Source organism: Toxotes jaculatrix, chromosome 11 (assembly GCF_017976425.1).
Source record: "Toxotes jaculatrix isolate fToxJac2 chromosome 11, fToxJac2.pri, whole genome shotgun sequence".
NCBI lineage: Eukaryota > Metazoa > Chordata > Actinopteri > Toxotidae > Toxotes > Toxotes jaculatrix.
This window is the reverse complement of record NC_054404.1, coordinates 19,370,416-19,498,178: the sequence shown is the minus strand read 5'-3', so window position 1 is coordinate 19,498,178 and position 127,763 is coordinate 19,370,416. Positions and strand designations below refer to the sequence as shown.

The 127,763-nt window shown below is 38.1% G+C and overlaps 9 protein-coding genes across 11 annotated transcripts; 5 read left to right on the top strand and 4 right to left on the bottom strand.

Moving 5' to 3' along the window:
• Nucleotides 1-5,008: 5,008 nt before the first annotated feature.
• Nucleotides 5,009-20,125, bottom strand: vwc2 (von Willebrand factor C domain containing 2). The gene is made up of 3 exons (XM_041050287.1): nucleotides 19,475-20,125; nucleotides 17,918-18,047; nucleotides 5,009-5,160 (listed from the first exon to the last, which is right to left on the bottom strand). The coding sequence occupies exons 1-3, from the start codon at nucleotides 20,123-20,125 to the stop codon at nucleotides 5,009-5,011; spliced, it is 933 nt and encodes a 310-aa protein (XP_040906221.1).
• Nucleotides 20,126-31,310: 11,185 nt separating this feature from the next.
• Nucleotides 31,311-41,466, bottom strand: zgc:110045 (uncharacterized protein LOC664755 homolog). Of its 2 annotated transcripts, XM_041049741.1 has the most exons (15): nucleotides 41,335-41,466; nucleotides 39,975-40,015; nucleotides 38,249-38,359; nucleotides 38,037-38,060; nucleotides 37,902-37,934; nucleotides 37,674-37,790; nucleotides 37,282-37,413; nucleotides 36,733-36,861; nucleotides 35,843-35,932; nucleotides 35,161-35,202; nucleotides 34,672-34,747; nucleotides 34,514-34,516; nucleotides 33,637-33,689; nucleotides 32,844-33,013; nucleotides 32,141-32,501 (listed from the first exon to the last, which is right to left on the bottom strand). In XM_041049741.1, exons 3-15 carry the CDS (start codon nucleotides 38,324-38,326, stop codon nucleotides 32,141-32,143), a joined length of 1,308 nt encoding a protein of 435 aa, XP_040905675.1. In that variant the 5' UTR covers nucleotides 38,327-38,359; nucleotides 39,975-40,015; nucleotides 41,335-41,466. The 2 variants fall into 2 exon arrangements, with proteins under 2 accessions (XP_040905676.1, XP_040905675.1); XM_041049742.1 differs by lacking the exons at nucleotides 32,141-32,501; nucleotides 34,514-34,516 and adding an exon at nucleotides 31,311-31,566.
• A 2,066-nt stretch (nucleotides 41,467-43,532) lies between these two features.
• Nucleotides 43,533-50,367, top strand: mocos (molybdenum cofactor sulfurase). The gene is made up of 15 exons (XM_041050389.1): nucleotides 43,533-43,788; nucleotides 43,875-43,964; nucleotides 44,077-44,143; nucleotides 44,251-44,895; nucleotides 45,012-45,088; nucleotides 45,200-45,399; nucleotides 45,511-45,627; nucleotides 45,713-46,093; nucleotides 46,203-46,365; nucleotides 46,489-46,576; nucleotides 46,956-47,080; nucleotides 48,280-48,382; nucleotides 48,529-48,670; nucleotides 48,767-48,871; nucleotides 48,995-50,367. The coding sequence occupies exons 1-15, from the start codon at nucleotides 43,677-43,679 to the stop codon at nucleotides 49,097-49,099; spliced, it is 2,520 nt and encodes an 839-aa protein (XP_040906323.1). The 5' UTR covers nucleotides 43,533-43,676; the 3' UTR covers nucleotides 49,100-50,367.
• Nucleotides 50,368-50,728: 361 nt separating this feature from the next.
• On the top strand, nucleotides 50,729-55,352 carry si:ch211-117n7.7 (uncharacterized protein LOC751622 homolog). Of its 2 annotated transcripts, none has more exons than XM_041050390.1 (13): nucleotides 50,729-50,929; nucleotides 52,087-52,202; nucleotides 52,307-52,412; nucleotides 52,560-52,679; nucleotides 52,833-52,863; nucleotides 52,967-53,012; nucleotides 53,323-53,452; nucleotides 53,545-53,582; nucleotides 53,677-53,756; nucleotides 53,863-53,945; nucleotides 54,081-54,159; nucleotides 54,305-54,426; nucleotides 54,556-55,352. In XM_041050390.1, exons 1-13 carry the CDS (start codon nucleotides 50,838-50,840, stop codon nucleotides 54,575-54,577), a joined length of 1,065 nt encoding a protein of 354 aa, XP_040906324.1. In that variant the 5' UTR covers nucleotides 50,729-50,837; the 3' UTR covers nucleotides 54,578-55,352. The 2 variants fall into 2 exon arrangements, with proteins under 2 accessions (XP_040906324.1, XP_040906325.1); XM_041050391.1 differs by lacking the exon at nucleotides 50,729-50,929 and adding an exon at nucleotides 50,999-51,581.
• Nucleotides 55,353-56,483: 1,131 nt separating this feature from the next.
• tm9sf3 (transmembrane 9 superfamily member 3) lies at nucleotides 56,484-68,371 on the top strand. The gene is made up of 15 exons (XM_041049482.1): nucleotides 56,484-56,655; nucleotides 57,744-57,939; nucleotides 58,096-58,218; nucleotides 60,311-60,471; nucleotides 60,615-60,692; nucleotides 61,066-61,197; nucleotides 61,374-61,540; nucleotides 62,318-62,412; nucleotides 62,534-62,664; nucleotides 63,497-63,636; nucleotides 64,364-64,432; nucleotides 64,521-64,667; nucleotides 64,951-65,034; nucleotides 65,145-65,221; nucleotides 66,702-68,371. The coding sequence occupies exons 1-15, from the start codon at nucleotides 56,566-56,568 to the stop codon at nucleotides 66,767-66,769; spliced, it is 1,758 nt and encodes a 585-aa protein (XP_040905416.1). The 5' UTR covers nucleotides 56,484-56,565; the 3' UTR covers nucleotides 66,770-68,371.
• Nucleotides 68,372-68,930: 559 nt separating this feature from the next.
• Nucleotides 68,931-72,816, bottom strand: prdx3 (peroxiredoxin 3). Its single transcript, XM_041049483.1, has 7 exons — nucleotides 72,683-72,816; nucleotides 71,206-71,317; nucleotides 70,748-70,889; nucleotides 70,177-70,312; nucleotides 69,920-70,023; nucleotides 69,384-69,549; nucleotides 68,931-69,118 (listed from the first exon to the last, which is right to left on the bottom strand). The coding sequence occupies exons 1-7, from the start codon at nucleotides 72,716-72,718 to the stop codon at nucleotides 69,068-69,070; spliced, it is 747 nt and encodes a 248-aa protein (XP_040905417.1). The 5' UTR covers nucleotides 72,719-72,816; the 3' UTR covers nucleotides 68,931-69,067.
• A 401-nt stretch (nucleotides 72,817-73,217) lies between these two features.
• Nucleotides 73,218-77,605, top strand: sfxn4 (sideroflexin 4). Its single transcript, XM_041050372.1, has 14 exons — nucleotides 73,218-73,346; nucleotides 73,485-73,550; nucleotides 73,627-73,680; nucleotides 73,786-73,812; nucleotides 74,141-74,195; nucleotides 74,580-74,605; nucleotides 74,708-74,761; nucleotides 74,854-74,916; nucleotides 75,072-75,140; nucleotides 75,233-75,323; nucleotides 75,502-75,617; nucleotides 75,711-75,796; nucleotides 75,883-76,000; nucleotides 76,081-77,605. The coding sequence occupies exons 1-14, from the start codon at nucleotides 73,308-73,310 to the stop codon at nucleotides 76,156-76,158; spliced, it is 942 nt and encodes a 313-aa protein (XP_040906306.1). The 5' UTR covers nucleotides 73,218-73,307; the 3' UTR covers nucleotides 76,159-77,605.
• dennd10 (DENN domain containing 10) lies at nucleotides 76,390-81,236 on the bottom strand. The gene is made up of 10 exons (XM_041050371.1): nucleotides 81,091-81,236; nucleotides 80,952-81,006; nucleotides 80,429-80,625; nucleotides 80,016-80,095; nucleotides 79,764-79,912; nucleotides 78,838-78,949; nucleotides 78,656-78,756; nucleotides 78,416-78,523; nucleotides 78,216-78,310; nucleotides 76,390-78,105 (listed from the first exon to the last, which is right to left on the bottom strand). Exons 2-10 carry the CDS (start codon nucleotides 80,995-80,997, stop codon nucleotides 77,938-77,940), a joined length of 1,056 nt encoding a protein of 351 aa, XP_040906305.1. The 5' UTR covers nucleotides 80,998-81,006; nucleotides 81,091-81,236; the 3' UTR covers nucleotides 76,390-77,937.
• An 884-nt stretch (nucleotides 81,237-82,120) lies between these two features.
• On the top strand, nucleotides 82,121-90,948 carry eif3s10 (eukaryotic translation initiation factor 3, subunit 10 (theta)). The gene is made up of 22 exons (XM_041049777.1): nucleotides 82,121-82,288; nucleotides 82,779-82,969; nucleotides 83,077-83,213; nucleotides 83,432-83,595; nucleotides 83,954-84,153; nucleotides 84,408-84,616; nucleotides 84,700-84,871; nucleotides 85,122-85,226; nucleotides 85,366-85,464; nucleotides 85,580-85,696; nucleotides 85,852-86,037; nucleotides 86,742-87,089; nucleotides 87,197-87,301; nucleotides 87,383-87,496; nucleotides 87,601-87,723; nucleotides 87,810-87,963; nucleotides 88,044-88,225; nucleotides 88,393-88,475; nucleotides 88,576-89,048; nucleotides 89,151-89,283; nucleotides 89,434-89,612; nucleotides 90,061-90,948. Exons 1-22 carry the CDS (start codon nucleotides 82,240-82,242, stop codon nucleotides 90,249-90,251), a joined length of 3,714 nt encoding a protein of 1,237 aa, XP_040905711.1. The 5' UTR covers nucleotides 82,121-82,239; the 3' UTR covers nucleotides 90,252-90,948.
• The last annotated feature ends 36,815 nt before the right edge of the window (nucleotides 90,949-127,763 follow it).

Here is a 127,763-nt window from a genome sequence, read left to right as displayed (position 1 = left end):
AGGATACCTCAGGATGAAGGTTGTTTTGCAAATACAAAAACTTAGTATTCCACAGGGCTGAGACAAAAGCTGCTTCTTTTATGATAACCTAACAATCCACAGTGCTATCTCCAGTCTGACAGCAACTTATGCAGATGTGCGTGGCTCAGCAGTGCTCCACTGAATTGAACCCCCCCTTGAAAAGTGTTCAGCAAGCAGGTCACATTGGCATAGGCTGCCTGTTGTGGATGAAATGCTGAAATGCTGTCCTCCAAGATGCTCTAAGCCTTATCACTCACCTACTGGGCTTATAACAGCCTGTTATGGATAGGGCCAGATTGAACCTGCAGTCGCCTATCCAACCCATGTCATTTAGAGAAAATAGGGGATTTGCTTTCTCCCAGGCTTAGATTATTTCTGCACACCAAAGCAAAGCCAAGTTAGTAGTTTGCTTCCCATATGTCGTCCTTCCAAAACTCAGTCATAGTTAATCGAACCATATCTGTTACTGGGTCAGATGTGCGCCACAGATGCATGAACGGGAAGACAATTCAACACGGCAACAATGAGTGTCACCCTCATCTGGAGGCAAGGCAAGGCAGAGGGGTGAAATTGAAAATGCGAATGTCTGGCTAATGGCAGAGGAGGATTGCTGGAGATATAATACCAGATCTATAAAGGACAATTTCAGGCCCTCAGACCCTGGAGACTCAGGCGCTCAATCATAAAGTGATTCACTCAGATTGATCAAGGAGCGTCGTGATCACATGGGAATGTTACATGTGGCTCCGAGGATCACTCGCAGAACTGTCAAGAGATTCAAAGCTGGATTTAATGGATTTGAGGTGATGTGCTTAGAAATCATTTCAGAAGGTGCAAATAGAATCCTCAAAGCATTTTACCAGCATTTAGCAGCTGTCCACTGAAATTAATGTTCAGAACAGTCGAATTTATACGATTAAGTCGCCATCAGAGAAGCAGACAGGGCAGGAATTTACTCTGTATTCTCACAGCAGAAATTCAAAGGGCCCGGCTCTCTGAGAGAAGAATCGGAAATCTACTAATGAACCGCACTGCTGATAACAGTCCCATATTAAGCAGAAAGTCTAAATGCACTTACTGATAACAAGCCTTCTTTTATTTAAAATAATTCTGGTTAAAAGCTCAGTGCTCCCTCTGAAATTGAAATAAATGCTGGAAATGTGACATTAAATATTCAGAACCTTCAGATGTCCTTTAGTTCTTCATGATTGAAAAGAAATGCACAACAAAAGCAAAGTCCTACATAATTATTCCCTTCTAATAAGTGAGAAGGTGGATCGACACTGCGTTTTAAGTAAGTGGAAGGTAGTGTTCACTAACTCTGCCTGGTATAGATGCCGGCAGATAAACTGCACTTTGAACCTTTACTTATTTTCCTGTATTATCGGCTCGCAGAACATTTTCCCCCTCTGTCAAATCATTGTCTCACACAGCTTTGAATGCATTTCATGAGACTGCAGACAGACAGGGCCACTGGCTTAGGCCCACACTTGTGTACAGGAAATCATGAAAGTAAACCTGTGCTTTCAAAACTTTAGATTGAAGCTGGCACTGAAGTGATTTGATCTAAAGCTTCAATCAAATGGCATTTTTTTTATTCTGAACTTTAAAGTGGCCCAAACTGCAAAAAACATTCATATTAAGTCTGAGACATTAATGAAACTGCTTGTGATTTTTTAATTTTGTAATGCAGTATGACATGATAATTCAATAAAACAATATGAAGGGACTTATTATCATTTCAAAGGACTCAGTAAGGCTTTACAAATTTCACTCACTGCATTAAAGCACTGTATCAACCAGCTTTTGGAGAACTTGGGAATTTTCAGCTCAGTATCTCCCTCAAGCATCATACACTAATTACTTTTTTTCAGTAAATGATTTGCTGAGAAACATATCAAAAAGGAGGAATGTGTCAGAAATCCAAAATACTATATATTGACAAACATACAGCAGCCATGGGGGAAAAAAGTCAGTTATCATTAAGTCCTGTTGGGAACTTGTGGCTTGAAGCTTAATAGGAAAACACATGGTGAGTCTCAGAATGTGTCTGTTAGCTTTCTACTTAGTTTACCCTTTAGATGCATCAGTGTTAAGAAACACACACTGAGGTACAAATAACCTTTTACAACATATTGTAACTGCAACACACATTATAAGAGCTCAGGCAACCTCTTTTTGCTGTTAAGCTCATGTCCCTTAAGCTAAAGTAATGATCCAGTTCTTAACGTCACCATGTTGCCATGCTCACACTGACAACGCCGCTGTTTGACTTGTATTCTGACTTTAAGATTTAACTGATGAAATAATCAGATGAGAAATTTGTTTAAATGAGTTTTACAAAGATTAACTCTGTGAGCAAACTTTACACAAGTGTGTAAGCCGCTGCTCTCGAACAATTTTTCTTAACAAATGCTTCAAATTATAAATCAGTAGAATCACCTGCAGGTTAGTTTTCATCTGCTATTTAGGTTACAGCATATTTTACTATCCTTCATCAGTGACCCTGGAGGACTTTTGGTTTTCTTCCTTCCTATTTGTGAGTTAATAAAAGTCTGATGCTGATGAAGCTTTCAACTTTCCTTTGTTGACCAAAGGGTTTCTCAAAGCTTATGATGCTTTCATTTCAAACGACAGAGCTGGCCGATTGCTGCAAATGAATAATGGATTTCATCACCTACTGTAATATGAACACATCTCATCTCAGTGCAGCAGTACACATTGTCCACAACAGGGCAGAAGCCTAATTACTTACATAGAGCATTGGGGAGACCACGTTAATCTCTTACATTTTTTTTCCAACAGATGTGTCCAATTAATGGCCTGTCTTTGAAGGAGTTTAGATTTTTACTACTACTGGGAGTTTTATGTCAAAGTCTAAGACCCGGCCTCGTTTCTGATGAGCTGACTTTATAGGCAGTCTTAATCACAGCTTTCTTCCACCCAATCATACATGGAACTGATCTTGAATAACCGCAAAAATATGATCTGATCTAAAGTCAGCTGTAAATGTTAATGGCCTGGGCAGAGCAGAGACGGGAGTGACAGATAACATCCCCGGTCACAATCATTACCTCACAGGCTGAGACACAGCAGGTAAGCTGCTTGGGAAATCAGACAAAAGGGAGAATTGTGTTGTAAAATGAAATAATAGAGAGATGACACAGCTGTTATACCTCTAAATAGAGGAAGGCTGAGGGAGGAGAACAAGGGACATTAAAATGAGCTCTTCACAATACGTGTGAGGGTTGGTGGATAGGAGAGAAAAATACTACAGACATTTACCATTTGTATGCACAAGCACAAGTCCTGTTTTCCTTGAATGAATGAGTGTGGTTTGAGAGGACCCTTAGAGTCATAGAAACAGGGGTGTTAAGGCTGACCAGAAAACCTTAATAGATCTATGCCACCGCTCCCATGCTGCTCTGAGAGAAGCCTGTCACGTAGCATGTACATGCATTTAGGCTTATTTACCTCAATCCCGCCGGCTGGCTGACAGGCACGTCTCACTGCTGGAGATGCAACATTGTTGTCTGGCAACCTCTTGATCAAAGAGTTTTCCGGCGTAGCCATCACATTGCAAAGAGTGGCACGCTGCTCATGTAAAAAAAAAACAGAAACACAACATCTGCATCTAATTATCACAGCCAGCTCTTCTGTGTTCATAACCTGGACTTAAATTATTAATCGTCAGTTTGATCTGTTGGTCAATGGGCCCCATTTCTCTGCCAGATACATGCATTCATTACTCATCATCTTCAGACGGAAGAAGAAGAAAAGAAAAGCTACGCTATGAGCCATATAACCTTTCAGTTTCTAAAGTTTGGAGTGTTTGTTTGTTTGTCCAGTCCAGCCTTTATGAATGGGGCTGAAAATCCAGAGGCAACTGTGGAGATTCTCTCACATCCAGCCTCTGTTGTTTCAGTCGCAGCGCTCATAGCTATTGGAAATGAAGCCGCAGCATTACTAAATAACTTAATATCCTATCCAACTCATGAAATATTTACCTGTGGCTCTCCCACAAATACTTCTCATCTTGGAACTTCAAAACAGAAAAATGTTTACATCTAAAGAGCAGATTTGTTCACTCTGGTCATATTCAGAGGTTACCTGTGAAATCTGAAATGTCAAATCATTTATTTCAAAAGCAGGATTGGGGTTCATCACTTCATCTCTGCATTATTTGATGACTTAAAATGAAATTGTGAACATTTTATTTAATTAGAGGTCTGTAATTGTAAAACACCAGCCTTTCAACAGAGGCTGAGTGTGAAGACCTGCAATTGAAAAGAACCATTTGAGCGTTTACCGAGCACAGATTGGCATTTATTTGAAACATGAACACACAGTACCAAGAGAAATACAAAAAAGAAAATGCACTTTCAAATCAAAACACATTTGAACATCCAGAAAAGATAAAAGAAATCAGGAAACAGTCGAGTCCTCTTTAATTTCCTCCTGTTCCTTCTGTTTTTAACTCTGCCTCTTCATCCTGCCCTGCAAATCTTTACCCATCATTCTGAAATTGATCGCACAAGTCTAGTCTGCACTTTGGTGGTAGAGGGGCAGGTGTCGGGGTTTGCCAGATGACACCACATGTCGAGACATTGAGGTTTTCACCTCCAAAGACAGCTGTGTGTGTTCTATACATTCTGTTGTTTTATTGACCTCTGGTCCAGTACATTGCTTATTAAAATACAGAGGCTATAAAAAATATTTTTTACACTAGTTCAGCATTAATGACCCCTATATTTGTATATATCCATAAATAATTTAATACATAGATAAATAGATATTCTGTGTGTGGATTATAAACTTTCATAAAAGCATTGTCAGTAATGCAGGAGTGACTACAGTATAAATGCTGAAACGCTCGAGGGCTGCTGTCCGACCCTGATGCCCGGTAGACTGGGTGAAAGGCCGAGAGTTTACATGCGGATTGGCGCTGGTGTTGCGTGCCAATGTCCCCCTCTCATCGTGCCAGTCTCTAGCTCCGCTGGCACTCGTTCTTACTGCAGGTGGCCTGACGCTCAATCTGCCATGTGCCCTCCTCGTATGTGCAGTAGCAGATTGTACACTCATCAATCTTCACCTCTCGGCCGGCCGGTATGACTGCTGTGTCCGCGTAGCAGTTTGGCCCTGTGGGTGGTACAACAAAAACAGGAAAAAAATTTCAGATTGACTTTATATATTATTAATACGGTTCTTTTGTGTTGTGGGCATTGTGTCACATCATCGAGGTCAGCCTCTGAACACTGAAAATATCTGGCTTGCCTTCCTCCTGTAATTTGATTTATTGTTAAAATTCTGAGTTGTGATACAAAGAAAAATCATCTACAGACATTGGCATTGGACTAATTTAAAAAAAAAAAAGAAATATTGTCGTTATTCCGTAAGGCTGCCGTCATCTGTAGTATTTTCCTGCCACTAAACCCACCAAGGACACTGTTCAGCGTCTAAAAATGCAGTTTAAGGACTGAACACACAATTCAAAGTCACTTTCCTTTGTGCTGCTCGAAGGACCCCAGTCACTTTAAAATTCCACCAATTCACAGACAACCTCGTCAGTCTGGACGCTATGATCGATGGAATACAACAACCTGTAAATCTTGCCATTGTGTTGATAGAAAAACTTCCTTGTACTTTTCACGTCTATAAACCCAGTCAGTGACAGTAAATATCAGGATTAGTAGAATGCGAATCAAAGCACTGACCCAGACTAACAGAGTATTATTGCAAACACTTGATTTCACACTCACTAAGAGCTGGGGAACACTTTTCCCTTTATGGGCACTTGGTGAACTGTGCCTCAAACCTTTATATTGAGTCTTAAAATATATGAACAAATATACTTGCACAGTTCAGAGGCAGCTAGTTAGTTGAGATAAAGTGAGACTATGTAACATTACAAAGAAGAAAGAACAGTTTTTCACTTACAAATGAAAAGCTGTAAAAAAAAATCTAACACCAAAGCCCAATTATTAAACAGCCATTTTAAGGTGTGTCAGAAAGTGAGGACCAGGCAAAATGTCCTCACTTTCCCAAAATGTCCACACTTCGATGGCTTAAAATTCAAACTCACACTGTGTAGCCATACAAGCACACACACACACCAAAACATTGTGGAACGGAGGCCAACAGGACACAAGCTAGTTTGAAAGTAGAACAGGGCTTCATTCAGTTATTGTTTTAATGCTACTTTTAGATTTTAATATCTGCTGCAATGACCAAATTTCCATGTGGAGTTCAGTGCAGTTAGTCATCTTGTTTCTTTAAGATAGTTTCATGAAATCTCAGTGAACGTGAATGCAGCCAGTCAAAGAAGAGAGTGAAACACGGGAGACCAAATGCGTTGCCCCTCATTTCTCTCAGTGGACAATGGGCTCTCACATCTGGGCTTTCATTGATTCTTTCCCAAAGTAGTGTTCCGGTTATGGGAATATAACAGGCACAGAAAAATAATAGATACACAAGCATCAGGATTTATGAACGGGCTTCTGCTGGTGGTGTCAGTGGCCATTTCTTACAGGGTTTAATGCAGGATGAAACCAATGCTGAACACATTTAACAGAATGAATGTGGGTTTCCACTGGGGGCTCTTTAAATTTTGAATTCTCTATGAATCATCAATTGGCTTCGTATCTGCTTATCAAAATATCGTCTCCACTGGCCATCATTACCATGCTCTTCAGACCACTGGTGACCACTCATGGTTTATGTAGAGGAGCATTTTCATTCTGGAAGATCGAGCTCCCATCAGGGAAGAGATGCATCGTGGGTTTACAGTGATTAAACTGAATTCTTAAGGACCCAATTCACATGATTATCTCTTCCACCGTCTTATTGTGTTCAGCCATTCAACCCAAGCCTTTCTGTTTTAATTCAGACTCTGCGTATTTGATTCAGTTTTAGGCGTCCACATGAGAGGTATTCATAATATTTTGTTCTACACTCCTTACATTGGCTACGCCACAAGTAAAACATAAATCTTCCTGAAGGCGGTTCCTCTCCCTATGTAACTTCAAGGTAGGAATGCACAGTGGAATTGTGCATAAAAACCAAATTAAGCGCTGTTATGCAGTTCTCTAATATAGTTGTGAAGTGCACCCCAAGGGACTGTTCTTTTTCTTATTATTTTGGAGGTAGAAGTTGTTAAGAACTGAGCCCTGTGAGTAGCCCAGAGACGTGCAAAAAAATGAACTGCCACTGGAGCCCGGCTTATTTCCTTGCTCCCTTCCATCTGACATTGTGTGCACAGAAATCCACTTGCAAAGCCCACAATAGCAAACATAAATGTTCTCCTTGTATCATCTACAGTATTACCTTCTTGGTGCTAGGTGTGATGGGAAGGCTTTTGTTTAGTAAAAGTGCCTCTGTCCTCATACCAGTGGCTGGGAAAAAAATAGTCCTCATAAATCATCCATTATCTCTCTTGCTGCACGACAAAATATAAACACTGAGGGAATTGCTTCCACAACATCAGGTATGGCATAACAATGGCTATTTCCCTCAGACTAACAAGGTCTTGAGCCACTCTGTTGTATAATTAAGATCCTGATAAATGGGGAGTCTTTCAGCTGCAGTCACCGCATTTCATTGGACAGCAGCGCCCAGAAGGAGCGTGCTGGCACATCAATCAATGTGAACAGTTTGCCGAGGCCTGTCAAAATGTCAACCCTAACACATTTATAAGTCCTCAAATAAACACGCACACACCCTATCTGAATAACAACTCATCCTGTGGCCCAGGCTGCTGTCGCTACTGATTCATCATCATTAGCAGCATTTAGAACACAGCGTGTCGAATAAAAGACGCATATGTCAAGGATATGCTAGGAGAGAAAAAATGCAAAACATAATCATGCACTTTACAAAATAAATCAAAAGTACTTCCTCCTGGAGCTGGGATTAAACCACAGCCTGTCAGCCAGTCATTCACAGTTGCATGACACTCATTTGTGTTAATTAATGCATGGATTCGGCTCCACTGTGCTTACTCAGTGCCATCACCCTATTATTCTGCCATTCATTTCACACCCACCTTTTTGTCATTGCTTCATTAATATAATATATCCCCCATCTCTCCATCAGTCTCTGTCTTTCTCTGCCTCTCGCTCTCTGTGTGGCAGAAAGAGATTTTTATAGGCACGTCAGGCTTCACAAGAGCTTTTCAACGACACCCGAAGAGGCAGAGACAAATGGACTGTGCATGTGCATGAACAGTTGGACCCAAACTGTCACTACAGCATGTTAGAAGTTGGCATAGGCAGCTTGTGAAAGAGATAGCCATTAGCACCTGTGGCTTTTGGCTCTGTAGCAGCGCCAGATAATTGACAGGAAAACGAGGACACATCCCGATCATCACACCCCTTAATTCTGAAATGTTAAAAACCTACAGAGCTCCATTTTAAGGTAATGGAAGGAGGAGAATAGCAGAAATCACTCATCTTAATGCATTTCTTGAGTACATTTGCATTATAAATGCAGAATAAAAATGACCTTGCTTTGTAAAGACAGGAAGTAGGAGAACTTTGCGTGGAGAGACTATGATTTAACAACAGTATGAATAATTTCTTTCAAAGAGGCTGCGTGAAATGGGTTCAGTCTTTCAAATATGACCCGCCTCACATAAAAGCTGCAGATGGCGAGTTTTTATGGAAGTGCCACCTCATGTGAATGTTTGTTTGCATATGTTGTCTCCAGCTACTGTGCCCACTGATAATCTTTGTGGCTGAACAACCCAGCTGCACACGAGTAGCACGACTGTCATAACCGATGTCTTTCATAGCGACGGAGCCACAAGCCCTCGCCAGTCAGCACAGCGGTGTCCAGGTGACAGGCTTCGCTGGAAGACCTTTGCTTACTTAAATCTCATAACCCCATATTTACAGCTTTGACTTCAATCTAGAAGACCTTTTTGTTTAGTTTTGTGACTCTCTGTTTTGTGAAAAATGTATTTGGATGTCATGTTAACAGCGATTTTTATTCAGAGGAAAATTTAGAAAATAACAGCTAACACGCAGACCAAAACTGAAAAGCATTCAGTGACCCCGGAATGCTCTAATTGTTAAGGCATAATGTGACTAACCATTACCTCCATTCTAGTGACCTTTCTCCGCTGTGATCATAACTATGAAGTCTGATAATGGAAAATGGCCTTTAGATAATAGTATAGTGGTGTGATTAAAGAATTAAACCAAAGGGTGAAAAATGGGGGCAAAAAATCATTTTAATCTTTTGTGAATTTATTAGATGATACAAAATGTCCTACTTTTCCAGTTTATCTAAAAAATGAAATGAAATCAGTGTACACTTACAGTTATTATGCCTGATTACATCATGACCTACAGTCAATGTGTGACATGTAACAAAAGACACAGCACACTGAATTTATTTCTGTCCTTATTTTTGATCTTGTCCCGAAACCCAATATTTTAAAAAAAGAGGCAATAATTGTGTAATTGGTTATTGTTAATTAACTAAACACTGCACCCAGACAGTGATTGTCCAATTGTAGCTTAGTAACGGGCTTGTCAAGTTTTGGATTTCTCCACGTTAAAGCAGCAATGAAGAGGGATCTAATACGAGTAGCACTATCATTATGTATCTTATGCATTTGGAGGGTCACGTTGTTTGTTATCCTTTCCAGAAACAAAAGAGCAAAGGTGTAAGGAATGGATTAAATACTGTGTGGCTCTAACATAAACTGCAGACGTTAGCATTTCCAGCTAACTAGCTAACTTTCTGCAGTAGTAATGTGGCATTATTTCCAAATGCAAGGGGCATGAAATTAGCTTTATTATTATGTGAGCTTGTAGGCTACAGTAGAAAAATATTAGGTATTCCTCATCCTTCAGTTCTTTTCTTTCTTTCTATTTATATCTTCTTTTTAACCACTGTTCAAGGAACGTTTCTATCTGCTGATAGCAAAAGGTTCTTTACACAGTAATATGTCCCAGTATTTGGTCAGTTATTTCAGTGTTACTGTATATTGTCTATAGGTGATTGTCTTTCACATGAGTAGCCTCAGGCTTGGCTTCAAGTAGATTGTCCAACCTGTCAGGAAGTTTTACAATGTCAGTTAGATGTTGAAATTCCTTACATGACGGTCTTATATAGCAGTGCTGGGTCCTTCTCATTGCTCACTTAATCTGTAAATCAGGCAGCACTGAGACACTGTAAGTGATATACAACAGCACTTTTGAACTTTAGGTGTAGGATCCTTGGGAAATATACAATATGAAATCTCCTTAGGGTCCCATATTGTTACGAACTTAATCTACTTACGGTACTTTTATCCTATTTTCCTGCTGAAGGGCAGGTGGCTGCATATTTTAAGACAACAGTCCTTGGTATCACACAAAGCTTTTTGAAAATACAATTTTTTAAATATCTTATGTGTGATTCTTCTAGGGAAACTCAAAGAACTGCCAAAAGGAATGTTTCAGTCAGTAGAAACTTAATTTGTTTGCTGAAAATTATATTATCAATGGAAATCAAACTAACCCAAATAAAATTATTACAAAGCTTACGGGTGAAATGGGAACAATATCTTAACATTTGGAATACAGCATGGACTTGGGCCAAGACCGGTTGGAAAATATCCATGTATTATCCACATGTCATTGGAAGAGAGGAGAGAGAGACCTCATTAAGAGCTCCAGCCTTCAACTTTTTGACAACAAGCAACTTGCTAGTGATAAGCGAATTAAAAATCAGCTACGTACTCTGCAGAATTATCTCAGTGCCATTTGCAAATGTGGTGTTTAACTATAACAGACTGGAATAAAGGAAAGCCTATTGATACTATCCCTGCCAGGGCACATGGCCTCCCCAAGATTCGCTTTACTACAGACACCACTGGAAGCTTTTCACAATGTGGCAACATTTCTTGCATCTTTTCTAGCTCCTGTGGCAACAAATGAAAATACTTTACAGTACTCCTTTGATGCTGCCAATCCCATTACGGATATACCAATATACCATTATGAAGATGGATACAGATTTGTTTCATCTGATGTTTAGATCAACAGATGTTATCTTAAGGAGGATCTACAGTTTGATTGAGATCTCAACAAACACCATTAAGTCACTCATTAAAGATACACGTGCTAAAGCAATATTCTCCTGTGATGTTCTATTCAAAGACATCTGGTATCTATAGGTCCAGTTCTTGCAAATAATTTAATAGTAAATTTGCCACGTTATCACTGTAACCTACATGTGTGCCATGTAAGCACAGAAAGCTTGGTAGGCGTAGCAACAGCCACAAAGGGTCACAGGGCTTCGCAAACTGTCATTTACAAACAAGCATTAATTTTTGCATTCATTGACTGGGACCAGCTCTGTTCGCTACTCCGCTCCGCATCTGTGTTGTCAGGGTGAGATGGAGGCTGCTTCAAATGGACAAACCACACCATTTCACATTCACATAAACAACTTCCCTTTCACTCGTGTGTTTTTTTGATGTGTTCCCTCTAAAAAAAAAAAAACCTGCCACATCTTAAAAGGCCCTCTATGAATCATGCCTCTCTTAATTTAAATGAGTCTTTATCCCTCTTGGCAACCAGGCTACCATGTCTCGTGTTGCTCTATTTGAAGTGATTCTGGCCCCGGTTCAGACTGTTTATCACATCCCCCCCAGATTAGTGTTGACCCTAATGTCTGAGTCTTGAAGAGCACCACTTGTTTCCTCATGCGTTGCCAAGGCGATACTCTGCAAGAGCAAAGGACAAGAGGGAGGGAGCTGCGGCCGAGGTGCCGTGGAGAGAGGCTTCTCCTGCATTGATTTTTTTTTTCCCTAAGCATTCTTCAAAAGCAGATGCTGCAAGAGAGAGAAAACTTGTCTTATAATTTACAACAAACACTTCCATGTCTTTTGCACCTAGATGTCAAAGAAAGGAAAATAACACTTCAAAAATACTGGCAGCAGGAAAAAAAAAACCCATGTATAGAGAGCGTGTTTTCCTTCCTTTCCTCTTTGACTTGTATTGACTAGGTGTTCTTTGGATGAATCAATATTGTTTAATTAAACTTTATGGAGGCGAGAGAATGATAGTCACAAACTTTAGAGGGTATGAAACTATTTAATTGCAATGTGTTCCACTGCTTTAAGATAATGAGTAAAAATGATGAGAACCTGCCTCCATTCACAGCTGTTCTTTGATATTCATGAACAACTGTCTGGGGTGGATGTAAGCGATACCTCTCACTTTCATCTTCCTCCCCTGGCTCTTCCCCAAGTGTCTCCTCGCATTCAGGCTGAATAACACATCTGAGACAGGGTGCTCTGCCATAAGCATTGATTTTGCATGGCTGAAAAGGCCGAGATAATGCCTGTGCATAATTGATGAACTTATCAAACATTGAAATACTTCATTGTGATTTATATCAATAGTGAGAGAAATGGTAAAGACGAGAAGGGCTGTTAGCTGAGAAATGAGGGTAAAAGACAGCAGAGATGACTTGTTGAATAGGAAACTAAAGCTGTTTTTTTTTTACTTTACAGATCTGATGTTTGAACCTTTCACCTCATTTGTTCCATTTTTGTTCCTTTGTGCGTTTTCTACTTTTATATGAACACTCCTTAAATCCATGACACTCTTTCTTTTTTGTGGTAGCATTACACATCTGGAGGAGTATTTCATTCGCTCCCATTGATGAGCTGAGCTTTGATGTGACACTTCTGATGCATCAGAGTTCCTGGGAGGTCTTAACATCTGTCTGCACCTCAAACAACATCTGTAGACAAGAAAAACAACAGGACCAGAGGAGGAACTCTCCAACGACCTCCAGTAACCTTAATTTACATCAGCAGTATTTCATCACCGAGTCTCGTATCGAGTGCTGCATGATCAACAGTGGCGAGATGGGAGTCGACAATCATTGATCCTCATCATTTAAATTACGGCGTCTGTAATACCTGGCGAAGTAGCATCATGAATAAAAGACGAAGTGAAATTCAACATAAAATCGTTTTGATGCTGATGAAGAAGGAAGATCAGTGACTTCATTTAGAGTGATGTCTCATTTACTTCTGTTTACATTTGCTTAATGTGTGCTCCATTTAGTTAATTAGTTAATAAAGTATACCCTATATAGTTATTTTTATATATATATATTTATATACATATTGGTGGTGTCAAGTCTTGTGTGAAATGAACTGCCAATGCAAATGGACGTTTGTGACAATTAAGTCTGTTTTTGATGGATGATCCTCTGGCTGATACCTTCCATTTTCTCCGGCAGGTGGAAGGTGACCGAGAGTGGTGCAGAGTCTGACACTCACAAAGATGTTTGGTGATTACGGAGAGTGTTTGCACCTCGTGTTTACACCTCATGTTTATACAGTGACTACCCCGCCAGCACTGTTCATCAAATCAGAGCCAGAAATATTCCCTGTCCAATAAGAGGTTGTTAAACACAGACTGATACAAACATACTCAACTCTGCTTGATTTACAGTTTGAACTCTGATATTCACAGCTATCCTGAATATGTTAAAAAAAAAAAAACAGCAGGAGGCATAGATTAATAAAAAGATAGAATAAATGATTGGCACAAAATAAAAAATCTATTTATTTTTAACAGAAAAAAATCTCACCTGCTGCAGATTTAAAAACACAGTTGCCTGACTGCTGCACAAATGATGCTTAAATGCTGCCAAAGGCTATTTCTGCATCTTCACAAATACCACTGTGCTGCTGTAGATTCCTCTGAAAGAGTACGAGACAAGCTGACAGAGCAGACTTAATTTTGTTAATGACAACTATGACCAAAAATATTTGTTGTCAACATTTTTTTTCACAACGAAAACGAGACTAAAATTAAATAAAAAGTAACCTCGGGAAATGAGAACTTTTTTGGCAATGAATAAATTCTAAATTAAATTCTCTATTCCCAGCTATTCAGAAGATGATTTATCCGTTTGACCTGCTGCACTACAATTAATAAGAAACATCTTACAAATTTATGTCTGTGTCAGTAATGTTCTCTGACATTAACTGTTCTCGGAAGAAACTGATTTATGGACTAAATTCATCCACAATCCACTGAGAATTAGACGAGGAGGCAACAAAACAGCTGAGGCAAACTATGAAAACAGGCAGGCAGCATGACGAGATTTATAAAAAGGCGAGTGCTGTGGAAGTGGAGGTAACATTACTACTTTGAGTATTAGCCTTCTTTAGTGTTGGTATTAGGAGTCAGTCTGTTCAAATTTGGAATGCTAACTGGTGTGAGGTGACTGAGGTGAGTCAGTCTTTACTACTGCAGAGCAGAGGCACGCCTAGTGAAATCCACCTGTAACCATGGTAACCATACACAAAGATGGTGACAGCTGTAGCATCAAAATGCACTGAAGACATAAAAATTAAAAATGCATGATGATCATGAGACTGAAACTAACAGAGATTCAAGTGACTAAAGTTGGACCAAAACTAATTCAGCTCCAAAAACACTGCAGCCTACAGTTCCCATAATGCAAATCAATATCATTTTTCAGTTGTGAAGCAGGAAGAGCTGTGTCCAGTAGCCCAGTTCATTTTCTCACTGACAGTGTTAGGTGACTGACAGTCAAAGGTACATGTCTGAGGACATAAAATATTCAAGGCAGATGTTAACTACAACTCCCAAGGTGCATTTTGGCAAGAAAGATCAAGTCACCAAGCTTACATTCTTGTGATGTGCACAGCTGTGCACAGTGAATGAAAGATAAAGATTACGGTGCTGAAAAAAATGTACAATACATTATGGAGCTTAAATTAATTCATCAATTTAATGCCAATTTCATTAATTAAGCATCTATGGCATCTATTTCTTGTTAACACACTCAACAATAAAGCAATTTTAATTTGCTGTGTCATTTTGATTTGAGCCTCTGTCTGGCTTTTCCTCCACTGCAATGGTGTCCAAGGCTTGTGGTTATTGTAGTATTTAGAGGCATCCACGATGCCACACTGAGAGAAAACACATTATTTCTCAGAAACAAAGACAAAATAATTAAATCTGATAGCCAGAACAGAAACCTAAAGCACTGTTTACATTAACCAGAAGGCTCCAGTATTTCTGTGTTGAGACACACTCAGAGATATTAGGGATGCACCGAATATTCGCAAACCGAAAATTTTCGCCCGTAAATGGCCCAAAAGTGCATTTTCGGTTTCCGGCCGAAAGAGAAATTATCACCGAAACAACGTGGCCGAAACAGGATGTTGTGATGACGCAAGCGTGTCTGGAAAGGCCAACATGTCCGCGGTGTGGACGGATTTTAGTAAATCTGAGAAAGATACAAAGACACTGCAAAGAATTTCTCCACGTCGGATTTAATTTATCACCTGAAATCCTAACATCTCGATCGCTGTGCGGAATATGAGAGGAATGCAGCGCGGAAAAGGAAAATCCCTCCGAGCACGCCCACTCCGTCTGTGGCGGACGTTTTGAAAAGGCAAGTAAGTTTAAAACTTAAAGCGCTGCAACTTGGTGCATTTGTTGTTGTTGTTGTTGTTAAAGGCCTACGGTTAACATATGGGCTATGGCAATCTTTGTTTTGATACACTATTATGGTGTAGTCGTACAGCGAAAATTTTAAAATGCATTTGACTTATATGCACTTTGTGTTTTTATGAGAGAACATATTTAATTTTACAGTCTTGTTTAAATTGATTTATTCTTTGAAACATTCATATTAATTTATGTAATCGCAATGCCTTGCAACTTTAGTGAAGGTAGTACACAGTCATAGCCATAAATGCAATGGTACTCATAATTGGCATAATAATTTCTTTCTGTGTTTCGGTTTTCGGCCTTGCTTTCTTCATTTTCGGTTTTTGGTTTCGGCCAAGAATTTTCATTTCGGTGCATGGCCCTAGTGGATATTATTGAGATAAAAACTTAAAATAAAAATTTACAGTGGGGAAAGAATACTGGCAGAACCAGAAGCTGCTCTCACTTTGTAACTCTTATTAAACCCTCTCTGCCTGATAAAAGCAGACATATTTCAACCTCCATGCCCCCAGTTTATAACACAGGTTTAGACAGCTCCTCCAGAGCCACAGAGGACATTATACAACTGTTTTTACAAGATGAGCAGTTCTCCCCATGATCTTCATGTGTAAAATTAGTCACAATCATTCAAGTATTTCTAACTCACACTGTGACAGTATTAGTTGTGGTCAGGTGACTTAGCTTCTGAGACACAGTGAGCTCTGTTTACTGAATGGTAATGTGTGGTAATATTATGGTAATAGGGACTGATGCTATCCTAAAACTGAAAATCCTTATCGGCTGAATGAGCCTGTGGATTTGGTGGGACTTTTGAATACAGATGCGCGCTCTGTTCAAGTCTGCCACATCTCTGCACACACCATACTATATCCACATCTGTCTCCTTGACTGATGTATCTGCAAATATCAACCCAGCAAATCCACTGGGCATTGCACGGGGGAAAATATGGAGCACTGCCCAAAACTCTGGCACAAAGCACTCTCAGCATGATCAATATGTGCATATCTAAGAAGTGGGTGAACATTAAAAAAAAAATGGGAACAAAGGACCAGAATGTATTCCCCAAGATTACAGAAGGCAAATATTAATAGAGCAAGTAACGCCTCATGACTACCAATGTTCTCAACTCGTTATCTCTGGACGGTGTGAGACAAGCTTTTAATTTGAGTCATTGATAACTAGTCACCAACATTTTTTACATGAAATGCTCAATTCTATAATGTTTTATGAGTCTCAAATAATACATGACTTATCCTAATGTGATAATATCCTAATGTGATATAATGACCTAAGCAGAAGGTAGTTATATGCTGAATAAGGTGTTTTGTAGACTTTTGGTTTATTTCATCCAGTTAAATTATCTTCCTGATATATATATATTTTTTGTGTCTCTTTCAAGGATACATTTCCATGCAGGACAGCTGGTTTTGTAATTTCACTTGAACAATCTGTTATTTCTAATTATCTTGTGTTCATCATTTAATGTTTCAACAGACAGAATTAAATATCAAAATATCTTGCCTGCAGTTTTACTCAAAAGCGATATTAGCTGTGCTGTCGTCTACTAAGTAGCTCGTACAGACAAAGCATTTTTATGGAGTGCACTGCATGTCTTGTCTCTTTCATAGATATTTTTTTCCCCTTCATGCAGATTGCTTGCTCTTGTTTATAGCAGACAGGCTGCACCACTTTAAGATTCCAAGTCAGAGATACATATCGCAAGTCATCATTCTTTTTGCTGAAGGAAGCAATGTTGCTGACATTGCCATGTTGCATTAGAGTCACACCAAGAAAACAAGGGAACATAATCTAGGACATGCTGTCTGGAATCATCCGAAACAACTTCAGATAATCGACTCTGAGCAGCGGAATTCCTTCTCAGACGGGCCAAAGCTCTCAAACCAACAGGATCATAAACTCACAACCCCTAACAGCAAAAAAAAGCAAGTGGACCTCAAATCTGTGTACCAGAAAGCAGTGGTGGATTTGGAACATACGCTACAGCCTCCATTAGATAAACTAGGTAATTATATGATATTAAGACTGAAAATGACACACGAGTAAATGTTTTACACAAAAACAGGCCACGACTCACAACTGATTAACCACATTTTTGGTGTGATTTCACTGAAATAGATCTCATTACTTCAAACACGCAATCTGATCTGACAGCAGACTGCAAACACTGCAGTGCAGCACGCTGCATTCTTTGTGTCAGCGAAATGAGTTGTGCTACCTTGCGCTCATAGCTCCTGCTGAGGTGCCCTTGAGCAAAAAAATTTGACACTAGTCTGCTGTGGTGGAGCTACCCAGCAGCCGCCCCAAACCAGACTGGTTGCACTGGAATGAAGAGTTCAGCGCAGCCTCATCGAGGGAAATAGTCTCCACTCACCAGTCTTGCAGATGGGACAGCACTGATCCGGCTCGTACTCCGGGTCCACGCACTCTGTCTGAGGGCAGGCTGCCACAGAACACAACACCTCCCCACTTGGCTCACATCGGCACTTCTCACATGGAGACACCTGAATAGCAGAGAAGAAATAGTAATTAACACCCTTGTAAACAGTTCACACACATCTACTCACACACAGAAGCAGTTTTCAGAGAAACAGTCTCCTCTTAATTAATTTCTTGCTATCTTTGACTCTGAGTTTGTCTCAGTGTCTCTCTTTGTTTTTATACTCTTGTGTCTCTCTACTAGAGACAAACACACACATGCACACACATAAAAATACTCCTGCCTGTCTGGTTTGTTTAAGTCAGTGTGCATTCAATGTCACAAACCTACATCTATAGGGAAGTCCCATCCTTCTCACCTTCATTGCCAATGAATGCTTCATTTTAGGAAAAACCGAGCTGAGAATTGAACCTCACTATCCAATCAGGGGATATGGAGAAATCAATAGGAATGGGAAACAAAAGAAAGATGCCTCCAATTTTCTTTCTGCGTGAAGAGAGTTAGAAATGACTTGGTTATCCAAGCGTTCCCGTATGTCTCGAAATAGAACAAATGTGGGACAAAGGCTGGGATTGATAGCATGCATTTGGAATAACATCCAGCACCTGCATTCCCCCGTGAAAGGCTTCATTTAGCAGCCGCTTGCATAAAGCCGTACACCTTTAGTCTTAACAAGAGAGCAAAGGTTAATTCTACCAGCGTTGCTGTAGATAGTAGAGGCTTGCACCTCCGCATGGCACTTCACTGTGAAAAATGGAGCGAGGCAGCACTTAGTACAATGCTCCAGAACTTAGCAATCAAGCATAAAAACCTGCCTGTTGCTTAGTTTCAAAGCACCCCACTGCACAGCACAAAGGCTGACGTATGCCGCTCGTGAAAGTCGAGCTTTCTGTAGATTTCCTTCAGAAAGGACTTGACACAGAGCTGTCGGTAACACCGCAAGTTAGAAGAAGAAAATTCCATATTAGTCTTAACCTCCTGCTGAGACACTCGCCAACATAAAGAGAAGCATCAGACGCTGGTAAATGTAGCATCTCATAAGAGACATAACACCCGTCCTGTGGTGCAGTCCTGAGTGTAGTCTTTCAAAGAAGAGTCAGAAGATAAAACATTAAAGATCTTGCTGGGTGTATCTCTGTGTCTCTTCACAAACACCCACGTGTAGCAGCGTGCTCTGCGGAGTTGTAACATTACTATGACTCTAATTCTATCATGTGTATCAACAAACTGAATATGGAAGCACTCTGCTGAAGCTGCATTGCTAAATTCGGCCTCTGGTAATATGCCGGCTTTGTGTGAGTAAAAAGACAAGTGCTGACCTTTGCCATTATAAATCTGCCTGCCTGCTTGCTTGCATGCTGCGAGGCAAGGTAACTAGTTTCTGCGTAGCGCCTGTGATAAACTCCATTGAACGGCGAGGAGTGTTCTGTCAGCACTTCTTTCAAGTTTGAGCTTGTCAAAAAAATGAGTGAATGCAGTTAATGGGCTCACCTTAAACTCTTCGAGCGAGGCGTAGATCTTGCCCCGAAACTCGCAGTAGTTCTTTTTCTCTTTGCACTGTGGGCAGCATTGGCTAGTGTCCACTTTAATGCAGCGAGGGTGAACCTTGGGACATTCTGGCTTGGTGCACAGAGGGCCCTCGTCTGTGCAGAGGCAAGGGCATGTCGAAGGGCCCGGGGTGAACTGCTCGCCGATGGCGAACACAAAGCCGCTCTCATCCATGCAGCCTTTCCCCCTGTAGTCTGGGTAGGCGTACTCATCAATAGCGTCCAGGGAGAGGGTGACGTCGCTGGTGGGGCCCTCATCTATTTGGTTCAGGCTTTCCTGCTCACTCCACAGCTCCTGGGACTTCCCTCCCTTAGATCCTTGTGCCTGCGAGTTGAGGTTTGGCCTGCCGCGGCTCACGGCTGTCCTGTTGGGCCCCAAGGTATTGATTTCCTCAGGCCGCTGCTGAGCGCCATATCCCAGCGGCTGCTCGGGGGCTTGTTTGTCCTGATGTTTGTCCTCCCTGGCTTGGGTCAACACCCTTTCCAGACGTTCTCGGCTCACTGGTAAGGTCGCTATAGGATTACACTGAGCGCCGCTCATCAGGAACCCGAGAACAAAGAGAACTTCTGCTGTCATGGCAACGGAGTGCAGCATCTCTCCCCACCACCAGCGAGGTGGGAAAACACCTTGGCTCACATAACACACTTCACATCTCAGGTGTGAGCCAGTCCATCTGGAAAGAGAAAATTAAACTGGGGTTATGTGCTCAGTATTTTGTCACTTTTTATCCCAGGTGTGGGGTTTGTCTCATTTAGCCTCTAGAGCAGTGCAGGAAATTTGAGCGACTTCAGAGCACTACTTCATCATGTGAAGCAAACATCCCACTGTGTGTGACGCACGCCTGTAGGATCAGTGAATTGGATCATCAGGACAAGGAGTATTCATAGGGCTGTGTTAGGAAATCAATACTGTTTCATACTGTAATACTTCCCTGCATCAATCGGTCCCAGCAGTGACAGAGTAAGAGGAAAATGGCCAAAAAGGACCTGAATCTAACACTCTTAAGCTCTTGCTCCTCTTACGGAACAAAGAATCGGGATCAATTTCTCCTCTTTTTTTAAATGAATCACAGTCAACTGTACAAAAGCAGAAATTGATCGGAAAATAGAACATAATTCTTGTCTGGAAAGATGAATTTACTATAGCTGACAGGAGTAGCCATATCAATTTCAAAATAAAACCATATCTGCTCCAGCTTTTGCCAAGAGCCGAATACACATTAAAACTTTCTCTACAAGAAACCTGCTAAATTTCTCTTTGTTTTGTTTTAATCAAAATAAAAGCACATCACTTTCTTTAAATTTTTAGCACCGTGAGGAGCTGAGTGAAATCCCAGGATCAACAGCAGACGTTGCAGAGGCTGCACATTTGTGAAAAGCTGTAGTCAATGTTTTTGTTTTTATTTCTCGCCTAACTTGATTTACTGCGGCGTCTTGAAATTCAAATGCCTGCTATGATGCTTCGCTGCATGTGGTGGCCTACTTCCATTCATTTCCTTCACACCAAATGTTCGGTGTCGTGGCTGAGTTCCGTTTAACAGGCTGCACTTGTGTTGACATTTTATAGCTTATTTTGGAAGAAGGTGAGATTGCGCTGTATCGACTGACTCTCCAATTAACTGTAAAGTCCCGCCTGCACTTGTTTAAGAATAGTTCACTACATTGATTCATTTGTCAACCTCAATGAACACAGCTAATTTCCAATAGAGCGATTAGGAGAACTAAACAGGAGGTGAAGAGCAACTGAGCATTAAGTAAACTATAAGCAAACACAGTTAGGTATGTGGTAACACAATGACAGAGCAGAGAAAATGTTAGGACACAACAGTCACATTCATTCTGTCTGACTCAACTGTAAAGCCAAAGTCTCTCCATGTGTTTTCAGTCATACACTTTTTTTTTTTTTTTTTACATATTCATGAATTCTGACCTATTCTGAGGGAAAAAAGGCTGAAATTGACTGCTGGCACGCCACTGGTGTTTGAGCTGTGTTTTAGCTGAATTGCTATGTTTGAGGCAGAATCCTTGGAGCTGCTGTGGAACTGAGAGGAAGCAGAACGAGGTGCATACCGATAATGCTGCTGCAGCTGAGATAGAGAGACAAGATAGAAAGACAGAGAGAGAGAGACAGAGAGAGAGAGAGAGAGAGAGAGAGAGAGAGAGAGAGATGAGACCGAGCCTCATTAGTAAAAGGACCTCATTTGGCTTTTCTCAGCCTCACCTCTCCACCTTAACAGCTGTTACTAGCTGTCACACAGATTCTGCTGCTGCTTCTGCTGCTGTGCTCTCCGTCACACTGAGCTCTCGATGGCTCTCAGGCTTGTCGTCAAGTGGGCACAAACTAGTCACGGCACCGCGGTATCTCAAAAGATTAGTCTGCTGATAACAGATCTATATTTTTCTCATTGTCAACGGATCCCTTGAAATGATCGTAACGGCAACAAATTGATCTTCCTAAATATTCTGTGTATCCAAAGCCTGATATATCTTATTCTTCAGTGCCATAGAGCTCCTTTGTTGTCCAAAAACACATCAGTGAGCCACACTGTTGTACTTGCTAACACGTTCCTTCATTACAGTGAACACACACACTGTCGCTTCTTTTGAGTCAACTCAAGATGTAACAGGATTTGTACAGAGTGTGATTCAACATGTCACATATTGTGTACTCAATCTTGTCTCCCAGAATTTAAGCTTCCGCACAACTTAAATACAAAAGCAAACGTTACTGGGACAGGATTATGTTTTCTATAAACGTAATGAGGATATGATGGTAATTTATGTATTTTGCAAGTCACAGATGATGATACTGAACATACCACTGAAATGTTCACTGACAACATATTTGTTTTCTGCCAAAATATCCAATCTTTCAGTACAATGTTTACTTATAGTGACTACAGCATTATTAAACTTTTTATGGTTTAGATATTTAGATATTTTTATATCTAAATATTAGATCTAGATATCTAGATATTTAGATATTTTATATCTAAATATTTACTGGCAGCACTTGGTTAAGGTTGGGGAAAGATTGTGGTCTGGTTTAATGCAGAAAAAAGTTCACAGTGGACACAATGTGTTTACTTACATTTTCCCTAACCTTCAACAGAGTTTTTGTTGCCTAAACCTTACCGCTGACTGGACTCTGAAAGCAAACCCTGGTCTCTGCTGTGACCCACCATCCACCCCAACCACCTCCTGCTGACTCCACCACTGTTAATAAATGTGGGGCTTCATTTGTTCGAGAACTATGTTGCCTCTTTGCACATTGTAGTAAATTCACATCATAGATGTCGTACATTTTAATGTGCTAAATTGTTCATGTAACATGAAACAGTGCACTCGGTAAACAACCTAGTTCCCTCTTAGCTAATGTGTGTCAAATAACGTTTATCTTTTATTCATTGTAAGGTCTTACTGAGCTGAGCCAGCTGACCAGTACATATATTCTGATCCTGTCCAGACAATAATAAGCACAGAAACAGACTGAAGCCTTTCTTCCATTTTTTCTCCACCCAACACAACACAATGCAGAGCCAAGGCGTTGCTAACAAGTATTACAGTGGTAAGTCGCCTCAAAAATGCACTTGGAGTAACTATTGCTTAAAACTGCAGTGCTCAGGTGTTTTATAAAACTACTACTTTTTTTTTTTTAACAATAAGAAAAAAGCAGAATTACAACAACTGTGTCCTACAAGCACAAAAATCTTTGCAGCCTCTGGATCTGCAATTTAAACCTACCTTTGCTACAGTCATTACATCCTAATGCCATCTTGGCATCTTTAATACATATCACATCTTTTCTAAATGTCTGTCTAACTAATTCTCAGCCACACAGCATAATGTGTGTCAAATGTCCTTTAATTTTACAGGCTAGGCTGGAACACAAATATCCTTTCTAATGGTTTAAGTCCTAAATTACTGAACATTTTCAAGATGCCTTTGTGGGTACCTTTTCTTACCACTCAGGTTCAAGTGATGGCAAACTTTCTTACATTTATAGTGCTGCATATAAGGCATTTGGTGAAAGGTCATGGATTTAGCTTTGCCCTTCAGCCCTGCAGAGAATTCAGCTTTGAATACTTGCAAAGGCAAGAATAAAACACGACTATGAACTGACATAAAGATATAAATCAGTGTCTCTCTACACATCTCTACACAGTGTTATGGACTGTTACCCACAAATTGTAAGTATTAATTTGAGAGTAATGAGCACATCATTAGTGATAAGCTGCAACCATGGTTCTGTCAAGTCTCTTTTAGGATCACAATCTGATGTAGCATCCCTCTGTTTTTCCCAGCACATCTAGAATATGTCACTGTCAGACTCATAAACTCTGCACAGGTGTGACCTGAAGCGGCCCCGTGCTCACTAATGCCTTCTACCAGCTAGTGGTTGCAGCCATCAGTCAGCAGCATACTAGAGTTTATATAAGCCAACATCAGTGAGTTCATTCACACTTCTGACACATCTGAACACCCACCTCAGAGCAAAAAAAACAAAAAAAACAAGCTATGTAAGTGGAAAAACAACTTTCAATTAACACTTGTCAGCTCCGAATAATTATCTCTGGAAAACAAACTCTAATTAATGTTAGAAAATTTGCTGTATATTTTCATCTCGAAGTACAGTCACCTTTTCTCACAGCACACAGTTAAGCGGTCATGCGGTTTTCTTGTTGTTCGGCTAGTGACAGGTCTCTGCGTGGTTCCAGGCGCTGAAGTGGTCCAAGCAATTATCAAGTGACATGAAGTGCTAAAATGGTATGAAAGTCCAGCCAAAAATGGTCAATTAAAGAAGAAATATATATGAGAGCAATTCAGTCAAATTCTGGTAAATTTTGAAATGCAACACCATGCACTTTGCATTACACTGTAATGGTTTGTACAAAACGTTTTGGGAACAGGGTAGAAACCGGTTAAATGTGCATACTATTAAGTCCTATAAAACCAAGACCTCCACTTTGCTTTACTAAATTGTAATCTAATGTTGGTTTTTTAATTGCTTTTTGATTAATAAATAATGATTCGAGTAGGAGCTGTGAGAAGTGATGTAGTATGAGTTAACTGGAAAACAAACTGCACACCCCTGGAGTAAAATATAGGTCTTAAATATACCATTACTGAAACATCTCTGCTCGTATTATCAAAGTTTAATGATCGAACTGTATGAGAGTTTAAATGAAGGGTGTTTCACTTTCTAATTCCTCCTCCTCTGAGCCAGTCTGCTACAGTCAGTCAGTGCTCAGACCAGGGGTGTGAAGGTAGTCAGTTCAAACCTCAGGTCTGACAGGTCAACCAGCAGGGTGTCCTCCGCTGGAAACTCAACAGCAGGGGAAGCTGATTTCCATGAAAGCCAATATTAAAAAAACATTCGAACTCTGCATCACTGAGGAAATCAATCCTTCAGTGAGTCATAAATAAACTATATGGTTAATTAAATGCAATTGATTTTAATGTGCTCTATGTATGTGATTCAAAACCCCAAATAATTCTGTCTGGACCTCTGTTGGAGTAAAAATTGGAGTTTTATTAGTTTGTTCATCAGAGGTCTAACAAGGACTCTTATGGTCACTTCCTTGTTTTGTCATTTTCATCTTCCGTTTATGGCAAAACAAAGGGTTTGCACCTCGATACTCTTCTACAAGCTGGGTCTAAATAAGGTCAACAAAAAATAGGGAACAAAGCGATTATTAGCCTTTTTACAACCCAAACAATGAGGAAGTAAAGCCAATGTCAACAAAACAAAGTCAGATTATTGCCAGGCAGAGCTGTCCTAATGGAAGGTGCTCTTCATGACCACAGCTACATAAACAGTATGTAAAACCTACAGTAAATTAAAGTTAATGCTTATTTTTGACCACTGTGTATTTTAACTGAAAAGAACCAATCAAACAGGACCTGACTTCGCCATACATTAAAAACGTCTTCCCCTCCTCCATGAGAGTGACCTGCTCTGGCTTCAGAAAGCTCTACAGCTTGATTTCCTGCACACAGTTAACAGTACATATACAGTAGAATGGAAATGGAAATTATAACTATGGTCTGTAAATGGCTAATTTCCCACTAACAAAGTTCCATTTAGTTTTTCTGATCCCACATTAACATTGCAGATTTTAAATGCTGCCAGTCCCTGCACTGTTACTTTTAAGGACTGATGACGTCTCCACTTTCCACTGACATTTAAATGTTGCCGAGGCTTCCTGCGCGAGAGAGAATGAGCTCAACATTAGCCTCAGTGTTTGGCAGCGGGAGCAGGTTCAGTCATTATCGTCACTGTAGATATAAATCCCTCTGTCAAAGGCCAAAGTTCTGTTTACATCTCAGGCTATTGAACGCAGCCAATTCGACCACTGAGGTGCGGCAACAATGATTAATCAAGCAAGGATTCAACCTGGCTGCTAGTTCACGGTTCAATGATGCTCACCATCGCATTGATTTATGACTCATAAATTATTGTCGTTTTCATTACCCAGCAGAGTGAATACGGCCCATGATTCTTGACACAACAACCTGAGTTCAGAGGAAAAATTTTAGCTCTACCTTGAATAATACGATACTATTATTCATACAGATTGAATTGGCAAGGCTTCAGTAGTACAAAGCGTGGCGGTTAAGATGTGCTAAGGCTGACCTGCCTCTCGCTGTCCTCTCTGATGTCACTCAGAAAGGTTTCTTCAAGGGAGGTTGATAGCTGTTTCACTCACACAATAATGCTATAAATAGGGCCAAATATACCGAGGCAGCGCTCTCATCTCCAGGAATTTTCTACACCCCACATGAGCTGAAATGTTTCTGTTTGTGTCTTTATTTCTAATTAGCATTTGGTCTTAATAATAAAAAAGGAGCAGTATTTAAAAGAGGGAAATTTGCAAATTTGATCTGACTGAAGAAGTGACAGAAAATGGGAGCAGCAGAAGGTGATACAGCAGTAGTGAGGCTCACAGCATCCTTCTTGTTTTCATTTCTGTTTTAAGGCCACACACAATGCAAGTCTGAGAGTCAGCCTCTTCAACCAGCAAACATCACATTCACATTGTCTTGGAGAGGAAAAACTCCTGCGATGTCCCTCTGAAAAATCAAACTGAATGTCACTGAGAGGAAAACCATCTCCTCGGGGCTAGAATTAACTCAGACAGACAATATGCCCTCGTCGCTGTGTGCACTTCATTTATTGCACATTACAAATTCTCCTACTTACACTCTTCCAGCATCCCAACATGCCATCGACCGGCGCATAGGGGAATGCAACAATTTACTTTGAGGTCTACTTCAATTCGTGACAAAGCAGATCATGGTGGACGAGACGTGAAATGTTTAGACAGTGGAGGCTAGTAGGCTTGGATCTGACAGGGCTGAGAAAGCATTGAATTAATGATGCCACGTTTTAAAACTCATTTCTGTACAGATAAACAGTGTGAAATGATGAAATCCAGTTAGAGCAATAAGGGACACTAAGCCAGGATCCAAAAGTATTAAGCCATCTGCCAGTGAGTAAAGATTGCTGCAGGGCTGTCTAATTGAATTTTATCCTCTGACTGTAAATCTTACGAGTGACCCAAATCAAAAGAAAGTTTGCCTAAACATGCGATGCAAAACCAACGGCCCTTGCAAAACTGTCATATAATCTTATAATCTTATCTTGTGGTGGAACAAGGTGAGAAATTGCTCGTTCCCAAAGCCTGACAGGAAAAGTCTGAAGCAGAAAATACATACAGAGAGGAGAGTGAATCTGCTTGATATTGTTTTGTTTTTTTTCTTATTTTACTAAAGAACGAACAAGAGAAGATGATGATGATACAGCCTTTTTCAGATTTATGCCAAGATCTTTGTGTGTCACACCCCAAAATGTACTGACATTTAAATAAAAATGAGAACAAATCTCCATAACTGTAAAAGCAACTATCACCCAAACCCAAGCGGCTATGTTTAAAAAGAAAAGCGTATATATATTTTCAAAACCCTATCATCATACAACCACCTGCTTTGCTGGACACTATGAATTTATTTTATACTGAACACACTGTGTTATGTGCTGGGCTGCCTGGTCTACTGTTAGAGGCTGTGTTGAGTGGTTGTTGCATCCTGAAGAGCCGTTGTGCAGCCACTGAAATCCCTCTGATGCTTCTCAGAACATCCACAGTCCTATTTACATCAAAATACCAACACAGCTCACTTACACTGATACCTATGTAGCCTCCACAGGTGCAGCAGCCTTTTCTGCACGTTTCACCAATCTGCACTAGTTTTCCCACCACACCAAGCTCATTTGCATATACAGGCTTATGTGATAGATGCATTTTAATTAGTCAGATAGCCACGGTGGCTTTGCTGTAACCTTGAGTGAGTAAAAGATTCATGAAGATTTTAACATGAAGTTGATATGAAAATCTGAGCATTCAAGCAATAATTTGGTCTAACATGCATGACTTAAGAAAAGAGAAAAACTGCATCCTCACACAGCAAGACAGAAATAATTCACCTGTGATCCTCGGAGTCTGTCGTCCGTATCCGGCGGTGCGCTGGGTTGAAACAACACAGCCTTCGGACTGTTGGACAGCGGAGCTAAGACAGCAACAAATGCTCTGTGGTGAAGAGATGGAAACTGACGCTCGTTAAGCCAGTCAAATGCACAGTTTCCCCGGAGGATGCTCGCAGGTCATCAGCGTGTCGCGCTCAACTTTAATCGCCACAGTGAGTGAGAGCGCTCCGGCGACTGTTCGCAAATGCCGCGCTGCTGCTGCTCCTGCTGTCCCTGCTCTAGTACTGGCACTTTATTTCTCACGGTGACAAAAAATAAATAATTTAATAAATGGGGTTGGGGGGGTGAGGTAGGGTGGGGGGTGAGAGGAGGGGAGGGGATGCTGGTGTTGGAAAGCAGTCAGTAGCGCTCCGACGCCCCGTTCAACCGAGCGGCCGCTAGATGGAGCAGTAAGAAACGGCTGGGGAACAACAGGCAGTCAATTAGCCGAGCGGATGTTTCACAGGTCGGTTCATAAGGTTTCACACACACTGCCGCGATTAACGGCTTTACTTCATTAGCCCGTCTGGAATTAGGAAGAGGTTTCCGTGACACCGTTTGGTACCTAGTTAATTTGAAAAGACCAAAGCGCATTATACGAGGAGAGAATTAAAAACCGTAGATAACTGTCACTGTATTACCTGAATAATAGAATAAGAATCATTCGGGGCCATGGAAAGGACTTTAGAAACACTGGAGGCGGCACATCTCCTCACACATACACACACACACACACCATCCTCCATCCTCACACCATTCTGACCATACAGAAGCTAAGAAAAGGTCTCTTTTTTCCTTTTATTATTAATATTTGCAGTTTCACATAATATTTCTACAGTTAAATCATATTTTCTGTTCAATTTACTCAAATGAAGGTCAAAGTCAAAGGTCATTTTGAAGGCTCTTTGCTACCAGGAATAAAATTCTGGCAGTGAAATGCTTTTATGTGTTATTATTTTACTGGCATAACGTAGTCAGACGTGTTTCAAATCTAAAATAACTGAAATAATCAGCTTATGAAGTGCTGGTGTGTTGTTAAAGTGGTGGAAAATAACTACATGCATGCCCTCATGTAGCTACTAGCCTACACTTAGAGTACAGTTCTGAGGTACTTTACTTAGCAGGTAATATTCACCCAGATCACCATCTTATTTTACAGCCAACATTTGCTTAGGAGCACTAAACACAAAGTGCAGCTGAGGGTGAGAGGAATGTCATTAATTTTGAGAGTATTTAGTATTGAACCAAAGAATGCAGGACTTTTGTTTGCAATGGACCAGGCTATATTTTATAACAGTGGTGTTTCTACTTTTACCTCTCGCACCACTGGTAGAATGTAAACTGCCCTCAGGTTGCTAAAACCCCCTGATTAACAAAACCAGAAAGCAATTCTGAGAACATGACCTCAGTGTCCTCAGTTTCCAGGTCTGCATGCACACAGACATCCTACAGCATGACTGATCAAGGACTTCACTGCTGTCAAAGAAACAAAAATGTACAGATGCTGTGAGAATATTATATCATAGGAATAGATGAAAAAACACAATGTAAGGTCGGATTACTTTATTACTTTCAGTATTATAGGTATGAAGCTTTATGATAACAACACTGGGCAATAGAAGTACAGCAGAAAACTACTGAAGGAATGCTATAACCAAAATACAAAAATGCAATACGGCACCAAAACATGCGAGTCTGTCCCTTGAGGAATATTTTTAGGGTATTGCAGTGATTTTTCATCACGGATTCAGAGACAGCCCTGGCTTCCAATTTGCCACCAACTTTCAAGTGGCTATGCACCTAAAAATGTTTATTTATTTACTTATTTACCTCTAAATTGCTTTTCAAAACTGCATGATGGCAGCAAGCTACAAAAATTGGCCCCTCACTCTTGCCTGTGTCAGGTTGAAAAAGGAAATCATTAATATAGCATTAGAAGCTGGCTGTGAACTCATAACTGCCCTGGGCACACATCAGCATACATGCAGCACTGTTCTCTGCTGCTACACCTTCCCCGAGGTTGAAATGTCATCCTTCACTGTCATTACATTTCTGCCCCCATTAACTATTGATTATCTCCACTTCAGCATTTCGAGCCCTGCTGCGGAAATGGCCCACATGGCTCGCTACTCATACTCCACGGATCAGGGAGAACAGAAGTGCCCACCTCCTAGTTTTCACAGTAAGAAGGGGGTGAAGTTAGATTCACGGAGGGGCAGGGGTAAAGGGCAATGGGGGACACAAAGAAACAAGCAGCGACTAGACTGTGCCCTACCTGCCCATTAGCAGCATGCTTGAGCGGACAACTGGAGGTTAAGTCGTTCTATTTCGGGACCCATGAGAATCTTGCCACAGCATGTGTTGAATATTTACTGTGAGGTTAGTCCAAGTTTGCTTCTGTTTTTCGGGAGAGTGCAGGAGGAAAAGTTTGTTTGGGCAGGAGCTTTGTGCCCTCTGCCATCAACAAACTGCATCCATAATACCATGGACTAGTCTGTACACCTGAAAAAATCTCTATATGTCCATGTGCCGCAAACTTCTAATGGCCTCTGTTACTGCTCTCTATTGTTTTTTATATTTCAGTATCACTGCTGTTTAATGTTTTACATGTGCAGACTGTGGAGGCACATTTTCTCTTAGGAGAAAAAAATATCAGAAGACAGAGAAGAGTATCTGTTTGCTATGAGTCTCACAATACGCGGTGTCTAGTCTATGGCTTTATACAGATCAGATAAAAACTTGGAAAAATATTACTTGTTTGTTTATAAGTCCACATATCTCAAGGATTTGCGTCAAGAAAGTGTGAAATATATCACCTCATATCCCAACAGGTGCTCAAATTCCTTCTTCACTGTGTGTATACAAAGTGTACCAAACTCATGCTTTTAAGTATTTAGTTTATGTTAAAAAAAAAAAAAAAAAAAAAAAAAAAAAACCTTTTGGGGGACCAGGGAGATTTTTCTCTGAGACATTTTATTTTAAATAAAACAGATTAAATGCTGGTCTGGTTTTGATTTATATACAATTAAAGCTTAAAGTCACTTAAGAGTAAACAATGCATAAATCCTCATCAGCTAATGTTTGTATTTAGGGGTCAGAAAGAAAAAATTTCTGCATCAACAAAATTAAAACAAAACAACCAAATTTGCATTCATAAAAAGTCCCATTTATTTCAAAGTCATTTCATCAGCAAATATAACAAATCTGCATTGTTTGGGTGTAGACCCACATCCGAAAAATACATGAATAAAACATTTATTACAATAATTGCTCAGCGTCCATTTTAGATGCTGAGAGCCGAAGCATTCCGCTCATTTAGGTTGGAGAATAAACAAGAAACATGCTCGCGTACAGAAACAATAAATGAGTTAGTTAGGCCAGTCCCGCTCTACAGGATTACTGTGTAGAGTGAAATCCACTAGAATCCAATGTGGCTTTAGGATAATCCCATCAGAACTGCAACAGTGCAGCGCTACTACAGAACACCCAAGCCTGTTAGCACTGATGAAAGCCTATAGTGAAGGAAAGGGGGAAATATGACAGAAGAGTGGAGCAATCCTTGTTAAAAAATACTTAACACACTGACTTCTATTGTACAAGACAAACATTTTAACAGCCTGCTGCAAACGACGCCCCACGTCTTATGATACTAGCATTTTTTCTCTAAGAAAAACTAGTTACACGGGTAAAAAACTAAGTTAATATTTGCATCATGGAAAACACATCCCCTGGTGTAAGTCGTCATATAAAGCTCTGTAACATGAAAAATATCTTTTTCTAGGATACTAGTACAAGCCTGAGTTACGCACAGTAATTGTTATGCATGTCCATGAGATAACACTGAGTTAATATTCACCTCTGCTGCCTGTTTTAATTAAAGAGGACATGTTTGTTTTGATACTACCGTCCTTTCAGTGTGTTTTTAATATTCTCCTGATTTATGAACAAGTGCTACTCTTGCAAAACTTACACACACTGGTGTGAGTTATTTTAAGCCTACTGTACATCTTTAATGTTGAATAATTTGACATATTTTAATAATGTCTCACCAGTCAGCTACACTGGACTAGACTTAAAAAGCAGACATCAGTAAGGAGCAAACTTCTGCCGCTCAGATTTTTTGACGCCTGAGGTTGGCATTTTTGCGGTGTAAGGGGATAAACCTTGTGTTAGGCTGGAAGCGGCTGCTGGGTGGACAGCCAGGACAGGGAGAGTTTTCATGCCAAGAAGACTGGAAACGGGGACGGCGTAGTGTGGGTTTTGGATGGTTGGTAAGGTGGAAGGAGAGTGGACGTTAATGGTGGTTGGGGCTGGGGTGGTGGCCGCCAGGACGGCCATAGAGGTAGCAGCAGTGGAGGCAGTGGGAGCGGACTGAGAGAAGCCCATGTTGAGGTCAACTGGGGTCGCTGAGGAAGCGGCCTGCATGGTGTATTTAGCCATCTCTAAGCTGCAGGTCGTGACGTTTGGAGGAGGGGTGGGGGTCGGTTGAGATGGTGAGGGGTTAAGAGAAGAGAGTGAAAAATGAAAAGGGGGAGAATGAGTGAGACAAAGGAGAAGGGAGGTGAGAAGAGAGGAGAAAACATAAGAATCAAAGAAGGAATGTGTTAATAGCAGAGCCAATAAGGATTTTAACGCAGTCAAGAGAAAGGAGCAGTGAGATGGAACAAATCCAGCCTCACCCTGAGCACAATAGCTCTGCCCTCATACAATAGCATGGTGTTTGGCTGTCTTATCGTCAGGCTGTGATGTGATGCCTTGCTGGACGTGGCCGCCCTGCGTAATGTCTTACCTGGCGTTGATGAGGTACTGGGCCACACTGATGCTGGCCGGCGAGCCTGTGATCGTGACTTGGCGCATGGCTGAGCCATCAGTGGCGCTGGCAATTTTGATGTGAGCTCCAGAGACCTGGCGAATCTCATTGATCTTGCTGCCTTGTCTTCCAATTATGCAGCCAATAAACTGGAAGGGGAGAAACATGTGAATAACAAAACAGCTCATGTTTCCGTGTTTTTCAGGAATTAGATTTCAAAACAGCATTTAGAGGTGACCGCCGTGGTGACAGCAGCAGCACCTGGTAGATTTCCACAGAGGAAAACCACATTCATAGCTGCATCATTGTAACAGCAGAAAATATCTGTCTGATGCATTATATCCATTACTAAAACACTATTCTGTAATTCTAAGATCAAATGGAATGCAAGCTGAGATATAATATCTAAGATATCTGTTTTGCTAACCTATGTTCATCACATGGAATTCTGAGATGATTTTGTAGAGAAGGAGCAAATCTTATTTAAGGCTAAAGTAGAATTTAAAGCCTCATAAAGCCTTAGGAGCAGTGATATTATGTTGATACTGATTCTTTTTTGTAATGTTCAAGCTACAACAAACTAATACTGCTTTTGAATTTGTCCAAAAACAGCAAAGCAGAAATTACTTTCTGCAGCTAAGAAGGTGAAAAACAACTGTCCAAAATTTCCTTTTTATAGCTGTCCTCCTAGAAAGTGTTAATGAAGTCAGTAGCATGAGGATTATCAGTGTGAGTTTTTGTGCTGCAGGAACACAAACAATGTGAGACTTACATCATTAGGTATTGCCAGCTCTTGTGAACTTGTGGGGGCAGATGCATCCAATCCTGCAAAGTAGGACAAGGAACGCTAACAACAGTATGGCACTAATGGCTTCCACTTTCATGGCATGACAAGTTGCCCTACTTTGTCTAGTTTACAACAGTTACACTGCTAAATTAGGAACATGAAAATGGCATATGGCACAAAAATCTTTCTAGTAAGATGCATAAACTGTATAGATATATTGAACACATTCTATATACACATATTTTACATTGCTACAATAAGATAATCTACTTTTTCATGAAAAACTAGTATGTTTCACAACTTTTATCACACCAGTCCTGCCAGTGAAATTATAATGTTGTAATATTTTGTTCTCAGTTAGTTGTGGCAAAATATATGAGTACATTGGGTGGTTGAGGTCAGGGATGGTCTGGCCAAGACAATGTTAGATTTGGAGAAGAAATGTTGCAGAGGTGAAGGATGGGGTCAAGAGATTAGGATTTGTTTTTCTGGAGGGGGAAACGGGCAAATGGAGCTAAAAATTTTGGGAGGATATGAGAAATGGTGAGAAATGATTAAATATTTACCAAACTGTAAATATTTTCTGTCATTTTTCACATTTCCCTCTCATACAAGTCTCTATGTCTTTTGTATTCTATCATTTGTAGCATTTTGTCTGCTTTAATCTGTCACATACTGTTGGATTATAAATATTTTAGTGACTAACTTTAAAGAATTTTGATAATAAACTAGTTTGTTGGCTTAACCTTAAACTTCACTACTCTTTTGTCATTGAGTTTATATTCTGGCACAAATTGATGCAAATACCAATGCAAAAGATAACAGATCTTTTTTTGATACATGTAGATCTCTTTAAAGCTACCTCCTACAAAGAAAACTGTGAGAAAGTCTGTAAATTCTTAAAGAATGGAGATATCCTTGATCCTCTCTGAAGTGACAGGGGTGTTTTGATGGTGTGATTCGAAGAGGAGTGAAGACAGAGGGATAGATGGACTTCCCTGGGGAGCCGTGGGTACGTACCAGGGAAGGTAGGGTTGCTCTGCCCAAGGGAAGGGAGGGGGATATGCTGCATAGCCAACTGGTGAAGCTTGGTCAACTGCAGGGTAGGAAGGAAGTTAGAGCTAACCAATCAAACTGGATTATTTCAGAGGAGCTGACAGCTACAATACAGAGCCAATCTGAAGTTCACAAACATCACAGATGGTGTCAGTGTGAAGAGATTCATTTCCTTCAGAAAGCATGCTGGCTTCTCATGGCAGTCATCTGAAAATACAATCACATCTCTGGCTACAAAGCTACAACTGATCATGAACTCTTAAGATCTTGATTTCATTTCAATCAGTGCATGCTGCTACTGTGAGTTAGAGTTAGTAATGTAAAACAGATCAGGGTTACTGAAGTTTCATCTTTGCAGAGTAGGGTACACAGAGGGCATAGTGGTGGCTTGGCAGGAGTGGGCAGGAGTAGGTCATTAGGGCAGATGTCAGTCACTCACGTAAAGATACTTACATCTTGATGCGCAAAAGCATACTGCCCTGGAATTGCAAAGGCCTGGAAGGAATATGAGAGGGGAGATATGGTTATGTGATTGAGATGTGCAGACATGTTTTGACTTGTCATCTGAAATGTGAATTTGACCGAGTATGAAGAGTGAGCTTAGTGCAGCGGCTGTGTTTCTGAAAATCCATCCCCGTCCTCTTTTCCATAGCTCTAATGTGTATAGATTTAATGGAATTTCATCTAAATGTCATCTGCTGTTTTTCCCCCTCTTTGACCATGGCCAGAAATCCAATAACATAAACAGATGTCTGATAGGTCAGAACAGACTGTGCCAAATTCAGGACAGCGGCTAGCCAGCTCATGAAAAACATGAGCTCTAGTCACGACATCTTTCAGATTTCACACTGCAGGGGAATTATTAATGTAAATGGCTGTTATTCATATCACTGACACATTACAGCTTGGCTGAATACTTTTTAATAAGATCATTACCTCATCTTTCCGCTTTCAGCATTACACTATGAAGAGCTTATTGCTGTATAATTACACAGATGTGTCCCTCTAGTGGCGAAAATACTCTTAATGATCAGTGTGACTGTGACACCCCACAAAATAAGGACCCTCTTCAATTGTTATGTTTTTTACCCAGTGGCTAAAATCACAGCTTACTAGCTCCCATATGGCTACTTACTTGTGCAGAGTGCTGTGGTGCTAATACTGCATGGGCTCCTGCAGGTATGGCCTTGGGACGGTAGGGAATAGTCGCTCCTTTCGGTGGAGACTACAGGAACAGTCATGACAACCAGAAAGGGAGAAAATTTTACACACCGCTACAGCTGAGAAAAGAACTCTTACTGGCACTGAGGCATTTTATATCCCTTTTTACATCACTTGCTGAATCTTTTTATACCCCAGTCACTGGTTGAAAGTTACATGAAACCTTGGCCCAAAGAACCTGATGGTACAACTGTGAAGTGTGAATAGATCTGAAAATAGGGAACTGGATAGAGTTTCTGACAATTCAAAGAGGTCGAGTGGATTTTGATCATACATCTAAATGTATTTCTTTTCTAACATTAACATTATCTAAAGGAAATCGTATAGATATGCAGCTTATATAAATCACTACATTTCAATGATTCAGTGATTCTCCTCCAGCGGTACTTGTACCCCAGGTGGTGCTTCTGCAGTTACAGTTTGTATGTGCAGAGCTCAACTAACTCAACAAAAAAATTGGAATTATGATTCGATTTAAATGGGATTAGAAACTGGTAATGTTATAATGCTGGATCTTTTGTTTATTTAAAAAAATATATATCTACCTGGGTCAGTTACAACACATTAATACCACATGTTGCAACTGACAGTAGATAAGCAAGTGAACAGAGAAGCTGAAATACTTAGATCAAAGTAATGGATGAACAGCTGAAGTAGTAGGAGTAAGGACATTGCTCAGTCTGAAAATATTCTAAATTAGCTAATGAATACCTTTTTCCACAGCCAAAACAAATGTGATATACTTGACACCTAAACAGAGCTGCTGAACGTGAAGATCATCAGATGCTGTCTGACAGTGCTTACCTCCAGCATGACAGAGCAGATGTGTCTTACACACTGAGTGATGGCCTGCGGAGTGCCGGAGATTGTGACAGCCCTCTCAGTAGAGTCCGGCAGCATGTCTCCTGCCACCTGAACCTGAGCGCCTGTGGTCTTAACATCGCCAGACAACAGAAGAAACAAAGGCTATTTATTGCTGAAAAGAGCACACCATCACCCAAATTGAAACGCTGTTTCAAGCACCCGCAAATTACCCCGAACACATTTTGACATGAAGGGAGCAGCTGCAAGGCAAATAGCAATGTGTACTCCAATATTTGAAGAGGTGTACACAAATATTGTCCATTCAGAATGAGTATTCAGCCTCCGCTGATCTTTACAGGCATAATCAGTGGGATTTTCATGAGCAGCAAACCCAAAAAGATACACACATTTTAAGGCAGAGAGAAACAAGTTTGACTGGAGTGTTTGATACTTGAGGTAACAGAGCCCCGGGGAAGAGGTTTTCTGTCCCCATTTGGGTGCAGGAAAACAACTTCCTGATAGAAAATAAAAAAGGAAAACGGCTCCTACCTCTCTGATCTCTTTGATCTTTGAGCCTCCTTTGCCAATCAGGGAGCCACACTGGCTCCCTGGGAAAACCAGGCGAAGTGTCACAGGTGGCTTGCTTGTCACGTTGCTGTTTGTCATTGCTGCAGTAATGTCCTGAGGGAGAATTCAAAAATATGTTGTTGTTTCTTTTTTTTTTTTTTTTTGCAGCACAGACTGTAAGAACGTCAGCTTTGTTTGACAAGTCTTTTTTTTTTTTTTTTGGCTAGACTGAGGAATAGGTACATTCGCTGCCCTTCAGACTTTAGACAAGGTCTTCAAAGGATCGCTTTTTAATCCTTGAGCGAAACAATCATTTTAACAATAAGTGGAAAGTTGCAGTGGAGTTTGTTGCATGTTTTTCTTTTTTCCTGTACCTCTTCAAACTTCTGTGCAATCATGGAGAAAGCTCTGAAGATTCCCTCTGTAGGTCCTGTGATGGTAACTATTCTCTCAGGAGACGATCCCTCTGATATGTTGATGCGAGCGCCGCTCTGGAAACACAAATCTACAATTAGTCCAGCTTTGATTAGATGAAACTGATCTATCAGAACATATTAAATTGTATATGATTCTAAATTATGGCTGTCAAAGTGAATTCTCACCTCCTCCCTCATTTTCTTCACTGTCTCTCCTTTCTGGAATCATGTAAAAAAAAATAGGTAGGAGTGATTACAAGATAATCAGAAGGAAAAGCAGTACGAATAAATAAATGCTGATGGATTGTAAAACAAATCTACCTTCCCAATTATGCTGCCAACTTCCTGTGAATGAAAAGACAACAACGCTTGAACAATGAGATTTTCACATGAGATTTTCATGTAACAGCTTTTCACATTTTCGAGCGGGATGTAATCCTTTTAACAGCAATGACATGCTATTAGCAGACCATTAGGCTATTACTACAAAAATACACCAAATTATTTTAACTATCTCCACATCTGTCAATTACCTTTCCATGCATCAGCAGCCTCAGCGTCAGTGTAACGTTCAGACTCCCATCTGAAGCCATTTCTTCCTTGTCAGACATTCTCTGTGTTTTCCAAGCTTTAAAGTAAACACTCTGGAGAAAGAAAGAAATTGTCTGAGACAGTTCCTGTGTATAACCTGCACACTAGTACTTCAGGTGGTTCAGGAAAAATATCTCTAAAGGAGATATCCTGCAAGATTCAAGTGTATTTTTGCAAGTGCATTCACTTCATTATGAAGTTAAACCATTAAGAGTGGAGAGTATTCTACTTAATTTTGATTGATGATGCTCATGCTAACTACCTGGTTCTTCTTCAGTTTATTACTGTCAAACTGCTGCGGCTACAGGAAATGTGAAATGTATCATTTCCTGTGCTCAACAAGCTTTTTCTGGGAAAGAGCTACCAGACACTGCAACTGTAAAACCTTTCATGAACTTGGATGTAAGCTGCATTATTACTGTTAAATCAGTCTGCAGCAGCAGTAAAAGAGAGCTCTGTTTGAAAACGTTATGGATCATTACCTTAACTATGGAGAATGTAAAGTGACTGGAAAATACTGTTAGTTAGAACAGTGGTTTTCACGCTGCTTTTTTTTTCTTTTCTTCTTTTTTTTTTTTTTTTTTTTTTTAGAATTTATCATTGGACTGATGCTCTCTGAAGAGCTGTGGACCATTGTTGTTTGTCTTCTGATCGTGTAGTTGTGAGCGGGGGGGAAGATAAGCCTATCACTAGGTGCAATCTTCACATGGGACGGTGTCTTTAGTTCCAGCTAAATACAAGTTGTGTGACTCCCTCGGATTAGATAAGATACAAAGGAAGCCACTTGTGCCGTGGAGGCCGGTGGATCAAGCGATGTGTGTGTGACTGTCTCTTAATATCACACTGACAACGCACAATGTCGCCTCTGTTGTAGCCGCATATCCAATACATTTTGTTTGCAGAACAAATAATGTCTCGATGCAATGTAGGCAGCTTATTGCACCATAACAGACAGTGAGAACGATGGGCTTTAAGTCTATAAAGGACCAAGGTCACCCTGTTTATTAGATTATTGTGGTTCGGAGAAAGTTTTTACCATTTCTCACATGTATTAACAATGGGGTTGATAAAGCTCAGCGTTTGAGAGACATTATGTACAGAAAACTGACTCAGATGAAGAATTTGTAACTTCTGACACTTCAGTGAGGGACTGCTTGGATTTTGGAAGGACTGATTAGCCAGTCACATATGAAACTTCACCTAAAACCCATTGGCTTCATGCAAATGGTTGATTCATTTGGTGAGACCTTGGTGATGTCAGAAGGGAGGAGGGAACATGGTGGCACGCTATTGGTGGGTGTGTATGAGGCGTTTCCAGTTAATCCAGAGTTTAATTCAATCCCACTCCAAGGTTTTAACACAATGACATTTTTAAAGCAATAGTTCCACATTTTGGGAAAGACACTTATCTGCTTTCTGGTGAAGCGTTAGATAAAAAGATATCACTCTCGTGTTTGTTTAAAAAAAAAAAAAAACACCTATAAAAACTGTACAGGAGCCAAAGAGTAAAAACCTAGCTTCATATTTAATGGACAGAAACAAGAGCAGTATCAAACGTCTCATCTAACTCTTGGCGAGAAAGCGAACAAGCCTATTTCCCAAAATGCTGAACGAATTCTTTTATACCTGACCTTTGACCCTCCCACAGACCCTGACTTAGATACTCACACAAACCAATAAAGACAGGTCTGTCTGCCGCCATTCCACACCTAAAAAAAAAGAAAAGACCAAAAATGAGTGAGTTTGACTCAAGCACACTAACTCTGATGAAAACACAATTGTCAGTAGTTATCGAACGAAATGTGGCTCTATCAGTGTGATAATGGGCAAATAAAACATGACTTTCCAAGAGCTGAGCTTACAATAAGATATTGTTCCAGCACATTCCAGTGCTGATAATACCAGACTGAGCTAAAGGACTTAATCCAAACAATATCATGAATAAGTGGAGGATGTCTTTCTGCTAACAAGACTCACGGCGATTCACTCCTCTGTGTATCATTATAAAGTTACAGTGAGTACATCAAATAAACAGCAACATCTCTGTCTAATCCTATAGGCCAGGATTTGTTTAGTTAATGCTAAGACCCTTTTGACCCACTTCTGTCACCTCTAGCACGTCAGCGCCCACTCAAGACTTCCGAACAAAACACTGGTGCACAACAGCACCCACAGAGTATACATGATAAAACAGATAATCTACAGGAACCCAGCTCCCAGAGCACTGACAGGCAGCAATGTGTTTCAGACAATAAAAAACAGGGCATTAATCCTGGAGGGAATTGGAGAACAATGTCTAGGTGGATTACTTGAAGACTTGTATTTGATTCAAATTTGAGGCTAAAACAAAGAATTTTTTCAATGTTCTGCAGATTGTAATAAAAAGATTGTTGTATTTTACAGGATTAGTACATAAATGGACATAATCCATATACCAATAGACATTCATTTTAAAAAATGTCCATACATTTTGAAAGAACGTGTGTCAAATATTTGATCTTTGTCATAAAAAAAAGATTTCTACTAACATAGCAGTAATTGCTTCTTGAATATCCAAACTAATGTTCTATTTATAACGATTTGTGAGCCACCGCACATCAGCCTATAAGCACGGGGCCTTACAGCGTGGCATTCCTCCCTCAACACAAAGGTTACAGTACTGGACATTCATCCCATGTCTGGTTTAATGTGACATTAATTTTAGCCCACACTGTCTTTTAATTTAAGAGTGCAACAGAATGCACTTAAAACATGGCAGAGTGCAGAAAAACAGCCAGCTCAAATTAACTCAACCTAATGGGAATCAGGCGTAGTCTATTAAAACAAAGCCTCACATTCTTTAGCTCCCTTTAAATGTACAGAACCAAAAAAGAAGGCCGAATTAAACTTTCTGTCTGGCTAAACCCCAACATTAAGTAGTCTGCACCATTATTACCAACAGAAACTGAGCTGTGAACACTGAGCTTTCTCTCTGTGGCTTAGTGAAAGGCCTGTAATTCAGCAAGAATGATTAATATAAACTACTGACCTTATACACAGAATACTTGCTCCTCTTCTTTATTTCTGATATCTCCAAAATGAACGGCCTTTTACTTTGTAGTCCGTGTTCAGTGTTTGCCCCCTTTGTTAGTTATCCACAGAGTGGACAGATGGCTCCCTGTGCCCTCAGACCGGCTGGAGCGGAGGCTGGCTTTGCTATTAGTCCCTCAGCTTAGCCCAAGATAAGCCCCTACGTAGGGCAAGTGAACCCACATCTCTTGCCTAATTCTCCCTGTCACAGCCACCAAAGAGGCGTTCCTCCACACGGAGATCCACAAGCTGAAGAGGCCTGAGGGCAGGGCAAAGAGGCTCTTCGCCTGGACAGCGTCCAGCATAGATAGAGCAAGCTACAGTTACAGCGACCACAACAGAAAATCGGGAAGGTCTAGCCTTTTGCAGTCATCACAAACACACACAGAGACACTGAAGAGAAGCTTTGTTAACCGATGTTGCTCTGTGACTAACAACACTGCATGACTGCTGTGTTCTTCATTAGATTTTCAGAGAGCTTCCTGCCTGCACAGGGCCGGATTTTCTCTAAAAATAAATCTCCCTGTATGAAATCGGTGCTTTGTACAAGCAACCCGACTAATTGAGGGCTAGGAAGGACAATGTGGTGTTTGAGTTATTTAGTGATGTTAAGCACAATGTCTTCGTGGGGTGCTTCTCCCCCCTCAGTGCCTCTGCCCTCCCCCACACCAAGCCCCTCTGCCCTCGTAATGAGGCCATACTGGATACAATACAGCCCTTCTGCACAGAAAAATGTATTCAGCTGAGCTTCAAAATTGTGAAGGAAATGAATCAGTGAAGCATAAGTGGCATATTTAATTACTATTCAGTGCGTTGCACGGAGACAATGACGGCTGCTGTGAGCCTCATGGCTGTCTATCAGACATCTACGCAGGGCAAATTACATTCACTTCTCAACTAGGATTTCAATACAACTTCCAAGTTATATTTCTATGATTAAAAGGACTGAGTGTCCTCATGAGAACAGAAAGATGAAGATAATCCTTTGAAGTTTGGGAATTTTTGCCTTTCTTCATTTTTTAAGGGACTTTTTCAGGGTTAACATTCAGCCATGTTAGGATCTGAGGTTATGGAATGAAGTCCAGAAAACTATAGTAAAACTTGTACAGCAGTGAGGCTTTATGTGCCTCACTGCTCCAAACAGAATCAGAACCACAACAAAGCCATCAAAAGCAGTCAAGGGCACGGCATCTGACCAAGTATGTGACAGTTATTTCAATCCTTTCAGGGCCCATGAGATGATCAGGCATTTCACGCCAATCACTTGTGACTAATTTCCTCTCCTTCATGTACCTTGTGTGTCAATGAGATTAAAGAATCAGGGATTACATGTAATGGGATTACTGAGACTTGTGGGTGTACTCTGTTACCCAAAGCAAAGTAGATTTCAAATTGAAAAATGAAAAGAAATAGAGTCATAGCTGCACTAATTTTACCTAAATTGAAAAAATGGTAGAAGGATAAATGTGATAAACACTTTTTTTTTTTTCATCAGTATCTGACCTGAGCTTTAATAACACAGCTGATCAGGTAGCCTCACATAGAGTAATCATTACACTGGAATAATGTAACCTAATCAAAGCTTTTTGAATACCAACTGTTTTTATGTCATTTACTCCTTCATGTGCCTTGTATGTCGATGAGGATAAGACCTGGGGATTATATGTAGTGTGATTATATTGTAGTGTGATTCCTGTGAAGTGATTACTGAGACTTGATGGTGTCATCAGTTACAGTTACTAAACGCAATGTGGGTTTCACGTTTCTTGGAAGGAACATACATAGATATATATTGGACAGTATTGCACTGTGTGTGCAACCAATTCATATTAGAAGCATGTGTAGTATATGTAGATCATCTCACCAACATTTTAAAATCACTTTTTTATGTCCTTTTTCGTGTGTTGTTCAGCTCAGTATTTAGATCAAACTTTGAGGGGGGAGGAGACAGTGTCACGTGACTGCACATTTATTACAAGTTTATTTATTAGGTTTATTTATTTACTATTGACCAATTTGCTTTGTGGTTTCTCACCAGCTCAGTGTCAACTTCGACACACACACACACACATAGAAAAACTCAACTGAACGGAAGTCAGTGACTGAGTTATTGTTTACATGGCTGTGTAAAGGTCCTACCAGCGAACAGTGGGTCTTCAGAGCATAAAACGCCTCTGATCATGGGACTTAGACCCCTGAAAATGTCATTGAGTGCGGAACCGTGGTTGTGTGTGTTGAAATGCCTGTAAGCACAGCAGTCCTGCGGTGTGCTCCGTAGCTCTCCTCAGCGGAAAGCGATCGATGGATTTCCAAAAACTTTGCACTTTTGAAACTTTCCAGCGGGTCTGGAGTCGCTACGGTTATGGGGGAAACTTGCGAGACGTGATCGAGCAGGAGTTCACACGGATTAAAGGTAATGATTGTGTTCAGTCATGAGCAGAAGTGACAGGATAGTGGTCGCTGGTTGACCGCTAATGTCTGCTCTGTGATTGTAAACAGGAATAACATATCTGGATCATGCAGCAGCTACTCTGTACCCTGAGTCTCTGGTCAGGGACTACAGCTCGGACATTTCAAGGAACTTATACGGTGAGAGAAGTCACATTAAGAACCTATTGAGTGTTATTTTTATGTGGCTGTTTATTTTTCATTTTCAACCATAAAATGTAAAGCGTTTAAGTACTGTTATTTTTCCCAACAGGTAACCCTCACAGCCATAATCCCAGCAGCAGATTGACACATGACACCGTGGAGAGGGTCAGATACAGGTGAAGACTGTTCACGTCCTCAGAAGCCTTTATAATGGGGTCCTGTGAGTCCTTTGAATGGTACTTTGCTGGTTCAAATGAGTAAAAAACAGAACATTTTCTTACAGGGTATTGCAGCATTTTAACACCACCCCTGAGGAGTACTCTGTGATTTTCACTTCTGGTTGTACAGCTGCTCTCAAATTAGTGGCCGAGAGCTTTCCCTGGAGGCCGCAGACAGAGAGCGAAGCGGGGAGTCGCTTCTGCTACCTCACCGACAGCCATACCTCTGTGGTTGGCATGACAGGAGTGACTTCTGGCCAGGGGGTAGTTGCACTGCCTGTCTCGCCGCAGGAGGTGGAAAACAGGGCAAAAGATGAGGCTCAAGGTGAAGATGTTATTTGCCAGACGCCGCACTTGTTCTGCTACCCAGCACAGAGCAACTTCTCTGGGAGGAAGTATCCCCTTAGCCATGTGAAAGGCATCCAGGCGAGACGCCTTTACCCAGCGTGTGACCACAAAGGCCACTGGTTTGTGCTGCTCGACGCTGCCTCTCATGTCAGCTGTTCCCCTTTAAACCTACAGCACTGCCCTGCTGATTTCATTCCCATCTCCTTCTACAAGATGTTTGGCTTCCCTACAGGGCTGGGGGCACTTCTTGTCCGTAACGACGCAGCAGGCATACTAAAAAAGACTTATTTTGGAGGAGGCACAGCAGCAGCTTACCTTTCTGGAGAAGATTATTATGTGCATTCAGCAAACATTTCTGACAGGTAAAGTACTGTACAAGCCTGCCAAATCCTAGATGTTCTCTGAGCTCACAGTTGTTGTATAGCTCCTGCATCCTTATTCAAAAATGCAATGCTTTCCTCCTCCCTTCCACCCTCAGATTTGAAGATGGGACTGTCTCTTTCTTGGACATCATAGCTCTAAATCACAGTTTTGAAGCTCTTTACAAGATCACAGGTACTGTAACAAAGCATAGAAAAACATTAAAATCCCCATTTAATAGCATACCATTTAATAATCTGCTTCAGGTTAACAGCATCCCTGTTTTTTATCCCTTACTACCTTCAGGGGGCATGCACAACATCCAACAGCACACGTTTGGTTTGGCACGCTACACTTACATGCTGCTGTCAAGTCTTTGCCATGGCAACGGGCAACCAGTGGCTCAGATATACACCGAAGGGCAGTTTGAGAGTCCAAGCACACAGGGTGCAATCCTAAACTTCAACCTCATGGATTCTCATGGAAAGATAATTGGATATTCTCAGGTACATTCAAGAAATAGGACTTTTTTCTTTTTTCATACCAGCTTCATTACAGCATGTTTAAACAAAGGCAGTGCATAGGCATATTATAACAGTTCCTCTGTTTGTCCTCAGGTGGACAGAATGGCCAGCCTGTACAATATACACATGCGCACAGGCTGCTTCTGCAACACCGGGGCCTGTCAGTCCTTCCTCGGGATCACCAATCAGCAGATGAAGAGAAACCTGCAGGTGGGAGATCAAGGAAAAGGAAAAATGTCACAGTCTGTTAAGGGCATGAATGGGTGAAATACAACGTCGTCTTTTTCTCTTGAAGGCTGGCCATGTCTGCGGAGACAGCATTGACCTGGTGGACGGCCAGCCGACCGGATCTGTCCGCGTGTCCTTTGGCTACATGTCAACATTTGAAGACTGTCAAAAGTTCCTGAGCTTTGTTGCAGAGTGTTTCGTAGAGAAACCAGTCACGGTGGACCAAGTGAAACTAGAGAAGCTAAGAGCGACCGCAGCAGAATCCCAGGGCTCAAATGAGGATTCTACTATCAAAATGACTAATGGAGAAATACATCAAGCAGATGAGACGAAGCCCACAGAGGCATCACTGAAGGGATTTGGACACACAGACTCAAACAGCCATGGGGGGGCTTATTCTCTCACCGACATCTACATATATCCCATCAAATCGTGTGGAGCATATGAGGTTTGAGCACGACGCAACTTTATCTTTCCATCACGTTTTTCTGTCCCCGTCTCTCCTGTTTCTTTCCCTCTGTCTGTTTTGATTTGACTGTGTGCTGTTCTTCATGCAGGTCCACGACTGGCCAGTGGGACCGCTGGGTTTGCTATATGACAGAGGCTGGATGGTGGTGAATGGAAACGGCGTGTGCCTGAGTCAGAAGAGAGAGGCGCGTTTATGCCTCATTCGCCCACAAGTCCACCTGCCCTCAAACAAATTGCTCCTGCGGGCGTCAGGTCTGTCAGCAGTTCGCTGAAAATAAACACACCGCTTAGCCAAACCAAATTTCAGTTAGTAATTTTTTTCTGTTATATTTTCTCTTTGTTGAGGATTGTTTTTTTTTTTCCATTGCCCTGCAGGGATGGATACCATTTCTGTTCCTTTAGAAAGCAGCCCTCAAAAGCACACAAGCTATCCGGTGTGTCAGAGTAAAGTTTGTGGTGACAGGTGAGTCGGCAATGTTAAAACACCTGAAAGTAGCAGCTGCAGGGAATACTGTCACACATATCATTTGTTCCATATTTCTCGCTCATATCAATGCATTCTTTCACTCCAGTGTTCCTGACAGTACCTTTGTACGGCGGACATTATGAGGCCTCGCTCTCTCAATTTCATTCAAAACTCCTGTTTTTTAATAGAAAAACAAACAATGAGCAAGAGCTGATATTAATGTCTTCTGACAGATACCCGCATGACGAGTCACAGGATGAAAAAAACTGTTCATCCTGTGATTCTTGGATTAGATGTTGCACCAAACAGTAAGCAGCATCAAACTCTGTAGATTTCCCCCAGGGCCTCCTGAATATAATCCTCCTCCTTCCCCCAGGGTGGAGACTGTCGACTGTGGGGACGAGGCTGCATTGTGGCTTTCAGACTTCCTTGGACAGCCATGCCGACTGATAAGACAAAGTCCTTATTTCACCCGAGACATGAAGAAGAAGCCAAGCGGAGGTATATTTTAGCACTTTACCTGCTCTGTCTGGCTCTTCTTTCTTCACCCTGGGTTTATCCGTTGTACTGTACAAGGTCACATTTCTTTCAAACCCTACCTTGTTATTGTGGCCTTCACCTTGTATTCCTTCCTGCTGGTAACTTGGAATTTAGAAATGCCATCTTTTTCTGCTTTTGCAAGATACTCTATTTAAAGGAGCAATTTCTATTTAAAATATTCAAAAATGAACTAAGATTCTCAGCAGAAAGTGAAGAAATAATAAGTTTTGACGTTATGTCAAATACGTGTATGTATTGTAATAATGCTCCTGCTCTAGCTGCTCTGTTAATGGCCTGGAACATAACACGCAGCATGCTCTCATGCACTCTCTGAATGACGGATACACAGATTGGGCCAGTAAAATCTTTATTGATTTTTTTTGATGGTCCACTGACCCACCAATACAGCAGTGCACCAGGATTTGTCCCCACTGTGCCCAGTAGCCAGTCCAACCATGACACAGCGGAAGGGGGGTGGGGGGTGGCGGGACCCTTTAAGAGCAATAGTTTATTATGCAAAAGAAAATAAAAAATTCAGACTGAGGTCGGGTGATGATTATGGGTCATTATATACGTGGAAAGATTATTACTCAACTCAATAATTTTGAAAAATAATTTTTTAAAATTAAAGATATACCTACATAGGAGCAACTATAATACCTGATTGTGACTGAGAGTGCGTGGAAACTATTAGGAAGCAAGCTGAAAAGTTGAAACAGCTCTAAATGGCTAAAATAGATAACTGCAAGTAATGGATAAATGGTTACAACAGTAAAATAACTTAGTTTGAATTCAGACTTGACCAAACCAACTTAACACTAGTTCAAATGTATGAGAACAGTGTTCACAGTATTCACTTTTAAATCATTAATAGCAAAAATAATACCCATTTTATCATATTCAGAGCCTTTCCAGGACTTCTTGTTGGCTCAAAATGTACATGTTGTGAGAAACTCACCCTTAATTCATGTATGTTAAATTGTGAGTTCACATTTTAATCAGTATTGATAAACTTACTAAACTCACACATGTTCCATCCTCTGTATTTACAGCAGAACCTCAGTTTGTTGGCTCTTCAGAGATGCACATTGTTCAAACCAGAATGTTTTTCTCTGAAATCAAATAAATCACTGGAGTAATATAAAGTCTTTCTCTCCTAGCTGCCTCCTCCTCTTCCTCGTCCCTCTCCCTGGTGAATGAAGCTCAGTATCTTATGATCAACCGTGCCAGTGTGGAGCTCATTCAGAAACAAATGAGCAGCAGGTTTGAACACATAATGTGTTATTAGAAATATTCAGTGCGCCAGTGAAAAACATCACGATGCATTGACGCCCGTACATTTACATTACAGTGGATAATTTACACAGGGTGGTTAACTAACATGCAATTTCCACATTCCTTTCTCTCAGGCAGGACTATTCTGAGGGCGATCAGCTGCTTGACACACAGAATGTCATTAGCCGCTTCCGAGCCAATTTAGTCATCACTGGAGTAGAACCATTTGAAGAAGATAATTGGTCACACTTGATTATTGGCACCACTCGATTCGTGGTGAGCTGACGCTTTGAGATAAATGATGAAATCTTCAAATGCATTAAAAGCGGATTTCTCAAAAATGAATGTGCTCCCTGTGTGATTAAACCAAAGGTTGCAGGTCAGTGTGGAAGATGCCAGATGGTTGGAGTAGACCAGGATACTGGGACCAAAACAAAAGAGCCGCTAATGTCCCTGACTGCTTACCGCGACGGGAAGGTCAGTCAGAAACAATTACTTCTCCTAGCTGTTATGTATGTGTGAAGAGTGGTAGTGGTGGGCATGTGATATGCATGTGTGTGAAAAGAACAATCACTTTGCCTGTTATTTTGTGGATTTTAGGTGACTTTTGGTGTCTACCTGACCCATCAGCTACCAAAGGATTCCCCTACAGGCAGTGTTCTCTCTGTTGGCTCCCTCGTACAGCCAAAGATACACAGTCCTTGAAGTGGTCATTTGCATCAACATCAACTTATTTATTTTGGGTGACATCTTTGGTCCTAAGCAGTCAGTTCTGCACTGCATGTCCTGAAGATCACCTGTAAATACACTGTGGGGAGTTTAAATAGATGCTACTCTTTTCTTTGTCTGTGTAGCCCTGGTGGGTTCTGTCCTCTCAAGTGTCCTTTTCATACAAGGGCATTGAGATTTTATTCTATTCAAGTCTGTTTTGATGGGAAAATAATGAGATTTTATTCCCCATGGTTATGTTCTTAAAATGTGTGCAGTAAAATAGATGTGAAGTATTAATTGCTTGACAGAATTATCATTTGAATGTGTAACTGTTATTTTAGCCAAAACATGTCAGGCTTGATGCTTTAATCACTGTTCATGTTAATCTCCCAGACAGTTCTTCCACTGTTTTTTCCCATGGAGGTTTATGTTGCTATTTATTCCAAACACAACAACACCGTTACTGCTGCCAGAAATCTGAAACACATTGTAATAAATAATAATACTGTACTGAAAAAAAAAACAACCTACCAGACACTCAGTGCTTAGAATATACTCCCAACATGGTGCTGAACTGGACGTAATATTTTCTGCCAGAGTCTAATTATTTGAAATATAAGATAGAAAACAGTAAGGTTAGACATCTCGGCCACCAGTAATTATATGCTCAGAGTGACATGCTTGTACATAAAGTATGTATGTGCTCAATTGATCTGTTAATGTCTGGGAGTAAGTAAAATTGGTGCTATGTAGATTTTGTGCTGCTAATTGCATATTTGACAGTATGTGTGTGGCCTTTTATAAAGGCATTCCAAAAGAAGTTGAACTAAGTATATAGACAGATGACAGATTAAAGGAAATTCCTATGTAAAGTGTCTCATTTGGTATTTGAATGATGGTGGTCGACAGCGCTGTGTAACACATCACTCCAAAATCTCAATTTGGTTTAGATCTGGTGACTTCATAGGCCATCGGATATGAGTCACATAATTTTCATACTCATCAACCCCTTCAGTGAGTCATTTACTCTGGTTTTTCCTTTAATAGATCACTCAATTCTACCTCTTACCAGAGCACACACTCCTGTGCTGGTAACTCAGTGATGTCTTACTTTCTTTTGTTATTTGTATGTGTGTTATATTTACTCATATTTAATGATCAACATTTAATGGAACAAACTGAATAGTTTTCATGAACTTGTAAAATACATGATTTTTAAAAATTAAATAAAATTTTATTTCAGTATTAAAACAGTTGGCCTACATAATGTAGGCCAACATACATTTATGGGTATGTACAGTGTATGCCTCAATAATGTAGGCTACATTAATCACTACATAAACAGGCTACATAAATTATTCTATAATGTAATTTATATAATAAAACATCCATTTGAATTGCATGGCAAGAGACTGATTTTTGTGTCACACAAGTGTCATTGCCAGACCAGTTCAAAAACACGTCAGGTTTCTGGATAAGATCAGGAATATGGACTGTTAGTGAACCGTGCGGTGTTTAAGGTGGCGTCACGTGCGACATCCATTGTGCACTGTAATGAACCTATGTGTAGCAGTGCTACCTTAAAAATCCCCGGTCCCTCCTCTTCCTCGCGATTAAACTGTACTTTGATCAAAGTTTTTTTTTAGCCACCAACGAAGTGTCAGAAAAACTGCTTGACTGCTCCAGACGTTTGAGCATACGATTTATTTTACTTAGCTACTGACGTTACACGATGAAGAGAAGGGTCGTTAAACAGAGTGATTCATCTTCCGGGGTCAGAGAGGCTCAGAGGACGGACAGAGTCCGGAGGAAGGAGGGGACGTCGTGAGTTAACTAGCTTACTCCAGTCAGTTGTTAGCATAGTTGTGGCGGGGCAGTGTGTATGAGTGTGTTACTTGTGTAGTCATAGACTGTTGCAATACTTCGTTGAGGGCTACTTGACATTTTAGTTGGTTGAATTACATCACACTGCAGTTGTGTATGCATTAAAGTTCTGATAGGAGCTTTTTGACATCTTCTTGAAAATATTTGGATGTGAATATTAAAGTATTAACTCTGGACAGATGAGTCGACAGTCTGATGGCTGCTGGAATAAACGACCTCCTTTATGTTTCCCCTCGAGCAGTGTGGAGAAATCAGTCTTCCACTAAAAGGGCTCTTGTGGCTGATTAGAGTGTTAATGGAGGGGGTGGGATGTATTGTCCATTAATTGGCAATAGTCTGACTAGCATCCTCTTTTCTGCTGTTGCCTTCAGGGAATCAAGACTGACTCCAACGACCGCCTGCCAACCTTATTAGATTATTCAATTCTTCTCTTCCATATTAATGTTTCCTTATTAATGCTGCAACCACAGACTGGTAAGACATGTGCGGAGCGGCTCTGTACATGCCAATGGGCCTGAGTGTGCATTCACGTGTAGCCTGCATCTGCTGCTATGGTTTCACATCCCCTTCAATGGCAGCTGCTATCTAGGGGGTGAGAGCAGTCCTGTTTTTGTTTTTGTTTTTTGTTTTTTTGCAGCTACAGGTGGTTCTTTTTACACCACTCAGCAACTTTGTCCGCCACACCCTCATCCTCCTCCATGCTTTCCTGGTGCACCTCATAATTGCTGGGTCATCCAAAAAACGAATGAAACAAAAGAGCCGAAGTTAGAGCCAAAGTCAGGTGTAAAGGGGATGAAGAGGAGATCTGGGAGGGAAACTCCAGGGATGGCTACGCTGATTTTCTGTTGTGACACTTTTTCATATTGGACAGGTGTTGATTAGGGAGTTTGAGCTGATCTGGCTCTGGACAGCCAGATCAGCTTACCATAAATCAATAATAACTACTGTTAAATCAACAGATGGTGATGCATAGTCCTCTGAACAGCGTTAATCAGTCTATTGTGGTCTGTTCTTGTTTGGCTGAGTTATAAAACTTACAATACAGTAATCATAATCAGTAGTCACATTGTTTTATCTCTCTCTCTGCCTGTTTTCAGATCCCGAAGGTGGCTGAAAAGAGGTTTATTGGCCCTCTTTGTTGTCTTCGTTTTGGTGCCTTTCTCACTGAGAATACTCCCAGAATTAATCCAGCACCTTGTTTACACTCACAGAAGTAAGTGAATACCCTGTTTGCCTCTTGCAAGTGATGTAAATCCTCAGGGTGATCACACAAAAAGGGCCCACCTCTCTCTCTCTTTTTTTTTATCCTGTTTGTAGTCAGGGTGCCATTCTTTATTGACCTCAGCCGACCTGCTGATCTCTCCCTTAATCACACCATCAACATGTACTTAACATCAGAGGAAGGAATCTCCCTTGGTGTTTGGTGAATATAAGCCAAGTTCAACTTTTTTTTTTCTTTCTTTTCCTTACATAGGTAGAACAAGGCTAAGAGACAAAGACAGTACCTGTTTTTAATGATCTAATTACCAGCTGTGTCTCTAAACTGATGTACTGTTTTGAACTGTTCAAGGCACACTGTCCCTGAAAGTCAGTGGAAAGAGGCGCAAGGGAAGGACCTGGCATGGTACCAGAACACTTTAAGCGATGGAAATCCAGTTTTCATATATCTTCATGGGAACACAGGCTCAAGGTATGATAAATAATGCATTTGTATTATAGCTGGCACCTGAAGAAGCACAGAGTAGAACCACCACACCGTTAGACATATTTGTTCTTCTTTTTTTTTGTTTTGGAGGAACACCAGTTTATTGGCTCTTGTGTTGTTTGTTAATCATTCCAACAGGGCGGCCACTCATCGGGTGGGAGTGGCAAAAGTGAGTGATCACCTAGCACAAACATTCATTTTTTGACAGTCTAATAAAGACATGAAAGTCTCAGTAACCATTCTGATGACAAATAAGTGTTATGTGTCAACAGGTATTGAGTGCACTTGGTTACCATGTTCTGGTGCCTGACTACAGAGGTTGGTGCAAATGAAGAAATCACTCTTCTTTTAAACATGTTTTCCATCTCTATGCTTCTTTCCCTTCATATTGTTTCTAATACACAGTCTTCTCACATTTATTTAATATCATTTCCAGCCATACGGTCACTGTAGAGTAATGCGGTTGTGCTTGGTGAGTTGTTTGTTTTATGCAGTTAAAAGACATCAGTTCAACTTTAGGTCAGTATCGAGAGCAGGTTTTCCCTCTGAGTGACTGCCACCTTGTGGCAGAGTAGAGCAGCTCTGTGATCAGCGGGTGAGCAGTAGTTGAAATGAGAATCTATGGCAGGGTTTGGAGATTCCACTGGGGAGCCGACTGAGGCCGGTCTGACCACTGATGCCCTCTACATATACAACTGGGTCAAAGCACGCAGTGGAAACAGCCTGGTCGTCGTATGGGGACACTCTCTTGGAACGGGGTGAGTAGGAAAAGACTCCCAGATTCAAATGATTGTCAACAATTCAAATTAAGCAAAAAATTGAAGATGTTGCCTTTCATACCTCTGTGCAGAGTGACCACTAACACTGCAGTAAAACTGAATGAGCAAGGTAGGTTTTGCTACCAGTGAAATCTGGCAAATAGAAAAAAAACAGGAAGTAATTCCAGCATCTAAAAATGGCAACTATTTTCTCTTATTTTCAGGTGTGGTTTTTGATGGTGTGATCCTGGAGGGTGCATTCAACAGTGCTCGACAGAAGATTACAGTTCATCCTTTTACTTGGGTAGACTCATCAAACTAACTACTTTTGGTATTGGATTTGTTCATTTCATGTGGCTGCTACGACATAACACATAACCTTCCAATGTTTTATTTCATCCTGTTTAAAGTATTACTGGAAATTTCCAGGCACTGGGTACCTTTTCCCAGAGCCATGGGAAGAAAACAAGGTTGTCTTTCCTTCTGAAGAAAAGTAAGTTTAAATCAAATCCAACATACTCACGCAACAGTCACTACTGGCTGATGCATAATATAAAACATTGATCAGCTAATAATATTGTAACTACCACTAAAATCCAATGATGTAATGTCTTGTCTTGTTCTGCAGTTTGAAGAAAATGAGAAGCCCCATACTTTTCCTTCATTCAGAGGACGATCACTTAGTTCCCGTTCCCTTTGTTCAGCAGGTATTACTGGCACAGAAAGCTGTTTTTCGTCTAATACAATTTAAATTGAAGCAGTAGTTTCCTTATGGCTATACCTGATTAGGTGTGTTCTCTAGGAAACTTTTTGTTTTAGGAGAACTGATCTTTCTTTGCCTCTCTGTCCTAGATGTATGAGGTAGCAGTGAGTGCCCAGAATGCAGAGAGAGTCAAGCTGGTGTTGTTTGACGGTTCTCTGGGGTATCTGCACAACGGCTTATATAGAGACCCCCATCTGCCCGACATCATAAAGTGAGAAAATATTTTACTGTTAATGCTTAAAGTGATTATAATCCGGCTTGGCAACTCTCTGTCTGTTAAATGGTCTGTTTTATTGCTAGAACATGAATATCTCATCATGTCACTTTTTGTCCTCCGCAGGAAGTTTGTGCAGTCGCTGTAAAGTGGGAAAGACAACAGATGACTGATACGGAAAAACCGTGTTTCATTTCAAATGGAGTGCACTGATTTGTTTTCAATGTTTGGCTTTGTCTTTACTGCTGCATATGCGTTGCATAAAGATGTGATCCAGAATGTTTGTGTTGAACATGTGTTATTTTAAGGACTAACAGCATCCTTAAAATAACAGCTGGTGGGTGGTTAAATTTGTTTTTAAATCAGTTACGTTTGTTAACTTTATCATATCTGTCAGTGGTAATTTGTTGTGACTTAACAGATCCAGAAATAACATTTCCAATTTAAAGAAGTATCAGGATGAGACATCACTACAGCAGGTGCCTTCTACTTGGTGTTGTTGTGTGCTGATAATTCTCATCCATAATAATAGATAATCAGTTTGTTAATCTAAGGGTTCAGATGTCTAGATGTCTGTAACATTACAGACTAACACAAGGAGAACAGCTCTGAAGCGTTTGTCCTCTGACTTTGTCATCACATCAAATTTTTAAAATTCTTACTTCTGTCTGTTCAGCCATAGAATATATTGTTCATTCACATAAGTTTAAAGAATCTCAGTTCATATGTTTTTGCAGTTCATCACAATAAATATGACACCCCCTGTCAACCAGCAGTTCATCAGGTGTCTGTCTTGTATTTAGTGGTACGTGACAACTTAATTGTCTCATTTGAAAAACATTGGAGGAGAAATCGACATTGTAGAGTTAACATGACACTACTTTAAAGTCCCCCCACATCCCCTCCCCCAGGTTCTTCTGTGAACCAGAATTAAAAGATTTTTGAGGAAACCTACAGAGTAGTTGCACTCACTTGCTTCAGAATTTGATAATGTTAGAAACTGACAAAGCTGTGATCTCTTTTCTCTCTTTTCCTGTGCTGCAAAGTCTAATATTAATTTACATTTCTTCCTCTCTAAATTGTAATATAATGTAGCCTACTATTTTCACTGTTTCTCTACAAATGAAACTGAAGAAAAGAGGCTGGATCTTTCAATAAGGCCTTCTAACTTAATTTACACGTTTATATATTGTATACTTTTGTCAAACTGAGTTTTTTATCTGACTTTTTATTTAACTATCTCATTAGAATTCCAATTTCAGGGTCTGAACTTTTGTAGATGTCGAATGACATTTTAAGCCCAGGGACGTGTATAGAGATGATGAATCTGTCTCCCTTTTAAGACAAACTTTGACCACTATTGTCCCACTTTGTTTGTGATATCTTGAAAAAGAAATAAGAAAGACGGAACTACCGCCGTAGATACAAAGCTGTCATAAAATGACCATGCGCCATTTTTATTACATTTGAATGTTTGTGATAAGGGAAGTATAACTTTATTAATGACTTACAAACTGAAGCCTTCATAGGTTTCTGGCAAGGGTAAATTTGATTTCTGTGTTTTCTAAATAGTCATCTGTCAACTGGACTTTTAAATTCGATGTCTTAACCTGTGGTATGAGTTATAAGCATTATCCTCAGGGCAAAATGAAATGCAATCCTTGCAGAAAACGAAGGGCTGTGGTCGCTGTGAAGGCTTTAAACTGCACATGTCAATGCAGTAAAAGTGAGATATTGTTCAGGAAACTTTGGGCCCATTCGGAGGCCTCGTCGGACAGTGAATAGGGCCATTTGTGGTGCGCGGGGATCTTGTTTCATGCACCAGCTCTGTCAGACCTGAGGTGAAGCTCCAGTCTTGGCAGTCGGATGACGTGGCTGAAGGTTGCGGACGATGCGCCGACAGAGTTTCTCTATTCACCATTTGAGCCATCGCTTTCCACGCTGAGTGTGGGGTTTGAGCCACGTGACTAAATTCAGCCAATCCACCGTGCGTACGGTGAGTGCTCGTGAAACGCTTACGCCATATGCGTAAGAGAGCATCCCTAAAAATTGCCTCTGTCATACAACCAGGAAGAAGGTGGGATAGCCCTGCAAAGCTAACATCCCCAATCTTTCTGCATACTTTCACCGAAAATAATGGGATCTTCCAGGTGGAAGGTGGCAGCGACGGTGTTTCTCGCTATAGTAGGCTTATTACTTGTCGACGCAGATGAGCATGAACACACGGTAAGACAGCTTTTGAGAGGCCGATTGAAAAAGGGGGAGCCTTGAAAATAATGGACGTTTGTGCTCTGTGTAACCTGCTAACTGTAGCTGCGACGGCTAGCTGCACACGAGAACACAGAATTACAGACATGACACAGTGCGAGGCTGGGCCTGCCGTGTTATTAATCGATACTTGGTGAGCTTTCGAACATAGGGGCATTCAATTAGCAAGCTAACTTGTCACCACTTATCGGCCTAAGTGCTTATGGCTAACGATTGCCTGCTAGCTTGTTAGCACGTCTTCCACACTGGTCTTCACAAGCTTTCCTTGAGCACCGGCGGAAACTGCTCTGAAGTTAGACTCGGTAGCGGTAGTTAGCTGTTTAACAAATTCAAAACCACTAGCATGTTGAACACGTAAACCCGCTAGCCTCCAGGAAATCCTTACAAAAACTATTCCCCCGAAGTCAGAAACGCGGTGGTTGTTTCATTAGCCAGCGTTACATTGTGCCGAAACACCGGTTAAACGCCAGGGCCTCCCGGTGTTTCTTCTGTCTTTTTCGCTTTTGTCAGAGCCAGACGGTCCAGTTACACCTGGTTAACAAGTTAATAAGCTGTGTAGCACCGTGTTCTTCACACAGTCCAGCTGTCTTACGCGTGAAAGCAGTTAAATTAGCTGAAACGGATAACGTGATAGCACTGAAGTTAACTTCTTTGACTGAAAGCAAACATACTGTAGCTAACGTATATCACTTTTTATAGTGTTACGCTGACGCAGTGATAACTAAGACTGTTACATGGTGATATATTTGCATGAATTTGAATGCGATATCGCACTTTCTACCAATCAGTTTGAATGGAAATATGATGACAACGTTAGTTTGAACGAAAGTCATCTGTTAAACCCCAGTGTCTAAATCTAATGTTTCAGTGACTGTGTCTTTACTAATGTGAGTGTGAATATGTACTGAAAGTTATTCACACGTGAAGACGTTTTCTTGAAGAATATCAAATACCTATACTGTGAAACCAGCAGGACTAGCAGAGCTGGTGTAACATTCCTGGACTTCACAACGAGAGAGTCACAATGAGAGTTTTTTCTATTGCAGTACACAGATAAGGAGGAGGTAGTTCTATGGATGAACACAGTTGGGCCTTACCACAACCGACAGGAGACATACAAGTACTTCTCTTTGCCCTTCTGTGCGGGCTCTAAGAAGACCATCAGTCATTACCATGAAACACTCGGTGAGGCTCTGCAGGGAGTGGAGCTGGAATTCAGCGGCCTAGACATAAAGTTCAAAGGTATTCTGCTGTTACACTGACTTTCACCTGTTGAGCACATATAAACTGAGGGATGGACTGTTATTCAGTTGTCTCTGAGTATCTGAATGCCTTCTTTTCAATACATCATATATGCCATATCTAACAAAGATGATGTTGTGTTTTTGTTTCTTGTAGAGGAAGTCATGCAGATGACATATTGTGAAATTGAGCTGGACAAAGCCAAACGGGATGCCTTTGTCTATGCTATAAAGAATCACTACTGGTACCAGATGTACATAGATGATCTGCCCATCTGGGGTAAGTGATGCTGCTTTCTTTTTAAAATAAAACCTCCTAGAAATTGCCATAGACTGAATACATGTCTGTGCTCTGAGTTGTCCTGTCATTTGGATTATTGCCGTCATATTTTTTGCCTCTGTTTATCTGTCTGAGTTACTTAATTGCTTATTAGATCGTTTGTTAATTCCAAACGGTTTGTGTTGACATTGGCGTCTTGTTTATCAGTCTGTTTGTCTTAATGTTGGAGAAGTTAAACGTTCTCACAGTTCGTATGAAAGGTGTCCCTTTATCTTTGGCCAACCTACTAAGGGTGTAACAATACACTATATCATGTATCAGATGGCTTACTCAAAAGCACTCAAGTCAGTACGTGTGGTGAATCAAACAGTTCAGCATGGTTTTGTTCAGAGTCAGTTGAACAATGAGGTGTTCTGGTTGACGAGCAGCTATCTTAAGTTTCTGTCATCTCATCTGGTTGTTGTGTTGTAGAGTTCTGTATACACTGTGTTGTGCACTGCTGAGAAACCACTCTGAGCAGATTAGATACAACTCCTGCTCAATAATAAAATCATAATCTTAGAATTACCTTAACATGCATTTCTAATGCACAATATAGGGCACTTCTTACTACTAATCAAACCTTGAATTCTATGACTAATTACACACCTGCAACCTACAGTAATGGTGCTTTTGCTTGTAGGAAAGAGCTCCCGATGCTGTTAGTATGATCGCTCACATACGTGGTGGTGGTTTGTACAATGGTGCCGCTCCTACAGTTGATCAAACATAACTGTTTAAGGTCCTGTTGAAGGTAGCGGGTGGGGCACTGGCATTTACACAGACAATTCTCCTTGTTATATGTTACACGCTTATGTCTTAACGACAATAAATAAATATAGACTTTGACCTCATGTCCGGTTTGCCAGCGTGGAAACTGAACAAGTGTGCTTCATTTATGAGACAATGACATGTTTAACTGGGGTTATTCACAGAAAATTTGGAGCTCAGCAGCTGCAGATCTCTAGAGCCGCTTTCACACGTGCACTGCAACCCTGAACTTTACTAGACATTACCCCTCAGACCTGTACGTGTGAATGTGAATGTCCGAATCAGTTAGACAGGGCATTAAACAGACTTCATTCCGTCATCTCCCTGGTACAAAGTCCGTATAATGTCCGATTTAGCGAACGTGTGCATAGAGCAGGTAATTGTCCGGAGAATTCACAGCGAGCATGTGTGTATTCTATCCGGCCTCCTGCACACTCTACACCCAGGCACCACCCCTTCCTTAAACTAAACTAAACAGGGTATTTCCCGGAGGTGTGTGCTACACGTGTGAAAGGGCAACTCCGGACATTGTCCAGAGTTCATCTGTGAAAACTGGCTTAGTTAATCACTTTCACTCTCTAAAACTGTTTCAGTAATAACTGAGGATTATAACCTTTTGAAGGTAGGATTTGTTGCAGGACTGCTGAGTTAGACTGCATTACTTTTAGCAAGGTGTACCTAATAAACTACCAACTGTGTGTATGTCAACCAAAATCTTTGCAGAGGATTTAGCTATTACCAGTGCCATAATAAGATATAGCAGGCAATTTGCTAGGCGAAAGCATATTTAGGTCTTTGTGGAACACCGTCTCATTAGTTACTCTTTCTTTTACTGGCCTCACATCTTCTGCGGTATGTGCTGCCACAAGAGAATAACATTAAATTTTTTATATCAATATTAAACTTATCTAATAAACACCACATATTGAAGAAACAGAAGGATTTTTTTTGAAGACCTAGAATAACAAGCAGCCAGTTGGGAACTGATTCACAATGACTGTTTTGCATCAAACTGATTTGCTCAGAGTTAAGAGATTTTTTTTTTACGGTGGCCAACAGGGACAAACTTTGACAGCAGCTGAAGCCTTAAGACTGAATATAACAGATGCATACAGATGATGCTGTTAACAGTGCAGCAAGTGACACATGATACACATCCTGATAATTTTATTTTATGTAACTGAAGTCTCAGTGTTTACACCTGTCCACATGGCCACTTCTCTAAGGACCAGATCTCTAATTTGATGCATGTTGATTGTTTTGTTGTTTTTTTTTTTTTAAGGTATTGTTGGTGAGGCAGATGAAAATGGAGAAGATCACTACCTGTGGACATACAAGAAACTGGAGATCGGCTTCAATGGCAACAGAATTGTTGATGTAAATCTGACCAGCGAAGGGAAAGTCAAACTCATGCCAAACACACGAATCGCACTGTCTTATTCTGTGAGTACTGAAGGATCCCTGCTGCTTTTTTCTTTTTATACGCTAAAGCTTATTTTATGTCTGTAATAAGGGTCTTTATGAATACAATATGTTGAATAAAAGAGAATGAGCACATTAGCCTAAATGCATCTTTCCCATCACAGGTGAAGTGGAAGAAGTCAGATGTGAAGTTTGAGGACAGATTCGACAAGTACCTCGACCCATCCTTCTTTCAGCACAGGGTGAGTTGAATAGTATACGTTCAGTTTTCAGAGATTTCAGCTTCATCATGTGATGACAAGAACGCCACTGGCGTGTTGTAACAGCACACTCATGTATGACCTTTCAGAAGGTACGAGTCGAGCCTTGTTCCGTGGTACATACAATTTAATTGGCCAACCTGGTAACTTTTGGCTGATTCTTTAACTATTGCTGCCATCATGGCAGGACTCCAGCTGGATGCTTTAAAGGAAGTTTGGCTGATTTTAAGAGGCTATATTTTAGAATCCAGCAGCTACTACAACCAGTGGATGAAAGTTTGTTTCCTGCCCTCGCTTACTCTAATTGTTCATTTTGTGATTTCTGTTTGTTGTTGTTGTTTTTTTTTTTTTTTAGATCCACTGGTTCTCCATCTTCAACTCCTTCATGATGGTCATTTTCTTGGTGGGTTTGGTGTCCATGATTCTAATGAGAACACTAAGAAAGGATTATGCCAGATACAGCAAAGAGGAGGAAATGGATGACATGGTACGTTTTTACTGACTTAGCAGTTTACTCGTGAGCACACCTGTTATTTTGGTGAATGCTGAGTTGGATCTAAGATTGAGATTGTTTGTCATTGAGTTTTATCAGATGATGGGTTTTGTCTTTTAATTGATCTTTTGTCCTGCTCATTTTCTCATTCTGTCTCTGTGTACCAACAGGACAGAGATCTGGGAGACGAATATGGGTGGAAACAGGTACATGGCGATGTGTTTCGGCCATCGAGCCATCCACTGATCTTCTCTTCGCTCATCGGCTCCGGCTGCCAGATCTTCTCTGTCTCCCTCATCGTCATCATCGTCGCTATGGTTGAGGATCTGTACACAGAGTGAGTAACTGGCAGCCAACTGCCTGGTTCTGACTTTCTGTTTTAGTTGTGGGGTGGGGTCAGATATTTTATCTCCTCTGAATTATTGTGTTGCCTAAGAGCAGTGTTCAAGTCATTTAGCTAAAAAACTTAATGTTGAGTTCTTAGAATCTCGGCATTTGAGTAATCTGTTATGTAAAACAGTTGAAAGCAAAACCTAAATGGACTCATAATCAGATTCAAGAGGATTCAGTTTTTTAAAAAAATACTGTCAAACCTTAACCTTATGTAAATGTTAAGAAGTATTATTTCTGCACAAATGGGAAAAGCACAGAATGTATGGGTCTTTAGAGGAAACGTAGGAAGGTAATGCTTTCATGAAGGCATAAATTGACTGTGTGTGTGTGTGAGTGTGGGCTTGGTTTTATATCTCAGTGGGGACTTAAACCTGAATGCACACAAACCCATAGGACTTCTGCTGCCGTGGGGGACAAAAATTGAAGTCCCCAGGGGCAGATGCTGCTTTTTCAAGATTAAGACTTGGTTTTAGGAGTCAAGTCAGGATTAGGTTCAGGTTAGGTGTGTTGTGTTGGTGCATGTGTTTTACTTTGGGTTATGTCAGTTAAAAATAAAGCTCTGTATTGAAATGTAGGTTAAAAACTTAAAATACGACGTGAGTCGGGGAAAACACTAGAAATATGAAACACCATTTTCAAGGGGCATACAGCCCAGACACAGAGGAAGAAATGAACTTCACTTTGCGCTGCTTGACTCATTTCATTTTTTTTTTCTTTGCAGGAGAGGATCCATGCTGAGCACAGCCATTTTTGTGTATGCTGCAACCTCCCCTGTCAATGGCTACTTTGGGGGAAGTTTGTACGCAAAACAAGGAGGTAATAAAAAAAAATGTCTGTGCGTCATATTCTCTCCGACTGCTTTCCTGGATATGGACTATTGGCTTAATGTGGACTTCATATCTCACATCACGCTGTTTGATTCGTTTCAATAATACAGGCAGAAGATGGATTAAACAAATGTTCATTGGCGCCTTCATGATCCCAGCCATGGTGTGCGGGACTGCTTTCTTTATCAACTTCATCGCTATCTACTACCACGCCTCCAGAGCCATCCCATTTGGCACCATGGTGGGTCTGACACAGCAACACCTCCCTTAAAAAACACAGTTATGAACAACATCCTCTGAATCAACCGCTTCCACTTTAAGTGTGTGGTTGTGCTGCACTGTGGTCGAAGTGATATGATGTTGAGTAATCAGTCATGGAGCTGATAGATAAGCAGTGAGTGCAGAAAGTCTTCAGTCTCAAGTGTTTAAGATGAATCTCATTGAGCTTGAAGATACGTTTCTCCCTGCTAAGTTAAGCTACTTTAAAAAAAAAAAAAAGATGCTTTATGCAAAGTTCACATATACTTTCTCAACAATGTCCTGACTGACTCCAGAACTGTTCAGTGTCTTAATTACAAACAGCTGTTTGTTGGCTTGACACAACGCTCGAGAGCTGTTTTGCATCTATCTGCACAGCGTAAGATCAATCATAACTGTCAAGGAAGTATCTTGAAATCATACCATGAAAAAGCCATATTCCAACTGTATCAGCCAAACTTATTATTTTAAGAGGTTGGGAAAAAATCTGAGGCAGTTTTAATTTGTTCTGGCCAAACCTCAAGGTCATCTGATAATAACCATGAGCCTGTCTGAGCATTAGTGTTTTTGGCATTTTTACCTCTGGATCAGACAATGAGCACTAACTACGAAAATCTGTGATTCAGGAGATCCACTGTGTCTCAGAACTGTTTCAAATGTTTGTTAAATGTCATTGAGGTATTAAAAACATTCCTGGGACACAGTCAGAGGACAATTGAGATAAATGAAGGGGGATCTGAAAACCCACTGGATGTTGACTGTAAACACAAAGCCCCAAACTGAATATTAATCATTTTTGTTTGTCCTTTCTACAGGTTGCAGTTTGCTGTATCTGCTTCTTTGTCATTCTGCCGCTGAACCTCGTGGGAACAATTTTGGGGAGGAACCTTTCAGGCCAGCCAAACTTCCCCTGCCGAGTGAACGCTGTGCCGCGACCCATCCCCGAGAAGAAATGGTAGGTGTGGTTCAAACTGAGGCAGGGTCAGTTTAGTCTCTGGGTACAGAAAACTTTTAGGAATTTGTCTTGGTGACACTGGAGCAGAGTTGGAGACAGTTGAAAGTCTTATGATACATTCACACTGACAGTTAAAACATTATTGCTCATTGACAACATATATTGTGCAAAAAATAAAAACGCAATGATATGAAGCAGGAAAAAAAAAGATTTTTTCAAGATAAATAAATTAGTCACACTGCTTAAAAAACATTGATTAAGCATCTATTTTCTGGTGTTTTAAAATGTTATGGCAACCATTGTATTTTATTGTTGCAGAGGGAAATGTAATGACTGATCAGAGGGCAGTGGGGGGAGTTGTTCTTAATGCATGAAATGAGTCCAGACTGTTGTAGGGCCTGTGTTAGACGTTAGGTCTGAAGCAGAAAGTGGTTGTGCTGTCTGCACAGAGTCTTCGGGTAATGAAAAATAGCAAAGCAATAAGTTGTGAGTGTATTATATAACATTTACAACCTGCTGCCAAGAACTGTCGCCAGCTGCCAGCAGGAAATGGTAGATGTGACTTAAGGCCACTGTTGGACTTTGCTTGAATTTCCAATCTATGTCTACCTTTTCTTTTTTCCCTCTCCTAACACAATAAGCCATGTATCCCTGCCCTGAAGGGGGGGTGGGGTCTGACGTCGAGATATACAATCATATTTATACGTTGAATCTTGTGATCGCTCAGGTTCATGGAGCCCGCTGTCATCGTCTGCCTCGGAGGAATCCTTCCATTTGGCTCCATTTTCATTGAAATGTAAGTCTGTGCAGAGATACTAGTGGATTTGTTTGGTGATGTTTACAGACCTGGTGACACGTTTACGTTTACTGTCCTCATTCTTCAGGTACTTCATCTTCACATCTTTTTGGGCCTACAAAATCTACTACGTGTACGGCTTCATGATGCTGGTCCTGGTTATCCTGTGCATCGTGACTGTGTGTGTCACCATCGTGTGTACGTACTTCCTGCTCAACGCTGAGGATTACAGATGGTGAGTGTATCTGGGTTTTTCGCAATACACTGATGACTTTTTTCAAACAGATCTTGCAAATATCAGCCTTGAAGTTAATTAATCGTCATTGCAGCAACTTTTTGAGGATGTTTACATGAATATAAGTATGTATCTTAGTCCCTTATCATGAGCTGAGAGAATAATTTATGATTAAAATAGCAACAGTGATTGGAAAAAGTGACCTGTGTTATTGACTGAGCCTTAAACTGTGACTGACTGTAGGTTTTTTGTTTTTTTTTTTTTGCTTCTCCCTCTTGTTCAGGCAATGGACAAGCTTCCTCTCCGCTGCATCCACGGCTGTTTATGTTTACATGTACTCCTTTTACTACTATTTCTTCAAAACTAAGTGAGTTTTTGTCTTCCTTAACATCATACCCACATGAAATAGAAAGTAGAAAGTTCGTAGAATCAAAGAAAATCATTTCTCACATGCTGTTGTACGCGGATGTGTTTCAGGATGTACGGCCTGTTCCAGACGTCCTTCTACTTTGGTTACATGGCTGTGTTCAGCACTGCCCTAGGAATCATGTGCGGTGAGTCCGTGATCTGATTTAAATTCTGCAGGACTGCTGTGAACTTAAGAAAGAAGAACTTTGAGGAGTAATAGTCGCAGAATTCAGCGTTTATAAGCTCTAGATTTAGTCAAAAACTGTTGTAGTACAGGAGATATGTGTATACGGCCACAACATCATCTGCCACTTAGATTTTTTTAGTGACAAAATAATGTGGAAAACATTCTGGCAATCACTCTGGCAGTATTTTGGTATAGTTTTCGAACAACTGAGCTTGATTCAGAGACGTTTGAATATACTTATCCTGTTAGTGTTACAAGTCAGAGTCACTCTGTTCATGAGGAAGTGTTCTTTAGTGAGATTAGATCATGTGCATAATCGACAACCCCCAAAATGCCATGTAAAGTTCCCTGTTCAGCTCAGGTTGTGGGCAGGTTTCATTCACTAAAAGTGTCACCAAAGAGAAGCAAAAGAAGAAAAAAACATTACAAATGTAAACGCTAGTTGTCATAAGGGACCCAAAACCATTAAAAAAATATGAATACAGGTGCCATCATTAGAGCAGCACAGTGCTGTGACAGAGATAAAGAGAGAATGGTTTGTCATGAAGTAAAAAAAAAAGTCATGGAGATTAAGACAATATTAAACAGGTGATGTTACTCTGGTATTATAAGGATGGACAGTGATGTAACTACCTGTACACAAAGCTCTTAACCAGCTGTATAAAGTATATGTTTTCAACGCCACCATGTTTATAATAGGGGCCAGCAGAGTATTCATTTTTCCTGTGGGGATTTATTGTAACATATTTAAATTTCAAATTACATACCAAATAGATGGTAGATGGTTTTTCAGCTCTTTCATCCAGAGCACTTTACAATTTGCCTCTCGTTTACCCATTCACACACCGACGTTTTTTTTTTTTTCATTGATCCTCGCTGATCGATTTAGAAAAAATCCTCTGCCTCCTGAGTCAAAGCCAGACAAGTTCAGACAAATGTTTTCCCCATGTGGAGAAAGACTGGACTGTCTGTCCATAAGTCCTGCAACAGTCACTCGTACGTGCCACTGAAGAATGATTATGTACATACAAGTGGTTCTTGCTTGACACCCGTTATCTTCATAGGGCAGCATTTAAGGCATTTTTCCCCACGTTCTTCACCTTTAAGTGCACCTATGTAGACTCTTCTTCATTAGCTGCAAGGCAAACTCATTCTTCACCTTGAAGACTGATGAGCCACGGCTGTCGCCCATGTACCTTAAATCACGTTTTGTGGAGCTTTCTCTAACCTGCACTAGCTACTACATGCTGCCTTCTGGGTTTGTCGGACGTCTGACTGCTCATTTTGTGGACGTAGGATGTGCTTTTCCCTGCTCGCCTTCAGCGAATTCTTTCAGCAGTCATCATTTTGTCCTTTGATGGATTTCCCTGCAAAGTGAGAGCAGAGTGTGAGTTGCCAGTCCACCTGAAAGACACTCACAGAGCACATTTGTCTTCTAGGTGCCGTCGGATACATGGGAACAAGTGCCTTTGTGAGGAAGATCTACACAAATGTGAAAATTGACTAAGAAGCAAAGCAGCAACACAGGGATATTAATGGATTTGCCTACGACGGCAGGCACAAGTCATTCTTTATTACTTTTCTTTCTTGCAAAGAGATTGTGAGAATCTCACTTTGTACAATGTAGTTTTTTTCCATTTTCTGAATGAATTTCAACGCCGCAACTCAAAGTGAACAGGAGCAAATCTGCGGAAGAAATATCAAACACAAGGTTCCTTTTTTATCAGTTGCTTTCAAACAAATGTTGGGGCAGATGTTTAAGGCTGACACGGCTTCTCTTTTCCAACCCAGTCCCACCCGAGACCAGAGAACAGAAATGTTTATTGATGGAATAGTGTAGCTCTCTTCAGTGAAGAGGCCTAAGTGTATTGAAAGCCTTTGTTCTATTGTGTCAGAATATTGGAGAGTTGGGTTTGTGCCCATGTTCTGACTTGATTTCTATTTTGTATTCTTGAAATCACTCGAGATATCGTTACTACACAGTACAGTAGTTTGTTCAGATCTACTTCCACTGCAAAATGATATGAAAAGCTGTCGTCACTTGAAAATCATTCCCCCCATTTTGACGATTAATTCCCTGTTACAGTAGCAATCCATCCAGTTGATGATTTTAGTCCTGCTGTAGTTTACTGTACAGATGAGGACAGAGGGACTGATCGATGGTTGAGGTACAGAAAGACCCGATTTTTAAATGGATGTTTGACGTGATCCCCGTTTAGTCTTATGTTTTCTTAATGTTTGGGTTTGAATGAAGTCTTCTTGTAAAGATAATATATGGATGGGGGGGAGGGAGTGTATATAACCGTAATGTACCTTTAGATGTAGATCCCAAATGTATTTTCGTTGTACAGATTTACTACAGGGTGTTTCTTTTTTTTTTTTTAATGAATCATTCAGTTAAAATTAAAAAACAAAAAAAAATTATATTTTGTTTTTTTTCTTTGTTTGGTGCTTGGGGTGGGGCTGGTGGCGCTGTTACATCTTGCCTGAAATTGCATGAAGTTTTCACCAAACCATCTGATCATCAAATTTTCACTTCACTCACCGTTGTCATTTTCTTCTAATTCTTTTTTTTTTTTTTCTTCTTCTCTGATTTCAAAACTCTCCTCAGTCTCAAAATGTAATGGTACATTTTGATGACCGGTGGGACTGCTTATGGACACTCTCCTCATTTTGATTTGATTTCATATATTATTTAAAGCTTTAAAAGGCTCTACATCTTCTGGTAAGCCATTTTCCCTTCATGTTATTTCTTTTGCCTAACCTGAAACATCATTTGTGAATGTCAGAAGGAATGAGGCAATTGCTTTGTTTCTGTAAACATACTGTACAAAGTGAAGTTTATGTACACTTAAGACTAGATGTTTTCATAACCACACACAGTGCTGCAGAGTGTTTCAACTGCTTTTTTCCCCCCCATTTTGTGTAAATACAGTACGTACCCTACTTGTATGAAAAGTGGCAATGCCTTTTTTTTTCTAACTTCCAGTTCTCCCCCACTGAAGTTGATTTTGGCACCTCATGTTGTGTACCAATGTCTGATTAGACATTTTGAACCTGCATATTAACTTGCTGTAAAAAGAGAAAATAAACATGTTTATGTACAGGGGTTATTAAGTGTGGTTTGGACTTTGAGGGTAAATATTTTTGAATTGGTTTATTAGATAAGCTCATAAAAACTGTACTGTAGGTGTGTGTTACAGTCAAGACCATACAGTAGTACAGTTCAGTGTTCATCGTTCTTTTTGGCTGGACCGTAACAGCTGGGCCAACCCTTTAACGTCAACATCAGCGTAGCTCATTCTACATTTATAACAAGCTGAGCAGATTATCCTGTAACAAATTGATCAGAATTTGTGGGGGTCACTAGGTTTAATTGCGAAATGATCACTAAGGGCAGTGAAATTTGGGCACAACCATAGAAAGAACGGCTCTCGCCAAGAATGACTCTATTTCCTTTGTTCATACCAAAGAGCCATTAAAAAGAATGGGACTGTTTGTGAATGTAACATCAACATCATTATGAAGAGTCTCACGGGGCGCTGATGTAATTAATCAGTGTGGAAAATGAATAAAACAGTGCAGAGTCAGCTGACTTAGCCTGAGCCTCTGCTGAAAATACAAAGACCACTACACCACAACCTTGCACATTAATCAAAACAAAGAGCTGCTGTTTATAAAGAGCATATTTATTAGTGTGTACAGCTTTGTATGAGTTAATACAACTTCATAAACTGTATACTAAGAGTGCCACATTTATTTTTAGTGCTATTTAATGTTTTACTTGAAAGCATTGTGAACTTTGTCAGTTGACTTTTTCAAAGTACTCCTTGGATCCATGTGGGGTTGGTTTGATCTGAAAAACAAAGTTAAACAAGATTCAACTTAAAAACAAGTCTCCAGTCCGTCTCACAGAAGACTGATGTACCTAAAGCATTGGCGTTTATCTAAACTGTATTTCTTGAACACACACACACTCCTAGTGAGTAATATGTGACAGAGTGCAATTAAAAGGAGAGTGTGAAATGCACAGGTCTGAGACAGGTGCTACCGGGAACATTCATAGTTTGTTGCTGAATAGACTGAAAATCCTACAGTGTCCAGAGGTTGAGTTAACTCACCGTGGGGGAGTCAGGGGTCCAGCTGGCCGGACACACTTCGCCGTGGGTCTCCACAAACTGGAACGCCTTCACAAGACGAAGGGTCTCTTCTACACTACGGCCCACTGGCAAGTCGTTCACACTCATGTGCTTCACCACACCATTTGGATCAATGATGAACAGGCCCCTGAAAGACAATAAGAACAATAGAAATATGTCATTTACAAAATACAAAGAAAGCCAAGAGGATGGGCCTTTGAAAATCAAACATTCCTACAGCAACATTATGATACAATTTAATAAGAAGTACCAAAAATGTCCAATGGCCTCAAGTAAAAGCAGTGGCAGATAGAAGTGAAAGCAGCAGTGGTTAAGTGATTTGTCGTTTAGGGTCTGGTCATTGTTTCTTTACTGTATCTTAGAAACAAATTCTAATAACTTTAATAACATCTCACAATACTATACCTGTAACTTACACTAGAAATGAAATTGTTGAAAAAAAAAAAGTTAACATTCCCATGTCTCTTTGAAGGTGGATGCGGACATCATGAGCTTACCTCAGTGCGATGCCCGGACCCTCCAGCAGCACCCCATAGTCTCTAGAGATCTGCTTGTTGAGGTCTGACAGCAAGGGGATGTGGATGTGGCCCAAGCCTCCAGTCTGACAAAACAAGGTTTATTTATTTCAGCATTAGTACTTGGAGATCACTATTTTACTAAAAGTTCCTCCATAGTCCACTTAAAAGACTGCATGAGAAACAACACTGAGTTGAACCTTGCACCATGTGTGTAATTATTAAATGAGGAAGCGTACTTTGCGTGGAGTGTTGATCCATGCCAGGTGGGTGAAGTGGGAGTCCACGGACACACCCACCACCGCACAGTTGACGTCGTGGAACTCGTTGGCCTTGTCGCTGAATGAAATGATCTCTGTCGGGCACACGAAGGTGCTGCAAACACACAGGAGGAACACACAGAGAGGTAAAATTTTACCCAGTTTGATCCATTCACAAAATAAAAAATTAGGTTGCCTTTCCATGTTGTTATCATTGATACATTTTGATTAGCAATTACAGTCCTTATCTGCATATTAGTATGTACTTCACTGTGTTTGTTATACTAATACCTTCCTTGGTTTGTGTCATTGTTACACACCACAGCCTAAATAAAATCAACATAATGGGTAGAAGTCCATTTCCATGTCCTTTAATCGGGAACACATCATCAATACCTTGAGCTCAGCTCAGCTCTAACAACCCGATCCCCTGGAGACCTCATCTCCCTCTCACTGACATTAATGTGCATTTAAATTTAAGTTAAGCAAAGTCAACAAGTTATTCACTTCATCTCTTCATGTACGTCTGAGAGTTGCTGTGAGTACTCACAAATCCAGTGGGTAGAAGAAGAGGACCAGGTATTTGCCCTTGAAATCAGCAAGGCTCATCTCCTTAAACTCCCCATTGATGACAGCTGTGCCCTTAAAAGCCGGAGCAGGCTGAGTGACAGCAGGGGCCCATCTGCAAGTGCCTGATATGGAAGAGGCGAGCACAATTTATTCATACATACTATTTGCTTAGTAAAACCCAGGTGATTCTTGGAAGTTTGGAGTACAGACACATCACACTGATGATTCTGGACATTTTCATACAGCCTCTACACATTATAGGTGTATGATAGGATCATAGCACGTTATGCTGAATTCTGAGATCTATCAATTGCATATATTTTCCTTATTGTGATATGTATGTCAATACAGGAGAACTTTAATCTTGATATTATTTCACAGCTACAATATGAGGGCAAACTCTGACTTAAAATTCTGTGATATGGCTTTTGTACGTACTTGTAGAGAAACAGGCTCTCTGAAGTGCAGGAGCGGTGAGGGCTCTTGCAGCCCCAGAGGCTCCGTGTTGACAGGCTGCTGTGACTTTCAGCCCTCCTGCTGCAGCTCTTGCCTGAGAAAAGACATCAGTTCAATGTTAATGATCCACAAATAGACTGACTAAAACATAGTAAAAATCTCCCACCAGTTTTCAAGCAGTCTCACATCTGCAGTCCTGTCATGTGCACAGCCACCACCTTCAGGCATGAAAGGTCATTTCTTTTTATTTAAAACATTTTAAAAGAGCATTTCCAATAAAACTGAGGCTGCACAGCTCTCTATGGGTTTAAAAGTCATGCAGAACGTAGCACTTAACGGCCAAACCACAAACAGTGACATCGCAGTGGGTGTTTCACATCCATCCTGCCAAGGGCAGAACACCTGCTGTGACAAAGCTAATTGCTGTTAACTGGGCTAAAGACAAGCACTGTAAAAACGAGTAAGCTGTGTCTGAGCCTGCACAAGGTGCTCTCTAGAAGGCCTGATGTGGATTTCATAGATTTCAAAAACTATATGTCATATGTCATTGTGAAGAAAATATATTTTTTTTAAATCCCAGGTTTGTCTTGACAGGTTAGTTAAAAATGTTAAATCCTGTTAATGGTCATGAATTGTTGACATTTCCTTTCACTTCAGGCTGATTTCACAGCAGCATTTTGACTTGTAAAAGAAAAGTAAAGGTGTCACTACTAAAATGAATGGTGGCTCTTTTCTGTTCAAGCAAAGGTTTGACAGTGAGCCAGCATGAACTATACCCGGGGCCTGAAACTGAAACAGCCCAGTCTCCATGTGATTTTCAAGCTATAGACGGTTGATGTAAAAGCAAAAGACAAACTGAAAATTTGCACAGTAACAACCTGCAGGCCGTTTTTTTCTCCATACCGAAAATACTAACTTTTATATCTTTATGCAGCTGTTGTGTTTCAGTCCTAAAAACAGTGCAGTTTCCCATATGACAAAAAGATGCTTATTAAACAGTGGTACACAGTACAAACACACATGCGTTTATCACACTGCACATTTTGACATGTTAGAACAGAAAAGGCAGGGGTGATACTGATAAGACTCATGAGGGCTGGATGCCAACTAGATCAGTCTGAGTTCCAGGATTTTGTTCAAATTAAAAAATGTTCTGTACGTTATTTTAACTATAAAATGCAGTTATAAAAAACAGGCTTGAAAGAATATTATTTGAGTTGATCTTATAAACCACACTGGTCTGAAACAGCGGCCGCGGACCACAGTTTGATACCACAGTGTCCGGTTATCCTCCGTTTCAAATGTGCGACACACATCTGACAGCGCCTCTGTGCACAGGCTAACTATTCATCAATACCTGCCGCAGACATTCGTTCATTGCTGATGAATAAAGAACCAAACTAAAGATCAGAAACAGTGTGAGTGACTTTGAAGCCGTGTTGTATGAAATTGGACTTACAGAGGTCCTGAGTAGTCTCCCAATGGTGGCTGCCATTTTGGATTATGTCAGGAGAGGGCGGTTTGAGCAGGTTGTGCGTCAATTACGCACGTGTCGGATGTAACCCGCTTAAAATATTTATATATATAAATATAAAATATTAACCTGTATGATGTATTGTCGAGTTGACTTTACAGCTATGGGCAACAAAAACAGAGGCGTAAGACTGTTACTGGGACAAATTATACCCTAAAAATAAAAATCAAGCTGTATCAAGCTTTCATGCTGCCTTCAGGTGAATTTGTTTTGTTTTTAAGTGTCGCTTCAGCGTGTGAAACTGTATTACTAATAAACCCAAGTTGTTTTACAGTTTTCTAACTATGAACATACACCTTGTGCTCTCAGCAAAATAAAAATGATCACAATGGCAATGGCAAGTATCTTACATGTCTTCTGATATTTCCGCATATTTCCAAATCCGTGAATGCAGCATAACCCCGCCCACAACTGAACACGTGGTTGAACGCGGAAGAAATTTCTAAATAGAACTTGACCTCAAAGCATGAGAAATCCATGTGAAGTGTAGTAGTGTTACTGTAAGATCTTTAATTTATGAGACGTTAACGTATCTAATCTAGTTGTTCTAATGGATCCTAATTTGTTGTACTGGAAAAGTAACGGGCAGGTAACTGTGCTGTGTTTTAACATGCAGAGCATCATCAGTGATAAGGATTCACTGCATTCAGTCAGCTACTGTGAAACTGTGTTTACATCTTAGTTCCTCTAATGTTTGTTCTAATGTTGAACTGCACCTTCTGCTCAGTCTCTCCTCAGTCGAGTACAGATCTGGGTTAATCTCCTCGATCCAGCTTTCCTCATCTCCTCTGATGTAAGTAGCAGTGATCTGATACTGAGGGACGAAGGCAGAATATCTGATGTTTAACCAGTGATGCCTCTCTCCTCAGGATGAAATACAGAAGGCCCGTTCTCTTCTTGAAGGTGGAGGGGAAAGTGAAAAGGTCAGATGATGTTTTTACTCTGACAGTGGTTAGTCAGAAGCCTTTATAACCTGCCCCTCAGCCGACCACAGATGGATTTAAACCTCACTGTTCTTCCTTCTCTAGGATGCATCTGCACTGAACCTCACTCTTGTAAGTGTTGAAAGAAACACAAAACACATAATATTGGGAGTATTTTGCATAAACATCACTGTCTATGTTACAGCACTGGCAAAGGCACAATATCACATGATGCTGTGATGACTGCTGCTTTTGCTTTTGTAGAATAGATGATTTATTACATCATCTGTTTCTGGACATTTGAGCTACGTACATCAAATATTTTTTATAAACTGAACTGAAATTTATTTTTAACAATGTCTTTGGATGAGTCCAGATGTTTTATCTTCTGGAGGCTGGGATGTCCAGATGTTGTGATTTGAAGGAGTTGGATGTCTTAATGTTTGCTTTGTGTTTACAGTCGTCCGTCCACGCTGATTCAGGAGCTGTAATTCTACCAATTTTCCGCCCTCCAGGTACAGCAGAATTCAGAGTTTCACTAATCTTTCTCTAGCCAATATTTGAATTTCACATACATTTTAATGTAATAGCACTGAGAATTTAAAGTGTTTTTATAGAAACTGTACTGGCTGTAAATCATACTATTTTCAGGTCTTTCAGAAAAGTATGTAAAAGTTTTGAAGTCCAGAGTTGAATGATAACAAATTTCATGAGTTGTTTCGTTCTAATCAGTTGTGGGCTGCTTTGGCTGGGTGTAGTTTCAATTCCAGTGGCATTTAAAATCTCAAAATACATTTTAGAAATATAGTATATCATGTGTATTACTACTGCGTAATTGTATCAATGAAACAATTTCAAAATACACACTGTCATTTTCACCTCTATCATTTTCCTTCTAGCATTATTTCCAGTATCAGCACCTTTGGTACGTGTATCATCAATTCAGTATTTAAGGACACTTTGTTCTTGATGCTGTAGTGGCTGTGGAACAAACTTTGGGAAATAAAGTTTTTGGTTTTTTTTTCAGGTGGTCGCCAGCTTTTTGCCTCACACCACTGTCAAACCAGCTCTGTTATGGCAGGTAAGGAAGCTGATTTATCATATTATTACAAGTATTTAACATGTGGCTGTAACACTATGTACATTAATGATAAAAAAAAATCTTTCTTTCAGTTTTTGCTGCAGAGTTACAATGCTGGCTTCAACTATGCAAACAGAAATTCTTCATCAGAGCAGGTAATGAATAAAAAACCCAAATCACAGAAACACAAAAATGCAACTGAGATTCCAGGATATATTCTGATAATGAAATTACTCTCATTTGCTTAAATCCCTCATTAATCTTCAGTCTTTAATCGGACGTCCTCCTGCTCTTTATCTCTCACCACCAGGGCAAGAAGACGTCTCTGAAGCAGCTTCTGTTGATCGCTGGAACAGTGTCCTATGCAACTTGTGCAGGGGTGTGTGTTGGTGGTAACTGTTCATTATTGTCTGTAATGTTTCAAGTAAACTGTATAGTTTTAAAAAGTCCCTATTATATTTCGTGTTTCAGGCCCTTCCTCAAATTGTGATCAACCGACTCAATGTAAGAAGTGCACCAATCCAGACTTTCTTAAGGTTGATATTACCGATCCCGCTCTCAGGTAAAGTCAGAACACTGTTTCACCTCTCAGACAGCAGATAGACATGTCCATACATTGTAAATTCTATGCAAGGCGAACACAAAGTGGTACATGATTTGCTTATTTTCCTTCTTTCTTATGATTTAAAAGTAAGTCAGCTGCGGCTTTCTATACTGACTTGTTGTGTAACTCTCTCCAGCTGCTCTGGCCTTCTTCAATGTCTTGACTGTCAGAAGTGAGGAGTTAGAAACAGGGATCCAAGTGTTTGATTCCAATGGGAATCCTGTCGGCATGTCTAAAGCAGCAGGAGAAAAGGTTAAAAAAAAACAAAAAAACAGAGCATATGGACAACATTAAGTCTTCCCATTGAAAACTTGCAGTGTTTAATATTTTATCCTTTTTCTTCAGGCTGTGAAGGAAACTGCTTTGTCAAGGGCAGCACTGTTTGGTACAACTGCCACTATTCCTAATCTGCTGATTTTGCTTTTACAGAGGTGAGTTACTTTTAAATTTAGGTCTGTTTATGTGGACAAAATCACACCTGTTAGTTCAACTTAACCAAATGGATTTTCCTTTACAGAACAAGACTTTTCCAGAGGAAGTCGCTGCTGGTCGGTCCTGTCCGTCACATAAGCGTTGCATTTGTCCTGGGCCTGATGATCCCTGTCTCGTTCAGTCTGTTTCCGCAAGTGGGAACGGTAAGATTCAGGATCCTCTGCTGTATTGCTCTAATGTTTTCCTTGTAATGAACTCAGCTGACACTGACTTTATTTTACAGATAAAGAAAGAGAAGTTGGAGGAAAAGCTACAGGCTACAGCAGTTGACGGACAGTTATTCTATCACAGAGGACTCTGAGAAGCAGTTGTAAGTAGTAGACAGAGACTTAACTGGGACCCAGAATACAGCTGCCAGTGCTGGATAGCATGAAAAGAATTGTCTTCTTCAATGTCATGCAGCGGAAAATTTGCGATCCATGTAACAGACCCAAAAAATGAAATGCAAGTTTCATGTGAAATTTTTGTTAAAAGAAAAAAAAAAAAGCATTTCAAGAAACCTGAAGGTAGCTTCTGATAGTAAATTTATTTAGTCAGAATATCAGGTGTTTTAATTGATAGGAAATATTACATCAATTCATGAAAATACATTTAGTTTCCAAACTTAAATGAGCTTTTCTGTGTATTGCACTCTGTGTCTTATCTGAAATACTGAGGTACAAAACCATCCTTTTGGCAATGTGGTTGAAAATGTACTCAACAGCAACACAGCATTGCTAACTGTACATTAATAAAACAAAAACAGAACCTGAAGAGTAAGACACAGTTAATGCAGTACAAACCACTGTGGAATGGAAACATCAGTCATTATTTGATCAGCTGCAGATTGATGAGGAACAGTTCCTTTTCTTTCTATGACTTTTATTTTTTTTTATAAAACTCTATTTGAAAAAGCCTCATAACACAGTTTGCTTACATTTCAGTTGTGTGACACTAAAGTCATCAGTAAAATACAAAATGTGATATTTAAAAAAAAAAAAAAAAGTAAACCCACATGTTGTGCAATGCCTCTTGCAGTTGTGATCTGATAACCACGAACAATGCAGCTTCCACCAACTAAGTCCTTAATGAGCACTCATCACATCTGAGTCATTTCAGCTGTTGTTACCACGCAAATATATCTTAGTCTGACTCTTTACAATGAGTTGTTTCAAACCAAAAAACAAGATTTGTGATGTTGGGAAGCTGACAAAGAAAGTGAAAGTAAAACCCTATCAGATGTACCAGCTGAAACAGTACCAGCTTATTTATGTCAATTCCATGACATCTGAGACGAATACCTTATTGTATTAACTACTAATGTTAAAGGATATGACTATTATATTAAATTTATCTTTTTTGTCAACAAATACCATGAAAAGACCTAAATCAACAGTCAGTTGTCTGTTAGTCTGTCTTTGTATAATTTACAACTTCCCTAACCTGTCTGTGGTACTAAGCCCCAAGTCCATTCAATTCTTCTGGAAATCAAGTCAAAATATACAGTTTCATTAAAAAAAAAAAAAAAGGCTCCAAAGGCTGCACTGTTTATTGCTATACAGTGTATTCACTGGGGACTATTTTCAGCTGTGGGTTAATACACATTTGGTGTTTCAGTGAGTATCAACAGCATCTGGACTTCATATGGGGGACTGACTCAAAATTAACTACAGTGCCGGTGTTGGTCATAATGAAGGAACATGTCACCAGTGTAACAGTGTGGCTTGTTGATGTGTTTCATGGTTCAGAGGAATGAGATATTGACTACACAAGCAATACTTATACTGCAGAATCAGTTCCTGGTTGGTTTAAACCTTTTCATGGGATTTGTTGGCAATAAGTAAAAATATAAAATATTGTCATAATTAAACTTTAATTCTATGATATATTGGTACAAGATGTGAGTCGTGTCGTGTTAGCACAACAGCGTAAGCTAAAATTTGATGCTAGTGACACTTTCTGTGTCTTGTGCATACTCTCATAATAACCTCCAGAGTCTGCACAAGCCTTTCAGAACAGTAATTATCCCAATATATACAAAACAGCACAGCAAGAATCCATGCTGCTGACAGTAACGACATCCCGCAGTACAGCAACGGGTTTATATCCTTAAGAGTTGCTCGGCAGCTGCCAAATGAAAGAGGAAGTTCTCTGTCGCCGAAGGGAAATGATGCTGCTTTAAACCTTCCAGTGTGATCTTGGAGTCTTCACACTCGTCAGCCAGGGCGACCAAGTTGGCGAGGATCTCTTTTGTCTTGACAGAGATGTCCTGTGAATGAAAGCGTGGTTGTCATGTTACATTCAAGGCATCATTTCTCACAACTGTGGCTTGAATACAGAATACAGACATGTTGTTGGTGTTCTGAGTGCTGTTCTCACCTTAATCACCTGACTGTCTGACCTCTCAGTGTCTTCTGCAGACTGGACGATAAGGTGACCGACGTCCTTGTGTAACTTCCCCATAGCCATGGCCTCTGTGGTGGGATACCACACATGAGTGTGAGGGGAATGCTGTCCTACTCTCTCAGGGATCAAAGTGCTCTGAGAAACACAACACTTTCTCTTTCAACATACTGTACCTTTGGCACTCTGGGATACTGTGATGACACTGTCAGGGAGGTTCACATACACATCAAACAAGTCCGATCTGTTGCTCACTTCGGGATCTACAAATCCTGCCACATACCCTGTGGAGAAAACAAACATATTGGAGCATAAATAATTCATTTTCCCAGCATGAGATCACAGCGATGGCAGTGCAGATGGTGGCACGAGGAGGAGGTTTACTGTTAATCAGAAAAAGTAGGAGGCAGCCTCACCAGGGCATTTCTTTAAATCCTCCAGTTCAACATCAGTCAGGTGCACGTACGGGTGCAGGATGGACCAGTCTTTCCTGTGCCACGTCAGAGCTGGCAGAACTCTTGAGGGAAACAGGTAAAGAGTTATGATCGTAATCTCTATCACCAAATTATAATCAAGCCTTTAATCCAAATAGATTTACCTTGTAAACTCCAACAAAGCTTCAATACGAGGGTGATGGACTATGATCCTCTTCTTCAGCATGAGAGCAGTATACAGGATGATAGTCTCCATACCAAACTGAGACACCACATCTGAGAAAGAAAACATGGAGGGAAAGCAGATGACCTACTTTCGTCTCTGAAGGAATCTGGGTTGTGTTCCTAGTTTAGCTGTGTTTCCCTGCTTTCTTTCAGCATTAGATGGTAAAATCACCAATAACATAGGCAACATGGAAAGGAAAACTTATGGGTTTTTTTTACTTCATTTTACAAAACACCCAATCATCAAGTTGCTCACTGAACTCCATTTTAAAGGGAATATTTAGTTATGTTAATCAGGGGTTTAATAGTTTGACACATGTTCAGAGCTGCAAAAATTCATTTAGTGGATTGGTTGATTACCAGAAACTTAATTGCAACAATTTGGATAAACATTTCATAAAGTCATTTTTTTAAGTATAAATGCCAAAAATAGACAGCTTCCAGTTTCTTAATTGTATGAGACTTAAGTAAATATCTTGTTGATATTTAGAAATGTCACGATGCATTCTGGTAACCTGTAATTCGATTTTTGAGTGTTTGTTGACAGTTTATAGATCAAATATGTGATTAATCATGGAAATTATCTGTGAATCATAATTGTTTTTAGCCTCATGTTACTTGAATATAATTCTAGGCTGAAACTGACTTTTACTATAAATCAATCCGCTGAGTTTTTCCTTGATTTATCAATGAATCATTTAGTCTAAGAAATGTGAAATGGTGAGCAAATGCACATTATTTATCATTCATAAATCATCCGATTCTCTCAGCTCTGATATAACAATAAATCCACTGCTTCAAAATTAAAGTGAAATCAGACAACAGTCTCTAAAGCACTGATTAATGTCCCTCCGTGACGTCTTACCTTTGATTGAACCGGCCAGATACGCCTTCCGTACATCATAGTCCTTAATGAGGAACGAGCCATTTTCATCGCTCTGACAAATTCCTTTTGTGAGAACAGTGATGTAAGCCTCCATCATCTTCACAGGACTGCCATGTTTGATGTACATCCTGGATCATGAAATTAAAACATGACCATCTATTAAATAAGCACTGTCCAAAGTTCACTCTTAGTATTACCCATGAAAACACTGCCACTGACAAACGCTGTTACCTGCAGAGTATTCTGCTAAGTGCAGCATACTTCTCAGGGTTGAAGTCTTTTGCTGTAACAACTATTGAAAAATGAGTGACCTTAAAAAGAGAAAATAGAGACAGGACTCGGTTAGAAAACAGATTCACAATATAGTCAATGAATCACCTGCTTAAGTTATTTATCAGAGAATCAAACCAAACAATTGCTTGTTCCAGGTAAATTGAATATCTTTGTGTGTTTGGGCTGTTGACTGGATAAAACAAGCAATCTGAAGACCTCGCCTTTGTCTCTGGGAAATCTTGCATTTTATAGACTAAACAAATAATTGATTAACAACAAAAATAATTGATAATAATAGCAGATTAATCCCAGAATAAAACAGTAATTAGTTTTGGTGCCAAATTGTTCCTCTTTGGATAAGTAAACTGTACCTTGTTTAGTGCTGTAGGTTCCTGTACCTCCACTGTTGTAATGTAGTACCAAGTACGACAGAACTGGCCAAACACAAAGGTGTGGAAATCCCGGCCGCCCTGCGTCAGACAGCATTTGCTGAGCAGGACTTGCCTCAGTTCTGAGTCCACGGAGGGATAGCACCACACCCACAGTGTGTCTCCATTCACATCTTTCTCTGGGCAGAGAAAAAAATAACTCCAATACCGAACATCATATTTCAATCTTAATACATCAGAAGATGGACAGAGACAGAAATGGTCTAGGACAGGGCTTCATGGGACCAAATCTTAATCACGTGTGGCATTTAGCATGCACATAACCAGCTCATTTATGCACACAGGCCAAACATGCAGGAGCAATAAACCAATGAGGGACATGAAGCCCTGCTGATGGGACACTGCTGGGTCACACTGGCATCATGTGATTCTCCTCCTTCTGAGGCGCCAGCGTCTTTTGAAAAACGACCAAGAACCAAGAAACCGTCAGTGAACTGAAACTTACCGATTAACCCGACGCTTAACATAAGCTGCGTTTCAGTTGTTGCCATATTCCATACCTGAAAGAGTTCATCATGACAAGTTAACTGGAGAGAAACCACCAACCAGCTTCCTCTGCGGACACAGATTAATCTGTGAAGTACCTTGAGAGCTCCTGCTTGGTCCAAATACCAGAGTGCAATCCCGGAAAGGTTTCCTGACACAGATAATGTGCTGAAACTTATCAGTGGCCTATGTAAGATTTCTGCTGTCAACAGACTTTCCTCTCTCTGCGAACTCTCTTCCTTCTTCCGGGACTGGAGGATCGTGCGGGAGGAGGAGACGCGCTGCTCGCGACCAATCACAGCTGGCGATACTCCAGCGGTGATGGTGCGTTCACGGGTACTGCAATTGTGAACTACATTGCTTCAACTGACAAGATAACTTTAAAGTTTAGACTGACCTACAAAATGCCAAAGAAATGATCATAGCTTACCCTTTTAGGCACTGCAATTCCCTTTAATGTCAAGACAGCTGAAAACAAGGGAATCAATTAAATGGCATAGTCCACGTCTTTGTTTTGATGGGTGCTGTTTAAGGAGCTCTAAGGCTTTGTTTTGACCACGCAGTTACTTGTGAGACCTACGTGAGGTTGACACTTAACAAAGGTTACTTCAACGCCTCATCAGGGGAGTGCATACGGGAACTTCATACACCCAGGGATGCCAGGTTTGTTGAAAACCCCCATTTGGCAAGTCGGGGTTTTGTGGCGCTGTTGTCCATTTCACAATGCTATGGAAGGAATATGTATTTAAACATTTATTCATACTAAGATTAAGATGTTCAGTTCTAGATATGAGAAGTGTGCCAAAATGTACAGTAAAAAGATGTAATTTTTATCCGTAGAAAATATTTATTTAACATACGAATGTTATCAGTAACTTGGTATCCACAGTTTTTAGATGTTTGCACATACAGTGTGCCGAAGTCCACAAATAGCAATATTAATCTTTTATCATAAATTCAGAATATCATAAACAACTTAACGGAAAACCTAAATATCGATACATTAACCTTTAATGTTAATCGTGTTTTTTGGCAGACAACTGCGGTACGTTTCTTCGCTCTCAGCTTGTGATAGGGGGGGATAGCGCGTGATGCACCTGGCAACCCTAGCGAGGCCGTTCACGAGGTTCTGCCTTTCTCAGCCAGCACCGTTTCAACGGGTGAGTGCGTGGCTTGGATGGACTGGTGAAATTTGTTAAAATTCACTAAAGTCATCCCATTTGGAGTCTCACTAGAACGCCACCGACATGCCGGCGTATTTTCAGCGGCCAGAAAATGCTCTGAAACGAGCGAACGGTGAGTAAAAACACAGCTTCGTATTTCACAGATGTCACACACTCATGCTAACTAGTTAGCCACCGTTAGCTGACGTTAGCCTTCGAATGCCTCGTCGCAGTTAGCCGGGCTAAATGCTAATACTAGCTGGAATGGCGGGGAAGCCATATCACTTTCTTACAGCTAGCATTAGTATTTAGCTTACCGGGTAGGCCATTTTTGTGGTACCGACTGTTGTATAGAATCAACAGAAACAAATCAGACACGCAGGAAACTGTAAAGTAAGTGTTATTAGTCGAGGCAGCTTTGTAATATTTATTGTCACTGCATGTTAGTGACTGTCAGATCACCGGTGTAGCAAGTTAATGCTCATGCTCGTTCACCAAGCATCATTACGGGCCTGTGTCAGGTAGACTTAGCTAACCACGGAGTTGGTGCGAAATGCTAGGGATATTGTTGTACCTTTGTGTTGTGGACGTGTGTTATATTATGTGATGCATTGTCTATATAGAGTTTCTCGAGGTTGGTAAGAAACAGCCTGCCTTGGATGTATTGTACGATGTCATCAAAAGCAAAAAACATCGAACATGGCAGAAGATCCACGAGCCCATCATGCTCAAGTACCTGGAGCTCTGCGTGGATCTTCGCAAGAGCCACCTGGCCAAGGAGGGTCTCTACCAGTACAAGAACATCTGCCAGCAGGTGTGTGTGGAGAAATCTGTGGTGTTTACGCAAATCAGTTAGTTGTTTTTCTGGTTCCCTTGTGTAGTCTTTCAGAGATAAAGTATAATCTCTACCTCTGCTCTCAGGTGAATATCAAATCTCTGGAGGATGTAGTTAGGGCTTACCTGAAGCTGGCGGAGGAGAAGACTGAGACAGCCAAGGAGGAGTCTCAGCAGATGGTCCTGGACATTGAGGATCTGGACAACATCCAGACTCCAGAAAGGTGAGGTTTCCCAGGTATTTTGTACAGAATGTAGGCTGCAACAGGTTTCTCTATTCATGTTCCTCAACTGTCTTTGATTTTATACACAATTACAGACTTATCATGGTACAATTGGATGACTGTTTGTTAATCCTAACAGTGCAGGTAAAATATAAGGTGATTATAGCTAGACTGTGGTACATTAGGTGGTATTAATGTTTGTTGTACTTTGACTTCAGTGTGCTCCTGAGCGCTGTGAGTGGAGAGGACACTCAGGATCGTACTGATCGCCTGCTGCTCACTCCCTGGGTGAAGTTCCTGTGGGAGTCTTACCGCCAGTGCCTGGACCTGCTCCGAAACAACTCCAAGGTGGAGCGTCTGTACCATGACATTGCCCAGCAAGGTAGTGATACAAAAGTATATTTTATTTTCACTCAGTCTCTCATTGTCTTATTTTTGCATATTTGTCAAAAGTGCTTAAAAGTTTCTGTTATCAAAATATTTAATTATTTAGTAATTCTTCTGGGATTAATAAAGTTTGTCTAATCTAATCTAATTTTGTATTTTGTCCGTTTTTGTGTATAGAGATGTTACTGAATGATAAGCTAGAGAGAAGGGAATTGATGTTTGAATAGGTCGATTAATAAATAATCATCTAAAATCTCAATTATCAAAGTAAAAATACACAAACAAAATGTAAATTACATGTTTACTGTTACACACTAAATTCTGTTAATAATATTTGGTAATCTTTTCTGCAGCATTCAAGTTCTGCCTTCAGTACACCCGCAAAGCTGAGTTTCGCAAACTGTGTGACAACCTGCGTATGCATCTGGGACAGATCCAGCGTCACCACAACCAGAGCACCGCCATCAACCTGAACAACCCTGAAAGCCAGTCCATGCACCTGGAGACACGTCTGGTACAGCTGGACAGTGCCATAAGCATGGAGCTCTGGCAGGTCTGTCTTGTACCAGTGTGTTTGCATGTTTTAGTTCACTTACTGAATCATTCTCCATTCTCCATTGAGACTTGCGCTACCATTGTACATCTTGCTCTGGAAGTCTCTGTATATAACTATGTTCGGTAATGCAGAAAATGTAATGCAAGATTTACCTGACCTGTGTGAGCCTCTTATGTCTTCTGTAAATAAATTGGTGATACATGGACGAAGTGATGATATTGGTGCTAATGCAGTATTGTTTCTGCTTCCAGGAAGCATTCAAGGCTGTTGAGGACATTCATGGCCTGTTTGCGCTTTCCAAGAAGCCTCCCAAACCTCAGCTGATGGCCAACTACTACAACAAGGTGTCTACTGTATTCTGGAAATCTGGAAATGCTCTTTTCCATGCCTGCACCCTCCACCGGCTCTATCACCTGTCCAGGGAGATGCGCAAGAATCTGACCCAAGATGAGATGCAGAGGTAACTTATACATTATCTGTAGAGAAGTGCACAAGTTTCACTCTAGTGGAGACCAAATGGTTAATAATGCTCCCAATCTTCAGGATGTCCACCAGAGTCCTCCTGGCCACACTGTCCATCCCCATCACCCCCGAGCGCACTGACATTGCTCGACTGCTGGACATGGATGGCATCATTGTGGAGAAACACCGCAGGCTGGCCACGCTCCTGGGTCTACAGTCTCCACCAACCCGGCAGAGTCTCATCAATGACATGGTACGTTATGTGCATAGGAAAGGAGCTTTGCTAAGTGTTTTAGGTTTCAAGAGTGGCCCTGAACACTTTTTTTAAATCAGTTGTAAAAAGTTCTCGATTGTTTGGTTTTGTGAAAACACTCATGAAAATGAGTCATTTTAAGAAAAATCAGTTAAGACCTTGACTTTTTTACTTGACCTTGTGAACGTGCTAATAAATATTTGCTTAACAGTGTTGTTGAGAGATGTGTGTTTTAATGTTTTCATTCTAGGTGAGATTTAACTTGCTGCAGTATGTTGTACCTGAAGTGAAAGAACTTTACAACTGGCTTGAGGTGGACTTTCATCCTCTGAAACTCAGTGGAAGAGTGACCAAGGTAAAAAAAAATGGCAACATCTCAGATATGCTTGATAATAAAGAAAATATATTGTCCATCACTATAATTTTTATTTGCTGGTTATATTAATTTAGTTCTTATTCCAGTGTACACTAACACATACTCTCTCTCTCTCTAGGTGTTGAACTGGGTGAGAGACCAGGCTGAGAAGGAGGCTGATCTGCAGCAGTATGTTCCTCACCTGCAGAGCAATACCATCCTGAGGCTCCTGCAACAGGTATTTGTCTTCAGTTTTTTTTTTTTCATTCTCCTGGAACGCTCTTCTATCTAATATCTACATTTGCGCTATAATGACAGCACTTGCTCTCATTATTTTGCATCTGTTACTCTAGGTTGCACAGATCTATCAAAGCATCGAGTTCAGCCGCCTGGCCTCCCTGGTTCCATTTGTGGACGCCTTCCAGCTGGAGCGCTCCATTGTGGATGCTGCCCGGCACTGTGATCTGCAGGTAATGTCAAGATCAGGAGAGACTATGCATTTTGAATGTTTTAGCACCATTGATAATCCAACAAAAGTGTTGTTACAGTGGTGAGGATGCATGCTACAGCTTAAAAGTGATCCGATTGTTTATTAACTTCTGTAATGTTTTGTTTTGGCTTTTAGGTCCGAATTGACCACACCTCTCGGACTCTGAGCTTTGGCTCTGACCTGAACTACTCAACCAAAGAGGACGCTCCTGTTGGTCCTTTCCTACAGAACATGCCCTCAGAGCAGATAAGGAACCAGCTGACTGCCATGTCTGCTTCTTTGGCCAAGGCCATCCAGATCATCAAGCCTGCCTCCATCCTGGTGAGTCCGCCTCCCACTGGGCTCTCATGTATAGAGACACAGAGAGTGGATCCACCTGATCAATGACCAACAATAACTTTTTATTTACTAACACATAATAATGTACACGTATGTCATTGGTTTAATTTTAAATTAAAGGGAAAACATGTTTTTAGTTTTTTTTCTAAATTTATTAAAAATCAAAAAATAAAATTTCTCATTTGTAGAAGTATTCAAACTCTGCTGCACCAAACTGTGGTCAGGTGCATCCTGTTCGCTTCAGTTATCTTCTGACATGCCCAAATCCAGATGTGCAAAGCTTGTAGAGGCGTATCCCAGAAGTCTCAAAGCTGTAATTGCTGCCAGAGGAGCTTCTACAGAGTACTAAATTAAGAGTCTGAATACTTTTGTAAACGAGAGATTTCAGTTTTTGATGTTTAATAAATTTGCTGAACTTTCTAAAACATGTTTTCACTTAGTCTTGATCCATGGCTTAGTAATTTGTTGTGTAGATTGATGAGAAAAAAATGGCACTTAAATCTATCTCCAGTAAAACTTACAACAGTAAAGTGTGCAAAAGGTGAAGGGGTCTGAATACTTCCTGAAGCCACTGTACATGTATTTTTGTGTGCTCTTAAAATTGAATTCATGATTAGTATCTACTTTGTCACAGTACAGTTTTCTTTATTCTTTAAACTTCATTTTGATGTTTTTTTCTTCCTCAGCAAGAACGTGAGGAGCAGAACCAGCAGGCCATTGCTGCCTACCTGAAAAATGCCCGCAAGGACCACCAGCGCATCCTGGCTCGTAGACAGACCATTGAAGAGCGTAAGGAGCGCCTGGAGAGCCTGAACATTCAGCGTGAAAAGGAGGAGCTGGAGCAGCGGGAAGCTGAGATGCAGAAGGTCCGCAAGGCTGAGGAGGAGCGTCTCCGCCAGGAGGCCAAGGAGAGGGAGAAGGAGCGCATCATGCAGGAGCATGAGCAGATCAAGAAGAAGACAGTCCGTGAACGACTGGAGCAGATCAAGAAGACTGAACTCGGAGCCAAGGCCTTCAAGGATATTGATATTGAGGTAAAATGTAGCCAAGAATAAACTTAAGTTGAACTCCCTCCATACTGCAGAAATAGGTCAGTGGTATCAAGTTTCAAAGACAAGACTGACAAATCTGTTTCATACAGGACCTGGAGGAACTGGATCCTGACTTCATCATGGCCAAACAGGTGGAGCAGCTGGAGAAGGAGAAGAAGGAACTTCAGGAGCGTCTGAAGAACCAGGAGAAGAAGGTAACTAAGTGAGACATCAGTTCAGATCAGAATATCTCTTACCTAGATGTGACTTTGACACTGATTTTTATTTCTCTCCAGATTGACTACTTCGAGAGGGCAAAACGCCTCGAGGAGATTCCTCTCATCAAAAAGGCTTATGAGGAGCAGCGCATCAAGGACATGGAACTATGGGAGCTCCAGGAGGAGGAGAGGGTATGTTAAAAAAAATTGTTCTAAAAACCTGCAAACAGAAACCGAACAAAATTCAAGACTTTCATATCCACAATGTGAGAACTAACCTTTTCCTCTTGTTGTAGATCAGTAACATGAAAGTTGAACGGGAGAAGGCTCTGGAGCACAAGAAGCGCATGTCCAGGATGATAGAGGACAAAGAAAACTTCTTGTCTAAAATTACCGCTGCCCGTAGCTTCATTTATGAGGTGAGACCATTTAGTCCTTCCGTCAGATGAAGCTGGGTATTTATAACTGTAAAAAGGGGTTCAAGTTCACTCTTCTGTCTTTACAGGAAAAACTGAAAGCTTTCCAGGAGCGTTTGGTTGAGGAGAGGAAGAAGCGCCTTGAAGATAGGAAGAGACAGCGCAAAGAGGACAGGCGCAACGCTTACTACCGCCAGAAAGAGGAAGAGGCACAGCGTATTCACGAGGAGCAGCTCAAGAAAGGTAATTCATTTCAAATTTATTCCGTTAAAGTTAATGTGGTTTGAACGTGTCTCATGTTATTTTCCTACTTTTTGTCACAGAGCGTGAGGAGCGTGAACGCCTGGAACAAGAGCAGAGAGAGGAGGAGGAGAGGGAGTACCAGGAGCGTCTGCGCAAGCTTGAGGAGCAGGAACGGAAGCAGCGTGCCCGTCAGCAGGAGATTGAAGAGCGAGAGCGCCGTCGTGAGGAGGAGAGAAGGGGCCCGCAAGAGGAGAAAGCCAAGGTATAAATTCACTTTTTTTATTTTTTAACTGATGGTCAGAGCATGGTGGCGGTAAGAACTGGTGGGTGTTACAGTACCTTGTTATGTGGGGACAAATAAGGTCTGCACACCTTTGAGTGATCCTGATGTAATGGCACCGTTTGTCTTGACATGTTTTGCTTACACAGGACTGGGGCGAAAAGGAGGAGGGAGGATGGAGAAAGCGCACGGATGGAGGTGACTCAGACTGGCGTCGTCCTGTGCCTGACAGGTGTGTGTTGCTAACTCAGCTTAATGATGATTTTTATTGTTCCTCCATTAAACCAGCTGGGGCTGTTCTAAAAACACCTGTGCCCACTCTCTTCCTTAAGGGATTGGAGACACGAGGGCCACGAAGATGACAAAGAGGAGAGGGAGGTGCCCTTCAGGCGAGGAGATGGTCCCCGCAGGGGCGGAGATGACAGAGGACCGCGTCGGGGCTTTGATGATGATCGAGGCCCACGTCGTGGTGGTGATGATGACCGTCCTCTGCGCAGAGGGATGGATGATGATCGTGGTCCACGCAGAGGCTTTGATGATGACCGTGGACCAAGGAGGGGTGGAGATGACGACCGCGGCCCAAGGCGTGGCTTTGATGATGATCGTGGCCCCAGGCGTGGCTTTGATGACGACAGAGGTCCTCGCAGAGGCATGGATGACTCCAGGGGTCCCAGACGTGGGGCTGATGATGACTGGGGCCCCAGAAGGGGAGGAGATGATGACAGAGGTGGAAGGAGAGGCATGGATGACGGGCCACGTCGTGGAGGTGATGATCCCAAACCATGGAAACCCCATGGCAGACCTGGTAAGCCTGCAGCCATTCAGCTGCAGAAAAGTGATGTCTTATAGCAGCTCTGTGATTAAATGTAACGTCTTATAGGATGATGAGCAAATGCCTCTGTTGCAGGTGGGTGGCGTGAGCGGGAGAAAGCCCGAGAGGAGAGCTGGGGACCTCCTCGTGGTGGTGCACATGATGATGGAGATGACGACGAAGGAGAGGAAAGACCCAGTGACCGCTTCAGGGACCGTCGTCCACAGAGGTGGGCTGAAGATCTGTGTTCAGTGTTGGATTTTTTTTTTTTTTTGGTTTTGTTTTGTTTTTTTTTAGATAAAGGCAGAGGATATCACGGTCATGGCCTTTTCCATGAGCTGTGGCTGTTTTGTTAATCAGTGTCGCTCTGTGTTCATAGAGACGAGGGCGTCTGGAGGAGAGCAGCTGCAGATGAAGGAGGCAGCTGGAGAGACTCTCGCCGAGAGGACACTGACCGCGATGATCGTCGTGACCGTGATGATCGCCGTGGTGACCGCCGTGAAAGAGACAGCCGGGATGACCGTGAACACAGAGGCCCATCCAGAGATCATGATGATGGTAAGCAGAGCAGGATTCAGGAGTGACTCACGTACCAGGGATACGAATGCGTCACAGTTAACATGTGACATGATTAAAAGCTGTTGAAAGTACTTCATTATTGAGCCAAAATATCTAGAGTTCCTATTGAAATGTAGCTTATTGCTGAACAAGACCATTGTTCATTGACATTGAGGCTTCCCCTCAGATTAATGACAGCATGATCAAAAACATTTTATCAGTCATCAGTTATTTATCCTGGCCAGCTCCAAATAGTCACCAAGTTACAAAATAGAACAGCAGTTGGGAACACTGATGTGGTGGTGTTGCACTCTGCCAGCAGAGGTCGATGTTTACCTGTTTACTCAGGTGTCCTGAATAGATACTAACCAGGCTTGACAAATATAGAAACTTGTAATCAACATGTCCTTGCTTGAACATCACCTAATGAGCATCTTTGTTTCCTCAGGAGGGTCTTGGCGTCGTGGAGGTGATGATAAGCGGGAGGAGCGGGACAGGGACAGGCCAAGAGAAAGGGACAGGGATCGTGACCGTGACCGTGAGGCTGATGGGGAAAAGAGTTGGCGTTCTGACAAAGACATCCCTCGTCGCACCAAGAATGAGACGGATGATGATGGCTGGACCACTGTCCGCCGCTGAGCAACAGCCTCTGCATCTAATTGGCTCAGATGATGATAAATTGGTTTTGGAAGGGAAAAAAAATCAATATCCAGTTAGCCACAGTGGTGAATTAATGGCTACAAGCTTCTGATACTTATGTGCGCTATACTTTTGAATGAAATAATTGTAGACAGTAGTTTTTCTGGGAGTTGTTTCCTTTTATCTTTATTTTGACTTTAAACAGTTCTGAACCTGAGTCTCTCCACCACCTGAAACACCATCAGCCAATGGACTTGTGCACTTAGGCCTCATGTAAACCATCAATCGAAACATGACTGCCCCCAGTGGTTAGGAGTGTTACATCCTGCGACTAAGTGAAACTGATTACACTGAAAACCAATGCACCTGCTCCAACTATCAATGCAAACTGAATTTACCACCAACTGCCTCTTTTCAATAATTAACCTTTGCATAGATATTATATTGTGGCACAGATCTACAGCTCTTGTAATAGCAGTTGTCATCTGCTTCACTGATCTCTGCTCGCTCATCCAATGTTTCAGATGCTTCTTGTTAAGGAATTAGTGGAATTTCCATTTTGATGTGTATGCTTTGAGTATTCAATTGGTCTAACTCAGTACCCAGCGTGTGCTTCTATCTTGCTGCAATCAGTGTTATCAAACCAGGTTGCATGTGTACAGATAAAGCCTTTATTAATAAAGATGTTTGCTCACCACCTGTGTGTCCATTTAAATCTTAAATGCTGCATCACCATGAAAGACTGTGAAGTCCACTTACTGGTTTCAGGCAGTGGTTCTCAACCATCCACAGGGGTTGTAGACTTACTTTGAATGTTACCTCGAAAGTGATATAAAAGGTGCAGCCTGTGTCAAGGGGTTGCAATCATTCATTTCTTTGTGAAGGTTCTCAGTCGTTCAGCTCATGGTATTTGCGTGAGAGGTGAACTGTATTGAGGAACCTCAAATCCAGTTCAGTTGCCTTTGTATAGATTTAGAAAACATTCAGTTCCTTGTTTTAAAGGTCAGGAGCCACAAAACACTGGGATATTTTTTGACTTAGGATGTCACAATAGCTGATTTACAAACATCTGTATCTGTGTTAGTCCATGTTATTACACTGAAGGTATTTAAAAAGACATTTTAGATCCTGACCAGGGGCGGGCTGGCCATTGGGAGGTTTCTTGAACGGCCGGTCTATTTTAGTATGACCTCAAAACGTCATAAAAAACGTCATAGTATAGTAAGGCGTCAAAATCTGCCAAAAAAAAGTCCAATTTTTTTTTGGCCTCAAAATGTCATAAAAAACGTCATAGTATAGTATGGCGTTTTTTTCGGCCAAAAAAAGTCCAAATTTTTTTTGGCCTCAAAATGTCATAAAAAACGTCGTAGTATAGTATGGCGTCAAAATCGGCCAAAAAAAGTCAAAAATTTTTTTGGCCTCAAAATGTCATAAAAAACGTCATAGTATAGTATGGCGTTTTTTTCGGCCAAAAAAAGTCAAAATTTTTTTTGGCCTCAAAATGTCATAAAAAACGTCATAGTATAGTATGGCGTCAAAATCGGCCAAAAAAAGTCCAAATTTTTTTTGGCCTCAAAATGTCATAAAAAACGTCATAGTATAGTATGGCGTTTTTTTTTGGCCAAAAAAAGTCAAAAATTTTTTTGGCCTCAAAATGTCATAAAAAACGTCATAATATAGTATGGCGTCAAAATCGGCCAAAAAAAGTCAAAAATTTTTTTGGCCTCAAAATGTCATTAAAAACGTCATAGTATAGTATGGCGTTTTTTTTCGGCCAAAAAAAGTCCAAATTTTTTTTGACCTCAAAATGTCATAAAAAACGTCATAGTATAGTATGGCGTCAAAATCGGCCAAAAAAAGTCCAAATTTTTTTTGGCCTCAAAATGTCATAAAAAACATCATAGTATAGTAAGGCGTCAAAATTGGACAAAAAAAGTCAACATTTTTTTTTACCTCAAAATGTCATAAAAAACGTCATAGTATAGTATGGCGTCAAAATCGGCCAAAAAAAGTCCAAATTTTTTTTGGCCTCAAAATGTCATAAAAAACGTCATAGTATAGTATGGCGTTTTTTTCGGTCAAAAAAAGTCAAAATTTTTTTTGACCTCAAAATGTCATAAAAAAACGCCATAGTATAGTATGGCGTAAAAATCGGTCAAAAAAAGTCCAAATTTTTTTTGGCCTCAAAATGTCATAAAAAACATCATAGTATAGTAAGGCGTCAAAATTGGACAAAAAAAGTCAACATTTTTTTTTACCTCAAAATGTCATAAAAAACGTCATAGTATAGTATGGCGTCAAAATCGGCCAAAAAAAGTCCAAATTTTTTTTGGCCTCAAAATGTCATAAAAAACGTCATAGTATAGTATGGCGTCAAAATCGGCCAAAAAAAGTCCAAATTTTTTTTGGCCTCAAAATGTCATAAAAAACGTCATAGTATAGTATGGCGTCAAAATCGGCCAAAAAAAGTCCAAATTTTTTTTGGCCTCAAAATGTCATAAAAAACGTCATAGTATAGTATGGTGTCAAAATCGGCCAAAAAAAGTCCAAATTTTTTTTGGCCTCAAAATGTCATAAAAAACGTCATAGTATAGTATGCCGTTTTTTTCGGCCAAAAAAAGTCCAAATTTTTTTTGGCCTCAAAATGTCATAAAAAACGTCATAGTATAGTATGGCGTCAAAATCGGCCAAAAAAAGTCCAAATTTTTTTTGGCCTCAAAATGTCATAAAAAACGTCATAGTATAATATGGCGTTTTTTTCGGCCAAAAAAAGTCCAAATTTTTTTTGGCCTCAAAATGTCATAAAAAACGTCATAGTATAGTATGGCGTTTTTTTCGGCCAAAAAAAGTCCAAATTTTTTTTGGCCTCAAAATGTCATAAAAAACGTCATAGTATAGTATGGCGTCAAAATCGGCCAAAAAAAGTCCAAATTTTTTTTGGCCTCAAAATGTCATAAAAAACGTCATAGTATAGTATGGCGTTTTTTTCGGCCAAAAAAAGTCCAAATTTTTTTGGGCCTCAAAATGTCATAAAAAAACGTCATAGTATAGTATGGCGTAAAAATTGGCCAAAAAAAGTCCAAATTTTTTTTGGCCTCAAAATGTCATAAAAAACGTCATAGTATAGTATGGCGTTTTTTTCGGCCAAAAAAAGTCAAAAATTTTTTTGGCCTCAAAATGTCATAAAAAACGTCATAGTATAGTATGCCGTTTTTTTCGGCCAAAAAAAGTCCAAATTTTTTTTGGCCTCAAAATGTCATAAAAAACGTCATAGTATAGTATGGCGTCAAAATCGGCCAAAAAAAGTCCAAATTTTTTTTGGCCTCAAAATGTCATTAAAAACGTCATAGTATAGTATGGCGTTTTTTTCGGCCAAAAAAAGTCCAAATTTTTTTTTACCTCAAAATGTCATAAAAAACGTCATAGTATAGTATGGCGTCAAAATCGGCCAAAAAAAGTCCAAATTTTTTTTGGCCTCAAAATGTCATAAAAAACGTCATAGTATAGTATGGCGTCAAAATCGGCCAAAAAAAGTCCAAATTTTTTTTGGCCTCAAAATGTCATAAAAAATGTCATAGTATAGTATGGCGTCAAAATCGGCCAAAAAAAAGTCCAAATTTTTTTTGGCCTCAAAATGTCATAAAAAACATCATAGTATAGCATGGCGTTTTTTTCGGGCAAAAAAAGTCCAAATTTTTTTTGGCCTCAAAATGTCATAAAAAACGTCATAGTATAGTATGGCGTTTTTTTTCGGCCAAAAAAAGTCCAAATTTTTTTTGGCCTCAAAATGTCATAAAAAACGTCATAGTATAGTATGGAGTCAAAATCGGCCAAAAAAAGTCCAAATTTTTTTTGGCCTCAAAATGTCATAAAAAACGTCATAGTATAGTATGGCGTTTTTTTCGGCCAAAAAAAGTCCAAATTTTTTTTGGCCTCAAAATGTCATAAAAAACGTCATAGTATAGTATGGCGTCAAAATCGGCCAAAAAAAGTCCAAATTTTTTTTGGCCTCAAAATGTCATAAAAAACATCATAGTATAGTATGGCGTCAAAATTGGCCAAAAAAAGTCCAAATTTTTTTTGGCCTCAAAATGTCATAAAAAACATCATAGTATAGTATGGCGTTTTTTTCGGGCAAAAAAAGTCCAAATTTTTTTTGGCCTCAAAATGTCATAAAAAACGTCATAGTATAGTATGGCGTTTTTTTCGGCCAAAAAAAGTCCAAATTTTTTTTGGCCTCAAAATGTCATAAAAAACGTCATAGTATAGTATGGCGTCAAAATCGGCCAAAAAAAGTCCAAATTTTTTTTGGCCTCAAAATGTCAAAAAAAACGTCATAGTATAGTATGGCGTCAAAATCGGCCAAAAAAAGTCCAAATTTTTTTTGGCCTCAAAATGTCATAAAAAACGTCATAGTATAGTATGGCGTTTTTTTTCGGCCAAAAAAAGTCCAAATTTTTTTTGGCCTCAAAATGTCATAAAAAACGTCATAGTATAGTATGGCGTTTTTTTCGGCCAAAAAAAGTCCAAATTTTTTTTGGCCTCAAAATGTCATAAAAAACGTCATAGTATAGTATGGCGTTTTTTTCGGCCAAAAAAAGTCCAAATTTTTTTTGGCCTCAAAATGTCATAAAAAACGTCATAGTATAGTATGGCGTTTTTTTCGGCCAAAAAAAGTCCAAATTTTTTTTGGCCTCAAAATGTCATAAAAAACGTCATAGTATAGTATGGCGTCAAAATCGGCCAAAAAAAGTCCAAATTTTTTTTGGCCTCAAAATGTCAAAAAAAACGTCATAGTATAGTATGGCGTCAAAATCGGCCAAAAAAAGTCCAAATTTTTTTTGGCCTCAAAATGTCATAAAAAACGTCATAGTATAGTATGGCGTTTTTTTCGGGCAAAAAAAGTCCAAATTTTTTTTGGCCTCAAAATGTCATAAAAAACGTCATAGTATAGTATGGCGTCAAAATCGGCCAAAAAAAGTAAAAAAATTTTTTGGCCTCAAAATGTCATTAAAAACGTCATAGTATAGTATGGCGTTTTTTTCGGCCAAAAAAAGTCCAAATTTTTTTTGACCTCAAAATGTCATAAAAAACGTCATAGTATAGTATGGCGTCAAAATCGGCCAAAAAAAGTCCAAATTTTTTTTGGCCTCAAAATGTCATAAAAAACGTCATAGTATAGTATGCCGTTTTTTTCGGGCAAAAAAAGTCCAAATTTTTTTTGGCCTCAAAATGTCATAAAAAACGTCATAGTATAGTATGGCGTTTTTTTCGGTCAAAAAAAGTCCAAATTTTTTTTGACCTCAAAATGTCATAAAAAAACGCCATAGTATAGTATGGCGTAAAAATCGGTCAAAAAAAGTCCAAATTTTTTTTGGCCTCAAAATGTCATAAAAAACATCATAGTATAGTAAGGCGTCAAAATTGGACAAAAAAAGTCAACATTTTTTTTTACCTCAAAATGTCATAAAAAACGTCATAGTATAGTATGGCGTCAAAATCGGCCAAAAAAAGTCCAAATTTTTTTTGGCCTCAAAATGTCATAAAAAACATCATAGTATAGCATGGCGTTTTTTTCGGGCAAAAAAAGTCCAAATTTTTTTTGGCCTCAAAATGTCATAAAAAACGTCATAGTATAGTATGGCGTTTTTTTCGGCCAAAAAAAGTCCAAATTTTTTTTGGCCTCAAAATGTCATAAAAAACGTCATAGTATAGTATGGAGTCAAAATCGGCCAAAAAAAGTCCAAATTTTTTTTGGCCTCAAAATGTCATAAAAAACGTCATAGTATAGTATGGCGTTTTTTTCGGCCAAAAAAAGTCCAAATTTTTTTTGGCCTCAAAATGTCATAAAAAACGTCATAGTATAGTATGGCGTCAAAATCGGCCAAAAAAAGTCCAAATTTTTTTTGGCCTCAAAATGTCATAAAAAACATCATAGTATAGTATGGCGTCAAAATTGGCCAAAAAAAGTCCAAATTTTTTTTGGCCTCAAAATGTCATAAAAAACATCATAGTATAGTATGGCGTTTTTTTCGGGCAAAAAAAGTCCAAATTTTTTTTGGCCTCAAAATGTCATAAAAAACGTCATAGTATAGTATGGCGTTTTTTTCGGCCAAAAAAAGTCCAAATTTTTTTTGGCCTCAAAATGTCATAAAAAACGTCATAGTATAGTATGGCGTCAAAATCGGCCAAAAAAAGTCCAAATTTTTTTTGGCCTCAAAATGTCAAAAAAAACGTCATAGTATAGTATGGCGTCAAAATCGGCCAAAAAAAGTCCAAATTTTTTTTGGCCTCAAAATGTCATAAAAAACGTCATAGTATAGTATGGCGTTTTTTTCGGCCAAAAAAAGTCCAAATTTTTTTTGGCCTCAAAATGTCATAAAAAACGTCATAGTATAGTATGGCGTTTTTTTCGGCCAAAAAAAGTCCAAATTTTTTTTGGCCTCAAAATGTCATAAAAAACGTCATAGTATAGTATGGCGTTTTTTTCGGCCAAAAAAAGTCCAAATTTTTTTTGGCCTCAAAATGTCATAAAAAACGTCATAGTATAGTATGGCGTTTTTTTCGGCCAAAAAAAGTCCAAATTTTTTTTGGCCTCAAAATGTCATAAAAAACGTCATAGTATAGTATGGCGTCAAAATCGGCCAAAAAAAGTCCAAATTTTTTTTGGCCTCAAAATGTCAAAAAAAACGTCATAGTATAGTATGGCGTCAAAATCGGCCAAAAAAAGTCCAAATTTTTTTTGGCCTCAAAATGTCATAAAAAACGTCATAGTATAGTATGGCGTTTTTTTCGGGCAAAAAAAGTCCAAATTTTTTTTGGCCTCAAAATGTCATAAAAAACGTCATAGTATAGTATGGCGTCAAAATCGGCCAAAAAAAGTAAAAAAATTTTTTGGCCTCAAAATGTCATTAAAAACGTCATAGTATAGTATGGCGTTTTTTTCGGCCAAAAAAAGTCCAAATTTTTTTTGACCTCAAAATGTCATAAAAAACGTCATAGTATAGTATGGCGTCAAAATCGGCCAAAAAAAGTCCAAATTTTTTTTGGCCTCAAAATGTCATAAAAAACGTCATAGTATAGTATGCCGTTTTTTTCGGGCAAAAAAAGTCCAAATTTTTTTTGGCCTCAAAATGTCATAAAAAACGTCATAGTATAGTATGGCGTTTTTTTCGGTCAAAAAAAGTCCAAATTTTTTTTGACCTCAAAATGTCATAAAAAAACGCCATAGTATAGTATGGCGTAAAAATCGGTCAAAAAAAGTCCAAATTTTTTTTGGCCTCAAAATGTCATAAAAAACATCATAGTATAGTAAGGCGTCAAAATTGGACAAAAAAAGTCAACATTTTTTTTTACCTCAAAATGTCATAAAAAACGTCATAGTATAGTATGGCGTCAAAATCGGCCAAAAAAAGTCCAAATTTTTTTTGGCCTCAAAATGTCATAAAAAACGTCATAGTATAGTATGGTGTCAAAATCGGCCAAAAAAAGTCCAAATTTTTTTTGGCCTCAAAATGTCATAAAAAACGTCATAGTATAGTATGCCGTTTTTTTCGGCCAAAAAAAGTCCAAATTTTTTTTGGCCTCAAAATGTCATAAAAAACGTCATAGTATAGTATGGCGTCAAAATCGGCCAAAAAAAGTCCAAATTTTTTTTGGCCTCAAAATGTCATAAAAAACGTCATAGTATAATATGGCGTTTTTTTCGGCCAAAAAAAGTCCAAATTTTTTTTGGCCTCAAAATGTCATAAAAAACGTCATAGTATAGTATGGCGTCAAAATCGGCCAAAAAAAGTCCAAATTTTTTTTGGCCTCAAAATGTCATTAAAAACGTCATAGTATAGTATGGCGTTTTTTTCGGCCAAAAAAAGTCCAAATTTTTTTTGACCTCAAAATGTCATAAAAAACGTCATAGTATAGTATGGCGTCAAAATCGGCCAAAAAAAGTCCAAATTTTTTTTGGCCTCAAAATGTCATAAAAAACGTCATAGTATAGTATGGCGTTTTTTTTCGGCCAAAAAAAGTCCAAATTTTTTTGGGCCTCAAAATGTCATAAAAAACGTCATAGTATAGTATGGCGTCAAAATTGGCCAAAAAAAGTCCAAATTTTTTTTGGCCTCAAAATGTCATAAAAAACGTCATAGTATAGTATGGCGTTTTTTTCGGCCAAAAAAAGTCCAAATTTTTTTTGGCCTCAAAATGTCATAAAAAACGTCATAGTATAGTATGGCGTTTTTTTCGGGCAAAAAAAGTCAAAAAATTTTTTGGCCTCAAAATGTCATAAAAAACGTCATAGTATAGTATGGCTTTTTTTCGGCCAAAAAAAGTCCAAATTTTTTTTGGCCTCAAAATGTCATAAAAAACGTCATAGTATAGTATGGCGTCAAAATCGGCCAAAAAAAGTCCAAATTTTTTTTGGCCTCAAAATGTCATAAAAAACGTCATAGTATAGTATGGCGTTTTTTTCGGGCAAAAAAAGTCAAAAATTTTTTTGTCCTCAAAATGTCATAAAAAACGTCATAGTATAGTATGGCGTTTTTTTTCGGCCAAAAAAAGTCCAAATTTTTTTTGGCCTCAAAATGTCATAAAAAACGTCATAGTATAGTATGGCGTCAAAATCGGCCAAAAAAAGTCCAAATTTTTTTTGGCCTCAAAATGTCATAAAAAACATCATAGTATAGTATGGCGTCAAAATTGGCCAAAAAAAGTCCAAATTTTTTTTGGCCTCAAAATGTCATAAAAAACATCATAGTATAGTATGGCGTTTTTTTCGGGCAAAAAAAGTCCAAATTTTTTTTGGCCTCAAAATGTCATAAAAAACGTCATAGTATAGTATGGCGTCAAAATCGGCCAAAAAAAGTCCAAATTTTTTTTGGCCTCAAAATGTCATAAAAAACGTCATAGTATAGTATGGCGTCAAAATCGGCCAAAAAAAGTCCAAATTTTTTTGGGCCTCAAAATGTCATAAAAAACGTCATAGTATAGTATGGCGTCAAAATTGGCCAAAAAAAGTCCAAATTTTTTTTGGCCTCAAAATGTCATAAAAAACGTCATAGTATAGTATGGCGTTTTTTTTCGGCCAAAAAAAGTCCAAATTTTTTTTGGCCTCAAAATGTCATAAAAAACGTCATAGTATAGTATGGCGTTTTTTTCGGGCAAAAAAAGTCAAAAAATTTTTTGGCCTCAAAATGTCATAAAAAACGTCATAGTATAGTATGGCTTTTTTTCGGCCAAAAAAAGTCCAAATTTTTTTTGGCCTCAAAATGTCATAAAAAACGTCATAGTATAGTATGGCGTCAAAATCGGCCAAAAAAAGTCCAAATTTTTTTTGGCCTCAAAATGTCATAAAAAACGTCATAGTATAGTATGGCGTTTTTTTTCGGCCAAAAAAAGTCAAAAATTTTTTTGTCCTCAAAATGTCATAAAAAACGTCATAGTATAGTATGGCGTTTTTTTCGGCCAAAAAAAGTCCAAATTTTTTTTGGCCTCAAAATGTCATAAAAAACGTCATAGTATAGTATGGCGTCAAAATCGGCCAAAAAAAGTCCAAATTTTTTTTGGCCTCAAAATGTCATAAAAAACATCATAGTATAGTATGGCGTCAAAATTGGCCAAAAAAAGTCCAAATTTTTTTTGGCCTCAAAATGTCATAAAAAACATCATAGTATAGTATGGCGTTTTTTTCGGGCAAAAAAAGTCCAAATTTTTTTTGGCCTCAAAATGTCATAAAAAACGTCATAGTATAGTATGGCGTCAAAATCGGCCAAAAAAAGTCCAAATTTTTTTTGGCCTCAAAATGTCATAAAAAACGTCATAGTATAGTATGGCGTCAAAATCGGCCAAAAAAAGTCCAAATTTTTTTTGGCCTCAAAATGTCAAAAAAAACGTCATAGTATAGTATGGCGTCAAAATCGGCCAAAAAAAGTCCAAATTTTTTTTGGCCTCAAAATGTCATAAAAAACGTCATAGTATAGTATGGCGTTTTTTTCGGCCAAAAAAAGTCCAAATTTTTTTTGGCCTCAAAATGTCATAAAAAACGTCATAGTATAGTATGGCGTCAAAATCGGCCAAAAAAAGTCCAAATTTTTTTTGGCCTCAAAATGTCATAAAAAACGTCATAGTATAGTATGGCGTTTTTTTCGGCCAAAAAAAGTCCAAATTTTTTTTGGCCTCAAAATGTCATACAAAACGTCGTAGTATAGTATGGTGTCAAAATCGGCCAAAAAAAGTCAAAAATTTTTTTTGGCCTCAAAATGTCATAAAAAACGTCATAGTATAGTATGGCGTTTTTTTCGGGCAAAAAAAGTCCAAATTTTTTTTGGCCTCAAAATGTCATAAAAAACGTCATAGTATAGTATGGCGTCAAAATCGGCCAAAAAAAGTCCAAATTTTTTTGGGCCTCAAAATGTCATAAAAAACGTCATAGTATAGTATGGCGTCAAAATTGGCCAAAAAAAGTCCAAATTTTTTTTGGCCTCAAAATGTCATAAAAAACGTCATAGTATAGTATGGCGTTTTTTTCGGCCAAAAAAAGTCCAAATTTTTTTTGGCCTCAAAATGTCATAAAAAACGTCATAGTATAGTATGGCGTTTTTTTCGGGCAAAAAAAGTCAAAAAATTTTTTGGCCTCAAAATGTCATAAAAAACGTCATAGTATAGTATGGCTTTTTTTCGGCCAAAAAAAGTCCAAATTTTTTTTGGCCTCAAAATGTCATAAAAAACGTCATAGTATAGTATGGCGTCAAAATCGGCCAAAAAAAGTCCAAATTTTTTTTGGCCTCAAAATGTCATAAAAAACGTCATAGTATAGTATGGCGTTTTTTTCGGGCAAAAAAAGTCAAAAATTTTTTTGTCCTCAAAATGTCATAAAAAACGTCATAGTATAGTATGGCGTTTTTTTCGGCCAAAAAAAGTCCAAATTTTTTTTGGCCTCAAAATGTCATAAAAAACGTCATAGTATAGTATGGCGTCAAAATCGGCCAAAAAAAGTCCAAATTTTTTTTGGCCTCAAAATGTCATAAAAAACATCATAGTATAGTATGGCGTCAAAATTGGCCAAAAAAAGTCCAAATTTTTTTTGGCCTCAAAATGTCATAAAAAACATCATAGTATAGTATGGCGTTTTTTTCGGGCAAAAAAAGTCCAAATTTTTTTTGGCCTCAAAATGTCATAAAAAACGTCATAGTATAGTATGGCGTCAAAATCGGCCAAAAAAAGTCCAAATTTTTTTTGGCCTCAAAATGTCATAAAAAACGTCATAGTATAGTATGGCGTCAAAATCGGCCAAAAAAAGTCCAAATTTTTTTTGGCCTCAAAATGTCAAAAAAAACGTCATAGTATAGTATGGCGTCAAAATCGGCCAAAAAAAGTCCAAATTTTTTTTGGCCTCAAAATGTCATAAAAAACGTCATAGTATAGTATGGCGTTTTTTTCGGCCAAAAAAAGTCCAAATTTTTTTTGGCCTCAAAATGTCATAAAAAACGTCATAGTATAGTATGGCGTCAAAATCGGCCAAAAAAAGTCCAAATTTTTTTTGGCCTCAAAATGTCATAAAAAACGTCATAGTATAGTATGGCGTTTTTTTCGGCCAAAAAAAGTCCAAATTTTTTTTGGCCTCAAAATGTCATACAAAACGTCGTAGTATAGTATGGTGTCAAAATCGGCCAAAAAAAGTCAAAAATTTTTTTTGGCCTCAAAATGTCATAAAAAACGTCATAGTATAGTATGGCGTTTTTTTCGGGCAAAAAAAGTCCAAATTTTTTTTGGCCTCAAAATGTCATAAAAAACGTCATAGTATAGTATGGCGTTTCTTTCGGCCAAAAAAAGTCCAAATTTTTTTTGGCCTCAAAATGTCATGAAAAACGTCATAGTATAGTATGGCGTTTTTTTCGGGCAAAAAAAGTCAAAATTTTTTTTGGCCTCAAAATGTCATAAAAAACGTCATAGTATAGTATGGCGTCCAAATCGGCCAAAAAAAGTCCAAATTTTTTTTGGCCTCAAAATGTCATAAAAAACGTCATAGTATAGTATGGCGTTTTTTTCGGCCAAAAAAAGTCCAAATTTTTTTTGGCCTCAAAATGTCATAAAAAACGTCATAGTATAGTATGGCGTTTTTTTCGGCCAAAAAAAGTCCAAATTTTTTTTGGCCTCAAAATGTCATAAAAAACGTCATAGTATAGTATGGCGTTTTTTTCGGCCAAAAAAAGTCCAAATTTTTTTTGGCCTCAAAATGTCATAAAAAACGTCATAGTATAGTATGGCGTCAAAATCGGCCAAAAAAAGTCCAAATTTTTTTTGGCCTCAAAATGTCATAAAAAACGTCAGAGTATAGTATGGCGTTTTTTTCGGCCAAAAAAAGTCCAAATTTTTTTTGGCCTCAAAATGTCATAAAAAACGTCATAGTATAGTATGGCGTCAAAATCGGCCAAAAAAAGTCCAAATTTTTTTTGGCCTCAAAATGTCATAAAAAACGTCATAGTATAGCATGGCGTTTTTTTCGGCCAAAAAAAGTCCAAATTTTTTTTGGCCTCAAAGTGTCATAAAAAACGTCATAGTATAGTATGGCGTTTTTTTCGGTCAAAAAAAGTCAAAATTTTTTTTGACCTCAAAATGTCATAAAAAAACGCCATAGTATAGTATGGCGTAAAAATCGGTCAAAAAAAGTCCAAATTTTTTTTGGCCTCAAAATGTCATAAAAAACATCATAGTATAGTAAGGCGTCAAAATTGGACAAAAAAAGTCAACATTTTTTTTTACCTCAAAATGTCATAAAAAACGTCATAGTATAGTATGGCGTCAAAATCGGCCAAAAAAAGTCCAAATTTTTTTTGGCCTCAAAATGTCATAAAAAACGTCATAGTATAGTATGGCGTCAAAATCGGCCAAAAAAAGTCCAAATTTTTTTTGGCCTCAAAATGTCATAAAAAACGTCATAGTATAGTATGGTGTCAAAATCGGCCAAAAAAAGTCCAAATTTTTTTTGGCCTCAAAATGTCATAAAAAACGTCATAGTATAGTATGCCGTTTTTTTCGGCCAAAAAAAGTCCAAATTTTTTTTGGCCTCAAAATGTCATAAAAAACGTCATAGTATAGTATGGCGTCAAAATCGGCCAAAAAAAGTCCAAATTTTTTTTGGCCTCAAAATGTCATAAAAAACGTCATAGTATAGTATGGCGTCAAAATCGGCCAAAAAAAGTCCAAATTTTTTTTGGCCTCAAAATGTCATTAAAAACGTCATAGTATAGTATGGCGTTTTTTTCGGCCAAAAAAAGTCCAAATTTTTTTTGACCTCAAAATGTCATAAAAAACGTCATAGTATAGTATGGCGTCAAAATCGGCCAAAAAAAGTCCAAATTTTTTTTGGCCTCAAAATGTCATAAAAAACGTCATAGTATAGTATGGCGTTTTTTTTCGGCCAAAAAAAGTCCAAATTTTTTTGGGCCTCAAAATGTCATAAAAAACGTCATAGTATAGTATGGCGTCAAAATTGGCCAAAAAAAGTCCAAATTTTTTTTGGCCTCAAAATGTCATAAAAAACGTCATAGTATAGTATGGCGTTTTTTTCGGGCAAAAAAAGTCAAAAAATTTTTTGTCCTCAAAATGTCATAAAAAACGTCATAGTATAGTATGGCGTTTTTTTCGGCCAAAAAAAGTCCAAATTTTTTTTGGCCTCAAAATGTCATAAAAAACGTCATAGTATAGTATGGCGTCAAAATCGGCCAAAAAAAGTCCAAATTTTTTTTGGCCTCAAAATGTCATAAAAAACATCATAGTATAGTATGGCGTCAAAATTGGCCAAAAAAAGTCCAAATTTTTTTTGGCCTCAAAATGTCATAAAAAACATCATAGTATAGTATGGCGTTTTTTTCGGGCAAAAAAAGTCCAAATTTTTTTTGGCCTCAAAATGTCATAAAAAACGTCATAGTATAGTATGGCGTTTTTTTCGGCCAAAAAAAGTCCAAATTTTTTTTGGCCTCAAAATGTCATAAAAAACGTCATAGTATAGTATGGCGTTTTTTTCGGCCAAAAAAAGTCCAAATTTTTTTTGGCCTCAAAATGTCAAAAAAAACGTCATAGTATAGTATGGCGTCAAAATCGGCCAAAAAAAGTCAAAATTTTTTTTGGCCTCAAAATGTCATAAAAAACGTCATAGTATAGTATGGCGTTTTTTTCGGCCAAAAAAAGTCCAAATTTTTTTGGGCCTCAAAATGTCATAAAAAAACGTCATAGTATAGTATGGCGTAAAAATTGGCCAAAAAAAGTCCAAATTTTTTTTGGCCTCAAAATGTCATAAAAAACGTCATAGTATAGTATGGCGTTTTTTTTCGGCCAAAAAAAGTCAAAAATTTTTTTGGCCTCAAAATGTCATAAAAAACGTCATAGTATAGTATGCCGTTTTTTTCGGCCAAAAAAAGTCCAAATTTTTTTTGGCCTCAAAATGTCATAAAAAACGTCATAGTATAGTATGGCGTCAAAATCGGCCAAAAAAAGTCCAAATTTTTTTTGGCCTCAAAATGTCATTAAAAACGTCATAGTATAGTATGGCGTTTTTTTCGGCCAAAAAAAGTCCAAATTTTTTTTTACCTCAAAATGTCATAAAAAACGTCATAGTATAGTATGGCGTCAAAATCGGCCAAAAAAAGTCCAAATTTTTTTTGGCCTCAAAATGTCATAAAAAACGTCATAGTATAGTATGGTGTTTTTTTCGGCCAAAAAAAGTCCAAATTTTTTTGGGGCTCAAAATGTCATAAAAAACGTCATAGTATAGTATGGCGTCAAAATTGGCCAAAAAAAGTCCAAATTTTTTTTGGCCTCAAAATGTCAAAAAAAACGTCATAGTATAGTATGGCGTCAAAATCGGCCAAAAAAAGTCAAAATTTTTTTTGGCCTCAAAATGTCATAAAAAACGTCATAGTATAGTATGGCGTTTTTTTCGGCCAAAAAAAGTCCAAATTTTTTTTGGCCTCAAAATGTCATAAAAATCGCCATAGTATAGTATGGCGTCAAAATCGGCCAAAAAAAGTCCAAATTTTTTTTGGCCTCAAAATGTCATAAAAAACGTCATAGTATAATATGGCGTTTTTTTTGGCCAAAAAAAGTCCAAATTTTTTTTGGCCTCAAAATGTCATAAAAAACGTCATAGTATAGTATGGCGTCAAAATCGGCCAAAAAAAGTCCAAATTTTTTTTGGCCTCAAAATGTCATAAAAAACGTCATAGTATAGTATGGCGTCAAAATCGGCCAAAAAAAGTCCAAATTTTTTTTGGCCTCAAAATGTCATAAAAAATGTCATAGTATAGTATGGCGTCAAAATCGGCCAAAAAAAAGTCCAAATTTTTTTTGGCCTCAAAATGTCATAAAAAACGTCATAGTATAGTATGGCGTTTTTTTCGGGCAAAAAAAGTCAAAAAATTTTTTGGCCTCAAAATGTCATAAAAAACGTCATAGTATAGTATGGCTTTTTTTCGGCCAAAAAAAGTCCAAATTTTTTTTGGCCTCAAAATGTCATAAAAAACGTCATAGTATAGTATGGCGTCAAAATCGGCCAAAAAAAGTCCAAATTTTTTTTGGCCTCAAAATGTCATAAAAAACGTCATAGTATAGTATGGCGTTTTTTTCGGGCAAAAAAAGTCAAAAATTTTTTTGTCCTCAAAATGTCATAAAAAACGTCATAGTATAGTATGGCGTTTTTTTCGGCCAAAAAAAGTCCAAATTTTTTTTGGCCTCAAAATGTCATAAAAAACGTCATAGTATAGTATGGCGTCAAAATCGGCCAAAAAAAGTCCAAATTTTTTTTGGCCTCAAAATGTCATAAAAAACATCATAGTATAGTATGGCGTCAAAATTGGCCAAAAAAAGTCCAAATTTTTTTTGGCCTCAAAATGTCATAAAAAACATCATAGTATAGTATGGCGTTTTTTTCGGGCAAAAAAAGTCCAAATTTTTTTTGGCCTCAAAATGTCATAAAAAACGTCATAGTATAGTATGGCGTTTCTTTCGGCCAAAAAAAGTCCAAATTTTTTTTGGCCTCAAAATGTCATGAAAAACGTCATAGTATAGTATGGCGTTTTTTTCGGGCAAAAAAAGTCAAAATTTTTTTTGGCCTCAAAATGTCATAAAAAACGTCATAGTATAGTATGGCGTCCAAATCGGCCAAAAAAAGTCCAAATTTTTTTTGGCCTCAAAATGTCATAAAAAACGTCATAGTATAGTATGGCGTTTTTTTCGGCCAAAAAAAGTCCAAATTTTTTTTGGCCTCAAAATGTCATAAAAAACGTCATAGTATAGTATGGCGTCAAAATCGGCCAAAAAAAGTCCAAATTTTTTTTGGCCTCAAAATGTCATAAAAAACGTCATAGTATAGTATGGCGTTTTTTTCGGCCAAAAAAAGTCCAAATTTTTTTTGGCCTCAAAATGTCATAAAAAACGTCATAGTATAGTATGGCGTCAAAATCGGCCAAAAAAAGTCCAAATTTTTTTTGGCCTCAAAATGTCATAAAAAACGTCATAGTATAGTATGGCGTTTTTTTCGGGCAAAAAAAGTCAAAAATTTTTTTGTCCTCAAAATGTCATAAAAAAACGTCATAGTATAGTATGGCGTTTTTTTCGGCCAAAAAAAGTCCAAATTTTTTTTGGCCTCAAAATGTCATAAAAAACGTCATAGTATAGTATGGCGTCAAAATCGGCCAAAAAAAGTCCAAATTTTTTTTGGCCTCAAAATGTCATAAAAAACATCATAGTATAGTATGGCGTCAAAATTGGCCAAAAAAAGTCCAAATTTTTTTTGGCCTCAAAATGTCATAAAAAACATCATAGTATAGTATGGCGTTTTTTTCGGGCAAAAAAAGTCCAAATTTTTTTTGGCCTCAAAATGTCATAAAAAACGTCATAGTATAGTATGGCGTTTTTTTCAGCCAAAAAAAGTCCAAATTTTTTTTGGCCTCAAAATGTCATAAAAAACGTCATAGTATAGTATGGAGTCAAAATCGGCCAAAAAAAGTCCAAATTTTTTTTGGCCTCAAAATGTCATAAAAAACGTCATAGTATAGTATGGCGTTTTTTTCGGCCAAAAAAAGTCCAAATTTTTTTTGGCCTCAAAATGTCATAAAAAACGTCATAGTATAGTATGGCGTCAAAATCGGCCAAAAAAAGTCCAAATTTTTTTTGGCCTCAAAATGTCATAAAAAACATCATAGTATAGTATGGCGTCAAAATTGGCCAAAAAAAGTCCAAATTTTTTTTGGCCTCAAAATGTCATAAAAAACATCATAGTATAGTATGGCGTTTTTTTCGGGCAAAAAAAGTCCAAATTTTTTTTGGCCTCAAAATGTCATAAAAAACGTCATAGTATAGTATGGCGTCAAAATCGGCCAAAAAAAGTAAAAAAAATTTTTGGCCTCAAAATGTCATTAAAAACGTCATAGTATAGTATGGCGTTTTTTTTCGGCCAAAAAAAGTCCAAATTTTTTTTGACCTCAAAATGTCATAAAAAACGTCATAGTATAGTATGGCGTCAAAATCGGCCAAAAAAAGTCCAAATTTTTTTTGGCCTCAAAATGTCATAAAAAACGTCATAGTATAGTATGCCGTTTTTTTCGGGCAAAAAAAGTCCAAATTTTTTTTGGCCTCAAAATGTCATAAAAAAACGCCATAGTATAGTATGGCGTAAAAATCGGTCAAAAAAAGTCCAAATTTTTTTTGGCCTCAAAATGTCATAAAAAACATCATAGTATAGTAAGGCGTCAAAATTGGACAAAAAAAGTCAACATTTTTTTTTACCTCAAAATGTCATAAAAAACGTCATAGTATAGTATGGCGTCAAAATCGGCCAAAAAAAGTCCAAATTTTTTTTGGCCTCAAAATGTCATAAAAAACGTCATAGTATAGTATGGCGTCAAAATCGGCCAAAAAAAGTCCAAATTTTTTTTGACCTCAAAATGTCATAAAAAACGTCATAGTATAGTATGGCGTCAAAATCGGCCAAAAAAAGTCCAAATTTTTTTTGGCCTCAAAATGTCATAAAAAACGTCATAGTATAGTATGCCGTTTTTTTCGGGCAAAAAAAGTCCAAATTTTTTTTGGCCTCAAAATGTCATAAAAAAACGCCATAGTATAGTATGGCGTAAAAATCGGTCAAAAAAAGTCCAAATTTTTTTTGGCCTCAAAATGTCATAAAAAACATCATAGTATAGTAAGGCGTCAAAATTGGACAAAAAAAGTCAACATTTTTTTTTACCTCAAAATGTCATAAAAAACGTCATAGTATAGTATGGCGTCAAAATCGGCCAAAAAAAGTCCAAATTTTTTTTGGCCTCAAAATGTCATAAAAAACGTCATAGTATAGTATGGCGTCAAAATCGGCCAAAAAAAGTCCAAATTTTTTTTGGCCTCAAAATGTCATAAAAAACGTCATAGTATAGTATGGTGTCAAAATCGGCCAAAAAAAGTCCAAATTTTTTTTGGCCTCAAAATGTCATAAAAAACGTCATAGTATAGTATGCCGTTTTTTTCGGCCAAAAAAAGTCCAAATTTTTTTTGGCCTCAAAATGTCATAAAAAACGTCATAGTATAGTATGGCGTCAAAATCGGCCAAAAAAAGTCCAAATTTTTTTTGGCCTCAAAATGTCATAAAAAACGTCATAGTATAGTATGGCGTCAAAATCGGCCAAAAAAAGTCCAAATTTTTTTTGGCCTCAAAATGTCATTAAAAACGTCATAGTATAGTATGGCGTCAAAATCGGCCAAAAAAAGTCCAAATTTTTTTTGGCCTCAAAATGTCATAAAAAACATCATAGTATAGTATGGCGTTTTTTTCGGGCAAAAAAAGTCCAAATTTTTTTTGGCCTCAAAATGTCATAAAAAACGTCATAGTATAGTATGGCGTTTTTTTCGGGCAAAAAAAGTCAAAATTTTTTTTGGCCTCAAAATGTCATAAAAAACGTCATAGTATAGTATGGCGTCCAAATCGGCCAAAAAAAGTCCAAATTTTTTTTGGCCTCAAAATGTCATAAAAAACGTCATAGTATAGTATGGCGTTTTTTTCGGCCAAAAAAAGTCCAAATTTTTTTTGGCCTCAAAATGTCATAAAAAACGTCATAGTATAGTATGGCGTCAAAATCGGCCAAAAAAAGTCCAAATTTTTTTTGGCCTCAAAATGTCATAAAAAACGTCATAGTATAGTATGGCGTTTTTTTCGGCCAAAAAAAGTCCAAATTTTTTTTGGCCTCAAAATGTCATAAAAAACGTCATAGTATAGTATGGCGTCAAAATCGGCCAAAAAAAGTCCAAATTTTTTTTGGCCTCAAAATGTCATAAAAAACGTCATAGTATAGTATGGCGTTTTTTTCGGGCAAAAAAAGTCAAAAATTTTTTTGTCCTCAAAATGTCATAAAAAAACGTCATAGTATAGTATGGCGTTTTTTTCGGCCAAAAAAAGTCCAAATTTTTTTTGGCCTCAAAATGTCATAAAAAACGTCATAGTATAGTATGGCGTCAAAATCGGCCAAAAAAAGTCCAAATTTTTTTTGGCCTCAAAATGTCATAAAAAACATCATAGTATAGTATGGCGTCAAAATTGGCCAAAAAAAGTCCAAATTTTTTTTGGCCTCAAAATGTCATAAAAAACGTCATAGTATAGTATGGCGTCAAAATCGGCCAAAAAAAGTCCAAATTTTTTTTGGCCTCAAAATGTCATAAAAAACGTCATAGTATAGTATGCCGTTTTTTTCGGGCAAAAAAAGTCCAAATTTTTTTTGGCCTCAAAATGTCATAAAAAACGTCATAGTATAGTATGGCGTTTTTTTCGGTCAAAAAAAGTCAAAATTTTTTTTGACCTCAAAATGTCATAAAAAAACGCCATAGTATAGTATGGCGTAAAAATCGGTCAAAAAAAGTCCAAATTTTTTTTGGCCTCAAAATGTCATAAAAAACATCATAGTATAGTAAGGCGTCAAAATTGGACAAAAAAAGTCAACATTTTTTTTTACCTCAAAATGTCATAAAAAACGTCATAGTATAGTATGGCGTCAAAATCGGCCAAAAAAAGTCCAAATTTTTTTTGGCCTCAAAATGTCATAAAAAACGTCATAGTATAGTATGGCGTCAAAATCGGCCAAAAAAAGTCCAAATTTTTTTTGGCCTCAAAATGTCATAAAAAACGTCATAGTATAGTATGGTGTCAAAATCGGCCAAAAAAAGTCCAAATTTTTTTTGGCCTCAAAATGTCATAAAAAACGTCATAGTATAGTATGCCGTTTTTTTCGGCCAAAAAAAGTCCAAATTTTTTTTGGCCTCAAAATGTCATAAAAAACGTCATAGTATAGTATGGCGTCAAAATCGGCCAAAAAAAGTCCAAATTTTTTTTGGCCTCAAAATGTCATAAAAAACGTCATAGTATAGTATGGCGTCAAAATCGGCCAAAAAAAGTCCAAATTTTTTTTGGCCTCAAAATGTCATTAAAAACGTCATAGTATAGTATGGCGTTTTTTTCGGCCAAAAAAAGTCCAAATTTTTTTTGACCTCAAAATGTCATAAAAAACGTCATAGTATAGTATGGCGTCAAAATCGGCCAAAAAAAGTCCAAATTTTTTTTGGCCTCAAAATGTCATAAAAAACGTCATAGTATAGTATGGCGTTTTTTTCGGCCAAAAAAAGTCCAAATTTTTTTGGGCCTCAAAATGTCATAAAAAACGTCATAGTATAGTATGGCGTCAAAATTGGCCAAAAAAAGTCCAAATTTTTTTTGGCCTCAAAATGTCATAAAAAACGTCATAGTATAGTATGGCGTTTTTTTCGGGCAAAAAAAGTCAAAAAATTTTTTGTCCTCAAAATGTCATAAAAAACGTCATAGTATAGTATGGCGTTTTTTTTCGGCCAAAAAAAGTCCAAATTTTTTTTGGCCTCAAAATGTCATAAAAAACGTCATAGTATAGTATGGCGTCAAAATCGGCCAAAAAAAGTCCAAATTTTTTTTGGCCTCAAAATGTCATAAAAAACATCATAGTATAGTATGGCGTCAAAATTGGCCAAAAAAAGTCCAAATTTTTTTTGGCCTCAAAATGTCATAAAAAACATCATAGTATAGTATGGCGTTTTTTTCGGGCAAAAAAAGTCCAAATTTTTTTTGGCCTCAAAATGTCATAAAAAACGTCATAGTATAGTATGGCGTTTTTTTCGGCCAAAAAAAGTCCAAATTTTTTTTGGCCTCAAAATGTCATAAAAAACGTCATAGTATAGTATGGCGTCAAAATCGGCCAAAAAAAGTCCAAATTTTTTTTGGCCTCAAAATGTCAAAAAAAACGTCATAGTATAGTATGGCGTCAAAATCGGCCAAAAAAAGTCAAAATTTTTTTTGGCCTCAAAATGTCATAAAAAACGTCATAGTATAGTATGGCGTTTTTTTCGGCCAAAAAAAGTCCAAATTTTTTTGGGCCTCAAAATGTCATAAAAAAACGTCATAGTATAGTATGGCGTAAAAATTGGCCAAAAAAAGTCCAAATTTTTTTTGGCCTCAAAATGTCATAAAAAACGTCATAGTATAGTATGGCGTTTTTTTCGGCCAAAAAAAGTCAAAAATTTTTTTGGCCTCAAAATGTCATAAAAAACGTCATAGTATAGTATGCCGTTTTTTTTCGGCCAAAAAAAGTCCAAATTTTTTTTGGCCTCAAAATGTCATAAAAAACGTCATAGTATAGTATGGCGTCAAAATCGGCCAAAAAAAGTCCAAATTTTTTTTTTGGCCTCAAAATGTCATTAAAAACGTCATAGTATAGTATGGCGTTTTTTTCGGCCAAAAAAAGTCCAAATTTTTTTTTACCTCAAAATGTCATAAAAAACGTCATAGTATAGTATGGCGTCAAAATCGGCCAAAAAAAGTCCAAATTTTTTTTGGCCTCAAAATGTCATAAAAAACGTCATAGTATAGTATGGTGTTTTTTTCGGCCAAAAAAAGTCCAAATTTTTTTGGGGCTCAAAATGTCATAAAAAACGTCATAGTATAGTATGGCGTCAAAATTGGCCAAAAAAAGTCCAAATTTTTTTTGGCCTCAAAATGTCATAAAAAACGTCATAGTATAGTATGGCGTTTTTTTCGGCCAAAAAAAGTCAAAAATTTTTTTGGCCTCAAAATGTCATAAAAAACGTCATAGTATAGTATGGCGTTTTTTTCGGCCAAAAAAAGTCCAAATTTTTTTTGGCCTCAAAATGTCATAAAAATCGCCATAGTATAGTATGGCGTCAAAATCGGCCAAAAAAAGTCCAAATTTTTTTTGGCCTCAAAATGTCATAAAAAACGTCATAGTATAATATGGCGTTTTTTTTGGCCAAAAAAAGTCCAAATTTTTTTTGGCCTCAAAATGTCATAAAAAACGTCATAGTATAGTATGGCGTCAAAATCGGCCAAAAAAAGTCCAAATTTTTTTTGGCCTCAAAATGTCATAAAAAACGTCATAGTATAGTATGGCGTCAAAATCGGCCAAAAAAAGTCCAAATTTTTTTTGGCCTCAAAATGTCATAAAAAATGTCATAGTATAGTATGGCGTCAAAATCGGCCAAAAAAAAGTCCAAATTTTTTTTGGCCTCAAAATGTCATAAAAAACGTCATAGTATAGTATGGCGTTTTTTTCGGGCAAAAAAAGTCAAAAAATTTTTTGGCCTCAAAATGTCATAAAAAACGTCATAGTATAGTATGGCTTTTTTTCGGCCAAAAAAAGTCCAAATTTTTTTTGGCCTCAAAATGTCATAAAAAACGTCATAGTATAGTATGGCGTCAAAATCGGCCAAAAAAAGTCCAAATTTTTTTTGGCCTCAAAATGTCATAAAAAACGTCATAGTATAGTATGGCGTTTTTTTCGGGCAAAAAAAGTCAAAAATTTTTTTGTCCTCAAAATGTCATAAAAAACGTCATAGTATAGTATGGCGTTTTTTTCGGCCAAAAAAAGTCCAAATTTTTTTTGGCCTCAAAATGTCATAAAAAACGTCATAGTATAGTATGGCGTCAAAATCGGCCAAAAAAAGTCCAAATTTTTTTTTGGCCTCAAAATGTCATAAAAAACATCATAGTATAGTATGGCGTCAAAATTGGCCAAAAAAAGTCCAAATTTTTTTTGGCCTCAAAATGTCATAAAAAACATCATAGTATAGTATGGCGTTTTTTTCGGGCAAAAAAAGTCCAAATTTTTTTTGGCCTCAAAATGTCATAAAAAACGTCATAGTATAGTATGGCGTTTCTTTCGGCCAAAAAAAGTCCAAATTTTTTTTGGCCTCAAAATGTCATGAAAAACGTCATAGTATAGTATGGCGTTTTTTTCGGGCAAAAAAAGTCCAAATTTTTTTTGGCCTCAAAATGTCATAAAAAACGTCATAGTATAGTATGGCGTCCAAATCGGCCAAAAAAAGTCCAAATTTTTTTTGGCCTCAAAATGTCATAAAAAACGTCATAGTATAGTATGGCGTTTTTTTCGGCCAAAAAAAGTCCAAATTTTTTTTGGCCTCAAAATGTCATAAAAAACGTCATAGTATAGTATGGCGTCAAAATCGGCCAAAAAAAGTCCAAATTTTTTTTGGCCTCAAAATGTCATAAAAAACGTCATAGTATAGTATGGCGTTTTTTTCGGCCAAAAAAAGTCCAAATTTTTTTTGGCCTCAAAATGTCATAAAAAACGTCATAGTATAGTATGGCGTCAAAATCGGCCAAAAAAAGTCCAAATTTTTTTTGGCCTCAAAATGTCATAAAAAACGTCATAGTATAGTATGGCGTTTTTTTCGGGCAAAAAAAGTCAAAAATTTTTTTGTCCTCAAAATGTCATAAAAAAACGTCATAGTATAGTATGGCGTTTTTTTCGGCCAAAAAAAGTCCAAATTTTTTTTGGCCTCAAAATGTCATAAAAAACGTCATAGTATAGTATGGCGTCAAAATCGGCCAAAAAAAGTCCAAATTTTTTTTGGCCTCAAAATGTCATAAAAAACATCATAGTATAGTATGGCGTCAAAATTGGCCAAAAAAAGTCCAAATTTTTTTTGGCCTCAAAATGTCATAAAAAACATCATAGTATAGTATGGCGTTTTTTTCGGGCAAAAAAAGTCCAAATTTTTTTTGGCCTCAAAATGTCATAAAAAACGTCATAGTATAGTATGGCGTTTTTTTCAGCCAAAAAAAGTCCAAATTTTTTTTGGCCTCAAAATGTCATAAAAAACGTCATAGTATAGTATGGAGTCAAAATCGGCCAAAAAAAGTCCAAATTTTTTTTGGCCTCAAAATGTCATAAAAAACGTCATAGTATAGTATGGCGTTTTTTTCGGCCAAAAAAAGTCCAAATTTTTTTTGGCCTCAAAATGTCATAAAAAACGTCATAGTATAGTATGGCGTCAAAATCGGCCAAAAAAAGTCCAAATTTTTTTTGGCCTCAAAATGTCATAAAAAACATCATAGTATAGTATGGCGTCAAAATTGGCCAAAAAAAGTCCAAATTTTTTTTGGCCTCAAAATGTCATAAAAAACATCATAGTATAGTATGGCGTTTTTTTCGGGCAAAAAAAGTCCAAATTTTTTTTGGCCTCAAAATGTCATAAAAAACGTCATAGTATAGTATGGCGTCAAAATCGGCCAAAAAAAGTAAAAAAATTTTTTGGCCTCAAAATGTCATTAAAAACGTCATAGTATAGTATGGCGTTTTTTTCGGCCAAAAAAAGTCCAAATTTTTTTTGACCTCAAAATGTCATAAAAAACGTCATAGTATAGTATGGCGTCAAAATCGGCCAAAAAAAGTCAAAATTTTTTTTGGCCTCAAAATGTCATAAAAAACGTCATAGTATAGTATGCCGTTTTTTTCGGGCAAAAAAAGTCCAAATTTTTTTTGGCCTCAAAATGTCATAAAAAACGTCATAGTATAGTATGGCGTTTTTTTCGGTCAAAAAAAGTCCAAATTTTTTTTGACCTCAAAATGTCATAAAAAAACGCCATAGTATAGTATGGCGTAAAAATCGGTCAAAAAAAGTCCAAATTTTTTTTGGCCTCAAAATGTCATAAAAAACATCATAGTATAGTAAGGCGTCAAAATTGTACAAAAAAAGTCAACATTTTTTTTTACCTCAAAATGTCATAAAAAACGTCATAGTATAGTATGGCGTCAAAATCGGCCAAAAAAAGTCCAAATTTTTTTTGGCCTCAAAATGTCATAAAAAACGTCATAGTATAGTATGGCGTCAAAATCGGCCAAAAAAAGTCCAAATTTTTTTTGGCCTCAAAATGTCATAAAAAACGTCATAGTATAGTATGGCGTCAAAATCGGCCAAAAAAAGTCCAAATTTTTTTTGGCCTCAAAATGTCATAAAAAACGTCATAGTATAGTATGGCGTCAAAATCGGCCAAAAAAAGTAAAAAAATTTTTTGGCCTCAAAATGTCATTAAAAACGTCATAGTATAGTATGGCGTTTTTTTCGGCCAAAAAAAGTCCAAATTTTTTTTGACCTCAAAATGTCATAAAAAACGTCATAGTATAGTATGGCGTCAAAATCGGCCAAAAAAAGTCCAAATTTTTTTTGGCCTCAAAATGTCATAAAAAACGTCATAGTATAGTATGGCGTTTTTTTCGGGCAAAAAAAGTCAAAAATTTTTTTGTCCTCAAAATGTCATAAAAAACGTCATAGTATAGTATGGCGTTTTTTTTCGGCCAAAAAAAGTCCAAATTTTTTTTGGCCTCAAAATGTCATAAAAAACGTCATAGTATAGTATGGCGTCAAAATCGGCCAAAAAAAGTCCAAATTTTTTTTGGCCTCAAAATGTCATAAAAAACATCATAGTATAGTATGGCGTCAAAATTGGCCAAAAAAAGTCCAAATTTTTTTTGGCCTCAAAATGTCATAAAAAACATCATAGTATAGTATGGCGTTTTTTTCGGGCAAAAAAAGTCCAAATTTTTTTTGGCCTCAAAATGTCATAAAAAACGTCATAGTATAGTATGGCGTTTCTTTCGGCCAAAAAAAGTCCAAATTTTTTTTGGCCTCAAAATGTCATGAAAAACGTCATAGTATAGTATGGCGTTTTTTTCGGGCAAAAAAAGTCAAAATTTTTTTTGGCCTCAAAATGTCATAAAAAACGTCATAGTATAGTATGGCGTCCAAATCGGCCAAAAAAAGTCCAAATTTTTTTTGGCCTCAAAATGTCATAAAAAACGTCATAGTATAGTATGGCGTTTTTTTCGGCCAAAAAAAGTCCAAATTTTTTTTGGCCTCAAAATGTCATAAAAAACGTCATAGTATAGTATGGCGTCAAAATCGGCCAAAAAAAGTCCAAATTTTTTTTGGCCTCAAAATGTCATAAAAAACGTCATAGTATAGTATGGCGTTTTTTTCGGCCAAAAAAAGTCCAAATTTTTTTTGGCCTCAAAATGTCATAAAAAACGTCATAGTATAGTATGGCGTCAAAATCGGCCAAAAAAAGTCCAAATTTTTTTTGGCCTCAAAATGTCATAAAAAACGTCATAGTATAGTATGGCGTTTTTTTCGGGCAAAAAAAGTCAAAAATTTTTTTGTCCTCAAAATGTCATAAAAAAACGTCATAGTATAGTATGGCGTTTTTTTCGGCCAAAAAAAGTCCAAATTTTTTTTGGCCTCAAAATGTCATAAAAAACGTCATAGTATAGTATGGCGTCAAAATCGGCCAAAAAAAGTCCAAATTTTTTTTGGCCTCAAAATGTCATAAAAAACATCATAGTATAGTATGGCGTCAAAATTGGCCAAAAAAAGTCCAAATTTTTTTTGGCCTCAAAATGTCATAAAAAACATCATAGTATAGTATGGCGTTTTTTTCGGGCAAAAAAAGTCCAAATTTTTTTTGGCCTCAAAATGTCATAAAAAACGTCATAGTATAGTATGGCGTTTTTTTCAGCCAAAAAAAGTCCAAATTTTTTTTGGCCTCAAAATGTCATAAAAAACGTCATAGTATAGTATGGAGTCAAAATCGGCCAAAAAAAGTCCAAATTTTTTTTGGCCTCAAAATGTCATAAAAAACGTCATAGTATAGTATGGCGTTTTTTTCGGCCAAAAAAAGTCCAAATTTTTTTTGGCCTCAAAATGTCATAAAAAACGTCATAGTATAGTATGGCGTCAAAATCGGCCAAAAAAAGTCCAAATTTTTTTTGGCCTCAAAATGTCATAAAAAACGTCATAGTATAGTATGGCGTTTTTTTCGGGCAAAAAAAGTCAAAAATTTTTTTGTCCTCAAAATGTCATAAAAAAACGTCATAGTATAGTATGGCGTTTTTTTCGGCCAAAAAAAGTCCAAATTTTTTTTGGCCTCAAAATGTCATAAAAAACGTCATAGTATAGTATGGCGTCAAAATCGGCCAAAAAAAGTCCAAATTTTTTTTGGCCTCAAAATGTCATAAAAAACATCATAGTATAGTATGGCGTCAAAATTGGCCAAAAAAAGTCCAAATTTTTTTTGGCCTCAAAATGTCATAAAAAACATCATAGTATAGTATGGCGTTTTTTTCGGGCAAAAAAAGTCCAAATTTTTTTTGGCCTCAAAATGTCATAAAAAACGTCATAGTATAGTATGGCGTTTTTTTCAGCCAAAAAAAGTCCAAATTTTTTTTGGCCTCAAAATGTCATAAAAAACGTCATAGTATAGTATGGAGTCAAAATCGGCCAAAAAAAGTCCAAATTTTTTTTGGCCTCAAAATGTCATAAAAAACGTCATAGTATAGTATGGCGTTTTTTTCGGCCAAAAAAAGTCCAAATTTTTTTTGGCCTCAAAATGTCATAAAAAACGTCATAGTATAGTATGGCGTCAAAATCGGCCAAAAAAAGTCCAAATTTTTTTTGGCCTCAAAATGTCATAAAAAACATCATAGTATAGTATGGCGTCAAAATTGGCCAAAAAAAGTCCAAATTTTTTTTGGCCTCAAAATGTCATAAAAAACATCATAGTATAGTATGGCGTTTTTTTCGGGCAAAAAAAGTCCAAATTTTTTTTGGCCTCAAAATGTCATAAAAAACGTCATAGTATAGTATGGCGTCAAAATCGGCCAAAAAAAGTAAAAAAAATTTTTGGCCTCAAAATGTCATTAAAAACGTCATAGTATAGTATGGCGTTTTTTTCGGCCAAAAAAAGTCCAAATTTTTTTTGACCTCAAAATGTCATAAAAAACGTCATAGTATAGTATGGCGTCAAAATCGGCCAAAAAAAGTCCAAATTTTTTTTGGCCTCAAAATGTCATAAAAAACGTCATAGTATAGTATGCCGTTTTTTTCGGGCAAAAAAAGTCCAAATTTTTTTTGGCCTCAAAATGTCATAAAAAAACGCCATAGTATAGTATGGCGTAAAAATCGGTCAAAAAAAGTCCAAATTTTTTTTGGCCTCAAAATGTCATAAAAAACATCATAGTATAGTAAGGCGTCAAAATTGGACAAAAAAAGTCAACATTTTTTTTTACCTCAAAATGTCATAAAAAACGTCATAGTATAGTATGGCGTCAAAATCGGCCAAAAAAAGTCCAAATTTTTTTTGGCCTCAAAATGTCATAAAAAACATCATAGTATAGTATGGCGTCAAAATTGGCCAAAAAAAGTCCAAATTTTTTTTGGCCTCAAAATGTCATAAAAAACATCATAGTATAGTATGGCGTTTTTTTCGGGCAAAAAAAGTCCAAATTTTTTTTGGCCTCAAAATGTCATAAAAAACGTCATAGTATAGTATGGCGTCAAAATCGGCCAAAAAAAGTAAAAAAATTTTTTGGCCTCAAAATGTCATTAAAAACGTCATAGTATAGTATGGCGTTTTTTTCGGCCAAAAAAAGTCCAAATTTTTTTTGGCCTCAAAATGTCATAAAAAACGTCATAGTATAGTATGGCGTTTTTTTCAGCCAAAAAAAGTCCAAATTTTTTTTGGCCTCAAAATGTCATAAAAAACGTCATAGTATAGTATGGAGTCAAAATCGGCCAAAAAAAGTCCAAATTTTTTTTGGCCTCAAAATGTCATAAAAAACGTCATAGTATAGTATGGCGTTTTTTTCGGCCAAAAAAAGTCCAAATTTTTTTTGGCCTCAAAATGTCATAAAAAACGTCATAGTATAGTATGGCGTCAAAATCGGCCAAAAAAAGTCCAAATTTTTTTTGGCCTCAAAATGTCATAAAAAACATCATAGTATAGTATGGCGTCAAAATTGGCCAAAAAAAGTCCAAATTTTTTTTGGCCTCAAAATGTCATAAAAAACATCATAGTATAGTATGGCGTTTTTTTCGGGCAAAAAAAGTCCAAATTTTTTTTGGCCTCAAAATGTCATAAAAAACGTCATAGTATAGTATGGCGTCAAAATCGGCCAAAAAAAGTAAAAAAATTTTTTGGCCTCAAAATGTCATTAAAAACGTCATAGTATAGTATGGCGTTTTTTTCGGCCAAAAAAAGTCCAAATTTTTTTTGACCTCAAAATGTCATAAAAAACGTCATAGTATAGTATGGCGTCAAAATCGGCCAAAAAAAGTCAAAATTTTTTTTGGCCTCAAAATGTCATAAAAAACGTCATAGTATAGTATGCCGTTTTTTTCGGGCAAAAAAAGTCCAAATTTTTTTTGGCCTCAAAATGTCATAAAAAACGTCATAGTATAGTATGGCGTTTTTTTCGGTCAAAAAAAGTCCAAATTTTTTTTGACCTCAAAATGTCATAAAAAAACGCCATAGTATAGTATGGCGTAAAAATCGGTCAAAAAAAGTCCAAATTTTTTTTGGCCTCAAAATGTCATAAAAAACATCATAGTATAGTAAGGCGTCAAAATTGTACAAAAAAAGTCAACATTTTTTTTTACCTCAAAATGTCATAAAAAACGTCATAGTATAGTATGGCGTCAAAATCGGCCAAAAAAAGTCCAAATTTTTTTTGGCCTCAAAATGTCATAAAAAACGTCATAGTATAGTATGGCGTCAAAATCGGCCAAAAAAAGTCCAAATTTTTTTTGGCCTCAAAATGTCATAAAAAACGTCATAGTATAGTATGGCGTCAAAATCGGCCAAAAAAAGTCCAAATTTTTTTTGGCCTCAAAATGTCATAAAAAACGTCATAGTATAGTATGGCGTCAAAATCGGCCAAAAAAAGTAAAAAAATTTTTTGGCCTCAAAATGTCATTAAAAACGTCATAGTATAGTATGGCGTTTTTTTCGGCCAAAAAAAGTCCAAATTTTTTTTGACCTCAAAATGTCATAAAAAACGTCATAGTATAGTATGGCGTCAAAATCGGCCAAAAAAAGTCCAAATTTTTTTTGGCCTCAAAATGTCATAAAAAACGTCATAGTATAGTATGGCGTTTTTTTCGGGCAAAAAAAGTCAAAAATTTTTTTGTCCTCAAAATGTCATAAAAAACGTCATAGTATAGTATGGCGTTTTTTTCGGCCAAAAAAAGTCCAAATTTTTTTTGGCCTCAAAATGTCATAAAAAACGTCATAGTATAGTATGGCGTCAAAATCGGCCAAAAAAAGTCCAAATTTTTTTTGGCCTCAAAATGTCATAAAAAACATCATAGTATAGTATGGCGTCAAAATTGGCCAAAAAAAGTCCAAATTTTTTTTGGCCTCAAAATGTCATAAAAAACATCATAGTATAGTATGGCGTTTTTTTCGGGCAAAAAAAGTCCAAATTTTTTTTGGCCTCAAAATGTCATAAAAAACGTCATAGTATAGTATGGCGTTTCTTTCGGCCAAAAAAAGTCCAAATTTTTTTTGGCCTCAAAATGTCATGAAAAACGTCATAGTATAGTATGGCGTTTTTTTCGGGCAAAAAAAGTCAAAATTTTTTTTGGCCTCAAAATGTCATAAAAAACGTCATAGTATAGTATGGCGTCCAAATCGGCCAAAAAAAGTCCAAATTTTTTTTGGCCTCAAAATGTCATAAAAAACGTCATAGTATAGTATGGCGTTTTTTTCGGCCAAAAAAAGTCCAAATTTTTTTTGGCCTCAAAATGTCATAAAAAACGTCATAGTATAGTATGGCGTCAAAATCGGCCAAAAAAAGTCCAAATTTTTTTTGGCCTCAAAATGTCATAAAAAACGTCATAGTATAGTATGGCGTTTTTTTCGGCCAAAAAAAGTCCAAATTTTTTTTGGCCTCAAAATGTCATAAAAAACGTCATAGTATAGTATGGCGTCAAAATCGGCCAAAAAAAGTCCAAATTTTTTTTGGCCTCAAAATGTCATAAAAAACGTCATAGTATAGTATGGCGTTTTTTTCGGGCAAAAAAAGTCAAAAATTTTTTTGTCCTCAAAATGTCATAAAAAAACGTCATAGTATAGTATGGCGTTTTTTTCGGCCAAAAAAAGTCCAAATTTTTTTTGGCCTCAAAATGTCATAAAAAACGTCATAGTATAGTATGGCGTCAAAATCGGCCAAAAAAAGTCCAAATTTTTTTTGGCCTCAAAATGTCATAAAAAACATCATAGTATAGTATGGCGTCAAAATTGGCCAAAAAAAGTCCAAATTTTTTTTGGCCTCAAAATGTCATAAAAAACATCATAGTATAGTATGGCGTTTTTTTCGGGCAAAAAAAGTCCAAATTTTTTTTGGCCTCAAAATGTCATAAAAAACGTCATAGTATAGTATGGCGTCAAAATCGGCCAAAAAAAGTAAAAAAATTTTTTGGCCTCAAAATGTCATTAAAAACGTCATAGTATAGTATGGCGTTTTTTTCGGCCAAAAAAAGTCCAAATTTTTTTTGACCTCAAAATGTCATAAAAAACGTCATAGTATAGTATGGCGTCAAAATCGGCCAAAAAAAGTCAAAATTTTTTTTGGCCTCAAAATGTCATAAAAAACGTCATAGTATAGTATGCCGTTTTTTTCGGGCAAAAAAAGTCCAAATTTTTTTTGGCCTCAAAATGTCATAAAAAACGTCATAGTATAGTATGGCGTTTTTTTCGGTCAAAAAAAGTCCAAATTTTTTTTGACCTCAAAATGTCATAAAAAAACGCCATAGTATAGTATGGCGTAAAAATCGGTCAAAAAAAGTCCAAATTTTTTTTGGCCTCAAAATGTCATAAAAAACATCATAGTATAGTAAGGCGTCAAAATTGTACAAAAAAAGTCAACATTTTTTTTTACCTCAAAATGTCATAAAAAACGTCATAGTATAGTATGGCGTCAAAATCGGCCAAAAAAAGTCCAAATTTTTTTTGGCCTCAAAATGTCATAAAAAACGTCATAGTATAGTATGGCGTCAAAATCGGCCAAAAAAAGTCCAAATTTTTTTTGGCCTCAAAATGTCATAAAAAACGTCATAGTATAGTATGGCGTCAAAATCGGCCAAAAAAAGTCCAAATTTTTTTTGGCCTCAAAATGTCATAAAAAACGTCATAGTATAGTATGGCGTCAAAATCGGCCAAAAAAAGTAAAAAAATTTTTTGGCCTCAAAATGTCATTAAAAACGTCATAGTATAGTATGGCGTTTTTTTCGGCCAAAAAAAGTCCAAATTTTTTTTGACCTCAAAATGTCATAAAAAACGTCATAGTATAGTATGGCGTCAAAATCGGCCAAAAAAAGTCCAAATTTTTTTTGGCCTCAAAATGTCATAAAAAACGTCATAGTATAGTATGCCGTTTTTTTCGGGCAAAAAAAGTCCAAATTTTTTTTGGCCTCAAAATGTCATAAAAAACGTCATAGTATAGTATGGCGTTTTTTTCGGTCAAAAAAAGTCAAAATTTTTTTTGACCTCAAAATGTCATAAAAAAACGCCATAGTATAGTATGGCGTAAAAATCGGTCAAAAAAAGTCCAAATTTTTTTTGGCCTCAAAATGTCATAAAAAACATCATAGTATAGTAAGGCGTCAAAATTGGACAAAAAAAGTCAACATTTTTTTTTACCTCAAAATGTCATAAAAAACGTCATAGTATAGTATGGCGTCAAAATCGGCCAAAAAAAGTCCAAATTTTTTTTGGCCTCAAAATGTCATAAAAAACGTCATAGTATAGTATGGCGTCAAAATCGGCCAAAAAAAGTCCAAATTTTTTTTGGCCTCAAAATGTCATAAAAAACGTCATAGTATAGTATGGCGTCAAAATCGGCCAAAAAAAGTCCAAATTTTTTTTGGCCTCAAAATGTCATAAAAAACGTCATAGTATAGTATGGTGTCAAAATCGGCCAAAAAAAGTCCAAATTTTTTTTGGCCTCAAAATGTCATAAAAAACGTCATAGTATAGTATGCCGTTTTTTTCGGCCAAAAAAAGTCCAAATTTTTTTTGGCCTCAAAATGTCATAAAAAACGTCATAGTATAGTATGGCGTCAAAATCGGCCAAAAAAAGTCCAAATTTTTTTTGGCCTCAAAATGTCATAAAAAACGTCATAGTATAATATGGCGTTTTTTTCGGCCAAAAAAAGTCCAAATTTTTTTTGGCCTCAAAATGTCATAAAAAACGTCATAGTATAGTATGGCGTCAAAATCGGCCAAAAAAAGTCCAAATTTTTTTTGGCCTCAAAATGTCATTAAAAACGTCATAGTATAGTATGGCGTTTTTTTCGGCCAAAAAAAGTCCAAATTTTTTTTGACCTCAAAATGTCATAAAAAACGTCATAGTATAGTATGGCGTCAAAATCGGCCAAAAAAAGTCCAAATTTTTTTTGGCCTCAAAATGTCATAAAAAACGTCATAGTATAGTATGGCGTTTTTTTCGGCCAAAAAAAGTCCAAATTTTTTTGGGCCTCAAAATGTCATAAAAAACGTCATAGTATAGTATGGCGTCAAAATTGGCCAAAAAAAGTCCAAATTTTTTTTGGCCTCAAAATGTCATAAAAAACGTCATAGTATAGTATGGCGTTTTTTTCGGCCAAAAAAAGTCCAAATTTTTTTTGGCCTCAAAATGTCATAAAAAACGTCATAGTATAGTATGGCGTTTTTTTCGGGCAAAAAAAGTCAAAAAATTTTTTGGCCTCAAAATGTCATAAAAAACGTCATAGTATAGTATGGCTTTTTTTCGGCCAAAAAAAGTCCAAATTTTTTTTGGCCTCAAAATGTCATAAAAAACGTCATAGTATAGTATGGCGTCAAAATCGGCCAAAAAAAGTCCAAATTTTTTTTGGCCTCAAAATGTCATAAAAAACGTCATAGTATAGTATGGCGTTTTTTTCGGGCAAAAAAAGTCAAAAATTTTTTTGTCCTCAAAATGTCATAAAAAACGTCATAGTATAGTATGGCGTTTTTTTCGGCCAAAAAAAGTCCAAATTTTTTTTGGCCTCAAAATGTCATAAAAAACGTCATAGTATAGTATGGCGTCAAAATCGGCCAAAAAAAGTCCAAATTTTTTTTGGCCTCAAAATGTCATAAAAAACATCATAGTATAGTATGGCGTCAAAATTGGCCAAAAAAAGTCCAAATTTTTTTTGGCCTCAAAATGTCATAAAAAACATCATAGTATAGTATGGCGTTTTTTTCGGGCAAAAAAAGTCCAAATTTTTTTTGGCCTCAAAATGTCATAAAAAACGTCATAGTATAGTATGGCGTTTTTTTCGGCCAAAAAAAGTCCAAATTTTTTTTGGCCTCAAAATGTCATAAAAAACGTCATAGTATAGTATGGAGTCAAAATCGGCCAAAAAAAGTCCAAATTTTTTTTGGCCTCAAAATGTCATAAAAAACGTCATAGTATAGTATGGCGTTTTTTTTTCGGCCAAAAAAAGTCCAAATTTTTTTTGGCCTCAAAATGTCATAAAAAACGTCATAGTATAGTATGGCGTTTTTTTCGGCCAAAAAAAGTCCAAATTTTTTTTGGCCTCAAAATGTCATAAAAAATGTCATAGTATAGTATGGCGTTTTTTTTCGGCCAAAAAAAGTCCAAATTTTTTTTGGCCTCAAAATGTCATAAAAAACGTCATAGTATAGTATGGCGTCAAAATCGGCCAAAAAAAGTCCAAATTTTTTTTGGCCTCAAAATGTCATAAAAAACGTCATAGTATAGTATGGCGTCAAAATCGGCCAAAAAAAGTCCAAATTTTTTTTGGCCTCAAAATGTCATAAAAAACGTCATAGTATAGTATGGCGTTTTTTTCGGCCAAAAAAAGTCCAAATTTTTTTTGGCCTCAAAATGTCATAAAAAACGTCATAGTATAGTATGGCGTCAAAATCGGCCAAAAAAAGTCCAAATTTTTTTGGGCCTCAAAATGTCATAAAAAACGTCGTAGTATAGTATGGTGTCAAAATCGGCCAAAAAAAGTCAAAAAATTTTTTTGGCCTCAAAATGTCATAAAAAACGTCATAGTATAGTATGGCGTTTTTTTCGGGCAAAAAAAGTCCAAATTTTTTTTGGCCTCAAAATGTCATAAAAAACGTCATAGTATAGTATGGCGTTTTTTTCAGCCAAAAAAAGTCCAAATTTTTTTTGGCCTCAAAATGTCATAAAAAACGTCATAGTATAGTATGGAGTCAAAATCGGCCAAAAAAAGTCCAAATTTTTTTTGGCCTCAAAATGTCATAAAAAACGTCATAGTATAGTATGGCGTTTTTTTCGGCCAAAAAAAGTCCAAATTTTTTTTGGCCTCAAAATGTCATAAAAAACGTCATAGTATAGTATGGCGTCAAAATCGGCCAAAAAAAGTCCAAATTTTTTTTGGCCTCAAAATGTCATAAAAAACATCATAGTATAGTATGGCGTCAAAATTGGCCAAAAAAAGTCCAAATTTTTTTTGGCCTCAAAATGTCATAAAAAACATCATAGTATAGTATGGCATTTTTTTCGGGCAAAAAAAGTCCAAATTTTTTTTGGCCTCAAAATGTCATAAAAAACGTCATAGTATAGTATGGCGTCAAAATCGGCCAAAAAAAGTAAAAAAATTTTTTGGCCTCAAAATGTCATTAAAAACGTCATAGTATAGTATGGCGTTTTTTTCGGCCAAAAAAAGTCCAAATTTTTTTTGACCTCAAAATGTCATAAAAAACGTCATAGTATAGTATGGCGTCAAAATCGGCCAAAAAAAGTCCAAATTTTTTTTGGCCTCAAAATGTCATAAAAAACGTCATAGTATAGTATGCCGTTTTTTTCGGGCAAAAAAAGTCCAAATTTTTTTTGGCCTCAAAATGTCATAAAAAACGTCATAGTATAGTATGGCGTTTTTTTCGGTCAAAAAAAGTCAAAATTTTTTTTGACCTCAAAATGTCATAAAAAAACGCCATAGTATAGTATGGCGTAAAAATCGGTCAAAAAAAGTCCAAATTTTTTTTGGCCTCAAAATGTCATAAAAAACATCATAGTATAGTAAGGCGTCAAAATTGTACAAAAAAAGTCAACATTTTTTTTTACCTCAAAATGTCATAAAAAACGTCATAGTATAGTATGGCGTCAAAATCGGCCAAAAAAAGTCCAAATTTTTTTTGGCCTCAAAATGTCATAAAAAACGTCATAGTATAGTATGGCGTCAAAATCGGCCAAAAAAAGTCCAAATTTTTTTTGGCCTCAAAATGTCATAAAAAACGTCATAGTATAGTATGGCGTCAAAATCGGCCAAAAAAAGTCCAAATTTTTTTTGGCCTCAAAATGTCATAAAAAACGTCATAGTATAGTATGGCGTCAAAATCGGCCAAAAAAAGTAAAAAAATTTTTTGGCCTCAAAATGTCATTAAAAACGTCATAGTATAGTATGGCGTTTTTTTCGGCCAAAAAAAGTCCAAATTTTTTTTGACCTCAAAATGTCATAAAAAACGTCATAGTATAGTATGGCGTCAAAATCGGCCAAAAAAAGTCCAAATTTTTTTTGGCCTCAAAATGTCATAAAAAACGTCATAGTATAGTATGCCGTTTTTTTCGGGCAAAAAAAGTCCAAATTTTTTTTGGCCTCAAAATGTCATAAAAAACGTCATAGTATAGTATGGCGTTTTTTTCGGTCAAAAAAAGTCAAAATTTTTTTTGACCTCAAAATGTCATAAAAAAACGCCATAGTATAGTATGGCGTAAAAATCGGTCAAAAAAAGTCCAAATTTTTTTTGGCCTCAAAATGTCATAAAAAACATCATAGTATAGTAAGGCGTCAAAATCGGACAAAAAAAGTCAACATTTTTTTTTACCTCAAAATGTCATAAAAAACGTCATAGTATAGTATGGCGTCAAAATCGGCCAAAAAAAGTCCAAATTTTTTTTGGCCTCAAAATGTCATAAAAAACGTCATAGTATAGTATGGCGTCAAAATCGGCCAAAAAAAGTCCAAATTTTTTTTGGCCTCAAAATGTCATAAAAAACGTCATAGTATAGTATGGCGTCAAAATCGGCCAAAAAAAGTCCAAATTTTTTTTGGCCTCAAAATGTCATAAAAAACGTCATAGTATAGTATGGTGTCAAAATCGGCCAAAAAAAGTCCAAATTTTTTTTGGCCTCAAAATGTCATAAAAAACGTCATAGTATAGTATGCCGTTTTTTTCGGCCAAAAAAAGTCCAAATTTTTTTTGGCCTCAAAATGTCATAAAAAACGTCATAGTATAGTATGGCGTCAAAATCGGCCAAAAAAAGTCCAAATTTTTTTTGGCCTCAAAATGTCATAAAAAACGTCATA

What these genes read in the sequence shown, in the direction of transcription:
- vwc2 (XM_041050287.1), bottom strand. Translation starts at nt 20,125, where the DNA reads ATGCTGCACTCCGTTGCCATGACAGCAGAAGTTCTCTTTGTTCTCGGG. An exon ending in CCTCGCTCGAAGAGTTTAAG is followed by an intron (nt 18,048 to 19,474) that starts GTGAGCCCATTA and finishes TCTGCTATTCAG; the next exon opens with GTGTCTCCATGTGAGAAGTG. An exon ending in CTGTCCCATCTGCAAGACTG is followed by an intron (nt 5,161 to 17,917) that starts GTGAGTGGAGAC and finishes TACCACCCACAG; the next exon opens with GGCCAAACTGCTACGCGGAC.
- zgc:110045 (XM_041049741.1), bottom strand. Translation starts at nt 38,326, where the DNA reads ATGTCTGACAAGGAAGAAATGGCTTCAGATGGGAGTCTGAACGTTACA. An exon ending in GGCTGCTGATGCATGGAAAG is followed by an intron (nt 38,061 to 38,248) that starts GTAATTGACAGA and finishes TTTCATTCACAG; the next exon opens with GAAGTTGGCAGCATAATTGG. An exon ending in CAGTACCTCATCAACGCCAG is followed by an intron (nt 32,502 to 32,843) that starts GTAAGACATTAC and finishes CACGACCTGCAG; the next exon opens with CTTAGAGATGGCTAAATACA.
- mocos (XM_041050389.1), top strand. Translation starts at nt 43,677, where the DNA reads ATGGATTTCCAAAAACTTTGCACTTTTGAAACTTTCCAGCGGGTCTGG. An exon ending in TCAGCAAACATTTCTGACAG is followed by an intron (nt 44,896 to 45,011) that starts GTAAAGTACTGT and finishes TTCCACCCTCAG; the next exon opens with ATTTGAAGATGGGACTGTCT. An exon ending in AGTAAAGTTTGTGGTGACAG is followed by an intron (nt 46,577 to 46,955) that starts GTGAGTCGGCAA and finishes TCCTTCCCCCAG; the next exon opens with GGTGGAGACTGTCGACTGTG.
- si:ch211-117n7.7 (XM_041050390.1), top strand. Translation starts at nt 50,838, where the DNA reads ATGAAGAGAAGGGTCGTTAAACAGAGTGATTCATCTTCCGGGGTCAGA. An exon ending in ATCGGGTGGGAGTGGCAAAA is followed by an intron (nt 52,864 to 52,966) that starts GTGAGTGATCAC and finishes ATGTGTCAACAG; the next exon opens with GTATTGAGTGCACTTGGTTA. An exon ending in CCGTTCCCTTTGTTCAGCAG is followed by an intron (nt 54,160 to 54,304) that starts GTATTACTGGCA and finishes TCTCTGTCCTAG; the next exon opens with ATGTATGAGGTAGCAGTGAG.
- tm9sf3 (XM_041049482.1), top strand. Translation starts at nt 56,566, where the DNA reads ATGGGATCTTCCAGGTGGAAGGTGGCAGCGACGGTGTTTCTCGCTATA. An exon ending in CCTAGACATAAAGTTCAAAG is followed by an intron (nt 57,940 to 58,095) that starts GTATTCTGCTGT and finishes TGTTTCTTGTAG; the next exon opens with AGGAAGTCATGCAGATGACA. An exon ending in CCATCCCATTTGGCACCATG is followed by an intron (nt 62,665 to 63,496) that starts GTGGGTCTGACA and finishes TCCTTTCTACAG; the next exon opens with GTTGCAGTTTGCTGTATCTG.
- prdx3 (XM_041049483.1), bottom strand. Translation starts at nt 72,718, where the DNA reads ATGGCAGCCACCATTGGGAGACTACTCAGGACCTCT. An exon ending in GAGAGCCTGTTTCTCTACAA is followed by an intron (nt 70,890 to 71,205) that starts GTACGTACAAAA and finishes CTTCCATATCAG; the next exon opens with GCACTTGCAGATGGGCCCCT. An exon ending in GGACCCCTGACTCCCCCACG is followed by an intron (nt 69,119 to 69,383) that starts GTGAGTTAACTC and finishes TTTGTTTTTCAG; the next exon opens with ATCAAACCAACCCCACATGG.
- sfxn4 (XM_041050372.1), top strand. Translation starts at nt 73,308, where the DNA reads ATGGATCCTAATTTGTTGTACTGGAAAAGTAACGGGCAG. An exon ending in TTCCAGTATCAGCACCTTTG is followed by an intron (nt 74,606 to 74,707) that starts GTACGTGTATCA and finishes TTTTTTTTTCAG; the next exon opens with GTGGTCGCCAGCTTTTTGCC. An exon ending in ATTACCGATCCCGCTCTCAG is followed by an intron (nt 75,324 to 75,501) that starts GTAAAGTCAGAA and finishes AACTCTCTCCAG; the next exon opens with CTGCTCTGGCCTTCTTCAAT.
- dennd10 (XM_041050371.1), bottom strand. Translation starts at nt 80,997, where the DNA reads ATGGCAACAACTGAAACGCAGCTTATGTTAAGCGTCGGGTTAATCG. An exon ending in CTTAGCAGAATACTCTGCAG is followed by an intron (nt 79,913 to 80,015) that starts GTAACAGCGTTT and finishes TTCATGATCCAG; the next exon opens with GATGTACATCAAACATGGCA. An exon ending in TCTGGCCGGTTCAATCAAAG is followed by an intron (nt 78,950 to 79,763) that starts GTAAGACGTCAC and finishes TTTCTTTCTCAG; the next exon opens with ATGTGGTGTCTCAGTTTGGT.
- eif3s10 (XM_041049777.1), top strand. Translation starts at nt 82,240, where the DNA reads ATGCCGGCGTATTTTCAGCGGCCAGAAAATGCTCTGAAACGAGCGAAC. An exon ending in CCATGACATTGCCCAGCAAG is followed by an intron (nt 83,596 to 83,953) that starts GTAGTGATACAA and finishes TCTTTTCTGCAG; the next exon opens with CATTCAAGTTCTGCCTTCAG. An exon ending in TCAAGGATATTGATATTGAG is followed by an intron (nt 87,090 to 87,196) that starts GTAAAATGTAGC and finishes TGTTTCATACAG; the next exon opens with GACCTGGAGGAACTGGATCC.